Source organism: Martes martes, assembly GCF_963455335.1.
Source record: "Martes martes genome assembly, chromosome: 11".
Classification (NCBI taxonomy): domain Eukaryota; kingdom Metazoa; phylum Chordata; class Mammalia; order Carnivora; family Mustelidae; genus Martes; species Martes martes.
Genome location: NC_137899.1, coordinates 92713758 through 92857936, shown reverse-complemented (window position 1 = coordinate 92857936; position 144179 = coordinate 92713758). Strand labels below are relative to the sequence as shown.

Sequence of the window (144179 nt, the reverse complement as noted above, 5' to 3'; positions counted from 1 at the left end):
CTTTTCTTGGATTCTATAAAACATTATATTATTGCTTTGCAGGACAGTGTGGAATTGTGGTCATTCTATTTCTCCAAGGAAAATACTTACTTCGAATTTATGTCTTCTTCTTTCATTTTTGTGCTTTTCTCAATATACTTTATGTATCTCAATAACTTTATGTATCTAGTAGCTATATTGGGGTTTCATTGTACATATACAAACTTGCATAGGTTTAAAATGTACAATTTGGTAAGTTTTGACACATATGTATAACTATGAAACTATCACCAGATAATGAATGTATTTGTCAACCCCCCCAAAGTTTCTATGGTGTAGTTATCACATTTTAAGCACTACACTTTGAGACTAATATGAAGAAGCTTTCAATATAAATTGTACATAAATAATGAGTAAACTGTGAAAGAAATTCCATAGCTACAGTCTCAAAGAGGGAAGAAGGATCTGATATTAGTTTCCTTGCTGCTGCTGTAATAAATTATCACTAACTTAGTAGCTTAAAACAGCAGAACTTGGGGTGCCTGGGTGGCTCAGTGGGTTAAAGCCTCTGCCTTCGGCTCGGGTCATGATCCCAGGGTCTTGGGATCGAGCCCCACGTTGGGCTCTCTGCTCAGCAGGGAGCCTGCTTCCCTTCCTCTCTCTCTGCCTGCCTCTCTGCCTACTTGTGATTTCTGTCTGTCAAATAAATAAATAAAATCTTTAAAAAAAAAAAACAACAAAAACAGCAGAACTTGGGGTGCCTGGGTGGCTCAGTGGGTTAAAGCCTCTGCCTTCGGCTTAGGTCATGATCCTGGAGTCCTGGGATTGAGCCCCACATCCAGCTCTCTGCTCAGCAGGGAGCCTGCCTCCCCCCTTCTCTCTGCCCGCCGCTCTGCCTACTTGTGATCTCTGTCTGACAAATAAATAAATAAAATCTTAAAAAATATAAAAAAACAGCAGAACTTATTTTCTTACAGTTCTGGAAGTCAGAGGTTCAAAATTGGTTTCCCTGGCCTAAAGTCAAGGTGTTGGAGGAACTCTTAAAGCCTCTGAGGGGAGAATCATTTTCCTTGTCTTTATCAGCTTCTAGTGATCACCTACATCCCTTGGCTTGTGGCCCCTTCCTCATCATTGCAATCTCTGCTTCCACCATTATTTCACTTTCTGATTCTGCCTCCCTCCCATAAGGATAATTGTGATTACATTGGACCCACACTGATAATTCAGAATAATCTTCCCAACTCAAGATCCTGAACACAATCACATCTGCTAAGTCCCTTTTTTGATGTAAGGTTTTGTTCATAGGTTCTGGGGATTAGTATATGGACATCTTTCGGGGGGGTGGTTTGCATTATTCAGTTCACCACAGATCTTAAGGAGTTAGTTAAGCCCATCTGTAGTTAAGCCCATGCCTCCATGTAGGAGTACTCCCACAAGATTCTACTGTCCGACAAGGACTCCCTTTGGGCTTATGAGAACCCTAGAATGTCTCTAAGAGTACAAGAAGCAGTGGGGCAAAGCCCCTCTGTCCAGGTGGAGTTGCTGTAGTTGGTGACTAGTTCTCGGGGTATAGATATTGAGGCAAGAAGTTTCTTCTCCCATGGAAGACTCAACTCTACTTCTGGGTGAAGCTAGTAAGAACCTGTGTCCTTATAGTGATCTTTCTCTTGACACACTCTGCGATCACTCCACTAGTTCTCTTTTGCCTTGTCCTTCATCTACTTCTCTCTATCCCCCTCATCACCTCTGTGTCCTGTAAGGTGCTTCCCATTCTTTCTTTGTTCTCAAGAAAAAAGCTCCTTGTACTTATTTTCTTTCTTAATGGCTCTCAGGAAGAGCCTAAATCTTTATCGTGGAGAATAGACTTACTTTTTCCTTAAGGGCGGGGAATATTCTACCAATTTGTATAATCCATCCTGGAGAATAGTTCTGAATGATTCTGCTAAGGAAAACAAAAGAGCAAAGTGAATATTTTGCATGCTCAAAAACAAGGGAACAGTAATAAGTGTGATCTTGAAAACTCAAACAGGAGGAAGCGTAATAAAATATTTTTTTTTTGGTGACTGTTCAGTCATGTTAAAAATAGAAATGTGGAGGGGGAGATTCTACTGGTGTGTTTCCAACATTTGAATAGCATCAAATAAGGATGTATCCCAACTTCATTTCTGGAGTTCCAGTCCCACATATCCAACAACTTATTTCCACTTGTATTCATTATAAGGGTTAAATTTTCTTTTCTTTTTTTTTTTTCTTGAGAGGGAAGTCACCTCGCTCTCCCCTCCTTGGAGTGTCTCCATGAAAACATAATAAGCTCCATATGAGGCCCTTATCTTTGGGTTTTATAAAGCAAGATCAGGGCCTTGTGATCCTCGTGATTCTCTTTCTCTTCATTACTTCTCCAGCCTGCTGTAGAAACCTACCTCTGAAATTGATTCAGAAATCTTTTAGAAGGGAAGTGGAGACACTCATGGGCACATCCATTTATCTCCTAAGGAGATAAGAAACTTTCTTTTTTAAGATTTTAATTTATTCATTTTGAGAGAGAGAAAGAGACAGAGAGAGAGCATGAGCAGTGGGGAGAGGCAGAGGGAGAGGGAGAAACAGACTCCCCACTGAGCTGGGAGCCAGACTTGGGGCTTGATCCCAGGATCTGGAAATCATGACCTGACCTGAAGGCTGATGCTTAACCACCTGAGCCACCCAGTTGCCCCAGTAAGAGATTTTTTCATTGGTCTTTCTTCTTCTGTGCTGTATAAAATTGTGTGATATTCAAACCAGACTTTGTAGTCATTTTCATGTTACCTTCCATGTGTGTAAATCTAATCATACTTAATAATCAGTTATTTCTCTGTTTCTTCTATTTTGGTACTGTTGAAGTAAACAGATTGGGCCCAAGTTGGAGTCACTCATGCTAAGCCCCATGTCAGCAAACCAAAAACTAAGTTTCTATGCTGGATCTCCCAGAAAAGGAAGGCCCAGATCAATCAATCAGCATTTGCCTGCTTGACACAAGGTACATGAACTGGCTCTAAGCCTTCCCTTTACTTTATATGAGGGGAGTAACTCTGCTTTAGTCAATCAGCAAATGCCCAATGCGACTTCCTTAATCCTGTTCACTTTGGTCTATAAAAATCTCTTGCCTTGTATAGTTCTTCAGAACCCCTTCCTATCTGCTAGGTTGAATGCTCCCCAATTCATGAATGTTGAATAGCCAATAGCCAATGTTGAAAAGCCAATAAGATCTTTTACTCAGTAGAATTACGTTCTTCAACAATACAGAGAGCTGTTTATTGGCAGGTGTTGGGGAGGACAATTTTTCCTCTGTTCTTTTAGGTTCTGGTTCTTTTGGCTGGTCTATTAATTAAGTTGACATAAAATAGATTAATGGGAGAAAAACAAATTTGTTTACCTATGTGTGGGAGCCACATAAGAATATGAGATCCACAGGCAGTCAGGCAATTGAGGTTGTGGCTCCAAAAGTGAGTCACATCAGGTATGACTGATGAAGACAGTTCACGGGAAGATGGGAAGAGGAAATATTTGGTAAACAATTGTTCACCATGCCATACACATACAATGGGACACAAAAGAATTTGGTCTCCAGACCTGCTGAGCTTCCCCCCTGCTTACCACACTAACCCCATTCTCTTTGTAGTTATCTCGGTGATAGTTCTCTTCCTGGACCAGACCATTTATCTAAATTCTATTAAACAGTTAAAGGGGAGATAAAAGCTCTTTCTGAGACTCTTGGGTCTTGATGGACTTCAACTGTTATCCACGTGCTCAAATAACACATTTGGGGGTAGCTCATTCTGAACCGCTTCCTAGGACTGTTCTGTTTCCTTAAAATACGTCAAACACCTTAAACTCAATGCGCTCAAACCAGAATTTACCAATTTCCCACTTCCTCCGACCCAAACTTCCTCTTACTCAGACTTCCTCTTAGGCCTAAAAATAGTACAGTCTGACAGAGATGTTAAAAGGCTTCCTGAATCTCCTCACGCAGCAGCCAGTGGTCTTTCTGGGCTTTCTTTCTCTTCCTCCACCATGTCCTCTCCATTCTCTTCCTCCTATTTCTTCTTAATGAAAAGAACTTGGCTGATTGTTCTGCTTCTAAAAATGCTGTGTGCTTATTATAACAAATGCAAATGGAATGGACAATTTTTCTTTCTTTCTTTCTTTCTTTTTTTTTAAAGATTTTATTTATTTATTTATTTGACAGAGAGAGATCACAAGTAGGCAGAGCAGCGGGCAGAGAGAGAGAGGGGAAAGCAGGCCTCCCGCTGAGCAGGGAGCCCAGGACCCTGAGACCATGACCCGAGCCGAAGGCAGAGGCTTTACCCACTGAGCCACCCAGGTGCCCCTTTTTCCTTTTTTTTAAAGTAAAAGTTGAGTGAAATCCCCTGGGTAACCATTTACTAGTACATCTTACTAGATTTTCATAAGTACAGGGAGGGTTCTCAGAATACAAATCTACTTGCTTTACTCCTTGAATTGAAGCCCTTTAGTATCTTTTCATTTTTCTTTGGATTAATTTCACACCCTCTACACAGAGCTCTTCCTCTTCATTACTTCTCCAGTCTGCTCTCTTTCCAGACCCCTCCAGTTCTCCACTGTCCCTCACCCAGCTAAGACTTCCCTATAGCCCCTCAGACCCTCTGCACCTGACTCAGTACCCCTGTTTAATACCCAGGACTCCCTGTGGACTGAGACCTTGGAGGGCAGGCAGAGAGTCTTGTTTGTCTTGGAACCATAGAACCTAGTCCTCTGCAAGAGATAAGAAGCACAATCAGTATTTTTCAATAAAGGTATGAGAGAGCTTTGATTCTAGATAACCCATTCAAGAGATATTTAACTGTCAATTGGATGACAAATTCTATTCTGTTATCAAAAAGATAAAAGATCCAGGGGCACCTGGGTGGCTCAGTGGGTTAAAGCCTCTGCCTTCGGCTCAGGTCATGATCCCAGGGTCCTGGGATCGAGCCTCGCATCGGGCTCTCTGCTCAGCGGGGAGCCTGCTTCCTCCTCTCTCTCTGCCTGCTTCTCTGCCTACTTGTGATCTCTGTCTGTCAAATAAATAAATAAAATCTTAAAAAAAAAAAAAAAGATAAAAGATCCATAAGACAAGGTTCTCCTCCTCAAGCTTTTCATATTTTCCTCCTGGTCCTTCAGTCAGAAATGTCTCTAAACTGGAGAAAGACAGTTCTTCAGGCTGTGTCGGTTTGATACCAATACCCTCTAAAGATATCACCCGTAGCTATAATTCTGGGATTCTAAACACTTTTACCATCTGCTATTTTGTCTAAATCCACTTCAAGATAACTTAGTGCAATGAGGCTATCCTTCCCTTTCTTTTTATCATGGGAAAATATATGTAACGTCAAACTCGCCTTTTTTATCCATTTTAAGTGTACAATTTAGTGGCATTAATTACATTCTCAATGTTGTGTAACCACCATCACCACCATCTATTTCCAAAACTTTTCATCACCCCAAACTGAAACTCTGTACCCATTAAGCAATAACTCCCCACTCTCCTTCCCTTCAGCCCCTGGTAAACTCTAATCTACTTTCTGTCTTTGTGAATTTGCCTGTTCTAGCAATTTCACATAAGTGGAATCATACAATATTGGTCTTTCGCTGTCTAGCTTATTTTAAATCAGCATGATGTTTTCAAGGTTGCAGTGAGCCTTTTTATTTTCATTTTCACTTTTTTAACTTTTAATTTTTAACTTTTAACTTTTTAAACTTTTAACTTTTAACTTTTAACTTTTTTTTAATACAGGGGGAAATGTTTGGTCTACTACCCATTTAGAAATAAATCAGAGAAACAATGTTTTCCAGTTTCATTTTGCTTGGAATATCTTTTGTTACAAGGAGTAAATGCTTATAAAGCCAATTAGTTGTTTTTTTTTTCTCCTTCCTTTGGAGAAAATTTAATTGCTTTTTAGCTCACACATTTATGGTATATTCCTCCTTATTCTACTCCCCACCTCCCGCTCCACAATTTTCCCCTGCTCCTGTGGATGTTTGCTAACACTAACCAGAGTATAAGAGTTCTTGACCATAGGCTGATGGAACAGATAACATTACTCATTGATACCTTGTTCCTTCTCTCCAAATCTGAGAAGGGAATATTTTGAAGTTGGGGCTCAGAAAAAAGTTTGGATTGCCTGCTGTTCATTGCCCTCAGTTGCATTTCATATTCAGTCATAATTTTTCTATCAGTGGTCAAGGTGAAGATTGTGACCATCTTTTCAGGTTCTTCAGTTCTTTCTTAGTCTTTTATTATCAGTTTTCTTAAGCATGGCCACAGCTGGCTAGCATAGAAATGACTAAGGTTCCTCCACTGTGTCGTCATCGTCATCATCTTCTTTTTTTTTTTTTTTTAAGATTTTATTTATTTATTTGGCAGAGAAAGCAAGAGAGGAAACACAAGCACGGGGAGCGGGAGAGAGAGAGGGAGAAGCAGGCCTCCCACAGAGCAGGGAGCCCTATGTGGGACTCGATCCCAGAACCCTGGGATCATGACCTGATCCAAAGGCGGACGCTTAACCGCTGAGCCACCCAGATGCCTCTCCACTGTGTCTTCTTAGCTGACTTACTTTGGCCTCTACTTTAACTCTTTATCTCCCTTGGCAACATCAACAAAATAATATTAGTGATATTTTTATAGGAAAGGAAAAATAATTTCCCCTATACCCTTCATTATTTTTGGCCAAGATTTTTCCATCCTGTATTAAAGGATGGGTTAACAAGAGAAAAACAAACAAGTTTAATAACATATATACTTCATGTATACATGGGAGATACCCAGGAAAACTGAATAAGAGTCCCCAGAATGGCCCATGCCGCCATCCTAAATGCCATCTTCAGCCGAAGACAAAATAAGATGTTGGGGAAGGGGACAGTCTAATTATGGGAAATTTCCAGGAAAGCACAATGGAAAGGGTAAGGTTTGTTGTGCAGATTTAAGTGGATGCCTCCTCCATTGACAAGATTCTCCTGTGATTTAGAATCATCTTTCTCTTCCTGGTACAGAGAGAGAGAGAGAGACATATACAAAAGGAAATTTCCTTTGTGAAGTTTCCTTACAAAAGCGTAACTTTTACATTTTTAGAGAGTCTCCTCTGTCTGCCTTTTCTCAGAAATAATCAGCTCAAAATAATCCATATGCTATAGAAGCATATTTTGGGGTGACATATTCTGCTACCTTTCACTTGGCTTTAGAGAGTTTTACATTTTTTTTTAGTCTTTTAAAAAAATATATTTATTTAAGACAGAGAGAGAGTGAAAAGGGTCAAAAGGAGAGTGAGGGTCTCAAGCAGAATCTGCGCTGAGTACAGAGCCCAATGCGGAGCTCGATCTCACCACCCTGATATCAGGACCTGAACTGAAACCAAGAGTTGGACACTTAACAGACTGTGCCACCCAGGCACTCCAGTATTTTACATTTTCAATGTGACTTCCTATGAAGTCAGGGAGGAAAAATATTTCCTTCTACTCTTTCAGGTTCTGTACCCAGGGTGCAGGGGTGCAAGAGGACCTGGATTTGGGAGTCCACAACAGCCCAGACTTGACCACTGGCTGACAAAACCCAAAGGTAGAGAAACGAGTGGTGGTGAAACAAGAAAGGAATTTTTTTCAGCAAGGCCAACAAAGGGAAGAGAGAAGACTAGGGTCTCAAAGACTATCTCCAAAGTGCTGAAAACACTTCAAGGTTTATATATATTTAAAAAAAAAAATGTGAGGCAAAGTTGAGTGGGTACACTCAGGTGGTCAGTGGAAGTCAAATTGATCTTTGTCTTGGATCCAGTCATGGGCAGGGCCTTGCTGGCCCAGGGTAGTCCGTATGCTTGAGGGGGTAGTTTCAGTTCCTATCAGGGGATGCTTTGCCCTCAGGGTCTTCTGCCTGAGCTAAGAGACAAGCTGGAAAGAAGAACCCAGCTGGAAAGTCTGAGGTCAAAATAAAGGCAATTGAAGTCTTCTTTCGGTTCTGTAGTTGCTAAAAGAATTAAATTGACGTAAGACAGATCAAACAGGAGAAACCCCCCCCAATTTTAATTATGTGTGTACGCACTAGGGCGCCACAAAGATATAAACCACTGCCAAAGGTGACCAGGTGATGGAGACTTATATACGTACCATCCTGAACTAAGATAAGAGAGAGAAGTTTGGGGCTTTTAGGTGGGGTGAGGCAATTCACAGGAAGGTGAGAGGAGAACATATATGGTAAACAAAGTATGCCCTATCCTGTAGGTCAGTCTCTGAGGTGAAAAAGTTATTTCTGCTAGTAGCTCCCTTCCTGGTACCCACGGAGAGACACTGTTACACTGGAGATTTCCTTGGTAAATGGAGATTTCCTTTACAAATATAAATTTCCCCTACAAAGGGTAACTTTTACTCTGTTTTCAGAGCTTCTCCCTTGTCTGCCTTCTTCAAAATAATATTTCAAAATGATCCTTATACAAAGACACGTATTTTGGGGTGGTGTACTCTGGCACTCTTCAATACGCATCTATTTTATCCTGAAAACAGTCTCAGGAAGGAGGTAAGTTGGGGTTTATTTCTTGCCTTTTACAAATAAAGAGACTTCAACTATAGAGGATTTAGGCGACCTGCACAAATTCATGCATCTTAGAAGTGGCAGAGCATGAATGGTGACCGTGATTTGTAATCCGTCGCCGGGCCCTGTCTCGGTCACACAAAGGGAGCACTCAATAAATATTTGTTGAATGAATGAATGATGGGCTTGGTTTTGCTCCTGTCTGACTGACCATTCTGTTGGCAGGCTCTACAGAGAGCCAGCTGTTTCTCAGAGTAAGCAGAGCTTCCGCCCTCCGACTTACTTCCCAGGGTCTCTGTAATACCGTTATTTGGACAAATTTTAGATGGATAGTTGACCTTTCCAACCACCAGAATATCGTTAATTTATAAAAAATTCCAGAAAATTGTTATAGGAGCATAACATAGAAAGTGAAGGACTTGGTTCACTATTCATTGATAAAACACTTTTAATTAAGAACATACAGCCAACACATTAGGATAGGAAGGGAAAGGGTTAAAGGAGTCGAATGGACCAAAAGGAGAAAATGTTTTTGTAATTAACTAGAAGAAAGCTACTCATGGATCTAGGGTGATAATGAACTATGAACTGAAGAATATGGTAAACTTTGTATCTGAGATCCAAAAAGAACAACAAAAAAAAAATCTACATTATTTCTTTTGCGCCTCTCCTCCAGGCAATAATGGAAGGGGAAAAAATAAAAAATCTAAGCCCATCTAACGGAGTGTTGTTTTTGAACACCGCTTTTATTTTGTAAGTAGCATCCTTTTGGAGGAGTGCAATGTCCGAAGAGAGAACGGCAGTCCTAAAATGCAAGCCATTTCTGCCAGTTGCTTGCAGATCTTTTCTGGCACCTGGGGAGTTGCTCTCGATTGTATTGACTTTCTGTGACCTTCCTTTATCATGCAAACCGAGGCAGTCTAATTGACTGAGCTGGGTCCTCCCAGTCCCCGGCAGATGGTCATTACTCATAGCAAGTGAATGGTAGGATTACTGTTGGGCTCTGGCTCTCCCCTACCACTCTGTAAACCAGCAAACAGGTTCAATGTCCCAAGATTAGACAGATATTTACAATGGCTGATGGTCTGTCGTTCCTTCTGGAATAGATTTCTATTTCGAAAGCTTTCAATTTTCCAAATCCCAGGTGAAGGCTGATCCAAAATAGAATATAGAACTTGGCCTAAAGTTTTAAATCACTTACATGTAATAGTAAAGACAAAATGCTATTTCAATATTAGTCATGAAAGAAAATAGAAGACAAACTTGAAAAAGATCTTCATTTTGGAAGCTTTTATGAAAAACTGTTTTAACACAGGTAACATGTTCTCTGATTCTGAGATACCTTCTCTATAAAAAACTGGAAAACAGGAATCAGAAATAAAAAAAAATCTGTTTCAGAATCACATCACCCGGAGATAAATCACCTTTGGTTGAACTGTATTTCTTTCCAATTTCTTGTCTTTACGATCGTATTTTTATTAAATTAGAATTTACTAAATACTCATTTTTAATTTTTGCTTTATTTCACTGAGTATTATGAATCATTTTTCATATTACTAATAACTTCATTGAGCTGTTTTTGAGTACTGCTTTATAGTTTATTGTGTGGATATACCATTGAAAAAAATCAAGTTATTCAGTGTTGAAAGAAAATCCCCACAGACAATGTCTAATATAGTAGGCTTTTATTCAGTGTTTCATGAATTGGGCCGCATCCAATCTAGCAGGTTGAAAGGAGCTCCAAGAGCTGCACAAGGCAAGAGATTTTCATAGCCCAAAGTGAACAGGAGTAAGGGATATTTCTGGACACCATTAAGGACTTAGTTGGAGTAGGTAACCAGAGTTTGATGATGGTACATGTTTATTTGGTCTAATTTCAGTTAAACACTTATGACTTTAGTTTAAATTGTTTTATTAATTTTTCTAAAAATAGACACGAGTACAGATAACCAGATAACAATATCTTTTTATCCATCATTCAGAATTAACCAATGCTTATGTTTTGTTGTTTTCCTCCAACAATTGTATTTATTTTTATTTTTTTAAAGATTTTACTTATTTATTTGACAGAGAGATAGAGGAAGAGAACAGAAATAGAGCGGAAGGCAGAGGGTGAGGGAGAAGCAGCTCCCTGCTCAGCAGAGAGGGCTCGATCCCAGGACCCTGGGATCATGACCAGAGCAGAAGGAAGCTGCTTAACCCACTGAGCCACCCAGGCGCGCCCTCTCCAAAAATTTTAATAAAAGAAATAGGTTATTACAGAAATAGTTGAATTCTACTTTATTTTCCCCTTCATCTCCTCCCTGTAAATCTGATGGAGAGTCAATCCATCGTTTTACACGTTCTGTAGATAGATACTGTATTTTCTGACTTACACAATTACGTAATGGTATCATAGTATGCATATGATTCTACAGCCTGCATCTCCTGCTCAGCATTATTTTTTGAGATCTACACTGATAGCACATAGATTGTTTCATTGAAATGGTAATCCATATAGAATTCTGCTCTATAAATACGCCACAATTTATCCATCTGCCAACTGGTAGTTAATGAGCTGTGTGAATATCATTTTCCTTGTTACAAATAAAAGAGCATATTTAAGTCTCCTTGTATACATGCGCCAGAGACACTAAGAAGTGAAATTTTGGGGTCATAGAGTATGCTAATTTCAATTTAATAGCTATTACTACAGTAATTTTTTAAACAGGTCCTAGCAATTTATGTTTCCCCTTCCTTGCATCCTTATAAACACTTGATAATATAAGACTTTTTCATTTTTATCACTCTGATAAATATAAAATATTTCTGTTTCACTTTGTACTTCCATGGTTATTAACAAGTTTGAAGATCTTTCTCTATGTCTTGATTATTTTTCATCATGAACTGCCTGCTCAATTCTTTGTCTTTAAAAAAAGAAAAGCCAATAATGTTCACTGTCTCTTTGTCTCTTTTCATTGATTTGTTCTTTTTATATTCTGAATACTGATCCTTTGCGGCTTGTCTTGTAACAGTACTTATGACATTGATTTTGTTTGGAAGTTTCAATCTTGATATACCAAAATTTAAACTTTTTTTTCTTTATGATCTTTGTTTTTTTTTTTTTTAAGATTTTATTTATTTATTCGACAGAGAGATCACAAGTAGAGAGGCAGGCAGAGAGAGAGGAGGAAACAGGCTCCCTGCTGAGCAGAGAGCCAATGCGGAGCCCGACGTGGGGCTCGATCCCAGGACCCTGAGACCATGACCTGAGCCAAAGGCAGAGGCTTTAACCCACTGAGCCACCCAGGGGCCCCTATGATCTCTGTTTTTAAAAACTTTATTTTGCTGTTAAGAAACCCTTGATTACTCCAAGGCTATAAACATAGTCTCCTATTTTTTTCTTCTGAAATTATTAAATAATTATTTTTACAATTAAGTTCATCATTCTTTTGAAGTTTTTATCCTACCTGTGGTATGGAAGGAAAATCTTCTAATGTTTCCCATTTGGAAATCCGGTTGACTCAGAACCCTTTGTCGACTTGTCCATTATTTTTCTAGTTCGTCATCTGTATTGACATCTCTCTAACATTTGAAGGTCTCCTGCATGATTGCACCTGTTCCTGAGGTCTTTTATATATTAATTGATTCCTATATCATACTGTCTTTATTTATATGGCTCTATAGTAAATTTAGGTATTCTACCTTTTAGTTTCCAGGATTATTTTAGACTCTGAGTCTTGCATATGAATTTACCAACCCGTTGATATGGCCTTCTATTTCTACTTTGCTTTTATATTGAGTTTTACTGAGTGTTTTCATCTCAGTATGTTGAAAAGATTATATTGACTTTTTGGTTTTTAAATCTAACATGGTAAATTATATTGATAGTTTTATGTTGACCATCTTTATGTTGATGAAACTTTATCTGATTATGATATATTGTTTTGTACCTACACACACCATATTTATATTATACATACAGTTAATTCTCATTACCCATTGCAGTTATAGTCTATGAAGTTGCTATAAACACTGAATAAGTAAATATTGAATCATTGTTCCTAGAGGAAATACACAGTTAGGTTCCTCCAGGACTCTGAAGACATTTTAGTCAACTGATCAATATATAATTTTATTTTATGTGTATTTTTATCTAAAGATACCTTATTTGATGTATATTCCTGATTCATTAACATTGAACTCATGGCCAGTTATATATAACTTATGCCTAAATAATGCTTATCTAGCACATGTATTTTCTCTGTAATGCACATCACAGCCTTTTGTGCCAAGAACACTAGATAGTACTTTAGTGCTAGGCTATTTTAGCTGGCAAAATCACCCCCAAAAACACAAAAATATGGAAAATGTGACACTACATAGACCACAAAAAGTATACTTGTTTACTGCAAAATTACTAAAACAGAAGGCAGAAAGTTGCCTTGCTTAACCTTAGCTGGGAACATGTGAGTCATGCAACTCAAATTTTTTGGAACTCTGCACATTTCTGTGAATGACCATGAAAGAACTTTGAGTATTGGTTTTGGGGTTACAAATACATTTTGACAAGTAAGTGAATTCATAAATATGGAATCTGCAAATAATGAGGATTGAGTAAACTACAGAATTTGATTTGCTATTTTTGAAAATTAGGATTTTTGCATCTGTGTTCATAAGCGAAATTATACAGTCCATGTTCTTTTTGACATCAAGGTAAATTGAATTTGGTGATTTTTTTCCCCTCTATTTTCTGTGAAACATGTATGAAATAGGGATTATGTATTTTTCTTGATAAAATATACATTTTTATCTTAAAAAATTGTTTTTTGGAACAGGGAGGGGAAAACTGACAACTTTTTAACTTCTTACTGTTTAACCCACTGAGCCACCCAGGTACCCCTAACTTCTTACTGTTTATTAGTTCATTCATCTTTTGTTTTCAATCAAATTTTTAAACTTGTATTTTGTTGTTGTTGTTGTTGTTGTTTAGAAAATTGGCCATTGCATCTAAGGTTTAAAATGCATTGATTAAAGTTTTTTTAAAGTCATTATTTTCAGGGTGCGTGGGTAGCTCAGCCAGTAAACATCTACCTTTGGCTCAGGTCATGATCTCAGGGTCCTGGGATGGAGCCCTGCAACCAGCTCCCAGAGGGGAGCCTGCTTCTCCCTCTGCCTGTGTTCTCTCTCTCTCTCTGTGTCAAATAGATAAATACAATCTTTAAAAAAAATAAAGTTATTTTCTTTTATATCTCTAAAGTACCTATAAAAATGTCATAGTTTTAAAGATTTATATATTTATTTTGGAAAGAGAGGAAGAGAGAGTGTGCACATGGGGGTGGAGGGGCAGAGGGAGAGGGAGAAGCTTAAGCAGACTCTGCCCTGAACACCAGCCCCAGGCCAGGCCTGACCTCACAACCCTGAAAACAGTGACATGAGCTGAAATCAAGGGTTAATGCCCAACTGACTATGCCACCCAGGTGACATTTATTTAATTCAATTATTTGTATATACCTCCTTCCTTTTATTCTTGCTTAGATTATCTAGAATATTATCTTTTATATTCATCTTTTTAATGACTCTGCTTTGGGCTGCCTGGCTTATCTCTCCCTTGTTGTTATCTATTTAATTAATCTTCTTGCTTTATTTGTATTCTCTTATTCCCTGTGTTATTTGAGCTAGTTAGTTAATTTGGTTTGTTTCTTAAATTTCACTATATTTCTAATTTTCACTTTGATTTTCTTTTCAAATCGTGTTGTAAGGGCCTACTTAGCCAGAGGGAGCCATTTTGTTGTTTATGCAGTAAACTTAGATTGACCCTGCCCCTCCCAGAGGAACGTACTTAAAAGCAAGTCCAGGAAACCAGTCCCAGGTAGCAAAGCCCAGACACAAGGGTGGCTCAGGCCAGGTGGAGACATCCAATCAGTGGGGCATGCATACTGTCTCCCTAGCTACCAAGAAGTGTGCGCCCCGCCTTTTGGGCACCAGTTCTGACCAAGGTGATAGGCTAGTTCAAATAGCTACTAGGGTGAATTGAAATTCAATGGGCCACCTGTGTGTGACCTAGCATGACTGTGCAGTTTTCTCTGTGTGTTGCAATCTCATTGGCTCAACCACATGGCCTTTGCTCTATAAAAGTTAGTCTGTGAGGCTGGGAGGGGTTGCCTCTTTGTAAGAGATTGCCCCAACTAGTCGGTTTGATTCTCCATGCTTGGCATGAAATAAAGCTTTGCTTGAACTTCACTTTGTATCAGTCTCGCTCCTTTGGTCATGGACCCATTATTGGGGGACCTAACATTGTCTTATGTGTTTTGTTTCTTTGTTTCAAAATATGTATGAAATTATCTTTTTGTTTGTTTGTTTGAGGTTGAATTATACCACACTATGGGCTAATTCAGTCAATTTTTAAAGCTATTTCATTGTAGGGACACATGGTGGCTCAGTTAGTTAGGCATCTACCTTTGGCTCAGGTCACGAACTCAGGGTCCTGGGATCGAGCCCCACGGTGGGCTCTCTGCTCAGTGGGGAATCTGTTTCTCCCTCTCCCTTTGTGCTCTCTCCCTCTCTCAAATAAATAATTAAATCTTAAAAAAAATTTCATTATAGGCTAAAAATAATGACAACTAAATGCAATACCTATCCCTAAACTGGATGCTGTGTCAGGTTGGGGGGTGGGGGTGGGGGCGGGGAGTGCTATAAAGGATATTATTAGGTCAACTGACAAAATTTGAATGTAGATGGTAGATTAAATTATCAATATAAGAATTTATAAAGTTGGTAACTGTATGGTGGTATTGAGAGAATATTCTTATTTTTAGGAAATACCCATTGAGGTATTTAAGGGTTAATGACCACACTGTGTGGTTACACTGCAATGATTCAGGAAAATGCATATACGTACACATACACACAGAAAATGATAAAACAAATGGTAAAATTTAACAATAAGTCAATTTGAGTAGAGACTATACAGGTGTCCTTTGTGCTATTTCTATTTTTCTGTATTTCACTTTCTGTATATTTAAAATATTTCCGAACAAAAAGCTTTAAAAAGCGTTTTATGTTTCCTCAAAAAGAATAAGCATTTTCTGTTGGGTGTAGTATTTTGTATTCAGCAGATGAACCCCCTCTCTATGTTATCCATATCTTCTGCACCCTTAATAATGGTCCTCTTGGTCTGCTTCATCCATCAGATTCAGAGAGTTAAAAAAACAACAAGAACAACAAAAAACAATGACTTTGTATTATTTGAGCTCCTAGTTAGGTTTTGCTTTATATATTTTGAAGAAATATAGCTAAGAGGATCATTATTTTTCTATTTTGAACTTTCATGTAATTTCACCTATTATAAAAACAAACAAAAAACAAGGGACACCCACCGGCCAAATCTGGGAAAAGTTGCATAGCAAAGTAAATAATGATAATAATAGATCACAACTTAAGGAATTAAGTAAGAATCCGGGAGTCTCTGTTGATTAGGTAAACAATGAAATAAACAAATAGAGAGGGGAAAGGTCATCTTCACATTAAAATGTTAACTAATTCATGTTAGAAACATTTCAACATTCAACATTTCAGTTAAAAATGGTCATTTGGCAGCCACCATAGAACAGTTATATTAGGGAAGACTCATCAAGGGAGGCTGAAGAGAATGGGTGAGTTTGATGACAAACAGGACATTTACATAATCTCAAAGTATATCTCCTTATAAGTTCATGTTAACTACAAAGGGGACATAGTAACTTCATAGTGGAGAAACTTGATAGACACCATCTTGACTATATGATCAAGTTAAGTTCATTAGAAATGGAATAAATCAATATTTTGCCATCGAGGCCATGAAGCATTTCCAATATATAATTAGAGGTACGCATCCATTACATGATAGTTTCCCATGGGCTATGCACATAAACCCGTAGATTCCTGGTTTATGTATCATAAGCAACCCAACCAACCAGTTTCATCCTGTTAAAAGCATTCCAAAGATAAGACCTTCCCTGTTAGCAAATACTTTTAACTCTTTCCCTAGGATATTCATTAGCATTTTCACAAGGAGATTAGGCCTAGACATCTGTCTTATTTCTGCCCCCATCCTCTTTTCTCCCAATAAAAGGAGAGGATCAAACTGTCGACCTACTCCTTAACTTTCTTGCTATAGACAACACAAATATGTGCACATATTCTCCTTTAAAATTTTATTTCTGGTGTCCCTCATTGAAGAGAAATCCTTGGTCTTGATATTATTGTGTTCAACAATAGTTTTCTCTATGGCTTGTACTTTTTAATTGCTTGTGAAATTGCTCCGCACCTCAGGTCACAAAGATATTCTCCTTTATAGTCTTCTCTCAACTTTTTTTTTAATTTAATTTTTTTTTAAATTTTATTTATTTATTTGACAGAGATCACAAGTAGGCAGAGAGAGAGGGCTGGGGGGAACTGAGCAGAGAGCCCGATGCGGGGCTCGATCCCAGAACGCTGGGATCATGACCTGAGCTGAAGGCAGAGTCTTTAACCCACCGAGCCACCCAGGTGCCCCTTCTTCTCTCAACTTTATTGGATAATGTTTCTAAATGTTTATTTCAGAGTTGGAGCAGCCCTCCCAATCTCCTAGCTTAATGTACCTGGTCCTGCTGAGCTCCCTGTGTACAGGGTGAGGGCTGCCTCTCCTTCCTGAGCAGGTGTCCTCCCTCTAGGTCCAGCATTTAAGGTTCCAGTCACTCCAAGAACTCCATTTTGGCTTCAGTGTCTTTGTGCTGCTTAGTCTTAAACTTTGCTCTCTTCTGCACCTTGCGTTTTTACTTTGAGCTTGGCTATGTTTTTTCCCTCTCCCTATTTTTTTTTTTTTAAAGTAAAATTTGCAGCATTTCTACGTATGCAGCTATGGTGATAGGCAATCTTTCTGCATAAACTTGCCTTTAGTATATATCATTTAAACAGTTATAATTTTTTTCCTTGTAACAAAATAGGAAAGAAACCCGGTGCCTTTGAGGATAAGAAACTTTATGGGGAAATAACAGAAATATCGAAGGAATTTTATCATGTTTTTGTCTACTGTGATATATGCTGTGAACTTTCTTCAATGGATTTTCCCCAATCTTCAGGAAAATATTCTCTTTTCTTCAATGCCTTTCCTCAATAGCCTGAACTTGCATGTGGGTTAGGACAGAAGCTGTTCATAGTATTCATCAGGTTACAATTCGAGGTTCAAATTCCACTTCTATTAGGAGCCGTGTGACCTTTGACAAATTATGTAACTTCTCAGTCTCAGTTTCCTTATCGCTTCCATCCGGACAATAATACACACCTCACAAGATTTTTGTGTTAAATGAGGAAGGTCCTGTATGTGTCTTTCTCCCCCCTCACCCGCCAGCTGAGGAAAAGCGGAATAGTAGGATGGAAAGATTTCAGGGAGGGTCCGATTTGTTACTAGCTCACAGTACAGCTTTGTCAGCCTCAACCTACCAGTTTCACCCAATACAAAATAGTCTCCGAGATACTTTCCAAATTAAAAAGTCTGTGACTTAAGGTCTTATAATTGCATTTAAGATAAAAGCCTGACAAAGCTCCTGGGTGGTTCAATTTTTCTTTGCACATGTTTATTTATATTGATAAATTTACTAAATGAGAGAAATGATTTTATTTATGAGCTAAATGTCTCACAAGGTACATATTTAAGTTCTCTGCTTTATCTCTGTACACAGGTATGTTGTAATCAATCGCAAGAGGTCTGTCAGAGAATTTTGTTCCTAAAATTATTAATTGAAGTGATAAGTACAGTGGAAGAAAAAAGGAGAGCCAGGATCAGAAATGCTGAAGAGAGGTCTGGGTGGGCAGGGAGACATTGACTAAAATCTGCTTTTACTTTGTTTGGAAGTTTATTTAAACATTTAGTCCTTAAAAGACAACACTGAAACTAATTGAAGTCTTCTGGTTTTAATTTGCCCAATTTGATGATCACGTGAAAGTTCTGGTTACCAGCAGAAACCAGTTTTTCCTTCCAGCTCTAAATGACAGAGAACCGAGTGAGACAGAACGGATAAGGGCTCTGTGTGTATTTTTACTCCTTTACAAGTCATCAATCTTCAACAAGATTCGTTTTCCTACAGGCAATCTAAATTGATCCGTGGTGATTGGAAAATAACAGGCTATTCTTAAATAACTGTGAGCAGGAGGCTCAGAAGTAGCTCCTGTTGGAAACGGTTGCAGAATGTTCAAGAAATATGCACATGCACACGCACACAAAGAGGCCTCTCCCAGCAGTGGAGGAGCAGCTAGACTGCATCACTGCAGAAGGCCATCGATCACCTTTATTACACTGCAGACAGCAGCAATTTTAAGTGAGGCTGGGCTTCCCGAATGAATTCCAATAATTCAAGTTATGATTCCTCAACTGTGTGTCAGACTAATTCAATATTACTTGTGTGCAAAAAAAAAGTTTAAATTATTAGTCATATAATATGGGTAAAAGAACCCCATTTTATTACCTTACTCATTAATAAAGCCATTACAAACCATGTGGTGATTTTTAAAAAATAAAAGAATGAGAGAAATTGTGCAAACCCTAGGAATTGTATCACAATTGCATAAATGGTCAAGTGTTTTTTTGTTTGTTTTACATCAGAAATAGATTTCCTTTGGGGTAGACTTCTACTTTGAAGTACACTTTTTTTTTTTAGTTTTTTCCCCCCCAAAAAATGTAAATGTTTTTATTGTGTTTGTGGATTTTGTGGATTTGTATATTGTTTTGTGTTTCAGTAACTCATGGCCATGAAAAAGAAAAGAATACAAGGTACATAAAGCAAAATTTTCCCCAGATAATAACATTTTTGGATACATAATTTTTTTTCAAAAAGGTGTATGTTTTCCAGATCTTCAATATAGAGATTTTGCCCATCCATCCATCCATCCATCCATCCACTGATGCATCTTTCCATATTGAAAAGTAGAGAGTTGGGGAGAGGGCGGGACAGAGGGAGTTCCCATTCCCATGGAGTGAAAGACACACATCTCACATAACCAGGGCACGACTCAGGATCTCTTGTGAACAAAGAAAGGCAGACCTGCTGCGGGGTATACAGAGCAGTGCTTTGGAAGTCTGGGTCTCCATGTCCTCATTTCAGCTTGGTTTCTAACTAGTGTGCAACCTCATTATAAAATGCATGGTCTTTGCGTGTTAATCCACCTTCAAATATATTCTGCTTTATAACTGTGTTTTGAGAAACCACCATGGGGCTTGAACTCACGACCCTGAGATCAAGAGTCAGAGGCTCCCGCGGCTGAACCAGCCAGGCACCCGGGATCATTAATTTTTGATGAAAGATGATCTTTATTTAAAGGATTGATCAATTGCTGGGTCCTCTGAAATACACGAACCAATTAAAGAAAAAAACCTCATAACGACTACTCAACTAGCCTCCTTTTGGCTAAGCTTAAAAGACTTGATGTTTTTGAGGAATAGAGGTGAAACAGATGTCTCTGTTAGTTCTGAGAAAATGCTTCAAAAAATTGATCATGACTGGTCATTGAGAAGATGATAGTAGCATTAGGATTAGTAACGCAGACGAGGGTTTGGGAGTGGTTGTCTATGCAAGCTGAATTTCAAAGATGTGGTTCTCAGGAATACAGGGGGTTTTGTATAGAGCTGGATGAACCTTCCACAGTCTGAAAGCCCATCTTTGGGAAACAAATATCTGGTTGCCATGGAGACACTCAAGGTGGATGAAGGATGGATTAATCAAAATACAGTAAATCCTTTTTACGAGCTTCCTAAGAAATCTAGTGTGACGTGAACCCTCTGGTCTGTCTCCTCCTGTTCTTTCCTCCATCACACAGGAAATCCACTGTGGACGTACAATGACACACATTTACTGAACTGAGTTCTATGTACATACCCGGGAATGATACCCTCTCTTGCCTGAAAGGCATCGTCATACAAGCACAAGTGTTTCTCAAACATTTATTTTTTAAAATTGTTTTTGAAATTTGAGGAAAAAATTTCTCTTCCTCTGCAACAAAAAGAAAAGAGAGCAGTTAGAAATAGCCTCTGAAAATTGCAATTATTTATTAACAGAGCTATATTCTCTGGGGAATAGAGGATATGAAACAATTTGTACTGAGAGAGAAGTGGCAGTCAGCTTGAGTCCAAAAAAGACTCCTAATCTGATCATTTTAACCGTTTAATTTAGTCCAAAGCAAGTTATCTCAGTGTTAACATTAGTTTAGTAAATAAATGAATGAATCTAAGTAAATTATGAAGTTGAATAAATTAAGTGAATAAATAAATAAAATGACTATGCCCTTCCTTTCCAACAAACTGACGAGTCAAATTAATCAAAATAGTTAATCCAGTTGTGGGAGACATTTCCAGAAGCCTCCAGTAAATCATTCCTGGGCAGCCAATTCGATTTTAACCCCTGGTCTTGGACAGCTACTGCATCAAGTAGATTGGATGAGCTAGCACACAGAATCAGGCTGATGTGAGTAGGTTTTGGACACCCTTCTAGAACAGATAAGGGCTCACAGCGAGGATGTCGGTTACTGCAGGCATGGGGCCTACCGGAGGTCCAGAGGGACCCAGCAGAGCGTACAGGCAGGGAGGTTTTCCACATCAGCACGCTGGGTCTACGAGTCTATGTGTTCTCACAGACTGAAAGGCAGACAGGGGGATCAAATTGCAAAGGAATTTAGCATAGGGTGAAACAGTGGTTCTCAACTAGGACCTGAGTTTGTCATGACTGGGGGTGGGGGGATGGGGGGTGTGGAGGATGAGGATGGGGGGGATGGGGGAATGGGGGGGTAAGGGGTAGGGAAGGCCAGGAGCCAGTGCTACTGGCATCTAGTGAGTAGAAACCAGAGACGCTGCTGAACACTTGACAGTGCACAGGAGAGCTTCCTGGAAAAAAAAAAAAAAAAGGTGCTGAGATTAAGAAATCCTGCAGTAGAAGAAATAGTTAACAGATTCTAAGTAGCACTGTAGATGGAGCACCAGTTCATAGATTTACATGAGCAGGGCAAAAGGGTTATTATACCTTCTGAGGGGAGCAACAATTAATCAGCTCTGGGCTTGGAATTTGAGGATGGGGATCCCCATCTAAGCCTTATTATTTATTATTATCTATAACATGTCAGCCTCTTTGAGGCTCACTTGCTTAATTTGTTCAATGGTTATGGTAATAATCGACCTACCTTCTCGTATTGAGTGAGATAACGGGTGTGAAAGCATGGGATACGGAGTCAGTGTTCCAGACATAGTGACCAAAAACAAGTCAGCTTATCTTATCCTTATTTTAAAAAATTTATTATTTTAAATTTTAATTTAACTTTTTGAGGCAAAGCTAGTCAGGTTTTTGTTGTTGTTGTTGTTTTTAGATTTCATTTATTTATTTGTCAGAGAGAGAGCACAAACAGGGGAATGAGCAGGAGAGGGAGAAGCAGGCTCCCGGCTTAGCAGGGAGCCCGATGCAGGGCTCGATCCCAGGACTCTGGGATCATGACCTGGGCCAAAGACAGATGCTTAACAGACTGATCCACCTGGGTGTCCCAAGGCTAGTCAGTTTTGACCAATGGTGACAAAAAGAAAAAAAGATTATTTAAAATTCATTATTTATTTTGGATCGTAATGTGTTGTAGGGGAGGAAAAAGTTTTCTTCACCCCTCTTGGATCCCTGGCTGGGTCTGAAAATTAAACTGACCTAAAGCAAATTAACAGGAGAAATGTATACATTTCATTGGATTTTAACATGTACCTGGGAGCTTTCACAAAAGAGTGAAGACCCAAAGCAGTGACCAGAGTAGGGAACTTTAAATCTTTCAGACAAAGAAATAATGGATCTGTGAGGAATGGGCAAGACTTGGGCTGGGGGTGGTCAATGGTGAAGAAGCAACTTGGAAGTTAAGGGTTAGTTTAACAAGGTTTATTTATCAGATTTCTCAGCCCCTAATTCTGTGTCTTTAGTGATAAGAATGTCTTCCCCCATCCTGGTACAGGAAGGGGACCTTTTACATATATATGGAGATATATGACCTATTTCAGGGAAAAAGGGGGAAGCGATCTTCTTGCTTCTGCTGCTTTCTCAGACTCCTTCAGTTTAAGACCTCCAGTGTGCCAAAGTGCCATATTTTGGGGTGGCGTGTCTTTAACCCCATCAGGAGGAAATACCCTGTTTTTGCTTAGAGCCGGCAACACTCCAGAAGGCTGTATTTCTTCGCATTAGGAAAAAGAAGATAGGGAAAGTGAGTGGGGAGGCCAGGGGCAGGGAAGACTGGACAGGAGCGTGGCGTGTGTGTATTTACTGGGGATGACTTAATGTGGGATATGCAGTGTACCGCTCTCCTCCATGTCACTGCAAAATCAGCAGTAAAGTCTTCTTGACTCCTCTGTGATTTGTGGGTTAGAATTTATTTGGTTTGGTTTGGTTTTTGATGTCGTCAGTGCTGAATTCTGCTTTAGTGCGAACATGCAGGGCTATCATTAGCCCATGTGAGGAAAAATTATCCCCAGCTTGGAAATCAGTCAAAGGGTGATTAATGTCATGCTAAGAACATTTCCAAACAAGCCCACCTAAGGATCATCTGACTCTGGGAACTTAAGCTTGTTTGTACAATTCGTTAGAACCCAGAGATTTTAAAATTCTGAAAGCTGATTTGGGGCCATGATTTTCTTTTTTGTTTGGTAGGAAGGATAAACCTGAAGGTTATGGTTTTATTACTCTGTACAATTTTAACCACTCATACCTTTGTCTAAATTAGCAATTTTATTTCAGCATGACTTTTCTCCCCATTTATTGGAAAAATCTCAGTTTCTTAAATTCTCCTTTGAACTGTTTTTGTCATTCTGCTGGTTCCCTTATTAATAGGTTTAATAAATCTTTGATATAGGCTTATTATCTATTTATGTAAGAATTATGTTTTTAACATTTTGAGACGCTGCTTTGGCACCCATATGCAGCCTTTTGTGTGGATTAGGAAAAAAGTGTCCTTTCCTTAAATACAGTTAGTTTCTTTTCCTCAAATACAATTTTTAGAAGATAGTATATTATTTATTCTTTATTGATAAAATTTACAGCAAGCCTGAAGTCATACAAATTTTACAAATTAAATTATTGAACACACAATAAAGGAAGTACAAATTTTTAATCATAATAATAACTCACTAGAATACTTAAGAAACCAGTAAGATTTAATCATTAGTTATAAAATAGTTTTATGTCTTGCTTTCACAGAGATGAAATTCTTTATGGCACTTTCAGTGCCTATTGGCTTTAGTGTCTTGTTTTCTAAAGAAATGAACAGTTTTTCTCATGACATTGTATACATTTCATAAATTTTATTTTCACAAAGCTATAAAATTGTCCATTGGTAATTGCAACTGCAAGGTGAAATTTATCCTGGGAGCTACAAAACATTATTGGAAATGTGTCGTGTAAATCATTGTTGCAAATATATTGTGATAGTTCAAATAGAGTAGCCTAAGTGTAGATTTTAGAAATCAACTTAGGATTTTAGTTTTCTATACGTTGAATTCCCATCAGTATCATTTCTCTTACTTTGATCACCAGGCAATTTCAACTATTAGTCAATATCTCTTATTCATTGGAATTCTTTGAGCTATGCTGGCCATCTATAACACTGAGAGGCCATTATATTCTTTCAGCATTTTAAGACTTTCTTTTGAAGAAGATATTGCTATAGCCAGTTTAGAAAAAAGAAAATTAAATTTGGAATTGATTTTGGATTGTAGATGAAATTCTAAGTTGACACTTCTTCCTCTTTTTTTGGTAGTGCCTCTACTGGGAGAGTTGCCATCAAAGTCAAGAGATTCTGCTGTTTGTTCAGTATCAATTTATTTTTCATAAACGTTATTGCTTTGTCTTCAAAAAATGTATAATTCCTTTGATGCTTTCAAATGCATCACATACATTGCATTTTTTTTCCTGCATCATTTTGCATCTAATATCAAATTTTACCCAAGCTATTATGCCAAATCAGTATGGAGCAAATAAATGTAAAATGGCTGTTTCCAAGACCAACTTCTCCTTGTGTTGCAGAAATATGTAACAATGTCACAAAAATTTCTTTTTTAAAGTTTTTAAATTTTTTACAAGATTTTACTTATTTATTTGAGAGAGAGAGAGAGAGTACATGTGAGAAAAAGCATATGGAGAGAGAGCTGCCGAGGTAGAGGTATAATCAGACTCCTCTCTGAGCAGGAAGCCTGTCTCAGGGCCCAATTCCAGAACCCCCGGGTCATGACTTGAGCCCAAGACAGACCCTTAACTGACTGAACCACCCAGGTACCCCATCACAATAATTTCTAACAGAACATTACCTTCCCTTAAGTGAGTCTTTCTTTCTTTCTTCCTCTCTTCCCCTGCCTTCCTTCCTTCTTTCCTTCCTAGATTTATTTCTTTTTTTAGAGAGAGAGAGATGGGGCAGAGGGGCAGAAGGAAAGGGAGTGAAATCCTTAAGCAGACTCCCCACCAAGCATAGAGCCTGATGTGGGGCTCAATCCCAAGACCCTGAGATCATGACCTGAACTGAAATCAAGAGTCGGACACTTAAATGACTGAACCACCCAGGTGCCCCTGCCTTAAGTGAGTTTTCAGTGTCATGATAGCTTCAGCTTGACTTTCTCACCATTTTTTCAAAAATGGCTTCAAATTTCTCTTTCTTAGAATCATTTTCAATCAACTCTAACACAGAAGTCAAAAAAGTTGTTGCAAGTTTTCTATCAAGTTTAAATAAAACAAGGAATATAGAATGTTTTGTAAATTTTCTTCATGATTTGCTGCTGCAATCCCTTTTGTTTTCCATGTATATCTGTGGCATTGTCCTATCTCCTAGTCATTCAAATTATTTTGTCTAGAGTCAGTTTTTGTAGACATTCTGTTGCGAATTGATATTATCTGTGTCAACACAACGTAATTGTTTTTCTCCAAGAAATTCTAGCCCAGGAAGATAAGATGGAAAACTAATAAATAACTAGCCTCATCATTTGCTGCAAGAAATTCCTGCAAACCAATTTATCAAGGCAAACAGTTGCCTCATCGTGGCAAACAGCTAGTCTTATAAAAAAAAAAACAAACAACAACCCGTGTGCTCACCTGCACAAACAGCTTGCTTATCAGGACAAGAACTTGTTTATCCATACTTGTTTTAAGACCTGCGGTGTCCACCAATCCTAAAGTATTACATCACAGCCTTCGGCCAATCTTTACCATTTCCCGGCCTTGAAGGACTTGCCTTAAATTACCTGAACCCAGACCCGAAAACATTGCCCTGCTGAGACACTAAGACTGTGAAGATGGCACTCTCCCTTGCTGTCTTCAGCCTAATACACTTGATTTTGCTTGACCAGCAGGTTGTTCTGGAAGTTTTTGTAGGGCATCAGCAGTCAACATTATTAAAAATACATATAGGGTGCCTGGGTGGCTCAGTGGTTTAAAGCCTTTGCCTCAGGTCATGATGCCAGGGTCCTGGGATCGAGACCCGCATCGGACTCTCTGCTCAGCGGGGAGGCTGCTTCCTCCTCTCTCTCTGCCTGCCTCTCTGCCTACTTGTGATCTCTCTGTCAAATAAACAAATAAAATCTTTAAAATAAATAAATATATATAGTCTCTTCTATTCACATAATTACTGAACAAATTCCCACAAAATATTCACCTATAGACATGTCTTAGCTTTTTGGAATCCAAAAAATCTGATAATAATTATAGTCTCTATATAGCTTATATCAGGAGTAGTATCTAAAACAGGTGAGAGCATTTAGCACTAGTTCAAACAGGCTGTGAAGAAGCTCTATGACATTGATGTGGCTCAGGTCAACACCCTGGTCAGGCCCAATGAAGAGAAGGCATAAGTTTGACTGTTTGACTGGCTCCTGACTATGATTCTTTGGATGTTGCCAACAAAATTGGAATCATCTAAATTGAGTCCAGCTGGCTAAAAAAAAATCATCTATATTTCGTTTAACAATTGCATGTGTTATTTGACCTTACTTTCAAATAGTTCTATCTTGTAGCATTGATAATTATAGCTATATTTTAAAAATCATATTTTCAATTTTAAATGCCTAACACTCTTTTTGAAATGCATTTAATTTTCTTCATCTTTACTAAGAGCATGCGATAAATGCTGCCCATCTTTGTACATTGTCAAACTCCAGTTGATTTTTTCCTACTCCCAAAGACGTTGACATAGAGACAAAATACAAACTTCTTTGAAGTAAAAAGTGTTAGCACTATTTTTTTTTGTCATTTGGAAGAATTTGTATGTAATGTCCTCTCAAACCTTGTTATCTGTATTTGAGGTGGATAATTATCAACTAGTCCTCTGAATATTGAAGTTACATGGATGTGTACTTGCATTCACAGTAAGTACATTAAGTTTGGTGGAGTTGGGTTTTTTCTCTTCAAGTTTAAGTGGCAATTCATCTCTTATGATTGACATGGGGATAGAAAGTAAATTTAGATTCCATCCAATCAGTGATGTTTCAATGCTGCATTCTGCTGAAACTATTAATTCTGGATCTTTTTCTTTTCTCCTCCTGTATCTCGTCTATTTTCTCCCAAAATTCATGCAGTTATACAGATAAATTTCTTGATTTTCTCTAATGAATTTCTATTTTCTTATCCTTGTTAATTAAAAAAATTATTTTTGACACCTGGGAAGAAGTTATAAATAGTTTCATATTTTATCTTAGAATGTGCAACCCTTAAAAATAATAGGTTTGGGGGAAATATAGCTTTACAGTGGAGAGACCTGGAAGACACTACCTTAACTGAACGATCAAAGTTAACATCTCAGTAATGAGATATCAGTGTCATGTGCGTCCTGACATGATGTACTGAAAAGGGCTCAACATCACTTCTCTGGTAATCTTACAAAAAAAAAATCATAACCTAAATTTATCAGAAGGAGACATCAGATAACCCTGCATGTTGTTTTCCAAGACCAATTTTGTGAAACCAGCTGTGTGTCTTTCAATTCAATTCAATTCTGACACCAACTCTCTGGAGTTAACATAGATGCCATAGGTTTTAAGGGGCTGGGTTAGAATGGCTCATGGAACTCAGGAAAGTGCTGTACTTAACAATTACAGTTTTACACAAAGGATACAACTGAAGAAGAGCCAAATGGAAAGATGTATAGGGCAAGTATTGAGGGGTGGGTGGGTGAGAGGAGTGCCGAGCTCTAGATATGGCCCTCTCTAGGTATGTCACTCCCTCAGCACACTGATGTGTTCACTAAGCCAGAAGCTTCCAGAACCTTGTTATTCAAAAGTGGTTTTTTTTTGTCATCTTCATTAAATATGCATGGTTAATCAAATCATTGGCTATTGATGATTAATCTCAACCTCTAGACCTTCTCCCCTCCACAGAGGCTGTTCTAACCCTCTACTCACATGGTTGCTTTTTGTTTTTGTTTTCTTTGGCAACTAACCCCATCCTAAGGTTAGAAGTAACCACATTAATATAATAAGACATTGCTACCACTCAAGAAATCCAAAGGTTTTAAGGGCACAGTGGCAAGAACAGGGGACAAAGACCAAATATATATATATTTTTTATTATAACACAACCTCAGATTATGGGACATTCCACAAAGTAAATGGCCTGTGCTTTTAAAAATTGTCAAAGTCATGAAAAAAAATCAATAAAACAAAGCAAAACAAAACTGTTCTGTATTGAGAGACTCAAGAGTCATGATAACCAAATACAATGTGGGACCCTGGATTGGATCTTTTTTTCTGGACCAGGAAAACACATCTTAGGACAACTGGCAATGTTTAAATAAGGTCTGGGGCACCTGGGTGGCTCAGTCAGTTATGCATCTGCCTTTGGCTCAGATCATGATCCCAGGGTCCTAGGATGGAACCGGGCTCCTTGTTCAGTGGGGAGCCTACTTCTCTCTCTCCCTCTGCTGCTCCCCCTGCTTGTGCTCTCTCAGTCTCTCTCTCTCTCTCAAATAAATAAATAAATAGATAATCTTTAAGAAAATACTTGAATAAGGTCTTTGATTAGTTAATAGTACTGTATCAATGTTAGTTTCCTGGTTTTGATCATTTATAATGGTTATGTAAGATGTTAACATTAGGGAAAGGTGGTGAAGTGTGAGCAGAAAATTCTTACACCATTCGTAATAGTTTAAATACCACTTATTTAAAAATAAAACTAAGTTCAAAATAATGTTCTTATTACCCTAAATTTTAATAGTAGTTATTTTTATAATGATGAATTTCCATAATAAACACTTCCTATAAAATATACAATGGATAATCATTTAGTGACCTCAAATTTATGTCTATAAAGTACTGCTTTGTGAATTTTTCATGGCAAGTGAATATTAATTATTACATAATGATTTATTTCATAATGAAAGAACTTAGATATTGTTGAAAAAAACAAAATTCAACTGAATAAATTTAAAGATCTTATTTTTATTCATTGATTCATGAATCAGGCAGCATTCCATTTAGCAGGTAAAAAGAAGCTTCAAGAAATGGTATGAAATGGAACTTACCAGCAAAGAATGGATTATTGCAGGCAAGATCACCTTCCTTTAGGGGACAGTAGGAATCTATCAGATGGATTATCTCAATAGCAGCTGACCAGGAAATTCCAGACTGACAGGTTAAGATTACATTCCTGAGAGGGGCTGAAACTGTAATTAGGTTAGGTAGTAAGTCTTGGTTAAGTGTTATGGGCCTTAGCACAAGTGACTCTATTTGGGATCTGTTGTCCTTTCTTTTTTTCATGAGATCTAAATTAAAAACACAAAAATGTCTTTCTAGTACAATAAGCAAATAGCTGATGATATGAACTACAATGTAAAATGTAAACTTTAGCCAGTGCTCTAGCTAAATTTTATGTTTTGAATTTTATGATACTTCCCAATCAACATACTAGTTGGGAAAGTATTTAAAACTATACTTCATAACAATCAATTCAAACAATTTTAGGCTTTAAATTTGTTGTAGGCCTGCGTGACAAACAGCAAACAATCACAGATCAAAGAAATGTTCTTTGATAGTCAATTATAAATCATTATACCTAAATATTGTATTTTGCCATGGCAAATTTAAGCCATCACTTTGAGGCTATTGTTTTTCAGTTAGTGGGTCTAATGCAGTTTTTCAATTATCAAGTCCAAAGGTAAAGGTCCTTTCAATTCATCTTCCAGGAGTCCTGGAATCCTAGATTATCCAGAGACTTCTTTGGTGTGGCAGCTTGGGTTTGGTGACAGACTAGGCTGGGACATTGAGGTATGGTTTCTGAGGATGCACAGCTGTGACATAAAAGCCTATTGGTAAGTGTTGGGCACTGAGGTTAAAGGTTAATGCCACTGGAAAAATCTGTAGTCTGTCTTCAGAGCAGCTTGGAGAGGTTTATGGCAGGGATTTCCCTGACAACTGCCAGAGGTCTTCTATCTCCTTGTGCAAAAACAGCTCAGATGGTCTGCTCTTCCTCACTCTCACTAACTACACGCTGGACCCTTGGGTTACAGCTTTTCACCAGTGACATACTTCTTTCCAGTGTAGCAGTGTTCTTGGGCAGCTGGTGGATGTGAGAGCGCCATCTGCAAAGCCAGGCGATTCAATAGGTTCTCTTTCTAAGGGGCCGACACTATTACTGGCAAAATTAGTATGAAATATCCACACTCAGATATTTCAGTGAGCATGAGAGAGCCATGAGGAGAGTGTATCCCAACATCAGAGCTGCAATGGAAGAGAAAGCACTGGGTTATATCCTAATCACCCCAAACTGGAAATAACACAAATATCCATTCTGAATAAGATATAGACACTTAGGTATATTTATAAACACTGAAATGCTATATATTAATGAAAATGAATGAACTATAGACAGAGGGAAATTTAATTTAAGATTAAGATAGCATCACAAGATTATTCAGTAAATAGCATTGAGAAGACTTTTTTGGAGAGAGAGAGAGCACATATACACACATGAGCAGGTGGGGGGATGGTGCAGGGTAAGGGGAGAGGGAGAGAGAATTTTTAGCCCTCCACACCCAGAGTGGGAGCCCAACCCGGACTTGATCTCATGACCCTGAGATTATGGCCTGAGCCAAAATCAAGAGTCAACACTTAACCAACTGATCCACCCAGGTGCCCTGAGAAGACCCTTTTTAAAAAATTATAATCCATATGTCCAATAAAATTCCATGTTATACATTCTGAAGTACAAGATATTAAAATAGGACACAGTTGTCACTTTAACTACCTTCATTTTGACCTCAGTCTGTACTTTTCTAACTAATTAAGTTCTTTCCAGCTCATGTCTTAACTCAGGCAAAAGACCTTGCAGGCAAAGCATCCCATGATGGGAAACGAAACTGCCCCCTCAAGCAATAAGGTCTGCTCTGAGCTAGCAAGACCCTGCATGATTGACCCCAAGATAATGATCAACCTGACCTTTATTGCCCAGCTGCACATACCCATCAACCTTTGTTCCGCATTCTCCTTATGTAAACCTGGAATTACTTTCAGCATTTTGGAGAAAGCCTTTGGGACACTAGTATGCTAAAATAAATTCCTTTCTTGTTTCACCACCACTCATCTCTCTGCCTTTGGATTCTGTCAATGATGAGTGGCTGAACCCAGCCTGTTTGGACCCCGGGATCAGGGCGCTCTTGTACCTCTGGGCACTGCTTACAATACTGCTAACAGATTTTGTATATACATAAACTCCCTGGATGGATTGCAAACTCCTTGGGGACAGGCAATGAATATTATACTTATTTAATTTTCAAATAGGTGTTGGAGTCAATTATTTGAGTTAACTATTTGAGTCAATGGATGAATGAAAAGGAATGAACAAAGGAATGAATGAATGAATGTTAAAAGAAAGTAGGGCTCTGTGTCCTCCTCCTCACTTAAAAAAAAAAAAAAAAATCATCCTGGTCTAGTTGGAGTCTTTTCAGTTTGTCTGGACAATGTTTGGTATGTACACCAGGAACCAGAGGAAGATGAGAGAACCTACTGTTTTGCTGAGCAGTTGGCTGAAGTCTAGAGAGGGGCTGGAGAGTCTGGGGAAGTTTTACTAGATCTAAGCCCTCTTTAGTGTAAACTATAAATGTAATGGTGTTGATGAAAGTGAGCTTCAATGACCTCCATTTTGACCTCAGTCTGCACTTTCAAATTAAGTTCTTTCCAACTTATCTCTTAAGTTGGAAAAAGACCTTGTGTTGGGAACCAAAGCAACCTCCTCAAGTAATAAGGTCTGCCCTGAGCCAGCAAGACCAAGTGTGACTCACCCCAGGACAACGATCCTCCTGACCTATACTGCCCACCTGCGGGTACCCACTGAACTTTGTCTCCCATTTTTCTCATGTAAACCTGGAAGTATTTTTTGGCATTTTGGATATAGTCTTAGAGATCTTAGTCCCCTGTCTTCCCAGTGGTGACCTCCCTAAAATAAATCCCTTTGTTTCACCGCCACTGTCTCTCTGCCTTTGGATTTTGTCAGTGGTAAGTGGCTGAACCTGGACGGTTTGGGACCTCCTGGAGGCAGGTGCTTGGACACCCCTGGTGCCCTGGCTACATGGAAACATAGAACAAGTGATGAAGGGGGAAAGCAAAGACACTCAGAAATAAGTAAAAGACTTCGTTTCTCTTTCTGGGCTGCCCATTTAAGGGACAAGTGGCAGTGGGTGGATCCCTTAACTTCCCTGAGCCTTTGTTCCTGCATCTGTCAAATGGGGTCAATAAAGCAATAATTATGAGAATCACCAAGACAGCCTATGCAGAAGGAACAGTTAATCAAATACCTGCAAAGGGTTTCACTCGTGTTGGCATTTTCAATCTTACGGCCACTTTAACGACTGGAAAAACAAAGGCCCTCTTCTCAGAAAGTTAATACAAACAGACCATTTATGATTACTGGCCAGTAAAGCATGGTTTCCCACATTTTCCAGATTCCGGCCCAAGAGAGGTCAGAGATGGTTTCTGGGGCATTTCTTCAACACTACCAATCCCCATAGATACGCCACCAGATCACGTGTCTCCCTTGTCAGAAAGAAAACTACCGGCCCAATGAAGTCACTTAGGCTAGGCCATGTCACCGAACTGGGGCTTAATGCCTAATGTCATTACAGTTTCAGCCTCCTTCAGAAATGTAGTTTAAACTGGTCAGCCAGGAATTTTCTGGTCAGCACCAATAATGTCATATGTCACCTGGGCTCTCTCTGTCCCCCAATGCAAGATGAGGTAATCCACCTAGTAAGACCCTTTTGTCCTCATGGGAAGGTGATCTCACCCCAAATAATGCTTTTTTTGGGTTTGTTGATGGCTTCCTTATTCTGCCTTTAAAACCTGTTTCTTTTCTGTAGCACTTAGGAGCTCTCCTCTACTTGCTAGATGGGATGTTGCCCAATTCATGAATTATGAACATAATAAGGGCCTCTACCAAAACCAAGAGCTGAAATTAGCTGATGTGTCCTGAACCAGGATTGGTAGCCTCTATAGGCTATAGGATCCACCTGTGGCCAGATTCAGGCCTGGGCACACTCCCCTAGAGGAAGCAGAGGCCAAGGACACACTGGTTAGTTGTGACTCCCGTCAAAGACAAAAAATTCCTGAAGTTTCCTGGTATGGATGAGAGCAGTTTTCTCAGGGAATATATGTCTAGGCATGGACTTGAGTCACCACATGGGTCTCCATTTTTTTTTTTCTTTTGTCTTTTTACTCTAATAGTTAAATGTGAAGACCTGAGCATGATTTTGGTGGGCTTTTAACACTGAAATAAATAAAAAAGAAAAAGATTATTTTCTTCCTTTAAAGCCATGAAGACACAGGAGAGGGTTTAAGATCCAGGGCAATGATGGGACAGAGGGCAGAGTAGTGGGGAGCAATGGGAAAGTAGGCTAGAAGGCTGGGTGCTCACTGGGTGTGTTAGGTCCATAATCAAAGGAGCGAGACTGATACAAAGTGAAGGTCAAGCAAAGCTTTATTTCGCACCAAGCATCGAGAATCAAACTGACCGGTCAGGGTCACCTCTTACAGAGAGGGAAACCCTTCCCTGCCTTACGGACTAACTTTTATAGAGCAAAGGCCATGTGGTTGAGCCTGGACACACACAGGTGGCCAATGAGATTGCAACACACAGAGAAACCTGCACAGTCATGCTAGGTTACACACGGGTGGCCAATTGAATTACAATTCACCCCATAGTAGCTATTTGAACTAGCCTATCACCTTGGTCAGAATTGGCACCCAAAAGGCGGGGCCCACACTCCTTGGTAGCTAGGGAGACAGTATGTGAGCTCTACTGATTGGATTTTTCCACCTGACCCAACTCAGCCCTGCATTCGGCTGTTATCTCCACCTGACCTGACCCACCCTTGTATTTGGGCTTTGTTACCTGGGACTGGTTTCCCGACTTGCTTTTAAGTAAGTTCCCCTGGGGGGGCAGGGTCAATTTAAGTTTTACTGCATAAACAACAAAATGGCTGTTCAACTGAGGTGGGGCCACTCTGGCTAAATAGGCCCTTACAGGAGCTCCATAACCCACCCAGTGTGAGCTGGGACACGCCACCCCATCTCTCAGTGCCTGTTTTCTCATCACCAAGCTCCCTTCCAACTTAAACATCCTATGACTGAGAGCAAGGTAACTAGTAGCAATTTTTATCTCCTTAAACCTTATTCTAAACATATGTTAACAATTTATTGTTCTCGTTAAAATTTTAAAATACTAACCATGGGTGCAGCTTGTGGATTCCTTGAATGTGGTCCTGGTTCCCATTTTTTGAAACGGTTGTGGGGACTGGCCGCTGGTCACAGCCCAGGAAAAGCCCAAAGAAGGAGGAGAGCAGTGATCATATTAATTTGAAAGTGGCAGGATATTCCAGGAGGTCATTGAGAGGACATGACCCCTGGGTGACCTGCAAGATGGACTGGGAGAATCAGAGGCTCTTCACCGTCCCCTGTTCTTGGAGGGTGCTTTTGCCCACCGTTCCCACAATGGGAGCCATTTTCAAGGGCTTAGGACACCTTGAGAGAGCAAGGATTCTGAGGCCTAAATATGTTGACTGAGCCCTGTTAAGACCTCTATACAAAGTTTTAGGATCCTGTCAAGTGGATATGAAGATCTACTCCTCTGGTAGGGCCCAAGACAAGCCTCCTAAGTTCCCTTGGGCCACTCTGCCTCTTCGGTCTCTCCTTGTCCTCTTGCACAAGCAGGGCCAGGCTGTGAACCAACACAGAGGAAGACGGTTCTGCGGTACCATTCCAAATTAGGAAGCATAGAACAGGAAGTAAGCTAGCATGATATTGTGATTTAGAATAAGTATATATTTGATCTTTGTCCCCTTTGCAGCCAGAAAAAGCCTAAAACCCTTGCATTTTCTAGATGAGCTCTATAAAGGCATCTTTGTTATGTTAATGAGGTGACTTTTGGAATGCTCCTGGTTGCCAGGGGAACCCGCCTTGTGGTTAGAGGGTTGGAACGTTTAGGCCACTCACCTGACCTCTGGGGAGGGAAGAGAGGCTAGATATTGAGTTTAATTACCAGTGGACAGTAACTTAATCAATCATGCTTATGTAATGGAACCTCCACAACAACCCAGAAGCATGGGGTTCACAGAGCTTCTGGGTTGGGGAACACACGGAAATTAGGGGAGGTTGGTGCACTCAGAGGGCATGGGAACTCTGTGTCCTTTCTGCATACCCTATGTACCCGATGCATCTTTTCCATCTGACTCTTCCTGACTTATATCTGTTTATAATAAACCGGTGATCTAGTAAGCAATCTGGGCTTACTGTTCCTGAGGTCCATGAGCCACTCTAGCACATTAATGGAACCCAAGAGACAGCCTGGACCTGCAGTTGGCATCTGAAGTGAGGGGTGGTGTCTTGTAGGGGTCTTGTCAGATCCAAAGCCAACTCCAGGGATGTAGTGTCAGAATTGAGTTGAATTATAGGACACCCAGCTGGTGTCAGAGACTTGCTCGGTGGTATAGAAACATCCCCTCACCACCTTTCCTCAAAGCATGTGCACGTACACACACACACACACACACAGAGAACACACTGAAAAATTGAGTGCAGAATCATTAACTAGTTAACAGGTATTGAGAATGACACAGGTTGTCACTGAGACAGACTGATGGGAACAATCCATGTAAAGGACTCACTTGTCCCATTGAAAACACTGGATATTAGGAAGCTGTGTCCCACAATGGGCAGGAGATGTGTGCTACAAAGAAGGCCTTATAACTCCAGACTGTGCTCCCTCAGAAGACACCCACTCACCTTCCCACAACATCCTGACTATTCCAGACTAATTTTCTTTAGTCGTTCCTCCTCCCACTCCCTGTTCCTTTAATATACAGAGAGAAACCGGTATATGGACACAGACATAGTGTCTCCTCCCCCATTCCCCCCAACTTCTTTTTAACTAAATACCCAGTGTTATGCTTTGACCAAAATACTCTGCTTTGTCCACTTGTGGTGTCTTACTTAACTTTCTCCTTTATATTTCACAGCATTATTTTGTAATCACTGTTTAGCAAAACAATGTTAGCAATAATCCTTAAGAACTTTGTTTGTTGGAAAATTTAAATATATTTTTAAAAAGATTTATTAATTAGAGAGAGGGCATGTGCACATGCACGTGGGCATGGTGGAAGAGGGGGAGAAGGAGAGAAACAGACTGCCTGCTCGTGTGGAGTCCATGTTGGGGCTCCATCCCGTGACCCTGAGATCATGATCTGAGCTGAAACTAAGAGTTGGGTACTCAGCCAACTGAGCCTCCCAGGCACCCCTAAATATTTTTTATTGATTACTATAAAACCAAGAACAATGTTATTAATTTCTTTTGGTATTTAGCTGCTATATGTGAAAGAATCTGCCTCTAAAGGAGGGAAAGATGAAAAGAAAGGAACCCTATATATATTTCTCTTTAGGTCAATTGTCATGTTAGTTATACTTCTTGTCTAAAAAAAATTCTTATACAGAAACAATAGAAATGTGAATCGCTAGTATTAAACCTGTTGGGTCCCCCAATAATGGGTCCTTGGTCAAAGGAGCGAGATTGATACAAAGCGAAGGTCAAGCAAAGCTTTATTTTGCACCAAGCATGAAGAATCAAACTGACCATCAAACAGACTGGTCGGGGTCACCCCCTTACAGAGAGGGCAACCCCTCACTGCCCTACAGTCTAACTTTTATAGAACAAAGACCATGTGGTTGAGCCTGGTCAGACACAGGTGGCCAATGAGATTGCAACACACAGAGAAAGCTACATAGTCATGCTAGGTCACACATAAGTGACCAATTGAACTACAATTCACCCCATAGTAGCTATTTGAACTAGCCTATCACCTTGGTCAGAATTGGCGCCCAAAAGGAAGGGCCCACACTCCTTGATAGCTAGGGAGACAGTATGAGAGCTCTACTGATTGGATGTCTCCACCTGACCCAACTCAGCCCTGGATTCGGGAGGCTGTTATCCTTGTATTTGGGCTTTGTTACCTGGGACTGTAAGGACCTATTTTATGTTTATATTTTGTCAAGAGGCTTTCATTGAGGTTAAACAAAACCTTGTTGTTTAGCCCTTGAACTGTCCTTGCTCCCCTTCCCCCAGGGGATTCACTTAAAGGCGGTCCCGGAAACCAGCTCCAGGTAACAATGCCCAGATACAAAGATGGGTCAGGCCAGGTGGAGACATCCGATCAGTAGGGGGTTGCATACTGTCTCCCTAGCTACCAAGGAGCATGGGCCCCCGCCCTTTGGGAACCCTTTTGGCACCAATCCTAATCAAGGTGTAATAGGCTGATTCAAATGTCTACTAGGGTAAATTATAATTCAATTGGTCACCTAGCATCACTGTGGAGTTTCCTGTGTCTGTTACAATCTCATTGGTCACCTGTGCGTGGCCAGGCCCAACCGCATGGCCTTTGCCCTTAAAAGCTAGACTGTGAAACAGAGAAGGGTCGCCCTTTCTTGTAAGAGGTGCGGCCCCGAACGTTCGGTTAGATTCTTGATGCTTGGCGCGAAATAAAGCTTTGCTTGACCTTCGCTTTGTATCAGTCTCGCTCCTTTAATCACGGACCCGTTATTGGGGCATAACAGGACTGGTTTTCCGCACTTGCTTTTAAGTAAGTTCCCCTGGGGGGGGGGGAGTGCAGGGTCAATATAAGTTTTACTGCATAAACAACAAAATGGCTGTTCAACTGAAGTGGGGCCGCTCTGGCTAAATAGGCCCTTACAAACCAAAATTTTTCTTAAAGTTGTTTTGTTATCTGTTTCAAGAAAGATGTCAATTTTCGTGGTTTGATATTCAAATGGGAAAAACAACCAGTTCATTTTATTCAAGTTAATCCCTAACAGATACCTGATTGCCACTTTGTCACGTCCAAAATCTTTCACCCCAGGTCCCTTCAAAGCAACAAATCTAAGAAGAAATAATTAACTTTTGTGTGTTAGCTGCAAATCCAAACTGTGACTGCGGAACCATGGAGTCAAGTTCAGGGCATCTGATTTTGACCCAGATTTGCCGATTTTTAGGAACCAAATCCTTGAAAGTTTTGGCATCGAAGATTTGTGGTATTACCACATGTGGTGGTTCTTTCCAGAAGTATAATCCATTTACACGAATAATCTTAGATGTAATGCTTGAGTTTTGTTAAAACTTATGCATTTATTATTTAGGATAGGTTGAGAAAAAAGTGGCAATTTATCATGAATATTAGGCTTAAATTCTAGTCTAAAATTTTTGTTCAAAACACATGTGATGCACAATTATTCTGAAGCAAGATTTTAAAAAAGCAAGTTTTTCTTTCCGTGCAATTAGGCTCTAATAATTACTCTTTCCTTCTATGTTTAGAATGGAAAGGTGGGTGTCATTACCCAATGCAGATGGAATAATCGTAATAGTGGCCCTACAAAGGAAGGGGAGGAATTACCTTAGCCTTATTAGGATCACAGGGGCTTTGTAAGGATGCTGACCAGAACTTCTTGAACCTTGGTGCAGTCTCTGAGAAATAATTATTCTGTGACTCTGAAAACATTTCTAAGGTGGATCAAGCATGACCTAATCATAACACAATGGATTCTTTTTGTGAACTTCAGGAGAAAACACTCCATGCTAAAATGAACGCCTTGGACTATTTACTCCCATTTAAATTTGAAAGCCCGAGAAATTCGCTCCCAGCCTGTATGACTCACTCACTAACCAAAATAGCATGAAGCACATGCTGGTTGCAGCCAAGGCCTTTCCATTCATCTTTAGGGAAGCTCTCAGAGACAGACTGCCTTTGGGATTTTTCTCTGTGTATTTGTTTAACAATCGTTGAAGCACATATTGTGGACACTATATTTTGCTGTTTCCTCTTCCTCTTTTTGTTGTTCCTTCTTTCTCCTCCTCCTCTTTCTTCCCCTCAGAAGTTTCCAATTCAGTGATGTTGTTGCATTCAGCGCAATCTAAGATGTCTAGCCATGAAATGATGGGAAGAATATTATACTAAAATTTAGAAGGTCTGGGATGCTCCCGTATTTTTAAGTATCTGTATTTGAACTGGAGTTCAGACTTTCTGACTCCACACCCTGTACACTTTCAGTCATGCTATTGTTTCTTCTATTTTTATGCTGGGATCTTTGTGTCCTTTGCATATCAAATCCAATAGGCAGCTACTAAGTACTGTGGGGCTCCCACTTGGAGGAACTAGGTTGGCCCAATGGAGTGGACAGTTTTCTGGGGCAGGTGGGTTGGGGCGTATTCAGAAGAGGTGTTTGTTGAAGCAGTTGTATTACTAAGAGAAGCCTAGTTTGGCTTCAGAGAAGCTGGGGCTGGGGGAAGTCTTTGGGAAAAGAGAAAGAAAAACACTTCAGAATCAGCAACATGATTAGCAAAGACAGTATTGTGGATTGAAAAGATATGTTTGAGTCCTAAGCCTGGTACCTTTGAATGTCATCTTATTTGGAAATAGACTCTACAAGATGCAATCAAGATAAAATGAGGTCATACTGAATTAGGGTGGGCCCGGTTCAGTGACTGGCATCCTTGTAATGAGAGGGAAATCTAGACATAGACAGAGACACACACACAACACTATGTGCTGATGAAGGCAGAGATTGAGCTGATGCATTAAGGAGTGTCAGCAACTACCAGAAACTAGTAGATCCTCCCCTAGAGCCTTGCTGACACCTTGATTTCGGTAGAGCTCACAGTCTCTTTGTCTGTGAGACAATACATTTTTATTATTTTAAGCTACCCAGTTTGCAGTACTTAGTTACAGCAGATCTAGGAAACTAGTGCAGAGAGTTAGAGCAGAATGAAAAAAAGTTCACAGGAGGGATTGGATGACATGATTCACAACTCTGGAAGAACGAGCCTTTGCACTGTATTTGTAATTGGATCTGTCACATACAGTTCTTTCTTTTTCCTAGCTTTATTGAGATATACTTGCACAAGACATTGTGTAAGTTTAAAGTGTACAACACGATTTGATGTATGTATATATTGCAAAATGATCACCATGGTAAGATTAGTTAACACATCTGTCACCTCACATAGTTACCATTTCTTTTGTGTGTGTTGAGAACTCTTAAGACCTACTCTCTTAGCAATTTCAAGCATACAAAACAGTATTGATAACTATAGTCACCACATTACATTAGGGCCCCGGAACATAATCATTTGGCTATCAATACCCATGTCTCTCACCCATCTCCATGCCCTCAGATACATTTTTTTACTGACATGTCTTGCAAACTACCTATATCAGATCTCAATAACTATCAGTAAACATGGGAAGAGGATTTTGTATCTAAGGAAATAGAACATGCAAATATTAATCTTTAAAAAGATTTTTTATTACTCGAGGCGCCTGGGTGGCTCAGTGGGTTAAAGCCTCTGCCTTCAGCTCAGGTCATGATCCCGGGTCCTAGGATCGAGGCCCACATCAGGCTCTCTGCTTGGCAGGGAGACTGCTTCTCTCCTGGCCTCTCTGCCTGCTTGTGATCTCTGTCTGTCAAATAAATAAATAAAATCTTAAAAAAAAAAGATTTTTTATTACTCCTCTTTTAAATCTCTTAATGAAACAAGGTCATTCTCAGCTTTATTCCTGCTCTCTCTCTAATTTCCTTTCTTAAGAGGAAGGCATTTTCAACTCATCCAATTATTGTTTAATGTTTTTTCCCCCACAGTTTAAAATAACAGAATAATGCTATCTCTCAAGTTAGGATTTTTAGGTATTAATTATTGACCTCCTGTTGTGGAAAAGTCCTTGGAACTCTTCCATCTTTGTGTCCCGCATTATTTTCTTTCCCTCTATCCCAAATAATATTGTTTAGTTTCCAAACTCTTTGTCAGAAGAGTAGATTTCTCAATATATTCACACTCAGAAAAGTCAATGAGAAAAAAGTGACTCAATGGAAACAAGGGCAAAGGACAGGAAAAGCTACCTCACAGAAAGAATATAAATGTGAAGAAATTTATGCAAAGATGGTAAATATCATTTATAGTTTGATAAATGCAAATTAAAGCTGAATATACCATTTTCACTTCTCAGAGCAGCAAAAATCTAAAAGTTTTACAATGAATGAGGTTGGTAAAGTTATGGGGAAATAGGCACTTTCAGATGTTGGTGTGAGTGCAAAATGTTAAAATCTCTATGCAGGACAATTTGGCAATATCTATCAACATTACAAATGTGTTTATTCCCTGGGGCGTCTGGGTGGCTCAGGTGGTTGTGTGACTGCCTTCAGCTCCGGTGGTGATCCTGGAGTCCCAGGATCGAGTCCCACATCAGGCTCTCTGCTTGGCGGGGAGTTTGCTTCTCCTGCTAACCTCTCTACTCACATGCTCTCTCTCTCAAATAAATAAATAAAATCTTAAAAAAAAATGTGTTCATTCCCTGACCTGGAATTCCTACTGATAAGAAGTTATCCTTGAGATTTACATAGTGAGAAGTATATAAAATTGCTCATTATATAAAGGAATATTGAAAGGACATGCAAGAAACTAATAAAAATAGTTACTAGTATATGGAAGGGGTCATCAGGGTGGATGACTTCATCTGCTTTATCTTGAATCATACAAATGTACTACCTATTATAATTCATAACAATATATATATATCGGAATGCAGAGCTTATCCTTTAAAATAAAACTTGATAAATACCGACTAGCTTACCAGCTTTTCTCTTTCTCTTGCCCTTGCTCTGTCTCCAGCCATCCATCCATCCACTCATCCATCCATACATCCAGTTGGAGACATTGTAGGTGTTTCCTCTGAATCCACCATTTCCTTCCTCCTTTCTATTCTGTGTGACTTACATTTTCTCTTGTTTCATAGTTATTTTAGGAGGTTTCCTCATCATTATTTTCAGAATTTTCACTGTCTCTTTTCCGGGCTGGATTCTCTGTTTACGAAGCCCTAAGTCTTATTTTCAGTAGTATTCTCTGTTTGGATGGATTTCTCTAGTCACTTCAAGATTTGGCATGTAAAAAAACTTTTTATTCTACCCTCATACTTATATATTTCTTGTGCCTGTGGGTTGCAAATCATTTCTCCTAAGAATTTCTGAAGTCATTGCCTCACTGTTTTCTGGCTTTCAGTGTTCCTGTTGAAGTCTTGTGCTATCCTGATTCCTGTATATGTATTTGAGGTTTTTTCTTTCCTTCCTCTGGAAGCTTTAGGATCTTCTTTTTATCCTTGGTATTCTGAAATGTTAGGACAGTGACCTTTGATGTGACTTTTAAAAATCCCTCCCCCCAATTCATTATGTCGGTCTCTAGGTGGTCCCTTTCAAGCTAGAAACTTACTTGGCATAGTTGGAAGAAAACTTGCTGTTATTTCAATATCACCTCCTCATGTTAAAACTTAGTTTCCTTTCTCTGGAATTCCTATGACTTGGCTAACCTCCTAGGTCGATCATTTAATTTTTGTTGTTGTTGTTGTTCTGTTTTCCATCTCTATATTTTGTTCTATCTTAGGGGACATTGCCTTGGCATTATATTTCAATCTTTCTGTCGAAATATTATTTTCACTATCATATTCCTTATTTCCAAGATTTTCTGAATGTTTCTTTTTATACCATCTGGGAAGAAAAAGGGTTAGCAGCTGGTCTCTTACTTATCCAACCTTCCTTAGGAATGCCAGAGGAAAGGGGAAAAAAATGACCATGTCAAATCTTTTTGTGAACAAGCCAATGGGATGGTATCGGCAAGCACAAAGAATTATCATTTTTGGAATGCTTTTTATCAGGATGTACCTGGCCTGGCTAGGGTTGTTTTTGGTAAGCAAGTCTAGAATATGTGGATATATGGGGGCATAGCCTACTTGAAAATGTCAGCATCTGGTATGAAATTGTTGGCATATAAAAAGGAGATTCTCTGTGTGTGTGTATGTGAATAAAATAGCTTTTTTTTTTTTTTTGTGGTAACTTGTGCTTTGTATATATAAAACTTGGAAACTTAGAAGTTAAATCTGGGTAAAGCATGTCCTAAAGTGGCAAGAAGAATCTGAAGACCTGCACTGACCATTTCAAACTTTTCCGCGTTTTGCCTGCTTATCATAATTATCTGCATTCTTTAAATCATTAGTAAATCTTGATATTGGCTAAAATCTGTGATTCTTTTGATATCTTAAGATCTCTGATTTGATAAGATGATCATATGTGGCACTTCAGCATCCCATTTCATAGATTCAATATTTTATCTCTTTGAGGAGATCAATTATGTTTGTTTTAAAATGAATTTTAGGGGCGCCTGGGTGACTCAGTGGGTTAAAGCCTCTGCCTTCAGCTCAGGTCATGGTCTCAGGGTCCTGGGATGGAGCCCCACACAGGGCTCTCTGCTCATCCAGGAGCCTGCTCCCCGCCCTCCCCGCCCCTCGCCCCCCGTCTCTGCCTGCTTCTCTGCCTACTTGTGATCTCTGTCTGTCAAACAAGTAAATAAAATCTTTTTTAGAAAAATGAATTTTATCTCTACATTAGTCTCCATCTTCTTCAAATTCCTTCTTTCTGTGTATTTGTTAGAATCTCTTTCATGTTAAAAGCTTTTCCCAAGGGTCTAATGATCCTTACCTGTCCATTAATATTCAGATTTAGGTACTGCTTGGCTGAATGTGGCTTTTTAAAGAGGAGGGGGGTGGTTCACTATAGGATGATCAAGCAAGGCCCTTGGCTATTTTCCTGGAGACTCCAAGATGTCAGTAATATAAAAATTTCCCCTTAGACTGGACAGTTTTTCAAGAGAACAATCCTACACTTTCTGGAAAGGGGACTGTATTCATTTTCTATTGCTGTTGTAACAAATTATCTCAAATTTCTGTCTTAAAACAGTATATATTTATATCTTATAATTCTGGAGGTCAGAAGCCTGACAAGAGTCTCATCGGGCTAAAATCAAGGTATCAGCAAGGCTGGGTTCCTTTCTGGAGGCTCTAGGGAAGAATTTGTTTTCTGGCTTCTTGTAGCTTCTCTTTTTATTTTTTCAAAGATTGATTTATTTATTTGAGAGAGAGAGAGAGAGAGAGTGAAAGCATGAGCAGTAAGGGCAGAAGAAGAAAGAACTTGAGGCAGACTCTGCACTGGGTGCCGAGCCCGACTTTGGGGCTCAATCCCACGACCCTGGGATCATGACCTGAGGTGAAACTAAGAGTCAGTCACTTAGCTGACTGCACCACCCAGGTGCCCCTTTTCTAGCTTCTTCTAAAGGTTGTCCCCCATTCCTTGGCTGTGGTCCCCTTCCATCTTCAAAGACACAAAGGTCAGTTGAGTCTTTCTCATGTTGCCTCTCTCATCTACTGATATTTCTGCCACCCTCATTAACTTATTAAGACACTTCTCATTACATTGGTCCCACCCAAATAATCCAGGTTTATTAGCAAACTTAGCTTTCCCTTGCCATGTATTGTAACATATTCACAGGTTCTGTGGATTAAGATCTAGACCCATCTTTGGGGGACGATTATTCTGCTGCCTGTTCAGGGGCCTGTTTTTGGTTACTATTATTCTGTAGAACATGTAGGAGAAGGGGTTTGGGAAATAGAGCAGAAAAGTGGTGTATAGAATATTAGTTTCCCTTATTCTGTAGCACCTTCAGTTATGCCTGTTGTCCTGAGTTCAGAGTTCAAGGCAACACCCAGAGAGTAAATTTCCAGTCTCCTGCCACGGTAGAGGAGGGAGGATGTCCTACCTTTGTGTGTATGGGCAGTGGGGAGGGACATGTAGAGACTCAAAGACTTTGTCACTTTCATCTAGTTCAAAATATTTAAAATTTTTCTTGAGACTTCTTCTTTGACCCATGTATTATTTAGAGGTGTTTTGTTTAATATCTAAATACTATGGGATTTTGCAGTTCCTTCTCTGTTTCTGATTTCTAGTTTAATTTCACTGTGATCTGAGAGCATACTATGTATGATTTCTATTCTTTTAAATTTGTTGAATTATATTTAATGGCCTAGTCATTATTGGTGAATATTCCATGTGAGCTTGAGAAGAATGTATCATCTGCTATTGTTGGATGAAGTAGTCTATAAATGTCAATTAGATCCAGTTGATTGATGGTGCTATTCACTTCCACTATATTCTTACTGATTTTCTGTCAATTCCTGATAAAGGGATGTTGACGTCTCCAACTGTAATAGTGAATTTGTCTATTTCTCCTTGTAGCTCTATCAGGTTTTATCTCACATATTGTGATGTTCTATTGTTAGGTACATACACATAAAAGATTGCCATGTCTTCTTGGAGAACTGACCTCTTTATCATTAGGTAATGCCTTTCCTTAACCCAGATAATTTTTCTTATTCCGAAATCTTCTTTGTCTGAAATTAATATAGCTACTCCAGCTTTACTTTGATTGGTGTTAGCAAGGTGCATCTTTTCCTTTTCTTTCCTTTCAATTTCTTTGTGTCCCTGTATTTAAAGTGGGTTTCTTTTATACAACATATGGTTGGGTCTGATTTTTTATCTACTCTGTCAGTCTCTGTCTTTTCATTGGTATATTTAGACTATTCACATTTGAAAGAGTTATTGATATAGTTGGATTAATAGCTACCATATTTATAACTGTTTTGTATTTATTATACTGTTTCTTAGGTTTTTTTTTTTTTGTCTTCCCCTGTTTTTCTGCTGTTTCTGGCTTTAAATTATCTTTTTATGATTCCATTTTTTTTTCTCCTTTCTTAGAAAATCAAGTATGCTTCTTCTTTTAAAAAATTTTTTGGGGGTTGACCTGGAGTTTACACGACACATTTACAACAAATCTAAGCCCACTTTCAGATAACACTATACCACTTAATAATTGATATATGTACCATTTTCTCACTCCTTTCTCTCATAATATTGCTGTTATTCTTTTCACTTATGCATACACTATGATCACCTAATACATTCTTGTTATTATTACTTTAAATGAACAGCGAACTATTCGATCAATAATAAGAAAAAGAAGATTTTATTTTCTCATTTATTCCTTCTCTACTGTCCTTCCTTTATTCATGTAAATCTGGGTTTATGACATAAATAATACTCCTTTTCTCTGAAGAATTCCCTTTAACATTATTTTAAAGGTGGGTCTACAGGCAACTAAATCTCTGTTTTTGTTTGTCTGAGATAATCTATTTCTCCTTCACTTTTGAAAGATAATTTTTCCGGATACAGAACTGCAAGCCTTTGAGGTTTTTTTTTTTTTTTTTGTTCTTTCAACACTTTAGATTCTCATTCTACTCTCTTCTCATCAGCATGGTTTCTAGAGAGAAGTTGATCCAATTCTTAACCTTATTTCCCTATAGGTAAGGTATTTTGCTTTCTAATTTCTTTCAAAAATTTTTTTTCTTTGTCTTGTTTCCTGTAGTTTAAATAGTATGCCTTAGTACAGATTTTTGGTATATATCCTGCTTGGTGTTCACTGAGATTTCTGGGTCTGTGGTTTGGTAACTGTCATTAATTTTTTTTTTAAATTTCAGATATTATTACAAGTATTTTCTTCTGATCCTTTCTCTCTTCTCCTTCTGGTATTTCCATTTTGCATATGCTACACCTTTTGTAATTTTTCCACATTTCTTGAATTTTCTGTTCTATTTTCTTCAGTTTTTTCTCTTTGCATTTTTAGTTTTGGAAATTTGTATTGACATTTTCAGGCTCACTTTCGGTGAGCTCATCAAAGGCAATCCTCTTTCTGTTACATTTTTTTAAAAGATTTTATTTATTTATTAACTTATTTATCAGAGAGAGAGAGAGAGAGAGAGAGAAAGCGCACAAGCAGGCAGAGTGGCAGGCAGAGGCAGAGAGAGAAGCAGGCTCCCTGCCGAACAAGGAGCCCAATGAGGGACTCGATCCCAGGACTCTGGGATCATGACCTGAGCTGAAGGCAGCAGCTTAACTGACTGAACCACCCAGGTGTCTTTTTCTTTTACATTTTCTTTTACTTTTTTAAAAAGATTTTATTTATTTATTTGACAAAGAGAGACCACAAGAGAGGGAATACAAGTGGGGGGAGTGGGAGAGGGCAGGAAGTCTGATGTGGGGCTTGAACCCAGGATCCTAGGATCCAGACCTGAGCCGAAGGCAGACACTCAACAACTGAACCACCACGGTGTAAAATTTTTTACATTTAAAAAAAATTTCTGACATGGCTTTTTGGTTCTTTTTTAGAGGTTCCACTTCTCTGCTTACATTATCCTTCATGCATGTTGTTCACTTTATCCATTAGAACATATGAATCATAATACTTTAAAATTTCTGCCTAGTAATTCCAAAATAGCTATCATATATGAGTCTGGTTCTAATGCTTGCTTTGTCTCTTGAGACTGTATTTTCTTGCCTTTACTATACCTTGTAATTTTTTGTTGAAAACTGAACATGATGTATTAGGTAATGAGAACTGAGATAAATGGGTCTTTAGTGTGAAGTTTCATGTTTATCTGGCTAGGAGTTAGGTTGTGTTTAATGCCTGCTGTTGCTGTAGGTGCCAGAGACTTCAATTTTCTCTAGGATCCTTGTTTATGTCTACCCTGTTGTTTGGGCTTCCTTAAAACTCCTTCTTAAATAGAGGCTGCTTTTTGTAGCTCTGTCATTTGTAATTCACTATTGTTATACTGGAATTGTGTTGATATGATGGTAAAATATTGTAGAAAGGAAGAATTCTATAGTCTTGTAATTGAATCTCAGTTTTTTTAAAATGGAACTGTCTCTGGGTTGTGACCTTCAGAAGTTTTATTTTAGCCTTTCCCCCTCCTTTCATGTGAAACAGGAGAGCTAGAGTGGGCTGTTTTGTCTAACTGTCCTCCCCCTAAGTCAGATTGGGCTCTGGTAAGTAGTTTTTCTGAGGGCAGACATTTTTTGTGGAGAACAGAACTCTCTGGGTACATTTCACAGTGTTTACTTTTCTCCTGCACTAAGCATGGGGAGGCTTTTCTATGATTTTCATCATGAGAACCTGATGGAGCTCTTGGAAGTAAACTCATGAAAGTATCAGGGTTCATCCTAGGATAGGGCCCCAAGGAGTTTTTCACTCTCATGCTAGTCCTTGTTTAATTTCCAGGAACTAGTCAATAACCTTTTAAGTTTTCTTACAGGCTTCATCTCCAGTGGCTTCTGCTCTTTGTAAACAATGATCCACCTGTCTCTATATATTTTTAGAATGAGAATTTGCTCTGTGACCTCAATTTTGTGATGGTTCTAAGAAAAATGATTGATTTTGTGCAGACTTTCTGTTTCAAGGATGGGAGTGATGACTTCCAAGCTCTTTACATATTGAAACAGAAACCAGACAGGTTTGTATTTTCTTGCTCATAAAATGTTCCTATCAATTTCCTTTCAAGGACACCTTTTGCAGGGCTTGGTCTCAGAGAGTATCTGTGGGTAGTTTTCTAAGACTCTTTCATAAGTAGCACCAAGTAGGAGTTTAGGGTTCTTTCAAACTTCAGGTAGCTCTCTGCCAGACGGTAGATGTCTCTTAGGTGGCTCTGAGCCATGATTGCATTGCAGCTTATAACTGAGGCAAACTCTGCATGTGGTAGCCTGTTAGGGAGGCTTCTATTTCACTTTGGGCTCTCTTGCCCAACCACATTTATTTATTTATTAATTTTTTAAAAAAATTGTTTTCCCCCAGCTACTTTTAAAACAGACTTTCAACCGATCTTCTTATTTTTAGACCCACTTAAAAGGGGGTGAGGTCTTGTTGTCACAAATTCCTGGGACTCTCTGGGCTTCAGAATTGTGAATCAGCTTATTAGCTTCCTCTCCATTTCCATATACCCACATACACTCCTTTCTGGCACTTTGATTTCGGTGCCTTTTGGTCTGGTAAGCCAGTTACAAATCTTTCATCGTCATTCCACCTCCCAAAGCTTCATTTGCATCTCCCCCCACACCATTTCCCAACATTCTTATTCCCCCTGCTCTTTTCGGTTTGTGACTTGGACTCCTTTACTGTTATCTTCAATGAAGTTTCAGGATAAGCAAAGGCAAACATATATTCATTTAGGAATGTTTTTCCCCTACCCAGTATCAAAGAAAAAAATGATTCATGACACATGTGTTGAAAGATAAACTGGGGCACATTGAATTTTCTTTACAGTTTATTTTAACAAAAATCAGTTAGATTCAAGCAATGCCAAAACCAGAAGTGGTCAGGAGCCCTCCAACAACAGGAATTTTTTTTAAAATTTTTTTAAAAAAGATTTTATTTATTTATTTGAGAGAGAGAGAGAGAGCACAAAAGCTGGGAGGCAGAGAGGCAGAGGGAGAAACAGACTCCCTGCTGAGTAGGGAGCTCTATGTGGAGCTCAATCTCAGGACCCTGGGATCTTGACCTGAGCAGAAGGCAGAAGCCCAACCAATCAACCAACCAAGTCACCTAGGCACCTGGGGAAAACTTTTACATGGAAGAGGTAGAAGCAAAGCAAGGAAATTGAGTGGTTATAGCTTAAGTGTTTATTTTATTTGGAAGAGACTAGCTGGCTTTTTGTGACTGGTTGTCCTTAAGTTTTGATTTCTTAACCTTTAGGCATTTTAGGCTTAGGTTTTGGTTTGCTTATTGTAGAAGTGTTAACAACGACTTTATCTTTGTTCCTCCCTCTTGTTCATGCCTGCACAATGACCTCTCTCAGAGCCGTGTGTTCCAGGCCCTGTGGTGGTTAATGTATAACCTGACCAGAATCTGAAAAGACTTGTTTTGATCTTCCCTAAAGTGGTGCACTGAAAGCTTCACTTTAGATAATTAGTGAAGTTGACTGGTGCACAGAAGGCCCCACTCTAGGTAACTAGTAAAGATGACTGGCACACAGGTAGTACCACTTTAGATAACTATCCATGACCTCACCACAATGCCCCTCCCTCTATAAAAGCTATAGCCTGAGGTCTGGACTGGGTGGAGAACAGTGATGGAGAACAGTTGGGTAGCTCTGGATCCTCTGTCCAAACTCCTGGTCAGTAAGTTGCTGAATAAAACTTGGTGTGAGTGGTATGGAGTGGTTTGCTTCCCCTCTCAGTCTTAAAGTGCCTTCTCAGTCTGAAGGATAAATTACTGACCCTCTTCCACCTTCTAACACTTATGTAAGCTACAAAGCCATTAAATCAAAATAAAGTAAGTTCACTCATCAATGAGTTACAGACAGATACTACACCAGGTGGAGTTGTCACACAAAAAAACTTTATTTGTAGCAACTAAGGAGATCACAGGGAATAACTTCCAAAGCCTTGACTCCCTGAGCAAAGGTGAATTTAGGGTTAGGATGAATATTTAGAAAAGGGAGCCTTGTCATCGTGTGCAGAGGTGGGCATAAGGTGGTGCATGAACCTTAAGGAAACATGCCTATACATACATTGTATGTTAATGTTAATGAAGATTGTATTCCTCCTTGGCAGAGATTTTAGTATTATAATGAGGTAAAGGTAACTACCTGCCACTCCATGGTCCATTTTTGTAAGTATGAGCTGGTAGTTGAACTCAAACTGGTCTGGTTGTCAGAGCGTTTCATCAGGGCAGTCGTTAATGCTTGAGGGTAGGATGCTATAGCTATCAGGTCTTTTGCCTGAATTAAGAGAGAAACTGGAAGGAAGAGCTTAAGGAAAAATGTGGAACAAAGGTCAGTGGGTAGAAGCAGGTGGGCAGTAAAGGCCAGGTCTTTGGGTCTAGCTGGTGACAAAACCACCTCAGTCTGATGGCCTCCTTGTTGACCTAATTTAACACTTGTTATGAACACTAAGGCAGATTTTATTCAGGACTATCATAATAGGTACAGGTGCTATAGTAATGGGGTTTTGCAGTAGGGAGAGAGATTGGGCTCAGCTCTGAATACAACCGGGAAGAATGGGGATTTATAGCCAAGAAATTGATGGGATGAGGGAGTCTGGAGATGGAAAATTACTAACAGAGAGGTCAATTTAGTCAGTTCACCCTAAAACTGACCTAATAAGACCCTTACTGAAGGCAGGCTAGAGTGATAAGATAGTCCCCAGTGTGGGGGTGGGAAGGAGGGGTGGGGGGGTTGATGGGGAATGAGGAATTTGATCAGATACAGAGTGATTAGATACCAAGGGTGGGAGACTCTGCCCAACTGACTTCACAGGATTCTTGCCAAAATTAGGCAATTCAAAGACAGACAAGTAAGTCTAAGGTAGCAGGTGTAAGTATAGAGGGGCTCAGAGAAGCCTCACCAAAGTTCAGTCATCTCCACCTCCTCCTCCTCTTCTGTTTAATGATTATGACCAGAAGGTAAATAATATTTAGCCAACTCTTTTTCATTTATACAGTACCGCCAACCCAGCATTTCAGGCTTCATCAGGCTTCATATTAAATATAACTGTAACTTACGTCTGTCATTATTGTCAGTCGAAGAACGTCAAAGCTAATACTTTCTGATTTCTGCAGACCTCTGTCATTATCTGGTGTTTCTTGAAGGCTAAAGCTCTCCTTTTACAATGGTCGTATGGGAGGGAAATGGGAGAGTTTTCAGGTAAAGGTGGCTCTCTTGTTAGGTGCTAGAGGAAGGGGCAAAAGAACCTCATAAATTCTTCAGTAGGAAGCTGCAGGCTGAGTCCCTGCTGCCTTTGTTTGGAATTTAAAACTATTCCCAAGGTATGTGTGAGCATTGCTCTCTGTTCACAACCCCTCCCCCATAACATGGTGATCTCTCCAATCCATTATCTGTTTGCTTTTGATAGAAGTGTGTGTGTGTGTGATTTGATTTTGCTTCTGCTCTATTCTGATTTCTTTGGTAACTGCCTGCTTTTCTTTCACCTTTATCATCTCTATCTTATCTATTTTATTTCAGCTCTTGTGTGTTTTGTCATATTATTTCTCTTATGAAAGTCTATTCTGGCGTAATAAAGGAAAGCATCGCTTCCTTTACCTCACTGAGAATAAACTGCGTATATTTTATTAAGAAATCTTATGCTTTGTGGAGGAATTCTATTGGAGGTGGAGTGGCATGAAATTTTCACAGGAGCCTTTGTTATCTTGCTCTTCTATTGTTTGTAATCCTGTGTTATTTTTGTTTGTAATACCAGATTAATTTGTTTTTCATCCTATGCCTTTATTTGTTTATGGTTGTTGAAATTATCTGGATCCTTCACCTGGGAGAGAGGGAGTGCTGGTTTTTAGGCTGGCAGCTTAAAACCTGTTTGACCATAGAGTCATCCAGAGGCAATATAAGAAAAAACTTGGCATTGAAAATTTTGCTTTTGAGTTTCTATTCACTTTGGAGCTCTCCTCTTTTTAAAAGTAGAGGTGAGATTATCATAAGGAGTGCCTCCACTGCGTCTTCTATAGGACTGGTAGCCATTCAGTATTTCTTAGTTCCCTTTGTAGATGTAAATTATCAGTTCAGATCATCTAAGCAAAGAAAAAAAGACCTCTTCAAGTCTAATCTGAGAAGAAAATCTTGGGAGTGAAGTCCCAGTTCAGAGAACAAAGGAAGAATAGACCAGAGGCTTATTTACCTTTCATTGCTTCAGGGATTCAGAGACCAGCAAGCATGCAGATGCAAAAGAAAGCTTAGGGCTAGACATTCTTTTTTCAACTCTTTCTTTCTTTTGTTCGAGGCAATAGGCAGACCTGCCCTGGGGCAAAGGAGCTAAGGAGATTCTAAACCTGGGCTGAAGGCAGTGTGATGGTAGACTGCAAAGGTCTTTTGTTATTAGGGTCAAGGGGATGGTAAAATATAGAATGCAGAGAGGAATCCCATGGAAATGTAGTCTAAGGGGGTGGGGCTTGGGAAAATGGTAGCAGTTTTTCCTCCTGGGAGGGTTAACAGGATGGAGAGAGCTTTTCTTTAGGATTTCTGACAAAGCAAACTTGGAGGGCATCCTTCCCCAACATCCCACTACCTCTTGAGAATCTTGGACTATATTGACGAGGGTGTTGTTTATAAGACAAAAGAGGACATGGGCTCCCTAGTGATCCCCAGACCTTAAAAAGATGGCCTTCTTAATGTCAGGTAATAAGCCTCATCTTCTGTAGTGACTGAAATACTTGTGTTGTTTTAAGTCAGACTGGGAAATATAAAATGAAAGAGAGAAAAATGAGCATTTGTGATTAGATTATCTTTACACTTAAAGAAAGGGGTGAAGGGGTTCAGGACAGTTGTCCCTAAAACATGCCATTTTGGCAAAGGTTATTTTGAATTAAACATGATAAAAATCCAACAATTTAAGGGAAAGCTCTTTACCTCTCCCCTACTTGCCTAAGTTTACATTGGAAAGCAGGGTCTGTACTAGGATAAGAGCTGTTACCAGAGGTTCCTTTTTACTTAAGAAACTAACCTGTATAACAGGGCACTGAAAGGTCCCCCAATAATGGGTCCATGATTAAAGGACCAAGACTGATACAAAGCAAAGGTCAAGCAAAGCTTTATTTCGCACCAAGCATCGAGAATCAAACTGACCGTCAAACCAATTGGTCAGGGCTGCCCCTTACAGAGAGGGCAACCCCTCTCTGCCTTACAGACTAACTTTTATAGAGCAAAGGCCATGTGGTTGAGCCTGGCCACACACAGGTGGTCAATGAGATTGTAACACAAAGCTGCACAGTCATTCTAGGTCACACATTGTGGCCTATTGGATTACAATTCACCCCATAGTAGTTATTTGAACTAGCCTATCACCTTGGTCAGAATTGGTGCCAAAAAGGTGCCCAAAAGGTGGGGCCCACACTCCTTGGTAGCTAAGGAGACAGTATGCGTGCTCTGCTGATTGGATGTCTCCACCTGACCCAACTCATCCCTGCATTCAGGCTGTTATCTCCACCGGACCTGACCCACCCTTGTTTTGGGGCTTTGTTACCTGGGACTGGTTTCCCGGACTTGCTTTTAAGTAAGTTCCCCTGGGGGGGCAGGGTCAATTTAAGTTTTATTGCATAAACAACAAAATGGCTGTTCAACCGAGGTGGGCCGCTCTGGCTAAATAGGACCTTACAAGCAACTTTTTTTTTTTTTAAACATTTCCTCTTCTTCCTATGAATGGCCTTCCTCCCCTTTGTATCCTCAGGCCCCTACACTTCTTCATATATTTTTCTTACCTTTGGAATATCTCATATTTCTGTGGATTACCCATAGTACATAATTAAACTTTTGTTTGGTTTTACCCTGTTAACCTGTCTTACGTCAATTTAATTTTTTAAACTAGCCAGAAGAATCTTAAGGATAAGGGGAAATTTTTTTCTCCCCAACACTAGTATTATGCGTTCCAGTCAGCTTTATCCTCTTCTTAGGAATGGTTGCTTGACATTTGAAGATCCCTAGTTGGGAAAACACATTCCAGGCATGTCAGGTTAGCATTTGAAATTTTGAAATCAGAAACCACATTCCAGAGGGTTATGTTATGGCTTCAGCCATCTTTATCTTACATTTATCCCAGGGGCTTTGTTATGAGCATAATAAGATTAGAAAAGTTTTCTTATTGGTGAAATGAGTTTCAATTTATGTGGATTGGGAAAAAAAATGTTTTTAGGGATACTTTTGCATTTATATAATGGTTAAAAAAAAAAATAAGCCAGACTAACAGATTATACATTTTGGATTAACTCTCCATATTTGAAATGTTATAATGTGTCTAGGATTATAATGGGAGGATTTTTTACTCTGAGAATTAGCTCAGACCTGCCCCAAAGTTGCAACATTGCTCTTCCTACCTCTGTTGTCTATAGGGTGCACTGGAGCATCTTAATGCCAAAAAGCCAAGAATTCATCAAACTCACTAAACCATTTATTTGACTGTTTTAGGGCCTGATTATTAAATATTTATAGATGTGTCAGAATGAGATTTGAGACTGCTTTCATTATAATATACCATCTGGAAGTGAGGACCCTGTATTTGTCACCTGTTTCTAATTACTGGAAGCCATGGATAGCTATCAAAAAACAACTGATCACTGTGTATGACCAAACTGGCTTAGGTACCTGGAAACAGCACCACAGCTCCTTCATTATAGCATTTATGGTGTTTGACCACAAATGCATGCAAGTAACCAGATGAATATCTACAATATTTGCATTTGTTTTAAAGATATTTCTTCTTATATTATTCCTTTATAGCACCAATTATAATTTAAATATATTTATCTGATTCACAGAATCTGGTAGAATTAGAGGAAGAACAAAATCCAGAGAAAAACCCAAGAAAATAATTATTATTGTAATGATGGTATAGGGGATGGGTTTGGTGGCTGGTATAAGAATCGATATAAAACAGATTAAAAGGAGAAAGAAAACCCAAGCCTAATAATATATGCATGTGTAAGAGCCACACAAAGATATGAGACTCCAAAGGTGGCCAGAGGATTGAGACTTTTACACTATCCTTAGCTAAGGAAAGGGATAAGAGTTGGGGGCTGGGGGCGCCTGGGTGGCTCAGTGGGTTCAGCCGTTGCCTTTGGCTCAGGTCGTGATCTCAGGGTCCTGGGATCGAGTCCCGCATCGGGCTCTCTGTTCAGCAGGGAGCCTGCTTCCCTCTCTTTCTCTCTTTGCCTGCCTCTCTGCCTACTTGTGATCTCTCTCTCTCTGTCAAATAAATAAATAAATCTTTAAAAAAAAAAAAGTTGGGGGCTGGAGGGCATATGAAATTCATGTGAAGGTGAGAAGAGGGAATGTATGGTAAACAAAAGTTACTCCATCATGCATTTCAGTCTTTCAGGTGAAAAAAAGTTATTTCTGATTGTAGCTCCTTTTCTGGTACAGATTCTCTTTCAAATGGAAGTTTCCTTTAGGGGTGCCTGGGTGGCTTAGTCAGTTAAGCAGTTGCCTTCAGCTCAAGTCATGATCCCGGGTCCTGGGATCAAGCCCTCCATTGGGCTCCCTGTTCACCTGAGAGCCTGCTTCTCCTTCTGCCTGCTGCTCTGCCTACTTGTGTGTTCTCTCTCTCTCTCTGTGTCTGTCAAATAAATAAATAAATAAATATTTTTTTAAAAGAAAAAAAGGAAGTTTTCTTTATTAATGTAGATTTCCCCCACAAATGGGGAAATTTCTTTTAGGCAATTAAGGGGGAGCTTAATTGCTTCTTCTGAGTCATGCTAGTTCTTGATTGCTTTTAGCTCAAAATAATCCACTTGACAAAGCAGCATATTTTGGGGTGGCATGTTCTATACTCTTCATCAATAATAATAACTTTTTCCTACTGCAAAATTAACTCTACCTCTCAGCATATACAGAAATACATTCCCCATGTATTGAAGAAATAGACATAAACAATTTAAAAAATCATAGAAGAAACTAGTAGTATTCCTGATCTTGTGGGCTGGGAAGCCTTCTGAAATATAACCCAGAATTTAAAAAAAAACAAAAACAAAAAACACAAAAAACCAAAGACAGAGATTTAATTAGATAAAAGTGAAACACTGAGGTATGACAAAAGATATTGGGAAAAATGTTAAGAAGCAACAATCTGGCAGAAAATATTTTCAATGTGTAAAAAAAGTCAGAAAATAATTAATTACTTGCAATTGCACTAATTAAATGATGACAGAGATGATGGTTCTTAATCACTTGGAGGGTGTGTCTGTCTGTCATCTATTTCAATATCATAATTTTTACTCACTTAATGACATAATTTGAATATATCACCATATTATTAATTATGCTTCTAGAACATAATTGTTAGTAGCCCAACAGAATTCCACTGTGCTCTGTGTGGTATAGAAGTTGTAGCTACTGCAACAGCATTGCTCTGGAGGAGACTAAGTTGAACACTCCATCTCTCTCCCAGTCAGTGAAATCAGTGAAACACCCTGGCTCCTTTAGATAAATGCTGGACAAATATTGAGCCTCATGGTGCGCCTGTGTCTTGTGATCCAGTATTGCCTGCCTCTCATGGTTCAGGTTCATCGAAACCTTTCTTCTTTTTCTCCCCTTTAAGCAGAAGGTGAAAAAACATGCAATAGCATGAAACTAGGAAATGTATGAAAACTCCATGATGAGTTTTCTCTAATTATAAGCAGCTTTCTCAGTAAATATAGATATCACCCTCCTCATCAATAGGTATTTTCATAAAATAATAGGAAACTGAGTTTCACATGTAATCAGATACAATAACTCCTCTTTCCTGATACCCTTAAATAATCCTTTAATTCAGAGATTTTGCAAATTTTTTTTCTATTAGAGCAAACATAGTATAATTTATCTAATTAAAATGAATTGAAATTTTTTGGGGGAAGTTCAAATAATTTTTCAAATGATTTTTTTCAAAATGTTAAAAGCTTTACACTTAACATGTTACATTCATGTAACAAGTTAAATAAAAACAGTGAGATTGCTTTAATGAAATTAAAATATATTTTAAAATACAGTATTTTAATGCTTTTATAAATTTATGACCTACTAATAAATTCTCCTGATTAAAGTAAAAGGTAAGAAAGCATAAATGTGAAAAATAGAAAAAAATCCATTCAAAATCTCATAACTGTTAATATTTATTATATTTCTTTTCATTTGCTAAGCAGAGGTCTCTTTCCTCTTTCCTCCATGGATATTATTACATTACACATACAATGTGAATTCATTTTTCATATGACCTAAAACAAAAAATTTTAACAGAACTTCAATTCTATGAAAAGGATCTTTCATCCAAATAATGCACATTTGAGATATGGACCTTCTATCTAACAGCCAGAAAGAACACCATGTTAAAATAGATACGTCCATAAATGAGACCCTATTCTGTGCGGAGCCTTTTTGGAATTTACAGAAGATACTTGGATAACATTCTTCATTTCAGCTTTCTTCCCAATGACAAAGAGAATGGCTTTTGGCAGCTGGGCTTGTGATATACTGCCAATCACCAGAGGCAATGCCTGCCGTTTAACTTAGGGAATCTCATTGCTTTTGACCGATAGAAAAGGAAAGGGATAGTTTCCAATTTATAAATATTTGGTTTATTATTGCATGGCAGACGTGAAACACATTTTGTGAAAAGATACTGTTCATCTCAAATATATGCTTCCAATAGGTTGGCAAACAGACATCTTCTGTCTACAGATCAGTGATAGTTATAGCAGCCATCCCTTAGGTACAGACACCTCTGAGGGTTATTGTACCTACAACCGTTTCTAAGCATTGAGCTGGGCTTTTACATTTGTTCTTAACCTGGGTCCAGAGAAGAGCCCCTCACGCCATTATGCATTTCCCTTCATTGAAGTCTAGCCTCCCTAAAGAAAGCCTGCTGTGGAAGGCGTGGTCTTCTCAAATATCACTTACATAGACTGTTTTATGTAGAGGAAATAAATAATGTACAGAAAATAAAATTAATGTGACTGACCCGAGGTATTTTATCTATTTCTGACACCGGAATTCCCATCCTAGGAGTAGAAACCCCGACTCTCTGAAGAATGAAAAGCACATAGTACAACCATTTCAAAGCAAAACCCCCAGTGTGCACAAAACACAGCTTTGGATAAAAGATGGCAGCTGCAGAGCTGGAATGGTAGCTGGTTGCCATGGTTACCAAGGCTCTGATTCAGCCACCATATGCCACCTGGTGTTCTTCGCCTGAAAAAGCAGGTCTGTGGTGTCCTAGATTGGAGATGGAGCTATGATGGCCATAGTTCTTGAGAGAAACAGTACTGGTCTGGTGTTTGTGCTATTTTAACCCATTGACAGAAGGTTTGGGGTGCCACAGAATTACCATTTAAGGCAGGGGTTCAGTTGGGGAAAACACAAACACATGCCCTCTTAAAAAAATCATTCTCACGTGGAAACACTGCTATATGTACGTTTGTTCTCAAAGATCAATCTTTGGGGCACCTGAATGGCTCAGTGGATTAAAGCCTCTGCCTTCGGCTCAGGTCATGATCTCAGGGTCCTGTGATGGAGCCCCGCGTTGGGCTCTCTGCTCAGCGGGGAGCCTGCTTCCTCCCGTCCCTCTTTGCCTGCCTCTCTGCCTACTTGTGATGTCTGTCTGTCAAATACATAAACAAAAAAATATTTAAAAAAAAAAAAAAGACCAATCTTTGTCCTCTTTTCAGAGTAAATTTTCTACCCAGATCTACTTTGTCATACAATATTGCAATAGCAACAGACTCAAAATGTTGGGTACAATGGTTGCTGAATATTAGATAGAGTACACCAATTCTCAGGCATCCAGAATATTTAGTACTCTTGTGTCCTTTTAAAAGTGCTGTATGACAAAGAATAGCTGTTTGACTTTATTTTAATGTTGAATTGTGTCCAAATTTTGGTTATAAAAATATAGAATTTTATATACTTATTATTTTACATATGATATTTTAATATACAAATATAAATTATACATCAAATATAATACAATATCTATATAAACTTTTATATTGTTCCACAGTGGAAGATAGAGATTCTGGGCACTTGTCTTGGGATTCCTTGAGAGTGTTCACCATCATTAGGTGGTTGTTATGCAGTAGTAGGGAAATAATACAGCATACTATACAATGATAATATCATCTAAAAATTTCTGCTCTTACAGTAAGTTTTGGGGACTTCATGTTTGATGTTTATATTTGTGATAGAGACACCAAAGAGATTTAGATTTTACTAGTGATTCAACTTTGAAATAGACATTTCAGGTTACCTTTGTTTCTAGTTGTGAGAGCTATTAGAGTGATTACTGATTTCACATTAACAATTTGAGCATTCGGAATTGTATATGTTATTTTGCTGTCATTTTTATCAGTGCCGAGTAAGCAGTTATCAACATAATAAATAAGATGGTTAAAATATAACAAAAATATAACTCCTAGTTTTTACTACAATTTCTCCATTGTGTCAAGAATTTTAGTACTATGCAACTAAAAACAAAAGAAATTTGTTGGGGTGCCTGGGTGGCTCAGTGGGTTAAAGCCTCTGCCTTTGGCTCGGGTCATGATCCCTGGGATGGAGCCCCACATCGGGCTCTCTGCTTAGCAGGGAGCCTGCTTCCTCCTCTCTCTGTGCCTGCCTCTCTGCCTACTTGTGATCTCTCTCTGTCAAATAAATAAATAAAATCTTTAAAAAAAAAATTTGTTCTAGAGATTGCTATGACATTTAGTATCCTTTTAAATTTTGGTGTTCCTCAAAACAGCCTCACTTTTAATTAACTGACTTTATAATAAATATTATAAATTTGAAGTTGTAAACTGCATTATGTCAATCAAAAATAGCTTTTATTTCTTTTATATGTTGGGTTCCCAAATGCAACTTTTTCCCCCCAAGTAGAAGACTGCTAAAAAGAAATCTGAAAATCACTATAATTGATGATGTCAGGATGATAGTTGGATACCTTTTTTGAGGATATTAGGCCTAATCTCAGTAGACAAATTAGTTGAGGGAATTTCAGGGAATTTGGCTTCTATTCTTTTCCAGATAGAAGTATGAGTCATTTTAATCACTCCCAAAAGAAACTCTGTTGGGAGTCACTCTCCTTTTCTCCATACATCTTCTAACCCTAGACAACCCCTAATCTACTTTCTGTTTTTACGGATTTGCCTATTTGGGCCATTTCATATAAATGGAATTATATGATATATGGCCTTTGTGCCTAGATTATTATTTTTTAAAAACATTTATTTATTTTTGAAAGAAAGGGAGAGAGAGAGAGTAGGTAGGGGGAGGGGCAGAGGAGAGGGAGAGAATCTCAAGCAGACTTCCCACTGAGCATGGAGCCTGTTTTGGGTCTTGATCCCACAACACTTCAGTCATGACCTGAGCTGAAACCATATCCATTCTTTCCTGCTTTGTCGAAGATTAGTTGACCAAAGAGTTAAGGGTCCATTTCTGGGCTCTCTATTCTGGTGCATTGATCTATGTGTGTGTTTTTATGTGAGTACCATACTGTCTTGATGATGATAGCTTTGTAATAGAGCTTGAAGGCTGGAATTGTGATGCCACCAACGTTGGCTTTCTTTTTCAACATTCCTCTGGCTATTCAGGGTCCTTTCTGGTTCCATATAAATTTTACAATTATATGTTCCATTTCTTTGAAAAAAAATTGATGGTATTTTGATAGGGATTGCATTAAATGTGTAGATTGCTTTAGGTAGCACAGACATTTTCACAATATTTGTTCTTCCAATCCAGGAGCATGGAACATTTTTCCATTTCTTTGTGTCTTCTTCAATTTCTTTCATGAGTACTTTATAGTTTTCTGAGTACAGGTTCTTTGCCTCTTTGGTTAGGTTTATTCCTAGGTATCTTATGGTTTTGGGTCCCGTTGTAAATGGGATCGACTCCTTAATTTCTCTTTCTTCTGTTCTACTGTTGGTGTATAGAAATGCAACAGATTTCTGAGCATTGATTTTATATCCTGACACTTTGCTGAATTCCTGTATGAGTTCTAGCAGTTTTGGAGTGGAGTCTTTCGGGTTTTCCACATAAAGTATCATATCATCTGCAAAGAAGAAGAGTTTGACTTCTTCTTTGCCAGTTTGGATGCCTTTTATTTCTTTTTGTTGTCTGATTGCTGAAGCTAGGACTTCTAGTACTATGTTGAATAGCAGTGGATATTGGACATCCCTGCCATGTTCCTGACCTTAGGGGAAAAGCTCCCGGTTTTTCCCCATTGGGAATGATATTTGCTGTGGCTTTTTCATGGAATGAAATGTCTTTGATGTTATTGAGGTATGTACCCTTTATCCCTAACCTTTGAAGAGTTTCAATGAAGAAAGGATGCTGTACTTTGTCAAATGCTTTTTCAGCATCTATTGAGAGTATCATATGGTTCTTGTTCTTTCTTTTTTTAATGTGTTGTATCACATTGATTGATTTGTGGATGTTGAACCAACTTTGCAGCCCAGGAATAAATCCCACTTGGTTGTGGTGAATAATCCTTTTAATGGACTGTTGGATCCTATTGGCTAGTATTTTGGTGAGAATTTTGGTATCTGTGTTCAAGGATATTGGTCTGTAATTCTCTTTTTTGATGGGGTCTTTGGTTTTGGGACCAAGGTAATGCTGGCCTCATAAAATGAGTTTGGAAGTTTTCTTTCCATTTCTATTTTTTGGAACGGTCTCAGGAGAATAGGAATTAATTCTTCTTTAAATGTTTGGTAGAATTCCCCTGGGAAGCCATCTGGCCCTGGGCTCTTGTTTCTTGGGAGATTTTTGATGACTGCTTCAGTCTCCTTACTGGTTATGGGTCTGTTCAGGTTTTCTATTTCTTCCTGGTGCAGTCATGATAGTTTATATGTCTCTAGGAATGCATCCATTTCTTCCAGATTGTCAAATTTGCTGGCGTATAGTTGCTAATAATATGTTCTTATAATTGTTTGTATTTCTTTGGTTTTGGTTGTGATCTCTCCTCTTTCATTCATGATTTTATTAATTTGGGTCCTTTTTCTTTTCTTTTTGGTAAGTCTGGCCAGGCAGTTATCAATCTTATTCTTTCAAAGGACTAGCTCCTAGTTTAGTTGATTTGTTCTACTGTTCTTTTGGTTTCTATTTCATTGATTTATGTTCTGGTCTTTATGATTTCTCTTCTCCTGCTGGGTTTAAGCTTTCTTCACTGTTCTTTCTCTAGCTCCTTTAGGTATAGACTTAGGTTGTGTACTTGAGACCTTTCTAGTTTCTTGAGAAAGGCTTGTATCACTATATACCTACCTCTCAGGACAGCCTTTGCTGTGTCCCAAAGATTTGAACAGTTGTGTTTTCATTTTTATTTTTTTCCATGAATTTTTTCAATTCTTCTTTAGGTTCCTGGTTGACTCATTCATTCTTGAGAAGGGTGCTCTTTAGCTTCCATGTATTTGAGCTCTTTCCAGCTTTCCTCTTGTGATTGAGTTCTAGCTTCAGAGCATTTTGATCTGAAAATATGCAGGGAATGATCCCAATCTTTTGATACCAGTTGAGGCCAGGGTGTGATCTATTCTGGAGAATGTTCCATGTGCACTAGAGAAGAATGTGTATTGTGTTGCTTTGGGATGGAATGTTCTGATTATATCTGTGATTTCCATCTTATCCAGTGTGTCATTTAAAGCCTTTATTTCCAGGGTGCCTGGGTGGCTCTGTGGGTTAAAGCTTCTGCCTTCAGCTCAGGTCATGATCTCAGGGTCTTGGGATTGGGTCCCGCATCAGGACCTCTCAAGCCTGCTTCCCCCTCTCTCTCTCTGCCTGCCTCTCTGCCTACTTGTGATCTCTGTCTGTCAAGTAAATAAATAAAATCTTTAAAAAAAATAAAGACTTTATTTCCTTGTTAATCTTTTGCTTAGATGATCTGTCCATTTCAGTGAGGGGGAGGTGTTAAAGTACCCCTCTATTAATGTATTATTGTTGATGTGTTTCTTTGCTTTTATATTGGTTCATATAATTGGCTGCTCCCATATTGGGGCATAGATATTTAAAATTGTTAGATCTTCTTGTTGGACAGACCCTTTAAGTATAATACAGTGTCCTTCCTCATCTCTTATTATAGTCTTTGGCTTAAAATCTAATTTATCTTATGTAAGAATTGCCACCCCAGCCTTCTTTTGATGTCCATTAGCATGGCAAATTATTTTCCACCCCCTCATTTTAAATCTGGAGGTGTCTTTGGGTCTAAAATGGGTTTCTTGTAGACAGCATATCGATGGGTCTTGGTTTGTTGTTGTTGTTGTTTTTTTTTAATATCCATTCTGATACTCTGTGTCTTTTGTTGGGGCATTTAGCCCATTTACATTCAAGATAACTATTGAAAGATATGCGTTTAGTGCCATTGTATTGCCTGTAAGGTGACTGTTTCTGTATATCGTCTTGTTCCTTTCTGGTCTTTTACTTTTAGGCTCTCTCTTTGCTTAGAGGACCCCGTTCAATATTTCCTGTAGGGCTGGTTTGGTGTTTGCAAATCCTTTTAATTTTTGTTTGTCCTGGAAACTTTTTATCTCTCCTTCTATTTTCAGTGACAGCCTAGTTGGATATAGTATTCTTGATTTTTCTCGTTTAGTGATCTGAATATATCATGCCAGTCCTTTCAGTCCTGCCAGGTCTCTGTGGATAAGTCTGCTGCCAATCTAATGTTTCCACCATTGTATGTTACAGACCTCTTGTCCTGAGCTGCTTTCAGGATTGTTTCTTTGTCAGTAAGACTTGTAAGTTTTGGCAGCGCCTGGGTGGCTCAGAGGTTAAAGCCTCTGCCTTCAGCTCAGGTGATGACCCAGGGTCCTGGGATTGAGCCTTACATCAGGATCTCTGCTCAGTGGGGAGCCTGCTTCCTCCTCTCTCTGTGCCTGCCTCTCTGCTTACTTGTGATCTCTGTCTGTCAAATAAGTAAATAAAATCTAAAAAAAAAAAAAAAGACTTGTAAGTTTTACTATTAGATGATGGGGTGTGGACCTATTTTTATGATTTTGGGGGGGGTTCTCTGTGCCTCCTGGATTTTGATGCTTGTTCCCTTTGCCATATTAGGGAAATTCTTTATTATGATTTGCTCCAATATACCTTCTGCCCCTCCCCCTTTCTTCTTCTTCTGGGATCCCAATTATTCTAATATTATTTTGTCTTATGGTATCACTTATATCTTGAATTCTCCCTTATGGTCCAGTAGTTGTTTGTCTCTCTTTTGCTCAGCTTCTTTATTCTGTGTCATTTGGTCTTTTATTTCATTAATTCTCTCTTCTTCCTCATTTATCCTAGTAGTAAGAAACTCCATTTTTTATATACACCTCATTAATAGCTTTTTAAATTTCAACTTGGTTAGATTTTAGTTCTTTTATTTCTCCAGAAAAGGATTCTCTAATATCTTCCATGCCTTTTTTGAGCCTAGCCAGCACCTTGATAATCGTAATTCTGAACTCTAGTTCTGGCATATTACCAATGTCCGTATTGATTAGGTCCCTAACCATTGGCATTGCCTATTGTTCTTTTTTTTGTGGTGAGATTTTTCGTCTTGTCTTTTTATGCAGATAAGACTATATGAATGAGAGAATAAAATACTAAAACAGTGGTAAAGACCCCAGAAAAATATACACTAACCAAATCAGAAGAGATCCGAAACCAGGGGGAGAAGAAAGTGGGAAAAAATTAAAAAAATAAAAAATAAAAAAATACATATATTAGATTGGTGAATAGAACAGAGCCACACACTTGGTTTTGGGTGTACTCTGGTCTCTTAGAAGAAACTACCTCCCAACATTTTAAAGAAAGAAATACACACACACACACACACAAATAAAGGTAAACATGATGAAGGGATGGAATATGACTATAAAGATGCAAATTTAAAAAAAAGATTCTAAGAAAGGAATTGATAAGATAAGTTGGTTGGGAATAGAAAAAAGAAAAGAGGAGAGAATGTGATCAGGCTAGAGCTAGATTTATATATTTTGATCTATTAGAATAAATTATATCCCAAAATTTTAAAGAAAAAAAAACCCTATATGTATACAAAAAATAAAGTTAAAACAATGAAGGGATAAAATATGACTATAACAATGAAAATTTTAAAAAGATTTTTTAAAAAAGGTATGGATAAGAAAATAGTTAAAAAAACATTAAAAGAGGAAAGAGGAAAAGTTTAAAAAATAGAATAAGAAAAAATAAAATTAAAAAAATTTAACTTTGCAAAATTAAAGGATCGTGGGAAAAAAGCCATGAATTCTATGTATTCCTTTCCCTTAGCTCTGTAGTTCCACAGTTGTCATTGCTTGATCAACTTGGTCTTGGCTGGATGTTCTTGCTGATCTTCTGTGGGAGGGGCCCATTGCATTGATTCTCAAATGTCTTTGCCCAACGTGGAATTGCACCACCCTTGCCAGGGGCCAGGTTAGGTAACCTGCGTGGTTTTGGTGTCTGGAGCTTTTGTTCCCTGAATGTTTTCTGTACAGTTTTGGAGGACAGGAATGAAAATGGCGGCTTCCCCATCTCCAGCCCTGGAGGAGCCGAGAGCTTGGGCCCCACTCCTCAGTGTGCCCTCAGAGAAAAGCAGTCAATCCCTCCTGTCTCCCTGGTCTCTGGCTGCACTCCATGCTCACCTGGCCTGTGACTAGGCATGTCTATCTCTGGTGCACACCCCGTTTGGATTCTCCAAACCCAACCAATTCCTGCAGCATGCTCCTGCACCTCTCCTCCTGGGGGAGGAAGGTGAGTCTCCCAGATCTGCCACTTGTGGGGTTCCTGCTCAAAGAGCAGTGGCCTAACTGTGCCTTGGATCATGGTTCAAGGTAATCCTGAGCTGAAAGCTCACTGCTCAGCTCTGTTTCTGTAGCCAGCTTCCCTGCTCCAATACCTGGGAGCTCTGCCACACTCAGACACCCTCGGTCTGTGACCCCACGGTCCTGAGACCATATTGTCCCTGCAAGGGCTCCACCCCCGCTTAGCCTCTGGAGCTTTGTGCCTCAGTGGCGCAGACTTCTAAAAGATCTGTTTTTGTGCTCCACTGCTCCACCACTTGCCAGGAGCCATCCCTCTCCCTGTGGTATATCTTCCCGTGGCTTCAGATTCACTTCATCATGCGTCCTACCTTCTTGAAAGTGGTTTATTTTTTTATTATTATTATTTTTTTATTTTATTTTTTTTAGTGGTTGATTTTCTCTTACTAGATTTGCTGCTCTTCTTCTCTTCGATCTCCTGTTGAGTTTGTAGGTGTTCAGAATGGTTTGATAACTATCTAGCTGAACTCCTGGGACCTAAGGCTATTTCAGTTTCCTACCCTCTGCCATCTTGCTTCCTCTATTTCACAATACATTTATAATCAAGAGTAGTGTTTTGACAAAAATTGTGAACATCATAGTCATTTTTAATTTTTTCTGTTGATTATTAAGATTGCTATGCAGTTTCAGCTTGCATGGTCTTTTTTCTAAAGTCCCACATGCACAGGGAGGATTGCCTATAGTTGATGTGATGTTGTTTATTGGTATAAATTTATGTGTACTTATCTTATTGAACCTAATTTAGTATTATCAATGCTTCTCTATATTAATCTTCAACCTGGGGGCACTTGAGTGGCTCACTTGTTGAGCATCTGCCTTCAGCTCAGGTCATGATCCCAGGTCATGGGATCTAGCCCTGTATCAGGCTCCCTGTTCAGCAGGAATCCTGCTTCTCCCTCTCCCACTTCCCCTGCTTGTGTTCCCTCTCTCATTGTGTCTCTCTCTGCAAATAAATAAAATCTTTAAAAAAAATGACCTTCAATCTTTTCTGTTGGGCCTGGCTCATAGAAGTTGCTTAATTTTACATATAGATCATTTCTTTTTCCTGAATATCTCATTTTATTATGTTTATATTTGCTTATATTTACTTCTGGATGCAACATTTACTTTATGTAGTGGTAAACTAAATGCTTTAAAATTTTCCAGTTTTTAAGCAATAGTATAAATACTCTGCTCACTTGTATGTGTGTAAAATAGGTTTAGTTTAACTGAATTTTTTTCTTGCTTACTCTGAACAAAAAAAAAAACAAAAAACAATTACCTATCACCTGATAATTGAAAATTCAAGATATTCAAAATTTGAAAAATACTATTGTGTAGGAAAACATAATTTAAAATGATCTTTAGATATAAAAAGCAGTAAAAAAATCAATGAATTTTCTCTTTTTTCGTAATAGTATCCCAGTTAGAAATGGAGATTAAGAAAACAATTTACAGTAGCAACAGAGCTATAAATTACTCAGGAATAAATTAAACAAGAAAGGCAAAACACTTGTCGGAGGAAAACTACACAGTTTTACTGAAGGACATAAAATAAGAGCTGAACACAGAGACATACCGTGATTCTGCATGGGAGAATTTCATATAATAAAACTGCCAATGTTTCTCATATATGAGTAATATATATATTTCATGCAATCCCAAACAGAATAATTACCAAGAAATTGCTGAAGAAGAATAGTGAGGGAGGACCTAACATACTAAAATACATTATAAAGCAACAGTAATTGGTAGCTTTGCTAGAGAAATAAACAAATAGATCAGAGGAATAAAAAAGAACCCAGAAATAGACTCATGTACATATGGAAGTTAAGCATATGATAAATGAAGCATTTAATACCAGGCAAGAAGGGATGGTTCCATGAATAAATGGCACCGGGACAACTGGATTTCCATGAAAAAAAAAAAAATGAAGTTATAATTATACTGCATAGCAAATACAAAAGTATTTCCAGATGAGATAAAGATCTAAATGCAAAAACAAAGAAAAAAACCAACTAGGTTGATTTAAAAATCGAGGTGATTCACATAATTTGAAGATAAGGTAAAAAAAATCTACAGGAAAATACCAATGATTTTGAACATATAACATTTTATTTTATATATATTATATGTAAGTTGGACTTTATGTGCAGGGGGTTGAGTTAATCATATGCTTCAGTTTGGCACATTAAAAAAAAAGATTTTATTTATTTATTTGTTTGACACAGAGAGAGACAGTGAGAGAGGGAACACAAGCAGGGGGAGTGGGAGAGCGAGAAGCAGGATTCCTGCTAAGCAGGGAACCCAATGTGGGGCTTGATCCCAGGACCTTGGGATCATGACCTGAGCAGAAGGTGGACACTTGACAACTGAGCCGCCCAGGTGCCCCTATGGCACATTATTATTGTTATTATTTTCTTTTTCAAAGATTTTATTTATTTACTTGACAGAGATCACAAGTAGGCAGAGAGAGAGAGAGAGGAAGGGAAGCAGGCTCCCTGCTGAGCAGAGAGCCCAAAGCGGGGCTCGATCCCAGGACCCTGGGATCATGACCCCAGCTGAAGGCAGAAGCTCTACCCCACTGAGCCACCCAGGCGCCCCCCCATGGCACATTATTATTAGTGGGTGGGACTCTTCTCTCCCCCACTTTTTAAAAAATATACATACATTTACATTTATGTATTGTCATTTATCCCTCTTTATCTTCTGACTCCTTCACATATATAAGCAACCATTCTGATATTTTAAATGCATGTTCTTTTGTTTGCATTGCTCTAAATGGGTAATATTATTTAGGATATATGTTCCCTACATAAACTGTATCATGTTTTGGATCTCATTCTGTTTATTTATTTATTTATTTTCTCTCACTTCATGCTATGTTATAAAGATCCATATTGTTCTGTTTACAATTAGCCTGTTGCTTTTTCTGGTTGCATAGTACTCCATGGTGTTCATTTACCATATTTTACTCACTCTCTCCAGGTATGGGCATCCAGTTTATTTCTTATACCCAACTAATAACAAACAATGCTTCCACAAATATCCTTGTGCATGCAACCTTATGGACACGGGTGGAAATTTCTTTTGGATGAATACACTTGAATCAGCAGTTCATGAAAACCAATATTCCCCCAAATTTCTACTTTAACAGGTGTAATGTGAACTCATTATTGTTTGTATTGTTTTCTAATTTATATTTAAAGTGAGTCTCCTGCAGATAGCTTATAGCTGGATCTTAAGTTTTTATTTAGTCTGACAATTTCTGCCTTTTAATTTGAATTCTCAAATTACATTGGATGTAATTCTGAATATTGACCAGGTTTGTGTCTACCATCTTCCTATAATCTTTCTATTTATTCTATCTGTTCTTTGATACCTTTTTCTTCTTTTCCTACCTTCTTTTGGATTAACTGATATTTTTGTGATCGCATTTATCTCTACTATTGACTTAATAGCCCCCTTTTTTTAATTGGTTGCTCTAGAGTGTCCCTGATGTATGTTTAACTCAAAACAGGCTATTGTCACTATTGTCAAATAACACTATATCCCAAATATTATTACAATATCCTTCCATTTTCCCATCAGGTTTCTAGTTGGCAGCTAGTCTATGGGTCAGTCAGGGTATTTTGTCCTTGAGAAGGCCAACTATTGGTATCTAATAATTTCATTGGTTCATGGATTCTCCAGAAGAATTTGGGAGTTTACATACAATAGCTGTTTCCGTGTAATGTCTGCTTGGGTCATTTTGTTAGCCCTACCCTTAGTTAGGCCAAGGAGGTAGCCCTTGGCTCAGAGGAATTTCTCAACTCCCACTTTGAGTCAAATAGGTTCCAAATGGAGCAGGTTTGGCTAGAAGGGGTTAGTTAGTTTCTTCTTCATACATTCTTATGGATGTCAGCTTGGGATAATGGAATGCCTGTGCAGTAACATCTTGGCGCCTGGCTATCAGGCAGTAGGGAAGGACACAAAAGTCTGAGGACAACTGTAAATATTAAGAGAAAATTGGGAACCTATGGTTTGGCAAGAAAAGTAGCTTTCCTAAGTTTAAATAAACCATTTTCTGTGTGCCTTAATGGACTAGTTTTTTATTTGGTTCATCATTAGAACTAACTTATGGATCACAGATTTGAAACTTCTCATCAGAGTAGAATCTTTGTAGAAAACAGTGAAATCTAGATTCTTAGATCCTTTTTGATGAGTTTTGACGTTAGGCTTTGTTTTAAATACTTGGGAAGGCTGAAAATAAATTCAACAATTGGAAATTGATAGTGGTGCCCATGCTAAAAAGGGAAGGAAGGAAGAAAAAAAGTGAGTTGAGATAACAGAACACAAGCTCAAACGTGAATCTTATATTCTGATTATGAATCATGATTTGAAGCTCTTGGCAGGGTGATGTCATCTTGAGTCACATATTCTTGAATTAAAGAATAGACAGGAAGCTGTCTCCTTTGTTGATGATCTGTTTTGGGGGCCTTTTAGTTGGCCTCAGGGTCAATGTCTCTAGCCAGTTTGTATGGCCAGGTTGTAGACTTAAGTTCTCTCCCCTTCTCCTTTCTGTGGCATATATAATGTGAAATTTATCATCTTAACCACTTTTATGTGTATAGTTCGGTGGCATTAAGTACAGTCACATTGTTGGGCAACTGTCTTCGCCATCTCCAAAACTTTTTCATCTTTCCGTACTGAAACTCCATACCCATTCAATGCTAACTCCTCATCCTCTCACTCCTCCCAGTGCTTTGCAACCACAATTCTACTTTCTGCTTGTGTGAATCTGACTACTCTAAAAAGGTTCAGTAAATGGAACCATACAGTATTTGTCTTTTGTGACTAGCTTATTTAACTTAACAGAATGTTAAGGTTCATCCAAACTATAATACCTCTAGACTAGCTGCTCTGTGGAGGTGTATTGCTTGTGTCCCTTTTGCATATGTGGCTGGCATCTGCGGTATATAATGAACTACATAAATAAGCTAATACTCAATGAGATGGATTTCTTATCTCATCTCATCTCATCGAATATTCAATTTCTTCTTAGAGCTTTGGGAGTGATGTGAGCTTTTCAGTTTAACATGAGTACTTCGCATACATTAAAATAATTTTATCTACAAAGTAAGTTTTCATCATTATTGATTATTGAAGATATTTCTGGGCAGGAAAACAAAATCCACCAAAGTTTTGTATTAGCATGTAAGTCTTTTGGCAAGAGACTACTTTAATTCAACCACAACATTTTTAAAAAGATTTTATTTATTTATTTGACAGAGAGAGTGAGAGAGGGAACACACGCAGCGGGAGTGGGAGAGGGAGAAGCAGGCTTTCCACCGAGCAGGGAGCCCGATGCGGGGCTTGATCCCAGGACCCTGGGATCATGACTTGAGCTGAGGGCAGATGCATAATGTCTGAGCCACCCAGGTGTCCCAACAACAACATTTATTTATAAATAATGATTAAAAGATATATCAAAGCTTGGAATAATAAAATGAAATTCATTTGTGCGTGTTCAAATGATTCTTTAGGTAGGTTTCAGTTCTTGCTTACAGCTTCAGTTTTTCAAGGGTTTATAAAAATTATGAATAAGACAAGATTCTGACAATAATTAAGGTTTTTTTTTTTTTCTCTTACAGAATCTAGATTAGGTAATTGCCTTTCTATTGACTATAAAGCTTTACTTTCTGTTTGGTACAAACTAGTGGGAGTCAAATAATGCATTTTCCTCACTGGTTTTAAGCTTAAAAATGAGATTTTTTTTGGTGATGGTGATGATTTTATTTGATTTCACAGAGAAATTGGGAAAGTCCTTGATTTTCATAGCATGGCAACTTCATATACAACTTTGAAGACACAATATCTGCTATTAAGTATAGATGTTAATTCTTAAGTCTCTAATCACGTGGCATGCTTGGGTGTCAGGTAACTATATCTGAACAGAAGTGTTTATGAACAGTGAAAGAGGTTCAGCATTGTTACAAATTGCCAGAGGTTGGGGTTGTGGTTATATCTGTTAAGGAAGGAAAAGATCTATTTAGGATCTGGCTTCTAAGAGATGGCTTTTGCAATCTTCATCTATAGCAACCAACTTTTGTGTCCTTCTGCGAGAGAGAAGATTAAAAGGCAGAGAAGTAAGACCTATCTAGTTATGTTTGTTCATGAGTACTAATTATCTGTCATCTTATCAAGTTTATCTTGGCAAAAATAGACCTCATTACCACTTAAAGGCATTTTCGTCTTTTAATCTGCTAATTGATGACCCTACTACAGCTTTTGTAAGAAAAAGAAGGGCAAATTAAAGTGATGTTCAGTGACCAATACGTTGTGCTTTATTTTAGGTTAAAAAACAAAATTCAAGAAGTATATTTTAAAGATTTTATTGGCTTTATTCAACTATTCACGAGTCAGGCAGCATCCAGTCTAGCAGATGGAAAGGGAGCCAGTCGAGTAGCTGCACAAGGTGAAAAACTTTTATAGGCAGAAGGGCACAGGAACAGGGAGGTTGTAGTAGGCAAAAAAGGTGGATTGGTTGGGTTTGGCAGGGATGTGTGAGGCAGATTACCTAACTAGTGCCCATCAGATGATTCCTGACTGACCGGTTTAAGATTTCATTTCGGAGAGAGATGAAACTATAATTAAGTCTTGGTTTGGTGAGGTGAGGCTTGGCATCAGAGACTCCATTTTGGGCCTGCTGTCTTGGTTTTAACAGTTACTTGGAAAATTTCTGGGTATTCAAAGATAACTCAATAATTAACTCAATTTAATATTAGTTTAAAGTTTTACAAGTAAGGATTTGGGTGTTATAATTTATGCTAGCATAGTAAGTCTGTATGATTTATAGTATTGTAAGGATCCTTCTTATAAAAATTATCTATTATAATTTAGTTTGACATGTAATTTTAATATTTTATAATCTTACATGAATTAGCTTATTTGACCATTAAAATCAGTAGAGGAAATTTAGAAAACTCAAATTCATTATCCTTTTTTTTTTTTTTTTAGATTTTATTTATTTATTTGAGAGAGAGGCAATGAGAGAGAGCATGAGTGAGGAGAAGGTCAGAGGGAGAAGCAGACTCCGCATGGAGCCGGGAGCCTGATGCGGGACTCGATCCCGGGACTCCAGGATCATGACCTGAGCCGAAGGCAGTCGTCCAACCAACTGAGCCACCCAGGCGTCCCTCATTATCCTTTTTAATTAGAAAATAAATCCAAGAAAATATGTTAAATAATTTTATACTAGTAAAATCAAAGAAATGATAGGTATTTCTGAGCCAAAAGTATTAAACAAGTCTAACTTATCCAAGGAATCATCTTGCTTATTATAAAAAACTTTTCCCTGTATAACTGTGTGTCAGATAGTAAAATTTTAAAATGTTCAAAAATAATTTTTGCTGGGGCACCTGGGTGGCTCAGTGGGTTAAAGCCTCTGCCTTCAGCTCAGGTCATGATCTCAGGGTCCTGGGATCGAGCCCTGCATCAGGCTCTCTGCTTAGCAGGGAGCCTTCTTCCCTCTCTCTCTCTCTGCCTGCCTCTCTGACTACTTGTGATCCCTCTCTCTCTCTCTGTCAAATAAATAAATAAAATCTTAAAAAAAAAATAATTTTTGCTTTCGACATGTTTTCAACTAAGCAACTAGTTAACTGTTGAACTCATAGTTAAACTTTTAAAAAACTTTTCCTGTTATCGCTTGATCAAAACATTTCTTAGACTCAGTTCATTTAAAGCATAAAAAAGAAAAAAATTTCCTGGAAATCTTTGAGTTTCTCTTGATGTTTATATTAATATTTGATATATTAATATTGCTTCTATTAGATAATTAGAATAAGAACTTGCTCCATTAAATTTTAATAAATCTTATAATTTGATTTATTTTTCCTAGAGGTAGATAAGATACGTGTTTGCCTGAAAAAAAAAATTACATTTGTAAAGTGGGATATCTTATCAACTTTTGGGCAAGTTGGAGTTGGGATGGTGATAAGGCAGCAGAACAGAGACAGAGATGTTGGTATTTATAAAAATATTGATCCATTAAAGAAACAAAGACATATAATCACATATCAGCAGGACCCTCAGGGAAAAGTTATTATTGAAATGTAAGGAATTTTATGAGTTTCTTCTGAACATAGCCGCATAATCTCTCCTTTTTTCAGTCTCTCTGTCCGTTATAATAACAATCTCCTTTCTTTGGTGTCTTGTGTAGGACAACACCAAAACAGGTAATTTCAGCAGGAATAATGGTCCTTTCTGCTTTTGTAGAGCCGCTGCTATGATTCTGCTAAGCTACTCTTAAGCCTGTAGCTGTACCTTGATGAGATGAGACAGAGAGCCTCATGCCGCATCAGAACCTGGGAGGAGGTGAGAAACTGCTTCATCTCAGCCTCCTAGGGAAGTGAGTGACATGGCCTTTTAGCTGTTTTTCGCAAGCTTCCTAGGCACTCATGTTTTGGGAGGATCCAGGATGTTCAGCCAAGACTTGGATCAGCTGTGGTTCAAGCTTTGTCTCTGTGGCCTATGTGGATACATACAGGATCAATAGGTATCAGCATGTTGCTGTTCTTTTACATTACATAGTAAAAAAAATGTCTTCAGGGACTTATTCTGTGGGACATATGAAGTATTCTAAAGGGATCTACTACCAGGGCAGAATGTGGTTCCCTGTTAAAAGAGCCTGGGAAGAGAGGTGGAAAGTGATGGTGCTAATATAGTTAGATGCAGGCGTGACACCTGTGCCTGAGGGCAGACCTCTTCATGCCACACACCTCTGAAGAATGCTCCTAGAATTCTGGATGTCATCTGTGCATTTGGAGCCTCTGTTCATTTGGTCCTGCCTCCCAGACTCTGAATCACCCAAGGCCATTGTAGGTAAAACCCTGTTGCTGTCTTCCTTGCCACTGGCTGGTAGAACCTATGTGCTGTTTTTGTTTCTTAGCCTTCTATCGTAGGTCCTGGTGTTTAAATTTCCTTTCAGAGACTCTTTGCCTGGATGGTCCAGAGTTGGCAAGAAGTGTGGTTTATGGTTTTGATGATGACATTCCCATATTTGGCTTCCTTGTCTCTCCCAGGGAGATGTTAGAGGATAATATTAGTTTATACGTGACATAGTCACCTATGGGAAGAAAAATCTCTGCCTCTACCCATCTTAGATTCTCTGGCCAGGGCATGCAAATTGGACTGACAAAGGATAGAACAACAAGAAAAAAATGAACAGAAGTTAATTCGTGTGTATTGTGCACGGAACACATGGGAGTACCCAGAAAGAAGTAACGCAAAGGTTTGGTTAGAATTTGGGCTTATATTTCTTCTTTGCAAAGGAACAGTAAATGTTTGGAGACGTGACACGACAAAGGGAAAGAATCCTGAGTCTCTAGAGGGCAGCAAATCGTGGAATGGCAAATATATGGGAGACTAATGGAAGGTAAAGTCTAGTTAGTAAGTAAGGTGTTATGTGAATTCCTCTGGTGCCATCTCGAGGCTGATAAGGATCCGAAGTTGTCTCCAGTGATTAACTTTGGTCTTTCTTGGTAGAGAGGGAGGACACCTTTGTAAATTGATGTCTCCTTTTAGGGAGCAGGAGGGCAAAACGTTTTCCTTCTGTCTGTTTCTTCTCAGTTGCCTTCGGCTTAAAATAATTCTTAGTCAAAGTGGGATCTTATGGAGTAACAAATTCTGATGTCCTTCAGTCATAATACACTGGTCCTTATAGAGCCATGGGACTTGATGTGTCCTCTTATGTCCTCCTTCTATTGTCAACTTCTCTTCCCCTGCCCCACTCCATAGTTTTATCCCGGAAGTAAATGCCAGAATTGGCCTCGTGCTTGCCTGCCTGTCTTCCTGTCTTCCTTCCTTCCTTCCTCTCTTTCCCTCTCTCTCTCTTTCCTTCCTTCCTTCCTTCCTCTCCCTCTGTCTGTCTGTCTGTTGTGTGGTTCTTTGAAGTTACCCCAGACTGTGATTTGTTTTTCTTTCCAGTCTCAATATTGTGTGACTACCTACCCTTTTCTGGACTAGTATTCACTTAAATTAGAAAGAAGTGGGTTTCAGCTTGAAGAACAATATAGCTAGTGTCTGCCCCAGGGAACCATGTATATGGAGGGAATGGCTCTAATGGAATGTGAGGTCATTAGAACCTCCAGTTTTTCTTTTTCTCTTTCTTTCTTTCTTTTTTTTTATTGACTAAGTTTGAGGTATATTTGAAATTGCTGTTATTTTTGCAACAATTGCTTCGTGCAAGTACTTTGGGCTACAGTTTTCTGTTCTTATTTGTCAGTCCAATTATTTTTGCTTTCTATCCTTACAGATTCTTCTTCACTGATGGTACCCAGTTTTTATTCTAGAGATGCTGTGGATTTGATCTATCTAACTGGATCTCTGCTTAGTTATTTCAAGAAATTTAGGGCAGGAAGGAAATTAGATTACTATTAATCTAATCTTTCAGATTGCTTCTATTTCTTAATAGCAGTCTGTTATTTATCAGAGCAAATTTCTCTTGACTCATGCCATAGAAATAATTTGAAATTTCTGTTTCCTGCATTAACTCATTTTCACTGGGACTCATTTCCCCCATGTGCTTTAAACAAAAATACTGAAACCATGAAAGCTGTTACTAGTTTAACAATCCGAGGGAAGATAAAATGCAAAAGAAAAGATATGGATGAACTGTAAAGGGTGGGTGGTTTACTATAAGTGCTAAATGAGTAAAAATGAGCCTAAGTGGATTAGATTTAATTTATGTACAATGAGCTGAAATTATGGCGTTAGGAATCAGCACATCATAACATCTAGCAAGAAAGACTCTTGTGTTAGCAAGGTTCCTCAACCTTGGCACTACTGACATTTTAGCTCAGGTAATTCTTTGTTGTGGGGGCTGTCCTATGCATTGTAGGTTGTTTAGCAGCATCCTTAGCCTCTACCTACTAAATGGTTATCACCTCCATTCACTTCCTACTAATTGTGACAACCATAATGTCTCCAGATGTTCCCTAGGGGAGGATGGGATAAAACTGCCTCCAGTTATGAACCTCTGTGTTAAAAGAAAAAACCACTACTCAAAATAGCTTTTCTCATACTAGATGATAAAAATGTGTAACACAGAATTGTATGTCCATTAGATCCAATTCAGTACTTTAAAATAGAATGTATCTTGTCACAATCCCATGAATTATTTAAAACATTGATTGATGATCTCTGAGCTCAGCATGATTAAAAGTGGAATGTAAAAGCCAGGGGAAAAAGTCCTAACACTAGAATTGCAATAAGACAGGAACTCTTGTAAATAAGACTAAATCAAGGAAGAAAGAAAAACCAAAATTCGGAATGTCCAAAAAAATATAAAAATGGATTTATCAGATTTTAACTAAAGCAGTTAGTTGCTCAGAGTAAAGTTCATTATATTTAATGTTTATAATGGTTAGTATTTATATTACTAACCAAAATAAACAACAACAACAACAACAAAAACCAAACCAAAAATCAATGAAATAAGTTTTCAACTTAAGAAGTTAGAAATCGGGACACCTGGGTGGCTCAGTTGGTTGGGCAGCTGCCTTCGGCTCAGGTCATGATCCCAGCGTCCTGGGATCGAGTCCCACATCGGGCTCCTTGCTTGGCGGGGAGCCTGCTTCTCCCTCTGCCTCTGCCTGCCACTCTGTCTACTTGTGCTCACTCTCGCTCCTCTCTCTCTCTGACAAATAAATTAAAAAAAAAAAAAGAGGTTCGAAATCTATGGACAAGGGAAGAAAAATAGATAAGAGATCGGTAAAAGAAAATAAGAGATTAATAAATTAGGAAACCGAAAAACAGCAAAACTAATGAATTTTCCTTTGGGAAATTTACTCTACGTGAAATTCTGAAGAAAGCAGAAATAACTTGATAGACCACTAATTAGGTAATAGGAAAAATAAAAAAGATAGACATACAAAATAAGAATGGAAAGGGGGAAGTAAGCACGGATTTTTGAAAATTAAAGAGAGCAAAAGAGTCTAAGAGTATAAGGGCAGAGTTGAGGGACTTTTGTTTACTGATGTATCCCAACTGCCTAGGATAGAGCCCAGCAGAGTGGCACACAAAAACCTTTGTTAACTAAATGAACAAATATATTTACACTTGCTGAATTATATGACATTGATAAATTTTGAGAAGATGAATTTGCAAATTGATCCTAGAAGAAATAGAGAATGTACAGTCTCCCTATGGACACAGCTGAAATTCTCAGGTAAATTCCACCAACACTTGAGGAACAAATAATCATTTTTTATTTTTTATTTATTTTTTTTAAAGTTTTGTTTAAATCCCAGTTAGTTAACATAGTGTTATCTTAGTTTCAGTCATACAATATAGTGATTCAACACTTCCATGCAACACCGGGTGCTCATCACAAGTGCCCTCCTTCATTCCCATTACCTAATTCGTCCGTCTTCCCACCCACCTCCCCTCTGGTAACCATCAGGTTGTTCTCTATAATTGAGAGTCTGTTTCTTGCTTTGTCTCTCTCTCTCTCTTTCCCTTTGCTCATTTGTTTTGTTTCCTAAATTCCACATAAGTGAAATCACATGGTATTTGTCTTTCTCTGACTGACTAATTTCACTTAGCATAATACTCTCTAGCTCCATCTATGTTTTTGCAAATGGCAAGATTTCGTTCTTTGTCATGGCTGAATAATATGTTGTATATGTATACCACATCTCTATCTGTTCATTAATTGATGGACACTACAACTGCTTCTATATCTTGGCTACTGTAAATAATGCTGCTATAAACATAGAGATGCATATATTCCTTTGAATTAGTGTTTTTGTGTTCTTTGAGGGAATTACCCAGTAGTGCGATTGCTGGATTGTAGGGTAGTTCTATTTTTAACTTTCTGAGGAAACTCCATACTGTTTTCCACAAGGGCTGTACCAATTTGCATTCCTACTAACAGTGCATAGGTGTTCCTTTTTTTCTACATCCTTCCCAACACCTATTGTTTTCGAGTTTAGCCATTCTGATAGTTGAGAGGTGATATCTCATTGTATTTTTGATTTGTATTTCTCGGACGGTAAGTGATGATGAGTATCTTTTCATCTGTCCCTAGACTATCTGTATGTCTTCCTTTTTTTTTTTTTTTTAAATTTCAAGTTCTTATTTAAATTCCAGCTAGTTAACATACAGTGTAACATTAGTTTCAGGTATAGGATTCAGTGATTCATCACTTACATACAACACCCAGTGCTCATCACAAGTGCCTTCCTTAATACTGATCACCCATTTAACCCATCCCCCCAGCACCTTCCCTCCATTAACTCTGTTCTCTATAGTTAAGAGTGTTTCCCGGTTTGCCTCTCTTCCCACCACCCTGCCATGTTCATTTGTTTTGTTTATTAAATTCCACATATGAGTGTAATCATACAGTATTTGCTTTCTTTGACTGACATATTTCACTTTGAATACTTTCTAGCTCAATCTATGTTGTTGCAAATGGCAAGATTTCATTCTTTTTTTATGGCTGAGAAATATTTCATTGTATACATATGTATATTGTATATATATGTATATTGTGTGTGTGTGTGTGTGTGTGTATAATATTGTATATACATATGCCACATCTTCTTTTGCCATTCATCAGTGGGTGGACATTTGGGCTCTCCATAATTTGGTTACTGTTTTTTTGGGGGGGAGGAGGCTGGCTATTGTTGATAATGCTGCAATAAATATGGCCTTTATGATAATGAGGTACATTCCCTCTCTCCCTACTTGTTGAGGGTTTTTATCCAGAATGGATGTTGTACCTTTCATCAAATGCTTTTTCTGCAATCTATTAAGAGGATCATATGGTTCATATGCTTCCTTTTATTAACGTGGTATATCATGTTGATTGATTTGTGAATATTCAACTGTATTTGCAGCATAGGAATAAATTCCACTCAATTGTGGTGGATGATTGTTTTAATGTACTGCTGGATTTGATTTGCTAGTATTTTCTTGAGAATTTTTGCAGTCATGTTCATCAGGGATATTGCCTGTAGTTATCTCTCTCTCCTTTTTTTTTTTTTTTTTAAAGATTTTACTTATTTATTTGACAGAGAGAGAGAGAGCACAAGTAGGCAGAGCAGTTGGCAGAAGGAGAGGGAGAGGGAGAAGCAGGCTCCCCACTGAGCAGGGACTTGATCCCAGGACCCTGCATGACCTGGGCTGAAGGCGGTTTCTTAACCAACTGAGCCACACAGATGCCCCTATAGTTCTCTTTTTTAGTGGAGTCTTTGTCTGTTTTTGGAATGGGAATAAGGCTGGCCTCATAGAATGAATTCAGAAGTTTTCCTTCCATTTCTAGTTTTTGAAATGGTTTGAGAAGGAGAGGTATCAACTCTTCTTTAAATGTTTGGTCTAATTCCCCTGTGAAGTCATCTGGTTCTGAACTTTGGTTTTTTGGGAGATTTTTGATTACTGATTCAATTTCTTTGCTGGTTATCAGTCTGTTCAAGTTTTCTATTTCTTCCTGTTTCAGTTTTGGAAGTTTATATGTTTCTAGGAATTTATCCATTTCTTCCAGGTTATCTAATTTGTTCGAAGGTAATTTCTATAACATTTTCTTTCTTTTTTTTTTTTTTTAAAGATTTTATTTATTAGAGAGAGAGAGCATGCAAGCATGCAGAGAGGCAGGCAGAGAGCGAGGGAGAGGGAGAAGCATGTTCCCCAGTGAGCCGAGAGCTTGATGTGGGTGGGCTTTGATCCCCGGGCCCCGGGATCATGACCTGACCTAAGGCAGACACTTAACTGACTGAGTCACCCAAGTACCCCAGTTTTCTTGATACTTTCTTATAATTATTTGTACCTCTGTGGTGTTGGTTGTTATTTCTCCTCTCTCATTTGTGATTTTGTTTATTTGGGTACTTTCTCTTTTCTTATTGATAAGTCTAGCTAGGAGTTTATAAATTTTACTAATTTTTTTTTTCAAAGAATCAGCTCTTGGTTTCATTGCTCTCTTCTATGGTTCTTGTTTGTTTGTTTTTATATTATTTTTTTCTGCTTGAATCTTTATTATTTCCCTTCTGCTGGCTTTAGGCTTAGTTTGCTGTTCTTTTCCTAGCTCCTTGAGGTGTAAAGTTTGGTTGTTTATATGAGGTTTTTTCTTCTTTCTTGAAGTAGGCCTGTACTGCCATATACTTCCCTCTTAGGACTGCTTTTGCTGCTTCCCAAAGGTTTTGGACTATCATGTTCCTGTTTTCATTTGTTTCCATGTATTTTTTTTTAAAAATTATTCTTTAATTTCCTAATTAACTCATTCATTCTTTAGCAAGATGTTCTTTAGCCTCCATGTATTTGTGGTCTTTCCAAATTTTTTCTTGTGGTTGACTTCAAGTTTCATAGTGCTGTGGTCAGAAAAGATGCATGGTATGATCTTAATCTTTTTGTACTTTTTAAGACCTGATTCGTGACCTAGTACATGACCTATTCTGGAGAATATCTCATGTGCACTTGAAAAGAATGTGTATTTTGCTGCTTTAGGAGAGAGTGTTCCAAATATATCTGTTAAGCCTCTTTGGTCCAGTGTGTCATTCGAAGCCATTATTTCCTTGTTGATTGTCTGCTTAGATGATCTATCCATTGATGTAAGTAGGGTATTACATTCTTCTACTATTATTGCATTACTATCAATGAGTTACTTTATATTTGTTGTTTTATATAAGGAACAAATAATTTAAGGCATCATTGTATCTTTGTCTTGATCTGTACATGGTGTTCTCCCTGTATGTTGTTTGTGTCCAAATTTTCTCTTTTTATAAGGCACCCGTCTTACTGGATTGGGAGTCACCCTACTCCGTTATGAGCTCGTCTTAATGAATTACATATGCCATGACCTGCAGTGACCCTATTTCCAAATAAGGTCACATTCTGAGGTGCTAAGGGCTAGGACTTTAAGGTTTGAATTTGGTGGGGAGGACATAATTCATCCCAAAATAGGCGGGAAGCTTGTGAAGTGTGGGAGCAGAGGGAAAGGTGACATGCAGAAGATCATATCAGACCGTTAACTCTTTCCTGGACTTACTGTTTTCTGTCTTCAACTCTTTCCCCGCTCATCTCTGTATAACTAAGATAGGGTTCCCCTCCTCTAATCTTTACAACTATTTTTTCCCTTGAGAAATGGTAGGACTCTTTCCAAGTGCCTGTCTTTTAAAAATGGTTTGAAAGGTATGGTCGCCCCTCCACACCAGCCTCCTGAAATATTTTGAAGAAGTTTGATAACAGGGAATAGGGCTTAAGTTTCTGTTCTTATACTATGATACCCCTTTTTCTTCCCTTTTCCCAATGCTAAATGTACAGTAAGAATTTAATCAAAAGTCTTTTAGTTGAATTGAATTCAGATGATTCTTCTCTTTCCCTGCCTTTAGCAACTAAATGGAGATTCATGTGGTTCAACAAATCATCACACTTTATTATTTCTGGTAAACAAAATATTTTCCGGAGAACAGCATTACATTAGAAGCAGTGGATACAGTGAGTAGAGATCGAATTAAAGTGCTGATTTCTCAGAAGCGTATGCTTTCAGGTCACTGAAGGTTATCCGGAGACAACTGATCTTGGAAAGACAAAATTTTCGAAGAACTCTCTTGCCCTATGAGAGCGACTTAATATGAATGAAAAAAACACATTGCTCTAGTTGAATCGACAATTGGTATATCTCTATTGCAGAATTCTAATAACCTTCTTTTTCAAAAATTAAAAATTTACATATGGTAAAATTACCAGTGTTCTTTCAAACTTGCTACTTTCTTGAAATTCACATAGTTATCCCAATGACACTTTCAAAGTCCTAAGTATAATAATTTTATGAAGTCTCTTTTTAATTTTAACTTTATTTTTTAAAAGATTTTATCTTTAAGTAATCTCTGTACCCAACACAGGGCTTGAACTCACAACCCCAAGATTAAGAGTTATATGTTCCACCGAGTGAGCCAGCCAGAGACTGGCTTCCTTTTTAAATGCCTTCTTTTAAAATAGTCATCTTTGGGGGCACCTGGGTGGCTCAGTCAGTTAAACATCTGACTCTTGATTTCAGTTCAGGTCTTGATCTCAGGGTCATGAGTTCTGGTTTCCCAACATGGAGGCTATTTTTAAAAATAGTCATCTTTGAATTTATTTTTTATTTTTTTTTATGATTCAGGGTTTTATTTGTGTCTGTTGATTGTCTCAAGCTACTTCACATAATGGTGGATATATGAAGAGTAGGGCAAGAGTGATAGACAGTGGAAAAATGGTTCACCAGTTATGTTCATTCTCAAGCCCTTGACAGCATGCAAGAGAGAACCAGCAATTAGCCATCTCTCAAAAGCTAAATGAACACACACTGGATGGAAACAAACAACAACCAAATCATTATGTCTTTGCTGACCACTGTGGTGTTTAATTAGCTCTATTTTAAGACTTTTCTATGCTTAGCTCTTTCTTTTTACCCAAGGTGTAGCAAATCACTTCCTTGTTAATAATGCTTGTGAGGTTCTTATCTTGGCTGTGTCTGTGTTACAGTCAATGGTCCAAATCATCAAAGTCACTGACAGCACTTGCATGCACTAGCTTACCACCCTCTTTGTTGCACTGTGAACTGCTAAAGTAAGGACCTCAGACTGCCAATGGCAGGACTCACATTCATGAGTTATTTGTCTTCGTATATTGCCTGTATCTTTTCTAAAGCCTATTTTTTTTTTTTTTTTTGGGTCTGGAAACCAGAAGACCTTGATCCAATAAAATATTAGCTTATAGTTTCCAAATAATTATTTCAACAGATTTAAACATATTTTTTTCTTCATGTACCTAAGCCAAAGTCATCTACTCTGCACAAAACTTAAGCATGTTAACATCACCACTTTATCCAAAGATAGTAAAACTTTTAACATTTCTTCATCTGGGGGAACTACTCAGCCCAAGGTTCTGACATTTATGGGAGGGAAAAATCAGTTCAGGAGCATTCTGAAGTCAGTATTCATCATGAAATGGGTATTCAGGATGATCACACCACCTGTCAAAACAATTCCCCAAAGGGAAAAAGTTCACTGCAAACATTGGACAGTTGTATGTGTCACAATTTCACTGACTCCTCCTTCTCTCCCTTATTCATTTCTTCTCTGTTCCTCTGTTTTCCCTCAAGCCGGCATCTTTTACTGAAGCCCTGGGTAAGTGCATGTGCACGTGTGTGTGTGTTGGAAGGCTGGCTGCCTCCCCATCAACACTGTGCTCAGAAAAAGAGCACAGGAGATGAGTAATGCCTGCCTGTAGTTTTTCATGCATCTTCTCAATTCCTTCTTCTCCTCTGCTGTTTTGACACTGGCTGCCTTCCATGTTAAATATCCACATAAACATTTCTCTTTACATTTCTATTACCCATCAGTACCACTCTCTTCTCAGAGTTATTACCTGCCCTTCTCACTGGACCTCCTGAGAACTGAAAATTTGAGACCTAGAAAGGCGATCAGTGAAGTAAGTTTCCACAATAATGATGATGATCATGAACCTATCCCTTAAACAACAGTGATGGAACAGTCAATAAAAAAGGACTGGTGTGTTTTGTGCCTGCCATGGACCATGTCTAAGATTCAGTTCTCTGCAAGTACTATGAGCTTTAAGTTAAAATATAAAATAAATAAAAGCTCTTCAATGTCAAAGATCAACTGGATGAAACACAGAGAAGAATCATGGCCTAGCATCCCTAAATGGTTCAGTTTTTTGATCAGTGTGGCCACTGATTGTTTCTCCTTGCTGATCTTTCTAGTTATTTCATGAGTTATTTTCCCAGTGTTGTGGGAATTAGGTATTAAATATGTCAAACTAAATAATGTCACCAACTAACTGTAAAAAAACAAAAACAAAAACAAAAAAAAACAGGGGCACCTGGGTGGCTCAGTGGGTTAAGCCTCTGCCTTCAGCTCAGGTCATGATCCCAGAGTCCTGGGATCGAGCCCCACATGGGGCTCTCTGCTCAACCGGGAGCCTGCTTCCCAGCCACCGCACCCCCCCCCCCCACCGCCTGCCTCTCTGCCTACTTGTGATCTCTCTCTCTGTCAAATAAATAAATAAAATCTTAACAACAACAACAACAACAACAGTATATTGGTGGATTGGCTGTCTCTTATTATATCTTAATTTAGTGATATTTATTCAATAGAAATAGTTCATCTTCAAGAGCTATTAATTAACTAATAAGTATTTGGTTAGGTCTGTGTTTGTGTTTACCTTTTCGTTCCCAAGGCTAGGTGATACCTTTTGATGCCAAATAATGTTTTTCCTTGGAAAATTCACATTAGGAGGCTGTTGTATTAATTCAGAAATGGGTTCAGAAACTTGATATTAGCATAGTCAGTGTACTTTCTGACTCATGAGAAAGAGGGGACCAGTAAGATAAGTATTCAAACTGTATGAACCACCCTAATGAGCATTTTCCAAATGCTCACTTAGAGAGATTACAAACAGATTACTATCCAGGTGATTTCAAGAACTGGAAATAGTAATGAAAAAAAGAAAAAAATGTGTATATATACAAAAATATATGATAATCATATATGTATGAACTGTAGTCTTTTGTTAAAGGCCCTGTACTATTTAGAGAATAAAGGGCTACTTCAGTTGATTAGCTGAATTTAGCAACATTTTGAGGGAGTGTAAGGAGTTTTGCTTGTGGGAAGTCAGCTAACAGGTGGGGTTAGAAGCTATACATCTTACAGGCAAGCATTTGCCTAAAACCTTAGGTTCTTAGCTTCTAATGTGGTACTCTTTCTACTATACTCCCATGTATCTTTCTTTTTCGTTGATAATTTTGCTCTAAATTGTGCATCACTTTGATTTTTAGGAAAAAATAGATAGGTTCTATATTTGTATTAATACATATATATACACTATGATTTAATTCTCATCAAGTGATTTAGCCTGTCATTCCCTAACCTAAGTCATGAGATGTCATAAATGTCAGAAATCTTTTAAATAAAACTGTGCCTTGTAGGAACTTCCTAGAACAAATGAAATTTACCTGGACCTGCTTAATATTCAGAACATGCTGCCCACTAGCCTTTATCCTTGTGATATCTATGGACCTAGGATAATCCAATACCACTGGGCAGTACTTGATGAATGGTCCCTCCATACTCACATGAGCATCTCCACGAAGCGGACATTTTTATTCAGGGCCTCAATGTCCTTCATTTCTTCTTCAGTGAGAGAAAAGTCAAAGATCTGAAATAACAGAAGTAAAAGACATTATTGAAGGTAGAGAGTGGGTCAAGCCTGGGATTAGGGAATGGGGCCAGCAGCAGGAGCCCTTCAAAAATTTATAAGCATCCTATTTTTTTTTTTTAATGAACATGTTTGAAAGAATTATTCACCATGACCAAGTGGGATTTATTCCTGGGCTGCAAGGGTAGTTCACATTTGATTCACCAATCAATCAGCATGATATGCCATATTAATAAAAGAAAGGATAAGAACCATATGATCCTTTTGATAGAAGCAGAAAAAGCATTTGACAAAGTACAGCAACCATTCCTAAAAAAACCCCTCAACAAAGGGGGGATAGAGCGAACATACACCTCAATATCATAAAGGCTATATACAAAAAGCCCACAGTTAATATCATCCTCAATGGGGAAAAACTGAGAGCTTTTCCTCTACAGTTAGGAACAAAGACAGGGATGTCCACTCTCATCACTGTTATTTAACATAGTAGTGGAAGTCCTAGCCTCAGCAATCAGATAACAAAAAGGAATAAAAAGACACCCAAACTGTCAAGGAGGATATCAAACTTTCACTATTCACAGACAACATGATACTCTGTGTATAAAACCCAAAGACTCCACCAAAATATTGCTAGAACTGGTACACGAATTCAGCAGTTGCAGGCTACAAAATCAATGTTCAGAAATCTGTTAGGTTTCTTTTTTCTTTTTACTTTATTTTATTTTTAAGATTTTATTTAAAAGAGAGAGTATGTTAGCCGGAGAAGAGTAGAGGGAGAGGGATAAGCAGACTGCGCTGAGTGAGGAGCCCAATGCAGGGCTCGATCTCAGAACCCTGAGATCACGACCTGAGCCAAAACCAAGAGTTGGCCGTTTAACCAAATGAGCCATCCAGGCACCCCAGAAATCTATTGCAGTATTATACACCAATAATGAAGCAGCAGAAAGAGAAATCAAGGAATCAATCCCATTTACAATTGCATCAAAAACCATACCTAGGAATAAACCTAACCAAACAAGGAAAAGAACTGTATTCTGAAAACTAGAGAACACTTAGGAAAGAAGTTGAAGATGACACAAAGAAATGGAAGAACTTTCCGTGTTCATGAACTGGAAAAAATATTATTAAAATGTTAAATCTATGCAAAGCAATTGATACATTTAATGCAATCCCTATTGATATACAATTTTTCACAGAGCTGGAACAAAAAATACTTAAATTTGTATGGAACCACAAAAGACCCCGTATTAAAAAAAAAAAAAAAAAGACCCCAAATAGCCAAAGCAGTCTTGAAAAAGAAAAACAAAGCTAGGAACATCATAATTCGGGACTTCAAGTTATATTACAAGGCTGTAGTAATCAAGACAGTATGGTACTGGCATAAAAATAGATGCATAAATCAATGAAACAGAATAGAAAACACAGAAATGAATCCACAACTATATGGTGAACTAATCTTCAACAAAGCAAGAAGGAATATCCAATGGAAAAAGAGCATCTCTTTAACAAATGGTGTTTTGTTGGACTACTTTCTTACACCATACACAAAACAAATTCAAAATGGATGAAAGACCTAAGTGTGAGACAGGTAATCATCAAAATCTTAGAACACAGGCAGTAACCTTTCTGACATTGGCCATAGCAACTTCTTATGAAACATGTTGCCAGAGGCAAGGGAAACAAAAGCAAAAATGAACTATTAGACTTTATCAGAATAAAAAGCTTCTGCACATCGAAGGAAACGATCAATAAAACTAAAAGGCAGCCTATGAAATGGAGGAAGATATTTGCAAATGACATATATGATAGAGGGTTAGTATCCAAAATATATAAAGGCCTTGACACCTAAAAAACAAATAATCCAGTTAAAAAATGGGCAGAAGACATGAATGACATTTTTCCAAAGAAGACACACAGATAGCCAACAGACACATGAAAAGATGCTCAACATCATTCTGTCATCAGGGAAATACAAATAAAAACCATGATGAGATACCACTTCATATCTGTCAGAATGACTAAAATTAACAACACGGAAACAACAGGTGTTGGCAAGAATATGGAGAAAGGGAAACCTTCTTACACTGTTTGTGGGAATGCAAGCTGGTAGTACAGCCACGCAACACAACCATGGAAAACAGTATGGAGTTTCCTCAAAAAGTTAAAAATAGAATTACTCTATGATCCAGCAATTGCACTCTTAGATATTTACCTAAAGGATACAAAAATAGTGATTTGAAGGGATACATGCACACAGATGTTTATAGCAGGATTATCAACAATAGCCAAATTATGGAAGGAGCACATATGCTCACCAACTGACGAATGGAAAAAGAAGGTGTGATACATATATACAATGGGATATTACTCAGCCATAATTAACAGTGAAATCTCTCCATTTGCAATAACATGTATGGAGCTAGAGAATATTATGCAAAGCAAAATAAGTTAGAGAAAGACAAATACCAAATGATTTTACTCATATGTGGAATTTAAGAAACAAAATAGATGAGCATAGAGGATGGAAAAGAAAAAGAGAGGAAACTAAACCACAAGAGACTCTTAACCATAGAGAACAAAGTTGCTGGATGGGAGGGGGGTGGGGATGGGCTAAATGGGTGATGGGCATTAAGGAGGGCATTTTTTGTAGTAAACACTGGGTGTTATATGAGTGATGAGTCCCTAAATTCTACTCCTGAAACCAATATTATACTGTATATTAACCAATTAGAATATAAATAAAAAATTGATACAAAAAATAATTGTTAGTTTTTTTCTTTCAGTTGTCAGGTATTTTGTTTTAATTCTTCATTTATGTTGGGGCGCCTGGGTGGCTCAGTGGGTTAAGCCGCTGCCTTCGGCTCAGGTCATGATCTCAGGGTCCTGGGATCGAGTCCCGCATCGGGCTCTCTGCTCAGCCGGGAGCTGCTTCCCTCTCTCTCTCTCTGCCTGCCTCTGTCTACTGTGATCTCTCTCTGTCAAATAAATAAATAAATAAATCTTTAAAAAAAAAAAATTCTTCATTTATGTTGAAGCTCTGTAATTAGTGACATACACATAAAAGATTTTCATGTCAAAAATTTATGAATATAAATTATGTACTATATGTTGGTTAATTGAATTTAAATAAATACTTTAAAAAATAAATAATAAATAAAAAAATAAAAAAAATTATGAATATCTGCAAATGTGAGAGAAGTTAGGTTGGTGCTGGGGAGCCATATCCCCATGCAGAGTCAGTGTTCTGTTCTGCTCTTTGTCTTTGAGATACTCCTGCTGGGGCCATCTTGCAGGACATTCCAAATAACCTATAACAACCTACGTTCAGGACATCTACAATCCAAGACTGAGGAATTGTTTATTGTTGCTGGATGAAATGCTAAACTTTTGACTTTGGACTATGGCCTTTGTGCACTTGTTTTTAAAAACATTCCCTAGTTTCTAAGTTGGCTTATGCATATTTTTAACTTTTAATTTGCTTTGTTTTATCCTCTTAATCTTTTCTCTCATTATTTTTAATATATCTTCTACCTTTTAAATCTATTGCATTTTCATTGTTTTGTTTTTTCTTAGCTTGTATATTTTATACTCTGGTTTTATAATTGTCCTTTATTAACATTTTCATATTTTATTTTAGCTTATTTACATTTTTAACATTTGGTTTATTTATAATGATCTTCTCTTACTTCATTGTTTTAATTTGCTATCCCTTAAATTTTATTTCAATAATTTATATTTATCAATTTTAATTATATAAGTGATATATAAATATATGCTTTTTGGTGAGAATTAAAACACTACAGAAGTATATGGACATGCATGGAATAAGAAATGAAAGGTCCTCTTGTTACCCACCACTCCAGTATTTTTCTTCTTCCCAAACATTCCTTCCAAACATCCAACACACTAAGAGCAAAATACAATAATTGTATCATATCCTTATTATTCTGCAACTTACTTTCATTCACGTAATATGTCTCGGTGATCTTTTCTATCAAAATAGATAGACTGACTTTAATCACTGCATTCATAGTATAGATGTAACATGATTTACCTAATCATACCCCCATGGATTGCTTCCAAGTGCTCTTTTCAGGGAATGCTTTTCTTTGATTATTATCCAAGTATTGAGTTTATAAGATTGTGTCATGAATCAAAAGTCTGCATTACATAAAAACAGTCATGAATGACCAATGACTTATAAAATAAATCCTTACTCAAACTTTCTTTTTGCTTAACATTTTGCTTAACATTAACATTTTTGAGTGTTGATTAGTCATTTTCTGTCTTCAGTGAATATATAATATAAAGTGAAGTTGCAAATCTTGGCAAAGATGCAAGATTTCATGAAATCAATGAAAGTGATCTTAGTTTGCCTTAATTACAGGCAAAGTGTTTTTCAAGTAGGAATCTGATGCAGTTAAAGTCTAGTTGATGCATCAGAAGAGTGTTATTTGGAAAAAAAAGTCAAACTATGTATAATCTTCAGATGAAGCCCCATGAAACTTTACCATAATTACTTTTTATGATCACTTACAAAAACCTTTGTGAAGTAGAGAATGCCACATTCTGTTATCACGTAATTTTGTCAAGCGTATTTTAAAATTTCTTCTAAGATTTAGTACACATATACAACTGTAACTTAAATTTTGTTGAATATGAAATAATTAAAATTATTTCATAATTTTATGTTTCTTTTAAGTAGGCTCCACACTCAACATAGAGCCCAACACAGGGCTTGAACTCATGACCCTGAGATCAAGAACTCATGAGCTGAGATCAAGAGATGGATGCTCAACTGACAGAGCCACCCAGGCACCCCTTCAGTTTTCATTTTAAGGTAAACTTCCAAATTCTCCCTCCATTCTTTCTATGCAATGTTTTTCTTTATTTTATGTGGATTGATTTTCATTTTTTTATGACCGAAATTGTCCAAAGTTATTCACTTATTCAGGATCTCACAAACTTAGTTCCTGATATTCTGCTCCCCCCACCCCCCAATCTGCTTCTCTTATAGTAGAGGTTTCAAGAAAGAGAAAGTGTTAACTGTATTAAATGCTGTTGAAAGATCTACTAAGACGAGGACAGAGAAGTGATTATAGGATCTAGCAAGGTGGAAGTCATTTGTGAACTTGACAAGAAAGCTTGGTTTCAGTGGGTTTAAGGGAGAATGGGGGAAAGAGACTTGTAGGTAATGAGAATAGAATTCTCTTTTAAGGGTTTGCTGTAAACAGAAAGAAAGAACTGGATAATAGCTGGAGAGGAACATGAGTCTAGATTGGAATATACCTTCCAAGACTGGAGATCACAGCATATTTGTATGTTGATAGGAGTTATGCAGTGGAGAGATAATGCAGGAGAGAGAGGGGTATTTTTGAGGGGTATGAAGGAGTTATTAGGTATTAGTAACTGCAGTTCCCAAGGAATAACAATGGGAACTAGTAGCTGGAACATATAGGACGAGATCATTGTGGGTGAGGAGGTTAAAGAACTATCAGGCCATGTTATTGGAAGGACTATCCATATGTATGTTGAATTCACTAAGAATGTGACGGAAGTAGTTTCAGAGAGAGAGGGATAGTGAATCAAGAGATAAAACCTTCAAGGAATGGGGGTCAGTGGATGATGGCAACAAGGCAGATGGTGGGTGGTAAAATTTGATTTCTTGTTGTTTTAATGTTAAAAATATCCTGCTTTTTAATTTTCTTCATGCTTACCTTTAATTTGATGTAGTTTTTGTTTTTAATTTATGATTTAACTTTTTATTACACAATTTTTATTTCTATAACTTTTTCTTCTTTTATTGTAAACATATTTAATTTTCCCTTTTCCCTTTATGTTCTGTGGTTATTTCCCATTCTTTTAAAATATTACTTTACCTCAGTTCTAAAAGAGAATAATTTTCTACTTTTTCAATTCTTGGTTGTACTATCCAACAAAATTTCTGGTTACAGGGCAAGTATAAACCCTATAGAATGGAAATTGACTGTGATTTCCACTGCCATTTTTCTTGTAGATCTGTATCTCTTTCATATTTTCTTGTGGTATGTGAACCTCTGAACTCCGTTTCCTTATCATTAGGGTTATGGAACTATATCGGCTATAACAGAAATAGTTGCAATAAAATTTTTAAAGAGAATGATAGTACTTTTACTACAAAATTGTGATTCACTAAATAACATAAAGTCCAAAGGCTTTAGTCTTCCATTACACAGACCACTAGTAACTACTCTCATTTTCTGAATAATAAACTTTTGAATCCATGAAAATATTTGTTTCAGGTGCATCAAAACTTGTTTTAATTTTTGATGAACTAACACATTAGCCATCTAGATATCTTATTCTTTTAAGATGGCTGAAAACAGCATCAACCCCTTTTGGTAAGAGGTATTTTCTTACATGTTAAAATGCTGTCAGTGGTGATATAATTATTTATCATTCTTTCCTCTTTTTGCTAATAACAGAATCCCCTTTTTCCTTTAATGAACTTCTCTTCCATCACCTCGTAGGGCTGTTTGTCACGTGAATCCATTTCTAGTACAGGATTAGGGATGTAGCCCAGGGGGCCAAAGTATCTTGCTCACTAGATACGGTGGTTAATATGGGAGTGGTGCATGCCCCACAAAAGGACAATCAAGGATTGATAGAGATCCTTATGGGAGGCTTTACCTGTGATCATCTTCACTGATTATTAGTTATAGATTAGCCTAGAGCTGTCATGTTGACATGTTGTGTCACCATGTGGAGACAGAGAAGGTTGGGTGGAGGTAGTGTAGAGGGAGGAAGGGAACTCAGTCCTTTCATAAATCATTTGAATACTCCTGCCCAGCCCATTTATCAATGGACTTTCCAGTTATGTGGCCCAATAAATCGTGTCTCCCTTTGGTAAGTTTGAGTTGCATTCTGTCATGTGGTAGCAAAAACTCTGAAGATAAATTGTCTAATATCATGAATATCTTCCCATGGCAGTACTTAAATTTTCACTCTATTATTTTAAAAAGGCTATAGTATAATATTTCATTGTACAAATATAATTTGTTTTACATTCTACTAATGATTGTTTCCAGTTTTTTTAAAAAGTAATAAATCATGCTGTAGTAAATACCCATATATGTGTGCATGAATGTGTAAATATAGTATCAAGATTGTTGGGTCAAATGGATATGTGGGCTTGAATTTTGATAGATCTGGAAAAGTGACATCCTGCTACTTCACATCGTATACCAATTAATATTTTAACAGGAGTATATGAAAGTGTCTGTTTTTATATACATTCAATATTCTGATTATTTTCCTATCTGAGGGGATAAATCTTGTCTCATTTTTATCAACTTACTTATTGAGATTATTAAATTTATTATTAAATTTATTAAACTATTTATTTATTTATTTATTTTATTTAGTAAAACTTATTAAATACCAAGATTATTAAACTTACAAATTGAGACAAAAACAACTTATTTTTTGAGATTATTAACTGATGAGTAATTAATTAATTTTGCATGGTACTTTTCTATGGCTGTATTTACCTAGCAGTTTAACCTTGAGTACTAGCAGAGTAAACTAATCACTCCCTTGTCTAGTGGCTGCTTCTCACCTGTAAGTTAAGATGCTGATACAGATTATTTATAGAGGAAATAAAGGCAATGAGCATTCTTGAAGTCTAACGATCCTTTTCAATAATTTCCAAATTTGTCCCTAACTTTTACCAGGGACATTAAGAAAGTGGAAAGTTTACTATTATGAATTTCAAATTTTATACCTTCCATTCCTGCTGTGCTGGTGGAGAAGTGAGTAGGCAGTGCCAAGAGTCAATAGGTAAGGAAACAGAAGACATAAGGGAGCTAGGTAATATACAAGCAGTAAAGCAATCCCCAAAGTGCTGGGAACTGTCTTCAGATTCGCTAAAGTTAATTCATATCTACAGAGTGTGGGTTGGGGAGCAGGTATAAAATAAAATATGAAGGCATTACAAGTTTCTTACTAATCTGAACAGAAAGTTCTTAAAAAAACCAAACAACTCCACTTTCTACATTTCCAGAAGCAGTTCTCTTACTTGAAAGTTTTCTTTGATCCTTTCAGGGTTAAAACTTTTAGGAATAACAACCACTCCTCTCTGGATGTTGAAACGTAAAACAACTTGAGCTGCTGTCTTATTGTACTTTTTTCCCAGTGCGTTTAGAAGTTCATCCTTTAGCAAAGGTGGGGAGGATACATTCACCCTTGGAAAAAAAAAAAAAATCAAAACCTGCATCATATTTAGCTTAAGTAATGAGAACATCATCCTCAATCACCCTCCTCCTTTGTCTCCCCATCCACCTGGTCCCCTACCAGGACACTTCAGGTCTCTGTCACCAATTTCTCAGTGAAGAGTTGCTTTTAGCGTGAGACTATTGAGAGGCAAATTGATAGAGCTGTCTCTTTCAGAGGGTAAATAGTATTTCTTTGATGGGTCTCAGAGAGAGAACTGACTTGGAAGTAGGCACAGGGGAAGGCAGGAAGACCAAAGTGGAAGAAACAGAGTTACATACAACTCTAGAGTCATCGTCATGTAAAAAATTTCTACTTAAGTCTGTGGAACACATCACATCAGAAGTGCTGCCTTTGAATCCAGAGATCAAAAAATCCTAAATTTTGAGGATATGGTCATGGAGACTCTTTGTCAAATAATAATACCTAAACTGACATTTACTGAACATTTCCTATATTTTGGGCACTGTTACATAATTTTATACATACAGTATAATCAATTCTTATATCACATTTCTGAGGAAGGTTTTATTAGCTCCAACTTGTATATACAGAGAATGGCTTGAAGAGATTAAGTTACTTTCTTAAAATCACAGAGCCACATAGTTATGCCAATCAAGTAATTCACATTAGTCTCATACTCTACACAGAAGGAAACACTGCTGAAGAGACATACAGCATTGCTTACCAGCTTGGATTCCTAGAGGTACCCAGAGGGCTGTATGCAATAATGACAATATCATGTTGTTGGCAAAATTTCAAGAGTTTTGGCTGGGTGAAATATGGATGGCACTCAACCTGCATGGTTGCATTGGAGAGCAGAGCACAAAATTAAAATCTTGTAGTGAATGCAGTTTTACAGTTTTTAAAAAGTTTTTCAATAAAACCCACTTATGAGTATTATGGATAATGAGGCAAATGCTAAATACTTCTCCTAAAAAGGAAGTTTACATTGTTTGTTGGTGAGATTAATTAAAACGAGGTTAGTGAGGTCACCATCTGTGGAATAATTCTAAAGTAAGTGAGTGGGGAACAAATTCAATTTTGTAAAGTTATCATAGTTTAAAACTTTGAGGGAACAGACTTAATTATTTACAGTCACCATTCCAGCAAATACAATTTTCTGTAACCAAAAAAAACCACAAAAAAAACAGTCTCAAGGTTCAGATTACAGTCTTGGTAAGTAGAAGTGACATGTTGCAGAAGCCCTCTCCCTGTAGCTCTCAAGCATCTAAGAATATTTTTACAAGGGGTAAAGTATGTATAAAATGAAATCTAAAGATGAATTTTGTCATTTTGGCCAAGAGTTCTTTACACCACCCTGTGCAGGCCTATGTTCATCTTTAGTATCTTACTGGCAAGATTCCTGCACTAAAAATACCGTGTCAGAAAGTTCTTCTCAAAGTTTCTTCTTAACCACCATGATAATTTTTGACCTATTCTTCTTTTTCCTTTTTAAATTAAAATCAACCAAGGCTGAATTGAAATAATTGAGGTATATATTTATTATTTTCATTGTCTGGAATAGTGAGTATTTGACAAGTTTTATTTCTAGAAGGCACAAGGAGATGCTGCTTATGAAATGGCAAAAGTAAACTGGGCCTCTTCGTGGTGGGTCTCCTTTCTGTTCTCCAATTTGATTAACTTTTTTTTCCCCCTGACGTAATCTTGTTCCCTTACCCTAAGAAACACTTGTGGGATTTCTCCCCCTTGGAACATTTCTTAAATAATTCTACAAAGTAACACACAGACTAAAATAAGGCAGGAATCACACTTCTTAGTGTTTCCTTCCTTTACCCTCTTCGACTTCCAACATCGCTCCCTACTTTTTCAATTCCAATCTTGTCTATTATTGGTAGACTGGTCTCTCCAAAACACGTATATCACATCATTCCACTGCTTAGAAACTAAGTATGAGTTCCTTAACTTAATGGCCACCTGCTCATTCCAAACACAACATTTCATTTTCCCACAAGGACTCCTTTCTAATCAATTGGCATGCTGTTGCTTGTCTTTGGCCTACTAAATATGTAGAAGTATGTATGTATATATATGTATGTATATATGTGTGTGCTTACATACACATCAAACAGTTTTATAACCTACCCTTTCAAAAAGGGCCGCATACGGCTTGTGGCAGAAGGTATGGGTAATAAGTCTATTACAATTAGAAGTAAAACAGATAGGTATGCACATTTCGGATCTGTGACCGAACTGAATCTGTGAACTGAAGCTTGGGACTACACAGAGAGTTGTGTTGGGCAACATACCAGAAACTTCTGCTCAACAAAAGCTTTCGAGTTAACATAGAAACTCAACAACATAACTTAAAATAATATATAAATCTTTGGATTGGTAGTTGTCAGGTAAAAATTTGAGAGAATATCACTAAAGGGACAACCAGTAAGGGAAATGCTGGGGGTTGGAGTGGATAAACTAAGATCCAAGTGCTCATGAATTCACAGAGAACCATACTCCTTCTTCTCAGAGTGTTTATCTCAGTTTCTAATTATTGATAACTTTTGTGATTGTTTGATTAGTGTGTGCTCCCCACTAGACAGCTAGTGTTCCAAGAGGAAGGGCTTTATCTGTCTTTTGTCACTTATGCATGCCTAGAACCTGGGAAAGTGCCTGGCCCAGGGCAGGTGCTCAATGGCTATTGAATGAAAATGTTATGATACAGAGAGGACCAAGTTAGCACCTTAGGAAGTGTTACTGATGCTGGGGACTGTTACAGGAGGGGCTTTGTCAGGACTGCGGCTTGGTGTGGCCATTTCAGGCCAGTGAATAATCCTTGTTCGGAATGCCGGCATGGGATGTTCAGTTTAAGGTAGAGGGTAGTAATGGTTTCTGTTGTCACAGTGCCTTGATGTCATCATTGCCCTGGAACTTGCTCATTTCCAAGGAGAAGCATATCTAAGCATACTTGCTTCCTTCTTTGCTACAGACAGGGTATAGCCCTTTGTGGATGGGCCAATGGAGATGCAGTCTTTTCTTTTTCTTACATACTATGTAAAATTGATGTCACATGTCAATGTCTTGACAGGTCTGGGGCTTTTACCACACTATTTGGTAGTACAGAACTTCAGACATCAAAATCTCACAAGGTGAAGTTAAGCTGGACAGAACCTGTGAAGGAAGACATTAACCCCATCCTGTGTCTTTCTGTAAAAATTGGTGTTGGGTTTTCCATTTCATTAAGTCACTCAGAAAGTATTTATTGATTCCTATCAGAACATCTATGATTTCAGCTTAATGAATAGGGTTAGGAAAAACTGAAGAACTTGGAGATCTTTCCTTTCTCCCCACCTCCCTCCCTTCATTTGTTAGTAGAGTTAGGTGTGTGAGATTAAATGGCCTGAGGTAGATCCACAGTCTACTTTGAATTAGGCTGGGAGAATGCTGCATGACAAATTGTCCACCAGGAAGGCTTTCAGAGAGACTAAGCCAGGGATGGAACCTGGAGACACATTCGTTTAGATAGACACCATGGATAGTACTAAGGAAGCTTGGAATGCTCAGGCTCTGAGAATGAGTATAGAGTAAGTTCGTATTCTATGGGCTCTTGTTCATAAGGTCTATGAAAAAATATAAAAATTTGCAAATTATACTTCAGATTTATTCTAATGAGAAATTTATTTTCCTCGTCCTTGGCATGAGGAGACACACTGTCAATTCTTATTCCATTTTTCATTCTGAGGTCAAAAATCACCATCTTTCTTAGTATATATGTAAGAAGAAACGTATCATTTTAACCTTTTATCACAAAATATTATTCTTGTAGGGTGCAGGAGGGAGACGTGCTAGTGAGGGTTAGAGTAGGAACAAAGGGATAGATGGAGATCAGTTACGAAATCAAGGATTGTTGCTCTCGGCTCCTTAGAGCGCATGGTATAGTGTTGGCTTAAGTGTCATAGGAAGTGATACTTCTAAACACATCAACACCTGTCTTTTAGCTGGTAATTGTCATGATAGGTAATAATTCATTCTTTCTGCTATGAACTCGACTGTTTCGAGTTGCTAAAAACAATGAATCAAGAAAACAAGTCAACCATAACTCCAATACGTGAATATTTACCCAAAGAATGTTTTTTAAATGTAGCTTCTTAGTGTTTTATGAAGTAGGGTGAAGAGAGTATCTTTATCCCCATTTAACTGGTGGGCAACAGTATTTTGTTGTGATTATAAAAGTAACATATGCGCCCTACGGAAGACTTGGAAAATATAGAAAAGCATAAAGAAGAAAACAAAATTCACTTGTAATTCTCAGCCAGAGATAACTACAGTTAGTATTTTGATATATTTCTTTCCAATATTTTTTCTATGCATGTTTTTAAATAATATATTCACATCAATATTGAATTACATTTTATAACCTGGTTTTTCCCCTTAATATCATGGCCATTGCTCTTTTGCTCAAAAATGATTTGAGAACATCTTTAATTAAAATTTTACATTATATGAGTTTTATAATTTAAATATTCTTCTAATTTCTCATATTTGTGTTGTTTCCTTTCAATTTTTTTTTGGCCTTTATAAACAGTGCTGTGACAAACACACCTAAAGGCTTTCAGATTTTCTTTTTCACAAGGACAAATTCTTAGGACTATAAGACTGTGAACATTTTTTAAGGCTCTTGACACTTATTGCCAAATAGCTTTCCAGTAAGGATGAACAAATTTGTACTTGCCAGCAGCACTTTATCACCTGCTTATATGGAACATTACATTAAAAAATGAAACAAAAGCTTTGCTAATTTGATATACGATACAAAATAATACTTGTAATTACTAGTGCAGTTGAACATTTTTTATATGTTTACTAGTCTTGAAATTTGTCTTCTCGAATTTCTATTCACAGTTCTTTTGCTCACTTTTCTGTTGAGCTTTAGTGTTTTTTGATTTTTTTCATTAATTTTTATTAAGCTTTAATTCATAGGGATATGATCCCCCTTTCTATTATATTTAAAAATATAATTATCCATTTTTTATTCTTTGTTTCCAATATTTTTAGTTTGTTTTTATACTATTAAATATGTCAGTTTCTTTTAAAATTTTCCAATGGCTTCCTTTCTACCTATAGCTCTAGAAAACTAAAATCATTTTGTAGTGTTCACAAGTGACTTCCTGTTTCATCTTTAACTCCTGGTTAGAGAGATACTAGAAGTATGACATGAGGCAAAGATCTGTATTTGTTTCTATACAATTAGCCATTTCCTCCAAACTATTTACTGAAAATTTCATCTCTTTGCCATTGACATTAATTTGTGTTACTGTTTCTACATTAAGTTTTTATTATACTTGGGCCTGTTTTTAAGGTATTGCTCATTTTCTATTAATTTGGTTATCTGTTGGTTCTTACACTAATTTTACATAATTTTAAGTACTCTGCATATCTTAGTATCTGGCAGATCTAGTTTCTCCTCATTACTTTTCCTCAAAAATATTTTTGGATTATTTTTGCCTGGATCTGAACTTGCAAATCTTTTTTTTTTTTTTAATTTTTTATTTATTTTCAGTGTAACAGTATTCATTGTTTTTTCACCACACCCAGCGCTCCATCTTTTTTTAAGAGACATAAATTGAGAGAAATAAAAAGACTTGTTCTCAGGGTTTTATGATGACCACAAGATTTCTGACTTCTAGTCCAGGGTTCTCCTGGTAAGTAAATATTGGAATCTTCCCCCACCCCTCATTCCCCTCTCACCTCCCACCTCCTAGCAAACTATACCTGGTTGCTGACTGGCTTATGTTTGAGTCCTGGTTTGTTCAAGATGAGTTCCAGCTGCCTGCGGTTAAAATTGGATACTCCAAGAGATTTCACCAAGCCAGCATCTTTGCAAGCTTCCAAAGCCTGTTGAGTAAAGGTCAATGGGTTAAGAAAAAAGCCTCAAAACAAATGAGAATGTTTAGGAGGGTGTTGATGAATTCTTTAAGAAAGAAAGTCCTTGGGTATATTAATACACATTCTGTGAAGAAAAAAAAGTGGGAGAGACAGGCAGGAATTCTATACTTGAATTAGTTTTGGAAATATTGTACAGCACATCTTTCCCTTGAATTTTCACAATGTATACTAGCCCATTAAGAATGATTTTACTTCTTGAAATCTGTTGAGATTTGCTTTATGGCATGGTATCTGATCCATTTTTAAAAATGTTTTGTGTGTGTGAAAATGTATAGTCTCCTTTTATTAGATACAAATCTCTCTCCTCTTGCTCTGTCTCTCTCATACACACACACACACACACTATACAAAATTAGTTCTAGCTTTTCCTGACTTCTCAATAATTTAAAGGGACATGTAAGAAATTTCCCACTATATTAGAAACATTTATCAATGTCTTCTTACAGTTTATCAACTTTTGCTTTATATATTTTGAAGATATTTTATATGGTACATATGTGTTTAAAAACTGGTATATTTTCTTGGTAAATTGAATCTTTTATCTTCATGCTATTTACACTTCCCTATAAATTTTAGAATCAACTTTTCAATTTCTTTCGGTATTTTGACTGGGATTCCATTGAATCTTTCAATCAGTTTGGGGAAAATTAACATCTTAATGTATTCAGTCTTTCTATCAAAGAACATGATACATCTTTTTACTTAGAGTTTTAAAAATTGTTCTCAGTAGTGGTACCTGGCCAGCTTAGTTGGTAGAGCATGTAATTCTAATTTTATCAGACAGCCTACTTTGCATAAAGAATGTTATTAAATGTATTGAGATTTGTTTCATGTCTCAGACCATAGACAGTTTTGTTAAATGTTCTATGTGCACTTGGAAAATAGCATTTTGTTATATTTTGGTGATGTATTCTATAAATGTCAATTAGATCAAGCGGTTGATAATGTTCAAATATCTACTATAGATTTCCTGTTTACTTATTATCTCAATTATTGAGATAGAGGTTTTAAAATCTTTGACTATTATTGCAGACTATTCTCTTTCTCTTTTTAGTTCTCTTCATTTAAGTGTCATGTATTTTGGAGTTCTGTTATTAAGTACATAGATGTTTAGGATTAATCTCTTCATTATTATAAAACAAACTTCTTTATATCCAAGCTTGGTAATATATTTTGCTCTGAAGTCTTTGCTGATATTAAAATAGTTACTGCAGCTATCTTTTGATTACTGTCAGCATAGTGTATCTTTTTTATACTTTTACTTTTTTCCTTAAGCTTTTACTTCTAACCTATTTGTGTGTATCTTTTTATTTAAAATGGATTTTTTAAAAATCTATGTAGCAGGATTTTGCTTTTTATCTATTCTGATAACCTCTGCCTTTTAACTGAGTTGTTTAGACTATTTACATATATTGTGGTTATTAATATAAATGAGTTTAAATCTCCCATCTCACTCTTTGTTTTTTATTTTTCCCATCTATTCATTTTCTCTCTTCTCTTCTTTTCCTGTTTTTCTCCTGATTTGTTTTTGTTTCTTTAATTTTTTTTCCTTACTGGTTTGTTGTTATACTCAGGAAGTTTTAACATTTTCTCTGTATGTCTCTGAAATTTCACTGTAATGTGTCTAGGTAAGGGTTTTCTTTTTTTCTTTCCTTTGGCAATCCATGCCCTTTATCTCTCTCTCTCTCTCTCTCTTTTTTTTTTCCCCAAATATTACCTTTTTTTCTTTTTTCTTTCCTTTTTTCCTGAGACTCCTATTATACAAATACTAGAAATTCCAATTTTATCCTTCACATCTCTTAGCTTTTCCTTCATATTTAAAAAATTTTCCTGTCCTTTCCTTCTTCATATTGGGTGGTAGTGTTCCTCATTCTGATCTTCAATCTGATAATTTTTTCTTTATCTATATCTATTCTCTTTTTATCCCATTGATTGCATTGTTTTACATTTTTCTAATTATTATTTTTGCTTGTTTTTTTAAAAAGATGTATTCTTGTTCTTGTTTCATATTGCTAATATCTTATCTCCTTGAATATATTAATTGGCTTAAAAAGTTAAAAGTTGTTGGTTCTCTGTTCTGTTCATGTTCAGATCTCTAATTAAGATATGAAGTTTCTTTGTAAAATAAATGCCTTGTAATTTGGGGCTGTGAACACATTTTTTTCCCTGGGGATACTGGCTACGCTGTCAGTCTGTCACTTGGAAGGGAACACCACACTCCAAACCTAGTCATCTACAGTGAAGTCAAGAATGAGTTTATGGTCTGTTGGGTGGAGAGCCCCAGGCACCAGAAAATGCAGTCAATGCACCCTCACCCTTCAAAACAATTCCACAATTCAGCTATTATCTATAGGGTGGAAGTCCATTAGAAAGAGGTACTTGTTAGAGTGCAATTTCCCAGCCTCTGGAGTTTGGAACGGGAGAAGGAGGGAAACAATTGCCAGAGGTCAGATAGTAACTTGGGTTTTTCTCAGCCTCTCTCAAGTGCAAGTTTTCAGTGCTACTCTGATTTGATTCCTGAAGACATCTGAACATGAGTCTTAAGTTTCTGCACGTGTGGAGCAGACAATATTTGCTCCCAGCTATAGCAGAAGAGAAGAAACAGCAAAAAAGAACTCTAAGGTCCTCTCCTATGTTATCCTCTTACAGCTTATTGGGCTGCCTTCTACTCTAGGTAAAAGCTCATAAACAAACCAGTTCAAAATATCTGTATCCTCCACCCCAATCATGAATCCATGCAGGTTTTCTCATTACTCTCCCCGAGTTTTCCTACTCTGATGATCCTGGGGAAGGAGCTTGCTCAGAATTGGAACCACAGTTTTTTTTTTTTCAGTTTTTCATGAATCGTTTTAAGTTTGTTTCTTTTAAAAATATTATTGATTTTCGTAAATTCAATTTGAGAAACTTCAAAAATTTGTGAATTTATCCCATTTATACATTTTTTATTTATAGTTACATTAGAACTTACTTCCTCTACTTTCTTTTTCTTTCTACACTTCTCTCTTCTTTGGCATTTTTCTTTTCCATCAAAACAAAATCAAGAACTTTTCAGTGCAGAGAATTGGGAATTTTACATATCTTTGCTTATGGTTAAAAATACCTGTTCTGACTATTACTTTCCATTAGGAGTAAAGGCTGCATCTCTCCCTTTATTGAACAGGAATAGTCAGATCACGGTTTAAAAAATGTAGTCTTCAAGAAAAGACCCATTTAAACTTACCTCCCAAGTGGCACACAGATTTGACTTGTGATATAACCATTTGCCATTTTCATCTTTAGGATAGGGTTCATCTCCAGGCTACAAAAAGAATGAGTACAATTTATTTTATTTCTATCTGGGAATTAAAATTATGGAATTTGAGTTGTCATTATACCATATAGCCTGGCCCTGAGGAAGCAATTCAATTTTAATTATTTTTATATTTATATATAATAAATATGACACATTAGTCTCATTATTTCACCCATTCATTTCCCTTTATTTATTGACAGATTATTATTGTTCTTAAACCATGACATTCTCTCGTAATGAAAGGAATCCATTCAATTCCCCTGCTCCCACAATGACCCCAGCCACACTTACAGACAAAACTCACAGGTGTCAGTACTTTGCACTGTTTTCCCAGATCATGGTGCCCTACATTTTTGGAAAGTGGACCCCAACTACAAAATATATTCTCTAGCCTGATCACAGCCCACATCCCAGATGAGCCTTGGACAGAGCCCCTTGAAAAACCTGTTGCCTCCTGTTCTACCTGGCCAAGTCAACCCCTTCCCCTTACCACCAACCCCCCCAACCTCCACTCCTGGCAATGGGTACAGCTATAACCCCTCTCAGATCCTTTGAAGTCCCTTAAAAGGCCCAGCCTGACAGAAACTTGGGGGCCAACATTTCTCTGGATGTCTGGTCCCTTTCCTCCCTTGGAGAGTGAATAAACTCTGTCCTGATTATTGCTCTACTCTTTGTGCAATTCTTTGCCACTCTCACCACCAGCCACTCTAACAGTTAATAACAAAATTACTCATAAACAAGGAGAAGAAGTTGAGAATTAAGACTTTTATGCTCAGTATTTTGCCTTAACTCTAACCCTTGCCAAATTTGAGAACAGCAAATTTCTTACTCCGATAAGAAACCAAAGATCATCATGAAGGGTGAGAGGAAGTTCTTCAGCTAAGAAAAGTGTAGCTAATGAGTGGAATGCTCCCTACATATAAGGGAAAACTCAGCCCATTACTTCTTAGTTCTGACGAATCTGCCCAATGATTCTCTTCTTTTCCTTTCTGGGCCCTCCAGGAGTTTAGCATCTGTTTTCTACTTCACAAAGTATCTCAGTATCAAACTAGTTTTTGGGTAATCCTTTTCCAACTAAGACTGACCATTGATTTTCAGATTTTTCCTTTTTCACTTATCTAAAAATGGGACCCTTCTCTTATGGGCTTGGAAACAGGATAGAGAGAAATAAAAGATGATTTCTAGGTTTCTTGGTTGGCTGGTGGTGATCATTCCCTGAGTTTAAGCTAGCCATCAAGAGTTTTGGTTTGGATATTTTGAGACTGAAATGGCAATTAGACATTCACTGGGTATTTGAGGAGGCAATTAAACAGAGAAATCTGAGAGAGGCTGAGAGAGAAGTCTTGACTGTAGACAAATTTGGAAGTCCTCAGCATATAAAGTGGTGTTCAATCCATTTGACTGATCACCTTTAGAGAAGGTGTGGCCCAGTAAGGCAATATTAAGAATAGAGTACTGGCATAATGACATTTGGAGGTTGACAGGGAAGAATCTGTCAAAGCATTCTGGACGGTGATATCATAGAACCATGAACTGAAAATGTTTAAAGAAAAAGGTAGTAGTCACCTGTATTGAAAGAGATCAGATAATATGGGGACAAAGTGTCTTTTAGAATTGGATGGCAGGATGGAAGTCTGTAGACCTTGAAATTTTTTGTTGAAAATCAAGCAACTGGACAAAATCAATTATACTCTTAAAATTTTAAAAAAAATTTTCCTTCTGTCATCTCACCTGAATGAAACTTCCCCCCTGGTGATAACATTTTCTCCATTATACTCTTTAGTGAAAATAATTTCTCAATTCCTCTGTCTCACTGAGAACAGGAAAAGGGCTCATTTCTTCTCAATGTCCCATAATCATCCATGTTAATTACCCTTTCTATCTCTGATTATTAAGCTCTTTGAACTTCTCAACACTTATGACCCACATTTTTCATTCCAGTCTTTCTCCATATTTCTTGCCTTTTGCATTTCCTAGTTTTACTTCTGTTCTGAAATGGCTTTCTTTATGCCTCTGTTATGAACTCTGTTAAATAATTTTTACTTCTCCAGATTTTAATTAAGTCTTTATGAAGACTGCACCCATGTTAAATATTTCTATGATGCCTCCCTTCATCTGTGTCTACTTTACCAATCCATTCATTCTGATAAACCCATTGTTTTTGTCCTCTATGCCTGCTCCTTACTGTAAGATATTGCTAGAAGAATAATCAGCCCTATAAAAACCCATGCTATTGACTCTTATTCCTGCTCAGCAGTAACTTCTTTCTTTTAAAAATGTCTTATCGTGGGGTACCTGTGTGGCTGAATTCCTCAAATGTCAGACTCTTGGTTTCAGCTCAGGTCATGATCACAGGGTCCTGGGATTGAGCCCCTTGTCCAGCTCTACATGGAGTCTGCTTAAGATTCTCTCTCCTCTTCCCTCTGCTCCCCCTCCACAACTCATGCTCTCTCTCTCAAATAAATCTTCAAAAAAATCCTTAAAAATGTCTTATTGTGATTTTTTTTATTTTGTTGTTCTAAAATTGTATCTGCTTGTTAACTTGACATTTAAAAAATATTAAAGTGCAAAAATATTTTAGCAAGAAAGGTTTCTTGTTAAAAATATAAGATTCAAAAAGCATGTGATATTTTGGCTACAAAGATTGATTTCTCCATTATAGGAATTATAGGTTCATGTGAGAAGTAATGTCATTTATACCGTGTAATTTCTTTTCTTCTTTTTTTTAAAAGATTTTATTTATTTATTCGACAGAGACAGAGATCACAAGTAGGCAGAGAGGCAGACAGAGAGAGAGGAGGAAGCAGGCTCCCTGCTGAGCAGAGAGCCCGATGTGGGGCTCGATCCCAGGACCCTGGGATCATGACCTGAGCCGAAGGCAGAGGCTTTAACCCACTGAGCCACCCAGGTGCCCCTATACCGCGTAATTTCTTACTGTTAAAAGTTTTACTGTCTCTCTGTATCCTTGAGCCTTGATCCCATCTAAGAATAGGAGTGGAAATTCTCTGTTTACCTTTCCCAAAAAGATTTTACAAATCATTGGTCAGCCACAGAGAATTAAATTTAATTTTCTCACTCTTACATATAGGCTCTTTCCAAATCTTAAAGACTTAGCTTAGAAATCTACCATTTGAACATGAGTGAAGTTAGCTGTGTGAGGATGAGGGCTAAAGTTACAACTCCCAAGAACCTGAAATTAAAAAAAATCACTATAGTCCACAGAGTATTAAGGTTGCTAGGTTTGGGAAGACAAGGCAGAAGGCAGTGTCATGTAGGAGAACAAGTATGGGGTTGGCATCAGGGAACCCACCATCTGGTCCCATTCTAATGAACTTTAAACTTGAGTGAGTTACTTCCTTGTCTGGGGCCTCAACTTTCTCTTCTGTGAAATTTGGTTATTGGGCTATTTTATTAATAACGTTCCCTTCCGTGTAAACATTTCAGAATATCATCTTTCATTTATTATCTATAAAATGTTAGACATTGTGCCAGCAATGTCACATATATAATTTAATGACTCCTCACACTTGTCAAGGTAGTTGCTATTGTCTCCATTTTACTGATAAAGAAATTGAAGTTCAGAAAGAACAAAAAAAAAAAAAAGAAAGAAAGAAAGATCAAAGTGACTATTGCTAATAAATAATAAAGCTGAAATTCATTCCCCCTTCTGCATGACTCCAAAGCCCATACAGACTTTTTCCACTGCCTGGTGTTTAGGTGATGTGATCAGGTAATAATCTGACCAAGTCATCTGGCTTGTATATGACATAGCTGGGATTCAAACTAGGCAGCCTGCCTCTGCAACCCATGCTCCTTACCACTATGTTAAGTGGCCTCTAATTAACTACAGTAGATACCTGCTATTTTGTTTTCTATCATACCTACTCTGTCCCCTCTGGAGGAACTCTTTCCATGTTGTTTGGGTGGGCTGACCCGGCTCTTATTCTTGGTCATAGATGTCAGTCAGTCACTCATTTGGCCCTTAGCAAGGATTAGTCAGTAATAGGAACACAACCAAATGAAGGCTAGCCGGTATTTCTCCATGAGGTTTACTGTGTGGTCTCTCTTTCTCTGAATTCTCACATTGTGCTGACAATGTAGGTTTGGTATGTCAATGGTCATTTTGCCATCATATAGAGAAAGGTTTTTGAGAATGAAGCCAACCAAAACAGAGATGAAGGGCTGGATACATAGTTTGAACTTCCGGATCCAGCTGTGCCTGAATTAGGTACCCCTTGGAATTCTTAGCTCCTTTTTTAGCTAACACCAATTTGAGTTGGATTTCTGCCATTTATAACAAGTTCTGACTAATACAAAGATGCTGAGCTATGGCAAGTAGTGGGCCAAAAATGGGAAATTGGTTAGGTCAACATGGGTTTGTAGACCATGAGAAGTATCCCATCTCCAGCTGCTGGTAATCCCTGCCCTGTAATAGCATAGAATCTGTTAAATTGTTGCTTTGTTCTGTCCTGAGACGCAGACAGATGGGCCTACTAAGACTGGAGCTTTAGGGGACTTAGGAAACCACTGGGTGTTAGAATTTGTTGGCCATTTCTGCAGTCTTCAGGTAGGTCTTGAAGAAAGATCTGTTTGTTGCTACTGGGCTTGTAAAATGAGAGGTAAGTTGTTATTTTTCTAAAATGTGTACTTTGTACTTCTGGATGTCGTCCAAGATGACAGAGGTTCAGATCTGAGCCTTCGAGAGATAGAGAAGTTAGTGACAGCCAAAGCAGGAAGGTAGGAATCCTAGAGGGAAGTAATGGACTTTTGGAGAATTCTGATTGTGTCTGAAGACAAGATCTCTGGCCACAGATGTCCTACTGGACAAAGGTGCACCCAATGAGATACAGACCGGGTGCAAGGAACACATTAGTTGTGCCTGTTTTATATTATTTCACGTCAGATGGAGGTCGGTAAGCTGAAGATGGGGCAGATGAGTAGAATAAAGAAGTTCTTGATTAAGAGACAGAAACCTTAGGCCACAAGTTAGATATAGGAAATGTGACCCTATTTAGATTTCTAGTTTTAATTACTCATTCATGGACCGGACTGGATGTGAATTTACTGAAAGCATATTACATTTTAAGGGATATTTCTTTGTCCATGAAATCTGAACTTAACTATGAAAGCCTATGATTACCAGGGTCATCATGAAGTCCCCAAACCTATATGTACATGAAGTAGGATGCAAAAGGGCAATGTTTCCCGAAGTCCGTGTTGGATGTGACCACAGAGGACAGCCGAGAAGGAAAGTATTTCCAGAGAATAAAACAGGGGCAGCCAGGTTGGCTACATAAAGGAATTCTGGCCACTGTACTGGCAGAGTCTTTGTTCTTCCTGACTAGCAGCAGGATCTGATTTACCCTGTGGACAAGTGGCCAATTTTGTTTTTCAGTCTCTCCTGCCCTCAATGAAATTTTAAGGCAGTGACAGCTCTTTAGCAGGGCATATACAGGTGTGTTGTGGGTGGTTAAATTAACAAGCCCATAGACTGAGAAAGTTCAAAGAAGGAGTGAATTTGAACTAGAAGAATAGATATCACATGTATAATCTGTCCTTGGATCTGGCTCCAAAAACCTGACTATTCTTTGAGCTATGTCCTTTTGGAGGGAGTGGGAGGTGAGCAAGTTTTCAGTTGTATATATTATCTTGCATTATGTTCTGCAGGGACATTTTCATGACTGTGTGAACAAGAAGAAGGGTGTGTCTGAATGCTAGCTAGCTAAAATATAGAGGGCAGTCAGGAGACTACATGTTGGTTTGACAGTTGTAAAGGGCAGATATATTAGCAAGTGCATTGGATTATGAATCAAGAAACTAGGGTTCCAGGACTGAGTCTGTTACACATAATCTTTGTAGGCATTTGTTGGGGTTGGTCAGTACTATCTGATTTATAGTAACAGAACACCCTAACACTCTATGGTGATAAGTAATAAACTGGCTTCATAGCATCACAGGCACAGCTGCTGGCTAATTGTTGCCAAGGAGCAGAGACCTAACCTTTAGGCATCTGCACTTACCTTGAAAGCCATGGGTATTTCAATGATGTAAAGATCCACGTAATCTAGCTGGAGGGTATTAAGTGTCTTCTCTAGAGTTGGGCGGACCATCTCTGGGTCATGCCTTGTAGCCCACAGCTGAAAGAATAAAAAGATGATAGTTAACTAACATCTACAGTTTTTTTTAAACAACCATGCAGCCCTTTATTCTTAACAAAGCACTCCTATACATTATTCACTCATTTCATTTTACAAAAATATCTTTATGCTGCAGTGTCATCTGGGTATAGGATGAATTCATACAACTCTTGACACCTGGAATATACTTTACCCAAACACAGTACCAGAGACTTGAAGATCCACCTGAAGCACAGAGTACCTAGTTCAGGGACAAAGTCTTGCCCTGCTCTCTGCTAACTTCTGAATTGACCTTCAATACTTTTGCTTTTCCTCATTGTGTAGCTAGGGAACATGGATCTCACTAGAGGGTTGGGCTTAGCGCTTTATTTTCATGACACTGTGATAAAAGATGTGCTTTAGTGGAACAAGAAATATGGTTGTGTGAGTGACTTCACCAGATCCTTCACCTTGGGACAGGTGGTGCAGAAGCTGGTGAAACTTTAAGTTATTGCAAATGTTTAGATATCCTTTTTCTGCTCCTTTGTTCTCATTTGGTCCTACTCACACCCCAGGGAAATTCTGCCAGTTCATACTATGAAATTACTGGCTCTCTGGCTAAACTAATAATATCACCAAAATAGTGGTGTGGAGGACCCAGCCTGGGCCTCTCCAATAAAGGTCAATAATTTCACAGCTATCCACAGATGAAAATGGGGAGGGGGCGCCTGCGTGGCTCAGTGGGTTAAGCCGCTGCCTTCGGCTCGGGTCATGATCTCAGGGTCCTGGGATCGAGTCCCGCATTGGTCTCTCTGCTCAGCGGGGAGCCTGCTTCCCTCTTTCCCTCTCTCTCTGCCTGCCTCTCTGTCTACTGTGATCTCTCTCTGTCAAATAAATAAATTAAAAAAAAATGGGGAGATGTTGATCAAACCATACAAACTTTCAATGACAAGACAAACAAATTTTAGGGATCCAATATAAATAAATAACTAAATAAATATTATTAATTTAATTTTATATAATAAATATAATTATTTTATATAATATGTATTTTATATGATTGAATTAATTATATTAAACACTTTCTAATTTATATATGAGATATATAAATATAAAATAAAATCTAATATAAAGCATAGTGATTATAGTTAACACTACTATATTATATATTTGAAAGGTGCTAAGAGAATAGATCTTAAGAGTCCTCACCTCAAAAACGAAATGGTAATTATGTGATATGATGGAGGTGTTAGCTAACACAATGGTGGTAATCATTTTGCGAAATACAGAAGTGTATCAGATCAACATGGTATACCCCTTAAGTTTACAAAATGTTATATGTCAATTATACCTCAATGAAGCTGGAAAAAATAAAAGAAACTTAGCTTAACAAAAGAAAGAAAGAAATAAAGAAAAAAAAGGAAATTACTCAGTCTCTAAAATATTAGATAATGAAGGATTAAGGCTTATATTGTCAAACTGGAGGATATATCCCTTCAGGGTCTATAAAGCATAGGGCACTGAGGGAGCCTCAGAACCTTGGGATAATTTATATGTTTTCTTGGAGCATCAAATTTGTTCAAAGTGTTTTTTGGGGGAAAAAATTAAATTTCTGTACCCTTTTTGTCACAAGTAAGGGCAAGCAAAATTGGTAAAATTTAATTTTTTTCTTGCCTTAAATGCATAAAGAAGCAAAAACAATGTAGAAGGAGTAGTGGAAAAATGTGTTTTTGTCATTACTGTGGGCCCATTTGGTGTGTTATTGCTGCCATCCCATATATACACGTTATTTTTATTCAACAAACAGATATAGTCCTAGCTCAGTGCCAGGTACTATGTTGAAGTGCTTTGTAAATGTTAACTCATAGCAACTTTATGAAATAGATGACATAATTTGGCTCAATTTTTCCAATATGATAGATATTGCAACAACATTAACTGTTTACCAGGGGAGATAAGAAAAGTTTTTTGGTTTATTTTTCTCAGTGGTAACTTAAAAACCTAATCTTTACACTGAAACAAAATGAAACAAATAAGAATATATCATGGGGGGGATGTAAAAGTCTAAAAAAATTTTTGAGTAAGACATAAATCTTCAAAACTGTTCCTCGCTTTGGGCAGGCTGCTTTGGTCTAAGTTCTCAGGATCTGAGTTCAAGAAATTTTTCACCAGAAACATTTGGGAGCACCAGGTTAATCTTTGGTATTTACTCTAAGGAGAGACTGTAATAATAAAATCTTAAGGAATCAAAATTGTAAAGCTATGATAAAGTAAAAAGCTTCAGGCTGATATTTTGGGACAGAGGCTATATGTGGCCCCTTGGAATGATAATCTGTAAGCGGCTGGAGACTTGGGGCACCACAAACTCCTCGGGAGCTTGGCAAGGAGCCTGAGTAGGGAGCTAGGAGGAGGGGGTGTCTGGGGAGTGGATGAAGTCAGAAGCAGTATCTTGTTCTCTTTTAGAACACTCAGGAGAATTGTATTACATGTTCTCCAAAGTTGTACAGCTTAATTTCTGCAAAGCTGCCTGGAAATATGCAACCTGTATTTCTTGATGCTTTATCTTTCTGATTGCTCTTCAGTGGATAGTGATTTCTAACACTGGAAATTTCAAATGCTCAAAAGTAATGATATAAAGGAAATGTCATATATCCACACAATAGAGTATTATTTGACCATAAAAAAAGAAATGAAATTCTCATACATGCTCTAACATGAATGAACCTAGAAGATGTTACACTAAGTGAAAGAAGCTAGATGCAAAAGGCCACGTATCATATGTCTGATTTGTATGAGTTGTCCAAAATAGGAAAACTATAAAGACAGAAAGCAGATCAGTAGTTGCCAGTGACTGGAGAGGGTGAAAGAAAAATGGGGAGTGACTACTGGTGGGTATGAGGCTCTTTTTTGGAGTGATGAAAACATTCTGGAATTGGGTAGTAGTGATGGTTATGCAACTTTGTGAGTACATGAAAAGCCACTGATTAAACTGGTGAACTTTATGGTATGTGAATTGTAGCTCAATAAAACAAACAAACAAACAAAAACAAAAAAACAGTGATCTATGGACAAATAGGCATAGAAAAAAAAAAAAGAAGGCTGCCCTTTTAAAGAAAGCTTTGGCAAATGCTTATGTAATATGAACCACCACCACCCCCTCTGCCTCTACTCCCCAGTTCTTCTGCTTTGTAGATCTGGCTCTTCCCATATTGTCTTAAATCAATGCCCATGTATGAAGAAGGAGTTTTGCCCTAACCTTCAACAAGCTAATTAATCAGTCCCTGAATTCTAGGCACAAATGAGGAATTTGGGAGTTGAGAACTCACTATTTTTGGTGAGCCCAACATTCTTTAACAGAGAAAAGTGATACAAGACCCATTATTAATATAAGGAATTAGAGGGTGAAGGAAAGATCTTACCTTTCCACAGTAGAAAATATCCTCTCTCTGCACCTTTCCTTCTTTTATCTTCTCCCTGATGGCCTCCCCCACTTCGTGCTCATTCTGGTAGATGTAGGCCCCGTCGATGTGCCGGTACCCTACGTCGATGGCAGTCTTCACTGACTTCGCACAGGTCCCCTTAGGGGTCTGAAAAGGCAAGGTGGGGAAGAAGAGAAAAGGACCTTTCCTTTAATCATTCTTCATCAGAATGCTCTGCACATAGACATTGTTTTACAACAAAAGACAAATTCCCAATTACATGTTGTGATTGGAAGATGGTGTCTGGAGGTTGAGGACACTGACCTCACAGAGAGTTTCCTTCCCACCTTCAGTGGTGGACTCCTTCCATACCAAGTCTGCCCTAGCTTTGAGGCCTCAGAAATGTAACTTGATCAGTTTTACCACTGACAAGAGATTTCATGACATCTATGTTATAGGAAGGCACAAGTTCATTGAAGAAAGCTCCATTATAAATCAAAGTTTTGGATAAACAGAGATACATCCACAGGATGGAATATCATTCAGTAGTAAAAAGAAATGAAGTACTGCTATAGCCACGTGGGTGACTATAAGGAAAATTATACTAAGTGAAAGAAGCCAGATGAAAAATAAAAACATTATGATTCCATTTATATAAAATGCCAGAAAATGGAAACTAATGTGTAGTGCAGATGCAGATCAATGATTACCTGGTGGGGGGCAGGGGGTACAGCCATGGGTGGCAGGGAAGGATTATAAAAGAACACAAGGAAACTTTTACAGTGATGGATATGTTCACCATCTTGATTATAGTGATGGCTTCATGGGTGTACATATGAGTCAAACTCATCAAAATGAATACTTTAAATAAGTACAGTTTATTGTATATCAATTATTCCTCAATTAACTGAGAAAGAAGAGTGTTGGGGGGCATGTTAGATTTTCAAGATATATTTTTATTAAATTTGGTAGCCAAATGTTTGTTCATTTTATTAACCTGCATGAAACATAAGAATATACTCTCTCCCAGATGTTGATAGAACCAAAAAACCTGACAAACTCTTGACACTGGAAGTGTAAGTTATCCATGTTTCAGATTGCATATAAATCACTGGTCTTTAGTTATGATGACATTTTAAATAAACATGAGTGTGTCTCATTTTAGTTACATTTTTTTCTTAAGGAAAGATGGAAGCCTTGGTGGATATTTCCATCAAGACAAGCATCTAGTCTTGCCGAATAAAATGTTTAAATCATCTTTTAGGTTGTGTGAAGGAAGAGAGGGTTAATCTTATTTGCAGATTTTAATTGATCTCTTATTCAGATGGTGATCATTCTGATCTTGTTCACAAATGTTGAGAACTACTTGTGCTTGCTTCTGTATCTTCAGTGTTCTAACCAAATGCTTGACAAATCTCAACAGACCTGTGAATTCTGGCCCACAGAAGTCGATTTATTGAGATTGAGTGAGACAAGAAATCTCTTACATTTCTAGTGACTTTACAGTCCTGGGCTGGAAATAAAAAGCACTGGATGCATAAATTATATTTTCTTTCCCTACTTCAGCTGAAAGTCATCACTATTAGGAAAATAAGAGGATATGAAAAATGAACAAATTGGCTACACAGATGGTATTAGAAAATAAGATTCATAGTCACAAATACCAAACAGCTAGGAAAAGAGACACACATTCCAGGAATATCAGAAATACCTCTTCAGTTTGTTTTTTTTTTCCTCTTCAGTTTTTTTAATTGACAGCATGATTAATAGAGCTTGAATAGAAATTGAGGCCAAAAAGCTCTGCAAAACGCTCTGTAAAATGAGATGTTAAGGACGATAGCAAGTGTGACAACAAAAGTATACTGGAAGAGGAGGCTTGGGGTAGAATCCAGAAATTTAAGGGAAAACATAAAAATATACTTCCATTATCAGCATATACATAGTATTAATAAAAAGAATAAAACTTCATGCGGAATGGTAAATACAATCTCAGAAATAGCACTGAAATTTTTGTGGCTGGAATTGGTAAATGTAAGAATAGAACATGAAGAGATTTAATACAAGGGGAAAACCCCAAAACCATGCATATTAAAATATATGCTTATATTTTCAAAGATCAACCCAAGACAAGAGGCATAGGGCGGAACATTTAGGATAAAGAAGATGAGAAAGACAAAGATTAAGTTGGGAGCATGGTATTAACTTAGCCTGAAGTAACATACGAATGATACTTTATTTCCTAAAGACATGGAACAGATGCAAGTTATAGTAGTGAGAGTCTTCCATTATTCGGCTACCATGAAAGAGCCTTTTCTAAAAGCTGAATATCTGGTACAGTCTTTGCTTGCTAAAAATATTTTCCTTCAGATGGCAGAAGCAGCAATGAGGTGAATTACTATTTTGGACTTAATTCTAATCGATATGGAGGAAGTAGTTGGAAATATGGATGTGAGAAAAATGCTTCTTTATAATTCGTAAATGTAGCATAAGAGAACTGTATGTGCATTCTGATAGATTCTTTAAGAAAATTCACTTTAAGGAAAACTCAGAAAGATCAAATAGAATATCATATTCGGAGACTTAAATAAATGATATGATAGTAGAATCTTACATGCAAAATTTTGACCCACCATTAAGGATGGTATCTGTGAAATAAAGAATTCTGTTTCCTAAAATGGTCAACAGCACCCTTCCTCCACTTAAAAAAGGGGAGAGTCCTATAAGGATGCGCTGCCATCTTCCAGGCTGTAATGCATACCCTAGTCAACATCCATTAGACGGTGTTGTGTCCCCAGTAAGTAAACACAAGTCTGAAAACACAGTAGAAGTGGTTCAGCTTAGCATTACTCCCTTTGACTCACTTAGAAAATGAATACTTCTCACCCGTGAATTTAAGGCTCTGTGGATCCTAGTTCCTAGTCTTAGTTCCCAGGGGGAACCCAGGCTCCTTATTTCAGGAGTTCAGTATTTGCGGAAAGGTGTCGCCATACTGGCAGGCAGAGGTAAGTAACTATATCCCAGGAAGAGATACGCCTCCTTCACTGTTACATGATAAGCCAGGGAGGAAAACACTGGGCACTTAGGCCATCCAATGATATACCCCTTCCCACTTTTGAAAGTCAATGGATAAGAGCAGCAGCCATGATCTGAGAAGGAGAAGTGGACCAGGGACTCAGACAACTTGAGAGATGAAGATGTAGGTTGTGATATTTCATAAGCCTCCTAGATCAAAAGAGATGTTGGTTATGGAGGAGAGAAATCTAGAATGGGTAGTCCAGGAGGGAGATACGTTCCAAACTGAAGGCATTGTTAGTCACAGGAGCTACTTCATCCTGCTAACCTACCTCTTTAAAAACTTTTCCAGGAGACAGACCAAACAAAATTCTGGAAGAGCTTTTCCCAGGGGTGAACTCAGCATACAAAGCCAGTAGGTTCAGTTGGCACCAGGGGTAAAATGTAGTGGCTGTCGCGGTGTACCACAGGATAGAGGCACTCATTTGCTCAGCTGCCAGCCGGGTTGGCTGCTGGTTACTCACATCTGATCCCCTCTATGAATGATATTGGGCACAACAGCCAGGCTCTCTCACCTCAACTTAGCCCAGCTCTATAGCACCCTTCCAGAGCTCCCTGTGGGACTAATGAGCAAATGGATCACAGTGCAATTCTTTACACTAAACAGACCTACTTTTCTTACTCCCCTGCAGGTCTGATTCCTGAGACTGCTCCCCACTAAGCCTCCTGCATGCAAGTCTTCTTAGAGGCTGTTCTCCAGAGTAGCCAACCCAAGACACCAGGGTAAAGAAGGATTTCTTTTTTTTTAAAGATTTTATTTATTTATTTGACAGACAGAGATCACAAGTAGGCAGAGAAGCAGGCAGAGAGAGAGGAAGGGAAGCAGGCTCCCTGCTGAGCAGAGAGACCGATGTGGGGCTCGATCCCAGGACCCTGGGACCATGACCTGAGCCGAAGGCAGTGGCTTCAACCCACTGAGCCACCCAGGCGCCCCAAAGAAGGATTTCTTAAGCTACAGAGAGTATTAATGATACATTAAGAGTGATAAACGTGACCACATTGAAGCCAAGAAACTCCTTTGTCAACACATCATTAAAAGTGTAAAAAAACAAATAGGAAGAGGTATTTTCACGGAGGTATAACTGACAAAGGACTGATACCAGATCTTTTACAAATCCACAATCAATAAGAAAAGAGAAGTCCAATAAGGAAAAATGCACAGAAGGCAGACTTTGCAAAAGATACCAAAATGTTTAATAAAAATATGAAAAACATGGGGGCGCCTGGGTGGCTCAGTGGGTTAAAGCCTCTGCCTTCGGCTCAGGTCATGATCTCAGGGTCCTGGAATGGAGCCGCGCATCGGGCTCTCTGCTCGGCGGCGAGCCTGCTTCCCTCTCTCTCTCTGCCTCTCTGCCTACTTGTGATCTCTGTCAAATAAATAAATAAAATCTTTAAAAAAAAAAAAAGAAAAATTGGCCAGTTTCATCTAGAGTAAAGGAGATGAAAATTAAACCACAATAAGAGATCATTCCACGCTTGCTAGAACTGCATAAATTAAAATGACACCAAATGTTGGTGAGGATGTGGAGCAGGGGTACTCTCATACAATTTTGGAAGGAGTGTAAATTATATGAATAGCTTGGAAATTATTTATATTGACATCATCTCCTAAAATTGAAGATACTGTACTCAATGGGATAGCAGTCCCACTCCTAGGTGTACATCTTAGTGAAACTCATGCATGTGTACAATAAGACCTGTGTAGGAATCTGCAGGAATAGAGTCTGCAAAGCCCTAAACTGGCAGCAATTCAAATGCCCAGCAACAGTAAAACGGATGCCAACATATTTTTATAATTAAGCAATTACAGAGCAATAACAATGGTCAAAGACCATGATTTTTAAAAGATTTTATTTATTTATTTGGGAAAGAAAGAGAGAGTGAAAGAGCATGAGAGGAGAGAAGATCAGAGAGAGAAGCAGACTCCCCACGGAGCTGGGAGCCCGATGTAGGACTTGATCCCAGAACTCCAGTATCATGACCTGAACCGAAAGCAGTGGCTTAACCAACTGAGCCACCCAGGTGCCCAAAGACCACGATTAATAACATGGGTGAATTTTACATTATATTTAGAAAAAGAAGCAGAAAAAAAGTACGTCCAGTGTTTCTATTTATATAAAGTTCAAAAATTGTATAGAAATGTTATAGTTGTATAACTGTTAGAAAAAAGCAAGAAAATCATCACCATGAAAATTAGAAGAGCAATCATGTCATGAGGGAGAAAGGCTTTCGGGTTGAAAAAGACACACCCAGAGTTTCTGGGGTTTGGTATACTCTAATTTTAGATCTTACAGCAAAGAAATATTAGCTATCTAAGTATTTGTCCCTCCTTAAGTCCATTGTCTTTCAAAATGTTAACTGTTAAAAAAAGAAAAGGAGGTAGATCAAAAATAAAAGGTAAGTGACTCAGTAAGTTTCAAAGCTTTAGATTTGAAGAACTTTGGTCTAAAACCTCATTTTTGGCCTTGGGTCTCCCATCTGTTCTCCTTAGCCTAGATCCGAGTGGTCGCCAGCTTTGGAGAGCTTCTCCCAGGGGTGTGTGGCCTTCAGCCAAGTTACTTCCTTCCAAGGCTCCTGCCAAATTAGTTTCCTCACAGCTACCAACCATGTTCAAGTCTTTGTTATTTTTTGCCTGATTTATTATGGAGGCCTTCTCGCCTGATCTCTATGTGTTCTGTCTCTTCTCATTTTAATTCACTGTAACTTGGGCAGGTTAATATTTTTGAAAAATAAACCTATGTTTTATGCCCTGGTATTTTTTTGTTACCCCTAATGGCACCCCCTCCCCATACCATTTTTTTGCGGCTTGGTGTACAGCACTAATTAACTCTGGAGAGGAATGGTATATATATATATATATATATATATATATATATATATATATATAATGGTGTGTGTGTGTGTATATATATGTATACATACACACCATATTCCATATATATCTATAGATAGATAGAAGGAAGGCAATATATACATATATAAACAAAATGCAGAGGCCATTTCTTGGTGTTTGATTTTTTTAAAGCCAAGTCTTCTGTGGCATGTGTGTGAGGGTGAGGAGATCCCATGTACTGGAAAGAACTCAGAACATGCTGAAAAAATAAAATAAAATAAAAAAAACTAAGTACATACACTATATTAAAAGTAAAAATAAACACCAACTGAATTCTTGACCCTCAGAATATTCGCCCACAGAGCATTTTACAAAACTCTAAATGAGCTGCTACTACTTAAAAATTAATAACTACTTTATAAGATTTCCTGAAAACTGTGAGAAAATCAGGGCACGCTGGACCCTTGCTTATGCATACAATCGGCTGTAGTGGAGAAAGTCGCTATCCTTGGACTGGTCAAGTGGACCTCTGGTTCTGCTTATTCTTGCTCTCGTGCCTGCATTAGAATGGAAAAGCAGGACAAAACAGAGAAATAGACTTAGCTCCCCAGGACACTTGATCGTACTTCCTGCCTGGTTCCTGGTCTCTTTAGGTAGAGGCTATAGAAGCACAATCACAAGACGAAGATTTTTTGCCTTTGCATCGTTCAACTTCAGCAAGAATCCTGATAAGTCTGTTTAGGAACAACCCCCACCCGCCATATCTGATCCCCCTCCCTGTGTAGTCAGGTTCATCATCTGCCACCATCAGCCCGGGTGATGTCTAGTTGGCTCACAAGAATCCCCCCTTATCCCTGACGTTTCCTCTCAGTAATTTTCCATCCACTGACCTTGGCTGTAAATTCCAACTTGCCCATGCTGGATTCAGAGTAGAGGCTCAACCTCTCTGCACCCCCTCATGCAAAATCCCATCACAGTGGTTCCTAGACCTATCATGACAGCACGTGCCTGTGAATAAAGTTCTCCTTTTCAAGCTGTAACAAGTGTCATTGCATTATTCTTTTCCTTCAACATGTGGTTCCCAGTGTATAATAAATATGCTTGGTATGAGAACAAAGTGAAACAAGGTTCCTTGGGTTGAGAAGAGGAGGAGGATTCGATGGGCATTGAGGAGAAAGCATGGGATATTTAAAGGATGGCAAAATCCTGAGAACAGTCCTAAGCCTGTGCCTCCCATCCCCTTCCAGCTCAGGGGCAGAATGGACTTGATGTTTAAGGCTCCCCCTTGGTACTCACGAAAGGTTTGGACTTCACCTCTTCTTTGCCCCAGATACAAAGCCTTCGGCTCACTCTCCAGACTATGAAAACTGTTTGCAGCTACAGAAATCTCAATGAGGACCACCCAGGAAGGAATACTGGATCATTTACAACCCCCAATCCACTTCCTAGGCCACTCCTTTCTCATAACTTGATGTTTCTTGATCTACCTTGTAACTGACTCGCTCATTGCTACTTTCACTTTTCAGTGAAAAGTGGAAAGTTTCATCTCTTAAAGCAGTTCAGCTTTTCCTTATATTTTAGTCATATGTGTCTCTTTCTCTGTAAAAACATTTACCAATGGTCCTGGACTTGTGTCATTTGCACATCTGGTAACATTCTTGAGTTTTACTTGAAGTTTTTGATAAATATGGGCTATTAACTCCATGGGCTGATGTTCATAAAAACAGAGTTAATTTCTATCAAAACTGAAAAAAGGAGTAAGATCCAAACTGTCACATGTCAGATCTTCTCAGATGGAGCTAGAGGGAAATCTGTTGGGAAGCTGTTATAAACTATCGCATTCCTGGATGAAAATATTCCGGGAAGCTTTCAAAAGGAAAAAAGTCATCTAGATAATTTGCACGTTTTTAGTTTTCATTAGTCATCACCAGGTGGCGTAATGAACAGAGCGCTTGGTGACACTAAGTGCTGGTCCCATCTTAAATTCTCTGAGTCTACAGGCATGAAACACCTTCCTAAGAAATTTGGGCACATTAAGAGAAAGAAAAATCTTTGAAAGACAGGAGAAGCTGGGCTGGGGCCCCTCAGACAGCTTCATGGTACTGTTCCTCCAAGTTGCTTTTCCAGTTCCTGTCTCTACACGCTCTGTTGGAATCTGACCCGGGCAGAGGTCAGAGGAGACATTGTTAGCCTTTCTGACTTTGGCTTTTCACGTCTGCTCTCACCCTTTCTCCCCCTGAAGATATGACGGGATCTTTCCCCGGCACTCTCCTCTCTGTAAAAAGTGAACAGGATCCCAGGACAGATACTGACTGACAGGACCCCAAACACAAAACACAAATGAATTTCAGGTAAAGAGTTACCTCAGCCTGGCATTTGCCTTCTACCCTTTGTTTGTGGAATGAGGGTTTGAAAAGACTCTCAGGCATGCCAAGTTGAGAAAACTTAATTTTGGCAGCAGACTTTGCCTTTAGGACTAAGACTGATTCTGAAGTTAAATTGAATTGAGTACTTTAATTTCAAGGTGGCTGACTTGGGCATGGGTAGTTCTAGCTCCTGCCTCATCAGTCCTGGGAAGATGATAAAGGAGTTAGCACTTGCATAGGTTGGAATAGAAAGCCATGAATCTGCTTTACGTGAGATAATCCATTCTCCCCACCCCTCATCTCCCTCTGCAGCCCAACAAACCTTACAGATACATGTGGTATATTTTCCGTGACATCAGAGTTTCTGATTTTGTGAGACCATTAACTCCATTGATTACTTTACAGTTGGTAATATTTCTGATCACAAATGTAGTTGGTGTATGCATTATCTTCATGTCTCATAGTATTCTTCTTACATCATATTGTCTAACTGGTGTATGTCTTATCTTCTGAAGTGAATTATAACTCTTTCTTGGGGAAATAACACATGATTCTGAATGTCTCTAACCTATAGCATTTAATATTACTAGACACCCAGAAAGTACTTAATAGTACTTATTGTTAGGCACAACACTTTGAGCCCGACTGAGTTTCAGGATACACACACACACACACAGACACACAGACACACACACACAAACACACACACACATACATTCTACATACTTTCAGGATGTATATTCCTATGTACTTTCATAAATAGAAATGCACAGAAAGTTATAGAAATTTGCAGTTTCATTGACATTAGATATATTCTTAACAGGCAATAGAGTTTAGGGATTAGGACATTGGATCTGGGGGACATCTGGATGGCTCAGTCAGCTGAGCGTCTGCATTCAGCTCAGGTCATGGTGCCAGGGTCCCCGGATAGAGCCCTGCTTGGGGCTTCCTGCTCCTCTGCAAGTCTGCTTCTCCCTCTCCCTCTGCCTGCCACATCCCTTGTTTGTGCATTCGCTCTCTGTCAAGTCAATCAATCAATCAATCAATCTTTAAAAAAAAAAAAAGAAGAATATTGGGTCTGGACCCAAAGTACATTTGTTCAAATCCAAACTCTGTTCCCTAGCACTGTAAGTTTGGAGCAATTTTATCTCTCTATACTTCAGCTTTATCATCTGTAAATGGGGTTACATGGTATATCTTTCATAACGTCTTGAGGATTACATTAGAAAATACATGTAATGTGAAGCCCTCAAAGGAGTTCCTGGTGCATGTTAAGTGTCCTCAAAGTGTTAGCTATTACTGTCATGTCTATTTACATCTTCCTAGCCTCACATGCTCACAAACATAGAGATCCCCTTTTATAAACTAATTAATTGGAAAGCATCAGCTGAATACCCATTACTTATTAAATACTACCTTGGAAATACAGAACTGAACAAGACATTCTCTCTTTCATAATGGATTTCACAGTCTTGTGGGGGCAGATTGTAGAGAAACAAGGATTACAATCCAGTGTGATAAGATCTACAGTAGAGTCAAGTAAAAGGGTCCATGTGAACACACAAGAGGGACAAGTGGTGGTGGCTGGAGGGATGGGATTCTAAGGAGTGGTGTCCTTGAGCTGAGTCTTGAAGGTTTAGTAGACGTTGACTAAGTGAAAAACCAAGAGAAAGGGTGTTCCAGGTAGAAGGCAGCATGTCCATAAGCATGGAGATGGGATAGTTGTTCCGGGAACTCAGGTGGTTATGTTTTACACACAGAGTGAAAGGTGGAAGAAGGGTGGTGGATTATGCTGGGCAGATGGATCTTGACTGAACCTTGAAAGCTCAGTGTGCAAGGTAAGGAATGGGGTCTCTACCCTGTAATTGGTAGAGAGCCACTGAAATAATTCAGCACAGAAGTGACATGATCAGATTTGGGTCTGAGAAAGATCCTGACAGCCCCAGTTTGGATCATGAATTAGAGGGGAGAAAATTGGGAGAATAACTTACTGATAAATTAAGAACCTAAACTAAGGGGCGCCTGGGTGGCTCAGTGGGTTAAAGCCTCTGCCTTCAGCTCAGGTCATGATCCCAGGGTCCTGGGATCGAGCCCCGCATCGGGCTCTCTGCTCAGCGGGGATCCTGCTTCCTCCTCTCTCTCTGCCTGCCTCTCTGCCTACTTGTGATCTGTCTGTCAAATAAATAAAAATAAAATCTTCAAAAAAAAAAATAACCTGAACTAAGGCAGTGACAAAGGAGATAGAGAGAATGGTGTGAACTGAAAACATATTTCTGAGATAAATTGAATAGCAATCATTTGGATATAATGTGGACAAGGAGAAACATGCGGAAGAGAGCAGAATGAAGGAATATGGTCACACTTCTGGCTTGGGGGGCTCAAAGTGATAGTGTTATTTTCTAGGAGGAGAAGCATTTCAGGGGCTGGGGGAAGGAGAGATGGATAGTGTAATTTTGTCATCTTGAGTTAGAGGTGTCCAAGGAAGACAGAGTACATACTTGACTGTGCAACAGAATTATCCAAAGAGCTTGTTAAGTGCAGTCTCTACCCCTTAAGATCCAGATTCAATAGAACAGAGGCGAAGCCTGAAGATCTGTATTTTTTTTTTTTAAATCCCCAAGTGGTTCTGATGTAGCCGGTCCACAGTTGTATGGGGACATATAACCCCCAAAATAGGAAATAGGTGTCTCTGCATGGATGTGGTCTGAGCCAAGGTTGTGAATGAGATCATAGACAGATAATGGGCAAAGTAAGAAGAGGAAGGGGCCAATGACTCAGACCCTGGTAATTGTTCCAACAGTGGTTTTCCTTTGCATTATCAAAAACAAGGGGACTGGGCAATTGCAGTGGAATGTGGGATTGTGATACAAGAGTTCGTTAACTAACTGGTTACTCTAGGCTTATTTTTCTTTTTCTGTCTTCCATTCTCTATGCTGCCCCAGAATTATCTTTCAAAAGTACTGATCTCATGATGCTTTTTCTTTGTTTCTAAACTTCACAGAATTCCTCCTCTTATACAGAGTGAAGTTCCAACTCCTTGGCATGGTATTCAAGGTCCTTTATGATCTAGTCTCAACCTGCATTTCCAGAGCCAGCTGCCGTTGCCTCCACCACTAATTCCTTGTGCCAGCCACTGCGGGCTTGGCCTTTGCTGGACATATCATTTATCGTTGTGCCTCTGTAATTCTCCTTTGCCCCAAATGCCCTGCCTCAGCTCTCTTTCTCTGCCTTCTAACTCGTAGTTAGCTTTCCGGAGGTCATTCCTACGTGATCACACAAATCTGATCTAATGCTACAAATCTGGTAGCATTTCTACACATATGATGGTTTATTCTGGTAATCAGCATTAAATTTGAATTGCAATGAGGAAAGCAGAAAGATATTTTTCTTATAAGTAGAAACTGTGTTTAAATGGAAGCCCACTCAATCCTGAAGGTCAAATTTAACAATTCTCTTGTCTGTGTTTTCGGACAAATAGTTTGTAGTTCTAGGATAGCATTTATTCTTATCTTCATCATTCTATAATTAGCTATTAAAGAATCTGCCTCCTCTATTTGATTTCTAATTCCTAGGTAGCACAGACACTGTTCCCTTCATATTCGAAGCTTCTATAGCCTAGTGCTATAGAACCTGGGAGGTTTTTACTAAGTATTTGTTAGAACTGGAAATTCTCAAATAAAAGTTTTAAAAACCCCACAAGTGGTAAACTCAAACTTCATGCGCCTCAGTTCACTCTAATAATCCGTATTCAGCTAAATTTCATCAAAGGAAGAAGAAAGGTCCTATCTTCTAAGCTTAAAGATAGTTTTAAATTATAAACTGATAAAGTTTTAACCTCTGGCTCAGTACTCATAATGCCAAATAGTACTCTGGAGATAACTTTCATTATAAAAAGTAAATCAATGAGATCCACTCAAAATGAGTTAAAGATTCTAGGAGAGTTTCAAAATATTAAAATAAAAGAGAGAGAGAGAAATTTACCAGCTTAGGTTCTGAGTATGTCCCAAGACCGATGACCGGAATGCTGTTTCCATCACTTAGAGGAATGCGGTGATTTACAGCGCTGAGGTACATCCTGGAGAGACTCTGGGTTTCAAATTTTAGCAGTGATTCTGGATGCCTCTAGAGGAGTCTCTTTGAAAAGATCTCCTAGGGCCCTATTAATCTAAGAAAGGAGAGCCAGAGGGAGGAGCAGTGGGAGGGAAGAGAGATTAGCAGATGTATTTCTCAACCTGTTTTTTTCCAGGTTGTTGTGAAAAGCCAGAGCTTGTTCTTTGAACTTTATCAGAGACATGTAAATAACATAATCCATTGAGAGCTGATGCTTACTTCTCTATACAGAGGGAAACCCCCAAAAGAAACAAATCTAGCTGGCTTCTACCAGTCAGGATGCTTTCATTGGCAAGTAACTAGCTGATCTCAAATTCTCTTAAATTATAAAGGACATTTATTGGTTCGTGTTTCTGAAAGCTTCAACATTAGGGCTGGCTTCAGGTGAGACTACAGCAGTTTCCCAGGACTTAACCTGGAGATTCTGATGTAGCAGAACTAAAAAGGGGTCTGGGATTTTATTACCTACTTAAGTTTGGGAAACACTGGGCTGGAGGAATAAGTGAGGCGGCCTGGAACCAGTTTTTTAACCTTCCAGTCCATGTCTGTGCCTCCTCGCTCTCTCAGCAGACTCACCCCTTACTGTTAAAGGTGACCGGTTCTTGGAGTGACATGGTTCCAGATACAAACTACGCAAAAAAGAGATTTTTACTTTCCCCATTGCTCACACAGCAGCCTAGCCATGGTCTTTTTGGTCTCTACTGCCTTTCTTGCTTCATGCGTGCATCACTAAGCCAATCATGATGGTCAAAGCAGACATAAAAGATTGATCACCTGCAGACAACTAGAAGCCATTTCTAAATTTAGAGTTGGGGTTAATGTCCTCTGGGTAGAATCTGGAGATTGTTAAGGAAAAGGAAAGAAGTAGTGGGTAGAGAAACAACTAACAAAAGTTTATTAGAATCTTCCTCCAAAGGATTGTTCTGTGTAAAAAATGTGAGCTTTGGACCCGGTAACCTCAAAGAGAACTGTGTTCAGGGTGGTGAAAGTGTGCTGAAGTTTCCCTAGAATTCACTTGTCCTCTCCCTGGGAACTGCCATTCTTGTTGATATACACATGACCAGCCAGTGGATATGATGATTTAAAGTAGGTTGGGGCAGCGTGAAACATGGGCAATAGTGGTCTTCAACATCATTTGTAAATTGATCCAACAAATACTTATAGTACATTTTTGTGTGCTTAGATGCTGGCTAGTATATGTTTCTCTATTTTTATTAGTATTCACTCTTTTAGCGTTTAGCTCAATGAACTTCTTGGATATTTAGATTCATGATTTTCATTTAATTTGGGAAGTTTGGAGGCATTATTTCTTCAAACGTTCTTTTAGTTTCTTCCTGTCCTCTCCATCCGGGACTACCATTATGTATATGTTGGTATACTTGATGGTGTCTCATAGGTGTCTTAAGTTGGGTTCAGTTATTTTTTCATTCTTTTCTCTTTTTTCTTCTTAAATTGGGTGATCTCAATGGATCTATCTTCAAGTCCCCTAATTCTTCTGCAGGCTCAAATCTACAGTTGAAATCCTTCAGTTAGTTTTCATTTCCATTATCATACTTTTAACCTCCAGAATTTCTGTTTGGTTCATTTTTACAATTTCTGTCTCTTTACTGATGTTCTGTATCTGGTGGGATGGGGTTTTCCTGGTTCTTTTGGTTCTTTCCTGTGACTTCCTTTTGCTCTTTGAGCATATTTAAGAGAGTTGATTTCACGTCTTTGTCTAGTAAGTCCAATGCCCCAACATCATGGACACTTGTAATTTCCTTTTTTCCCCTGTGAAAGAGCCATATTTTCTTGTTTCTTTGCATGCTCTGTAATTTTTTGGTTGAAAACTGGAGATTTTGAATATTATAGTGTGACAGCTCTGGAGACCAGATGTTTTCTCCTCCTCAGGGTTTATTGCCCCTGCTTGTTTGTGGGTTGTTATTGGTTGCTCTTTTACCATTTCTCTAAACTATTTGTTATGTGAAAGCGGTGTTCAGTGAACCTAGCAGTCATGGTCTCTTGGTGTTTTGACAGTTTCCTTCAACACTTGGAGCAAAAAAGAAAAAAAAAAAATTCTCTTAGTCTTTGCAGACCGGCCTCTTCGGGGCATGAGTTCAGTGCTTAACCCACACTGCTTACAATGCTGCCTTAGTCTTTGCTCCCAGCGTGCATGGAGCCTGAAGGCCAGTCGGAGATAAAAGCTGAGGGTCTTCTCAGGCCTTTATGACCACGTGCCTAGCTCTGACATTCTGTGTGGCCTTCTTGATTAAAGTGCCTCCACCCCCCACCCTCACGTATCTCCTTTCCCAATTTCTTCTTTCCCAGGCTTTTCAGTCTGTTGGTTGTCCCAACTAACTGCAGGCTGCCAGAGACAAAATGTCTTTCTTTTTCTTTAAGTTTATTTATTTAAGTCATCTCTACACCCAATGTGGGGCTCTAACTCACGACCCCGAGATCAAGGTCTGTACGCTGCATTGACTGAGCCAGCCAGGTGCCCCTAAAATTTCTTTCTTTAAATGCATACCACAAAAGCCTCCTGGGCAGCTACCTTTGTCCTAGGAACGTTTCCAGTTAGGCAAAATAAAAGCAAACACTTGCACGTTCCTTCACGGAGCCACCAGACAAGCTGGGACCCACAATGACAATTCTTTGAGAATAACATCTCCATTGTTTCCTGTGGCACTAGCATCCTGTACCAGGAGTGTGGGCTTAGTCCTCATGGCTGCCATGGATCAGGGTTGTGGGGGATGGTCAGCAGGCCATGTGAGGTCAAGAGAGGCCAGCACTCTCTCTTACTGCAAAGCAGCAGCTTCTTTCTTCACTAAGCATACCCCTGATTGTTTTAAGTTCTTGACTAGACTCCAAAGTTCTGCAAAAAAATGAGGCTGACACTTCTGCCTGCTCATTAGTTGTTTTTTGGTTTTTTTTATTTGCAATTTTTTATTTTATATTTTTTTAAATTAAATTTTATTTTTTCAGTGTTCCAAGATTCATTGGTTTTTTTTTTTTTGGTTTGTTTTTTTGTTTGTTTGTTTTTAAATATTTTATTTATTTATTTGACAGACAGAGATCATAAGTAGGCAGAGAGGCAGGCAGAGAGAGAGGAAGGGAAGCAAGCTCCCCGCTGAGCAGAGAGCCTAATGTGGGGCTCAATCCCAGGACACTGGGATCATGACCTGAGCCGAAAGGCAGAGGCTTTAATCCACTGAGCCACCCAGTTGCCCCCCAAGATTCATTGTTTATGCACCACACCTAGTGCTCCACACAATACATGCCCTCCTTAATACTCACCACCAGACTCACCCATCCCCCCACCCTCTCCCTTCCAAAACCCTCAGTTTGTTTTTCAGAGTCCACGTCTCTCATGGTTCGTCTCCCCCTCCGATTTCCCCCAATTCACTTTTCCTTTCCTTCTCCTGATGTCCTCCACAAGTAAGTGAAACCATAGGATAATTGACTTTCTCTGCTTGACTTATTTTAGTCAGCATAATCTCCTCTAGTCCCATCCATGTTGATACAAAAGTTGGGTATTGATCCTTTCTGATGGAGGCGTAATATTCCATTATATATATGAACCATATCCTCTTTATCCATTCATTTGTTGAGGGGCATCTTGGCTCTTTCCACAGTTTGGCTATTGTGGTCATTGCTGCAATGAACATTGGGGTACAGATGGCCCTTCTTTTCACTACATCTGTATCTTTGGGGTAAATACCCAGTAGTGCAATTGCAGGGTCATAGGGTAGCTCTATTTTTAATTTCTTAAGGAATCTCCACACTCTTTTCCAAAGTGGCTACACCAATTTGCATTCCCACCAACAGTGTAAGAGGGTTCCCCTTTCTCCACATCCCCTCCAACACTTGTTGTTTACTGTCTTGTTAATTTTGGCCATTCTAACTAGTGTAAGGTGGTATCTCAATGTGGTTTTGATTTGAATTTCCCTGATGGTTAATGATGATGAACATTTTTTCATGTGTTTGTTAGCCATTTGTGTGTCTTCTTTAGAGAATAGTCTGTTCATGTCTTTTATCCATTTTTTGATGTGATTATCTGTCTTTTGGGTGTAGAGTTTGAGGAGTTCTTTATAGATCTTGGACATCAGCCTTTTGTCTGTAGTGCCATTTGCGAATATCTTCCCCCATTCCGCGGGTTGCCTCTTTGTTTTGTTGACTGTTTCCTTTGCTTACAGAAGCTTTTGATCTTGATGAAGTCCCAAAAGTTCATTTTTGCTTTTGTTTCCTTTGCCTTTGGAGACCTGTCTTGAAAGAAGTTGCTGTGGCTGATGTCAAGGAGGTTACTGCCTATGTTCTCCTCTAGGATTTTGATAGATTCCTGCCTCACATTTGAGTTCTTTTATCCATTTTGAGTTTATCTTTGTGTAAGAGAATGGTTGAGTTTCATTCTTCTATACATAGCTGCCCAATTTTCCCAGCACCATTTATTGAAGAGACTGTCTTTTTTCCACTGGATATTTTTCCCTGCTTTGTCAAAAATTATTTGACCATAGAGTTGCCGGTCTATATCTGGACTCACTACTCTGTTCCACTGGTCTATGTGTCTGTTTTTATGCCAGTACCATTCTGTCTTGGTGATCACAGCTTTGTAGTAAAGCTTGAAATCAGGAAAGGCGATGCCCCCAGTTTTGTTTTTCTTTTTCAACATTTCCTTAGCAATTTGGGGTCTTTTCTGGTTCCATACAAATTTTAGGATTATTTGTTCCAGCACTTTGAAAATGCTGGTGGAATTTTGATCAGGATGGCATTGAAAGTATGGATTGCTCTGGGCAGTACAGACATTTTAACAATGTTTATTCTTCTGATCCATGAGCATGGAATTTTTTTCCATCTTTTTGTGTCTTCTTCAATTACTTTCATGAGTGTTCTTTAGTTCCTCAAGTACAGATCTTTACCTCTTTGGTTAGGTTTACTCCAAGGTATCTTATGGTTCTTGGTGCTATAGCACAATGGAATTGATTCTCTAGTTTCCCTTTCTATATTTTCATTTTTAGTGTATAAGAAGGCAACTGATTCTGTACATTGATTTTGTATTCTGCCACATTACTGAATTGCTGTATGAGTTCTAGTAGTTTGGGGGTGGAGTCTTTTGGGTTTTCCCTCTCTCATCTGTGAAGAGAGAGCATTTGACTACTTCTTTGCCAATTTGAATACCTTTTATTTCTTTTTGTTGTCTGATTGCTGTTGCTAGGACTTCCAGTACTATGTTGAACAACAGTGGCAAGAGTGGGCATCCTAGTCGTATTCCTGATCTCAAAGGGAAGGCTATCAGCTTTTCCCCATTGAGAATGATATTCACTGTGGGTTTTTCATAGATAGATTTTATGAAGTTGAGGAACGTTCCCTCTATCCCTATACTTCGAAGAGTTTTTTTAATCAGGAACGGATGCTATATTTTGTCAAATGCTTTTTCTGTATCAATTGAGAGGACCATGTGGTTCTTCTCTCTTCTCTTATTGATTTGTTCTATTACATTGATTGATTTGTGAATGTTGAACTGCCCTTGCATCCCAGGGATAAATCCCACCTGGTCATGGTGGATAATCTTTTTAATGTCCTGTTGGATCCTATTAGCTAGGATCTTGTTGAGAATCTTGGCATCCATAGTCATCCAGATATTGGTCTGAAATTCTCCTTTTTGGTGGGGTTTTTGTCTTGTGTGGGGATCAGGGTAATGCTGGCTTCAAAAAAGAGTCTGGAAGTTTTTCTTGTTTCTATTTTTTGGAACAGCTTCAGGAGAATAGGTATTATTTCTTCTTTGAATGTTTGGTAGAATTCCCCAGGGAATCCACCAGGTGCTGGGCTTATGTTTTTTGGAGGTTTTTGATCACTGCTTCAATCTTGTTACTAGATATTGTTCTATTCAAGTTGTCAATTTCTTCCGGTTTCAGTTTTGGAAGTTTATAGGTTTCCAGGAATGCATCCACTTCTTCTAGGTTGTTTAACTTATTGGCATATAGCTCTTGATAATAATTTCTTTCTTTTTAAAACACATTTTATTTATTTATTTGTTTGTTTATTTGTCAGAGAGAGAGAGAGTGTGTGTGAGCACAGAAGCAGGCAGAGAGGCAGGCAGAGGCAGAGAGAGAAGCGGACTCCCTGCCAAGGGAGGAGCCCGATGTGGGACTTGATCCCAGGACCCTGGGATCATGACCTGAGCCGAAGGCAGTGGCTTAACAGACTGAGCCACCCAGGCATCCCTTGATAATTCCCGATGATTGTTTCTATTTCCTTGGTGTTGGTCGTGATCTCTCCCCTTTCATTTGTAATTTTATTAACTTGGGTCCTCTCTCTTTTCTTTTGGATTAGTTTGGCCAGTGGTTTATCAATCTTAATAATTCTTTCAAAGAACCATCTTCTAGTTTCGTTGATGTGTTCTACTATATCTCTAGTTTCTAACTCATTAACCTCTGTTCTAATCTTAATTATTTTCCTTCTTGTGCATGGGGTTGGCTTAATTTGTTGTTGATTTTCCAGTTCTTTAAGGTATAAAGAGAGTTGATGTATTCGGGATTTTTTAGTTTTTTTGAGTAAGGCTTGGATGGCTATGTATTTCCCCCTTAGAACTGCCTTTGCCATATCCCATAGGTTTTGGACTGATATGTCTTATTCTCTTTGGTTTCCATGAGTTGTTTAAGTTCTTCTTTGATTTCCCGGTTGATCCAAATATTCTTGAGCGGGATGGTCTTTAGCTTGCAAGTGTTTGTATTCCTTCCAAACCTTTTCTTGTGGTTGAGTTCCAATTTCAAAGCACTGTGGTCTGAGAATATGCAGGGAATAATCTCAATCTTTTGGTATTGGTTGAGCCCTGATTGCGGCCCAGTATGTGGTCTATTCTGGAGAAAGTTCCATGTGTGCTTGAGAAGAATGAGAATTCTGTTGTTTTAGGGTGGAATGTTCTGTATATATATATGAGGTCCATCTGGTCCAATGTGTCATTCAAAGCTCTTGTTTCTTTATTGATTTTCTGCTTGGATGATCTATTACTGAGAGTGGTAAGATCCCTTACAATTAATGTATTCATATCAATATGACTCTTTATTTTGATTAACAATTGGCTTATGTAGTTGGCTGCTCCCATATTGGGGGCATAAATATTTGCAGTTGTTATATCTTCTTGGTGGATAGACCCTTTAAGAATGATGTAGTGTCCTTCTGTATCTCTGACTACAGTCTTTAGCTTAAAATCTAATTTATCTGATAAGAGAATCGCTACCCCAGCTTTCTTTTGAGGCCCATTGGCATGAAAGATTGTTCTCCATCCCTTCACTTTCAGTCTGGATGTATAATTGGGTTCCAAATGTGTCTCTTGTAGACAGCATATGAATGGGTCCTGTCATTTTATCCATCTGCAACCCTGTGCTGTTTTATGGGATCATTTAGGCTGTTCACGTTGAGAGTGATTATTGAAAGATAAGCTTTTATTGACATCATGTTGCCTGAGAAGTCCTTGTTTATAGAGATTGTCTCTAAATTTCTGTTCTATGTCACTCTTGGGTTCCTCTTTTATAGAACCCCCCCACCTTGATATTTCTTGTAGTGCAGGATTGGTGGTCACATACTCTCTTAAATCCTGTCGGTCTTGGAAGCTCTTTATCTCTCCATCCATTTTGAATGTAAGCCTTGCTGGATAAAGTATTCTGGGCTGCATGTTTTTTCTCATTTAGTTCCTTGAATATGTCTTGCCAGCCCTTTCTGGCTTGCCAGGTTTCTGTGGACAGGTCTGATGTTACTCTGATGGTCCTTCCTCTGTATGTAAGAAATCTCTTCCCCCTAGCTGCACTTAAGATAGATCTCTTGTCTAAAACTATGATTCATGAATTTCACAATAAGTGTCTGGAGGTCTTTCTAGACTCATTGGTCTTGGCGGGGTTAGTGTCCTTTCTGCCTCTAGGACACGAAAACTTGTTCCATTCCCCAGATTAGGGAAATTTTCATCCAGAATTTGTTCAACTATACTTTCTAGTCTTCTCTCTTTCTCCACCCTCTCAGGGATCCCAATAATAATAATAATTGGAACATTTCATGGCATCATTTATTTCTTTAATTCTGCTTTCATGGCTTCTAAGCTGTTTGTTCCAGGCCTCCTCCTGAAACTTCTTCTCTATCATTTTGTCTTCTAGATCACTAATTCAATCTTCTGTCTCATTTACCCTAGCTCTCCACTGCTGTCTTCTGCCCCTGTGGAGATCCAGAAATGTATAATCTTACATCTCAGGCTGATTTCATGGGTGTTCAAACTGTTCTGGTAGATACTTAACTCACTTTAGGGGACTGGTTGAAACAGGGTCTCCTACTTCTCTGCCATCTTGCCCCTCCTCCCCTCATTCGTTGTTTTTTTAGTTGTTTAAAAGGACAGTTGTTTAAAAGGACAGAGCCCTGGAGTTCCCTATTCTGCTACTTTCCTCTTTTCATTTTTTAAAAAAGATTTATTTATTTTGAGGGGGACAGAGGAAGAGAGAGAGAGAGAATCTTAAGCAGGCTCCGCCCCTAGCATGGAACTTGACTTGGCACTCCGTTGCATGACCCTGAGATCACCACCTGCGCCAAAATCAAGAGTTGGACACATAACCAGCTGTGCCACTGAGTCACGCTTCCTCTTTTCATTTTTAAAAATACTTTTTATTTCTGTTTTGAGATTGGATTATTTCCATCGACATATTCAGGTTCCCTAATGTTTTCCTCTCTCTTCTTTCCTCCATTCTGCTACTGAGTCCATCCAGTGAGTTCTTTTTTCTTAGATGGACTTGATTTTTTAGGGAAGTTTCAGGTTTACAGCAAATTTGAGCAGTAAGTACAGAGGTGTCCCATCTGTTGCCCTACTTTTCCCACTATCAACATCCCCGACAAGAGTAGTACATTTGCTACAATTGAGGTACCTGTTTGAATTACTATCCACCAAAGTCCATAGTTTACATTAATATTCAGTGTTCACATTGTACCTTCTATGGATTTGGAAATATGGATAATGTCATGTATCTGGTATCATACAGAATAATTTGACTGCCCTAAAAATCCTCTGTTTTCTGCTTATTCTTCCCTCTCTCCTTCCTAATCCCTGGCAGCCACTGATCTTTTTCCTGTCTCCTGTTTTGTCTTTTTTTCAGAGTATTGTACAATTTTTCAAATTGGTTTCTTTCACTTAGTAATACACACAGGAGTTGCTCCGTGTCTTTTCCTGTCTTGGTAGCTCATTTGTTTTTAGTGGTGAATTACATTCCATTGTCTGGATGTACCACAGTTCTGTCTGTCTGCACCGTGGTGCCCACTTTCTGATGGGTGAGGGATACTGAGAGACTCCAATGGTACATGAGTTCTGCTCCCCCCCACCACTTCTATCTACAACTATTTATTTTTCAAACTCCTGAAATAACCTTTTCATATACATTTCACATTTTTTCCTATTCAGTGACACTTTATCACATTTTGACTACTCAGAAAAACTAAATCTTTGTTCAAAAAGAACTAACGATTGGGGTGCCTGGATAACCCAGTTGGTTGGGCATCTGGACTCTTGATCTCAGTTCAGGTCTTGATCTCAGTGTTGTTGGAATCATGCATTCTATAATTCTGGGAAAGCTATCTTTGTTCCCAGAAGGCTTAGACGTCTTTCCTCTAGACCCTTTGAACATCTTGCAGCTGGACTTCAATTGTCACTTAGTGTGTGTTATTGAGATGTTCTCATTATTGTTTTTATGTTTTCTAGATAGGCTGAAGATCTCCCCTGCAAGGCTGATGTTCTTTCATGGCAAAAAAACAAAACAAAACAAAACAAAACAACCAACCAACCAAACAATAAAAACACCACAAAAACTGCTAGAGAATGTTTACCACCTGTGATACACCTTCCACAATCTCCAGTCATGGAGTCTCCCACTTCACTGGACAAATCATACGAACCATAATGAAATCTTTCAAACCCCTTGGAATTCTGTCAGTATACAACCTGCTGCTGATCCCTTGTTTTGTGCTACTATGGCCAACTACTGTTAAGTCTCTAATGTCTTACGTTCAAGCCTTTGTTCTATAGAGCATGGTGACCAGGTATTTTAGAAATGTCATCAGAGGAAGACAGCCTTCAAGCCTTCAAGCCCCACTGAAAGGGACCTTACCAAGTGTTCTTGACCACTGACACTGCTGCAAAACTAGAAGGTATTGAGCCTTGGGTACACATCTCACAGTTGAAAAATTCTGGTCCTGTACAGGCACTGGAGATCCCTAAATCAAATTGACCAGGAAGAGAAGTAGCTGACATCAAGAAGTAGCTATCTCTGACATCTGTCAACTGACATCTGACATTGGGCAGACTACTTCTGATATCTGTCAGCTGACATCTGACATCTGACATTGGGCAGACTGCTTCTGCCCCAGACAATGCATCAAGACTTCATACTTTAACTAGACATCAAAGCGTTTCTCCTTCTTCTCCTTGCCTTTACTCTGGCATTGGCCTGTGAAGATAACACCCTCATCTTTATCTCCCAGATCATTCCTAAGCAGTGGTGACCTCTGGAGTTTTAAACAACCTTTTATTTCAGACTAAGAGAAAAATCTAATTTTGCCCCTCACTTTCAAAAGTAAAATAAGAGATCTCATTGGTCAACTCCCGCCCCTGAATTTATATTGTTAGGTTAGAAAGGACCTAGCAGGAGATGTTCATGATTCAGGATTCGCTTTTTTGGTAAGTCTCTACTTCCCTGGTTAGGTGTAAATATAATTGAGGCTATAATGAACAACTTCTTCTTATTTCTTGAAATTATTGCAGGATCTGCTGCTAAAACAATAGCAGCCCAAAGAAGATCCTTAAACTCTCTGGCCAAAGTTTTTCTTAATAAGATAGTCCCTGATTATCTTTTAGCTGAGCAAGGAAGAATACTCATCTGCTCTACACTTTGACAATAGAAAACAACACTTCAATTGATGTAGCCCAAATCTCCTTTTCCCAAAAGGTTTCCTTGTCACTCAAATGCAGTCCCAGGCTTAAAGATATATGAGGATATGAGACTCCCCACTCTGAGGGACATGATGGACCTAGAGCGGGTACTAACAACTCTGGCAACACAATGGGACCAAAACCAAAAGATTGATCTTTGATGTTTTCTTGTCAAGAAAGATCTGGATCAAAGGGAGGAAGTCTAAAAGGAGATTTCACAATGGAAAAAGCAAGTTTAGTTAAAAGAGTCTCTTTTAAAATAGGGTCAGAAGACCATATGGGAGAAGGAACTTATTCATGGTCTTATCAGAGAGACCATGCATGACCTGTTTGCCAACTGCAGGCCTTCAGCCTGGATTTAAACTCCCTCTTCACCATGACCTGAATTGTTCTCATGCTTCACATTTAAAGAAGCCAATGCAATTCGACAAATTTCAATCTATTCACATATTAACTCAACCATCCTGGTTAATTTAGTTTTAATTCCTATTTTGTATAATGGACCTGACTGAGAACTACTCTTATAACCTTTTGCTTTTATAACCCTGCCCTCTCTTTGTCTTCTTTGTAATAAAATTTAGGTTTCTATCTGAATCCATGTTTCCTGAATTGCAATTCTAATTGTCCAAATGCCTGTCTCCTTTAATTTTTAATGAATTCTTTCTTGGTTGATACCATTTTGCTTGAGATTTTATGAGAGACTTCTAGAAAGAGAAAATGATGATGGCAGTATAGTGTTTGAATCTTTTCAAATGCCCTCAGACTAGAGAGAGAGAAACCAGGAGGGAAAAAGAAAAAAAAAAAAAACAAAAAACAGACAACTTCAATAAAATTGGTGACAAAGTAAACTCCATGAAACTTAGAACACCAGTGGGTGGGGCTTTATGCCCTAAAAATGTAGGATCCTGTGTAACTCAGATTTAGTCTATGTAGAAGTTGTGGATGGAGCAGGTAGAGAAGTTCTGATATCCATAGGGTGTCCCCAGAATGCAGAAATTCCCCCCCAAACTCTTGAGTCATTAAAGAGAGCACCTACATCTGACTGGAAGCCTCAGGAAGCAAATATGAAGATAACCACTGAAATTCAGAAATGGAGACCCGGTATATGGGTAAACACAAACAGCCCATGAATACTGCCTAAGGTTTGCAGGAAGATCAGCAAGACTTGAGGGACTGTAATCCTTTAAGGACCTCAGCAATGTCTGGAAAAACTCACTTCAGTAAAAGCAATATATTTGGAGGAAAATACTGCTGGGAGTAGAGTAAAACACTGAGAACAAGGGAGAAAAATGTTCCAGCTACTGGCAGAATGGACCAAGAGAAAGCAGATCTCAGAACTGCAGAAGTGGCTTCATGGGGAGATCCTATTTTTGGATTCTTGATGGTAACAACAGAGGCCTTCCCCAGTAGTGAAGATAGGAAAACTATTCTGGCTTACTCCCACCCTCTATAAAAATACTAAATACAGAATCCTTCTCAGACAAAAAATAGAAGAAAACATTTTACTTAAATATGAACAACAGAAAAGGATTGCAATCAAACCACATAGAGAGATGTCAAAAGAACATGATGAAAATGAAGTGCCTAATATCAACATATACAAAAACCACACCAGAAAAAAAGTGATCATTCAACATCTTTAAACTGCAAACTAATATTACAAAATGTGTTAGAAATTACAACTTTTATATCTTTTTATCCTGTTTTCTATGTTTAGTATACTCGTAACAAAAATGTATGTTTTTCCTTGTAGCCAGACAAACTGATTATAAAAACCATGTAGAAAATATCTGAGTAGCAAAGAAAACACTTCAAGAACAGGAGTGGGGGGACTCGTTTTAAAAGGTTTAAAAAAGTGGGTGACCTTACAAATATAGAGAGAAAACACTCCTATATTCAAAATTCAAAGACTATAATAATAAAAATATGTGTTCAGACATTTAGGACATTTAAGTTGGATCAGTATTCCTAGTTAATGAACAGTGTTTAAAAACTGAAGAAGAGTAGTAATAACACAGTAAGTGACTTTCAAAACCAAATGTTCAGATTAAAAGAAACAATGAAAATACTAAGATTTGTACTAAAATAGTAAGGTTAATTCTTCTGACAAATATTAAGTGCATACAACGTGCCAGGCATTATTCACATGCTGGAACACTGAGGGTCCTGTTGATATAAATGATGGAAGCCAAGATGGCAGGGTGTGAGAGGGGAGCAGTCTTTCCCTAACTCCTTGGAACCCAAATACGTACACAAAATCACAGAAAGATTTACTGAATTGAGATTCCTCCCCTTTCTACTCTGAACCCTCCTAACATCTCCTGAAGTGAAAGTTTACCATGTGGTGGTAGAGAAAGGACACTGTCAAACTCAGTTTAAAGGACACATGCTGAAAATAGCCAAACGGCTAACAGCTACATGAAAAGATGCTCAATCTCACTAATCATTAGGGAAATGCAAATTAAAACCATAATGAGCTATCACCTCCCACCTGTTAGAATGGCCACCATCAAGAAGACAAGAGATACCAGTGTAGGTGAGGATAACCCTCTTGCACTGTTGGTGGGAATGTAAATGGGTGCAGCCTCTATGGAAAACAGCATGGAGTTTTCTCAGAAAGTTAAAAATAGGAATACCGTGCAGTTCTAGTAATTCCACTACTGAGTATACACCCAAAGGAAATGAAAACAGGGTATCAAAGAGATATCTGCATTCCGAGGTTTATCGTAGTGTTATTTACAATAGCCAAGATATGTAAATAACCTGAGTGCCCATCAATGTATGAATAGATAAAATGTGATGCATTTCTCTCTCTCTCTCTCTCTCTCTCTCTCTCTCTCTCTCACACACACACACACACACACACACGAATATTATTTAGCCATGAGAAAGAAGGAAGTCCTGCCACTTTAGAAGAAATGGATGGCCCTTGAAGATGTTATACGAAGTGAGATAAGTCAGACAGAGAAGACAAATACTATACAACATGCATGGAATCTTAAAAAGCTTAACTCATAAAAACAGAGTAAAAACTTGCAACTGTGGTAAATAAGTCTAAGAGATGTAATGCAATATAGGTAATGTAATGCAATATAGGCAATGTAATGCAATATAGGCAATGTAATGATGTAAAGATGTAATGAACATAGGCAATAATATTGTATTATAATCACCAAACTTGCTAAGAGACTAGATCTTAAATTATTCCAACCACAAATAAGAAATGATAATTATGTGATGTGACAGAGGTGCTAAGTCTGCTACAATGACCATCATATCACAACATATAAATGTATCAAATCAGGGCACCTGGGTGGCTCAGTAGGTTGAGCATCTGACTTGATTTAGGCTCAGGTCATGATCTCAGGGTCCTGAAATTGAGACCTGCCTCAGGCTCCACTCAGTGTGGAGTCTGCTTATCCCTCTCCCTCCCCCTGCTTGAACATTCTCTCTTTTTCTCTCTCTCTCAAATAAATAAAATCTTAAAAAAATAATAAAATGACCCTTAAACATGTTAAAAGTTGTTCAACCTCTTTCATAATAAGGGAAATGAAAATTAAAACTAAATTGAGACATTATTTTTTGACATATTAGACTGTAAAAAAATTTGTCCTATTGGAGATATGAGGAAGCAGGAATTTTCACACTTTGATGATGGGAATGCAAGATGGTACACTCCTATGGAGGGAAATTTGGCATTACCTAGTAAAATCAAATATGCATTTACTCACTGATCCAGAAATCCCTCTTCCAGGAAACTATCCATAGTTACATTGGCAAAAGCATAAAATTATGTGTGCACAAGCATTCACTGTATAAATTATTCATATTTGCAAAATACTAGAAAAAATCCAAAAGAACCATTTGACAAAGACTATATTTGCTGGCCCTAGAGCTGAGTCTTCAGTGCTGCATTCCACAGTTTAATTAAGCCAGCTGCTTCTGCTTGAAGGTTAGACCATGCTGTGTGTGGACATGAGCCCACTGCCATTCTTTCTTTGCCAATAAATGTGATCTCTGGACAGAGGTATTGTTGTTTGGTAAATAAATGCAATAGATAAAGTATTCTGTAAATTTCCACTTTCTCGAAGAAATGTTGTGAGCAAGAAAAGCAAACCTGTGTCATATGTCCATTTCATGGCCATTTCATGGCCAGTTTTGATGCCCGGAAGTATGAGCCTTCCTAGTTTGTTCTTCTTTTCCAAGATTCTTTTTTTTTTTTAAAGGATTTTACTTATTTATTTGACAGAGAGAGAGAGACAGAGAGATCACAAGTAGGCAGAGAGGCAGGCAGGGTGGCGGGGGAAAGCAGGCTCCCTACTGAGCAGAGAGCCTAATGCAGGGCTCGATCCCAGGACCTTGAGATCATGACCTGAGCTGAAGGCAGAGGCTTAACCCACTGAACCACCCAGGCGCCCCTCCAAGATTGTGTTTGCTATTCATTGTCCCTTGCAATTCCACCTGCATGTGGTGTCTAGTTTTTTTAGTATCATTTGTTGTAAAGACTTTCCTTTGGCCATTTATTTACCTTTGCTCTTTTGTCAAGGATCAGCTGACCATGTCTGTGCATGTGTATTTCTGGGCTCTTGATTCTGTTCTACTGATCTGTTGTTTCATCAACATCACACTGTTTAATTACCCATAGATTAATGAATTACCTACAGATTTTTTCTATGTAACAATCTTTTTATTTGTGGCTCATGTAGTGGTGGAACCAAAGGATTTTTATTCTTGTTTGCAAGCATGGATTTTATTAACAATAATTCAGGAAAGAATTAATCATCTGAATAAACCTAGATTAACTCTGCCTTTGACTTTTATATGATATAAGTAGTTTATAAGATCAGACAAAAATTGTATTGTGAATTAATAAATTTTGTAAACATTTGGAAATATGCAGGTTAAGTGGCTACCACTTTTTTTTCAATGAACAGACTTTATTTGTAGAGCAGTTTTATGTTTACAGAAAAATGAGCATATAGATTTCCCATGTTAAGCCTCTACCCCCAGTTTTACCAATACATTTGTTATAATTGATCCAATATGGATACATCATTATTAACTAAAGTCCATAGTTTATGTTAAGCTTCACCGTGAGTTGCATAGTCTATGGATTTTGACAAATGCATGATGACATGTACCCACCACTGCATATCCCACAGATCAGCTCCACTGCCCTCAAAGTCCTCTGTGCTCCAACTATATTCATTTCTTCTTCAACCCTCTGTGTAACCACTGATCTTTCACTGGTTATTTATTTATTTATTTATTTTTCTATCATTGTGGCTTTTCCATTTCCAAAATTTCATATTGTTGGAATCATCCAGGATGCAGGCTTTCCCAATTGAATCCTTTGGCAATGTGCATATCCTTTTGTGCCTTGATAGCTCATTTCTTTTTTGTCATTGGATAATATTCCAATGTATGGATACCAGTTTGTTGATCCATTCCCTCATTGAAGGACATCTTGGTTGCTTCTAAGTTTTAGTAATTAAAAATAAAACTATTATAAACATTCATGTGTGGGGTTTTGTGTGGCTATAAGCCTTGTCAGCATTTTAGTGTTGGTGTTTTGCATTTTAGCCTTTTAACATGTGTAATGGTATCTCATTGTTGTTTTAATTTGAAATTCCCTGATGACATATGATGTTGGGCATCTTTTTGTATGTTTATGTGTCATCTGTGTACCTTCTTTGGTGAGGTGTCTGTTCAGATATTTTGCTCTGTTTTAAATTGGGTTGTTTGTTTTCTTATTAATGAGTTTGCATTCTTTTTATTATTTTGGGTTGGATACCAGTTCTTTATCACATATGCATTGTGCACAAGTTTTTCCCCATCTGTGACTTGTTTTTTTCTTTCTCTTAACTGTATCTCTTTCTTGCAGCAGAAGTTTTAAAATTTTCACGAAGTCACCCTTAGTCCATTTTTTCATTTGTGGGTCATACTTTTGGTGTTGTATAAAAAAACTCATTGCCACCTAGGTTTTCTATTATGCTACAACCAAGAAATTTTATAGTTTTGCAGTTACATTTAGGTGTATGACCCATTTTGAGTTCATTCTTGTGAATAGTGTAAGATCTATCTGTATATTTATTTATTTATTTATACATAGCTATCTAGTTGTTCCCAGCACAATTTGTTACAAAAGTATCCTTTATTGATTGCCTTTGTTCCTTTGTCAAAGGTCAGAGACTAGTCCCTTGATCTGTTTGTTTATTCTGTTGGGAACACCTCACCCTCATGATTATAGTAGCTTTAGAATAACCTCTGAAGTCAGACAGTATCAGTCCTCTGACTGTTCTCCTTCAATACTATGTTTGCTATTTGGGGTCTTTCCTCTGTCTTTGTTCTTCAATATTGTGTTGGCTATTCTGGGTCTTTTGCTTTTCCATATAAACTTTAGAATTACTTTGTTCATATCCACAAAATAACTTGCTGGGATTTTGATTGGGATTGTGTTGAATCTATAGATCAAATTATGAAGAATTGACATCTTGATTATATTGAGTTTTCCTGTCTACGTACATGGAATACTCATCATTGATTTAGAATTTTTATTTCATTCATCAGTTTTGTAATTTTCTTCATATAGATCTTGTGGATATTATTTGTTTAATGTTTATACTTATACATATACATATATTTATTTAAGTATTTTACTTTTTATGTGCTAATGTAAACATTACCGTGTTTTAAAAATCAAATTCCAAGTGTTCATTGCTGGTATATAAGAAAGCATTTGATTTCTGTGTATTAATCTTCTATCCTACAAACTTGCCATAATTGCTTATTAGTTCCAGGAGATTTTTATTTGATTCTTTGGGATTTTCTACACAGACGGTTATGTTATTTGCAAACAAAGGCAGTTTTATTTCTTCCTTCACAATGTGTATATCTTTTATTTCCTTTTCTTGTCTTGTTGTATTACCTAGGACTTCCAATAAGATGTTGAACAGTAGTACTAAGAGAAGACATCCTTTACTTGTTACAGATTTAATTAGGAAAGCATCTAGTGTTTCACTAGTAGCTACTAGCTGTAGGCTTTTGAAGACCTTCTTTATCAACTAGGAGTTGAAAACTAGGAGTTTTCTCTACTCCTAGTTTGGTGAGGGTTTTTACCATGAGTGGGTGTCATAAATGCTTTTTCTGTATCTATTTTTCTGTATCTATTCTGTATCTATTACACTTTTTCCTCTTTAGCTGTATCTATTCCTGTATCTATTCCTCTTTTTCTGTATCTATTTTTCTGTATCTATTCTGTATCTATTACACTTTTTCCTCTTTAGCTGTATCTATTCCTGTATCTATTCCTCTTTTTCTGTATCTATTTTTCTGTATCTATTCTGTATCTATTACACTTTTTCCTCTTTAGCTTGTTTATGTGATAAATTACATTAATTGATTTTTGAATGTTGAACAGGTCTTGCATACCTGTGAATAAACAAATAAACCCCACTTGGTCATAGTATATAATTTCTTATATATGGTTGAGTTCAAACTGCTAATATTTTGTTGAGGATTTTTGCATTAAAACTTGTGAGATATATTCATCTGTAGTTTTCCTTTCTTGTAATGTATTTGGTTTTGGTATTAAGGTAATTCTGACCTCATAAATAAATTAGGAAGTATTTGCTTTGCTCCTGTTTTCTGTAAGAGATTGTAGA

General features: G+C 38.1%; 1 protein-coding gene across 1 annotated transcript; it reads right to left on the bottom strand.

Moving 5' to 3' along the window:
- Positions 1-82417: 82417 nt before the first annotated feature.
- AKR1D1 (aldo-keto reductase family 1 member D1) lies at positions 82418-125653 on the bottom strand. The gene is made up of 9 exons (XM_080818568.1): positions 125457-125653; positions 113205-113372; positions 109690-109806; positions 103598-103675; positions 100204-100326; positions 95162-95271; positions 94280-94445; positions 86141-86223; positions 82418-84019 (listed from the first exon to the last, which is right to left on the bottom strand). The coding sequence occupies exons 1-9, from the start codon at positions 125547-125549 to the stop codon at positions 83977-83979; spliced, it is 981 nt and encodes a 326-aa protein (XP_080674694.1). The 5' UTR covers positions 125550-125653; the 3' UTR covers positions 82418-83976.
- Between the last annotated feature and the right edge of the window lie 18526 nt (positions 125654-144179).

Excerpts from the sequence above, each read along its gene's own strand:
- AKR1D1 (XM_080818568.1), bottom strand. The coding sequence starts at position 125,549 with ATGTACCTCAGCGCTGTAAATCACCGCATTCCTCTAAGTGATGGAAAC. Across the intron at positions 113,373-125,456 it reads CATACTCAGAACCTAAGCTG|ACCCCTAAGGGGACCTGTGC; the intron begins GTAAATTTCTCT and ends TTGCCTTTTCAG. Across the intron at positions 100,327-103,597 it reads ATCTGTGTGCCACTTGGGAG|GCTTTGGAAGCTTGCAAAGA; the intron begins GTAAGTTTAAAT and ends TTTACTCAACAG.